Source organism: Bos javanicus, chromosome 17 (assembly GCF_032452875.1).
Source record: "Bos javanicus breed banteng chromosome 17, ARS-OSU_banteng_1.0, whole genome shotgun sequence".
Lineage (NCBI taxonomy): Eukaryota > Metazoa > Chordata > Mammalia > Artiodactyla > Bovidae > Bos > Bos javanicus.
Window position 1 is genome coordinate 71,750,477 of NC_083884.1, and position 121,896 is coordinate 71,872,372.

Genomic DNA, 121,896 nt, shown 5'->3' on the forward strand with positions numbered 1-121,896 from the left:
GAACGCGCAGTGCCAGACGCCTTCCTCCTTTAAGGATTCAACGGAATTACTTGTGGAGCTCCTGATCAAGATTTAAACAGTGTCCCTTATTTCTGAGGCACCGCTATGGAAATTCATAGCACACAACCCAGAGGGGGGTTGGGCTTTGGACCACAGTCCGTGCGGTTGCAGAGTCGGACACAGCTCAGCGACCAATCAGCAAAAGCTCTTTCATCATCTCATCTTTCTGTTGAGCCTCAGAATCTTGGTGCCTTGGCAAGAGAGGACCAGCTTGGTGTCTAAGGCAGACAGAGCTGGTCTCCCTCAGCAGCGCAGGAGCTGGGCCGGACCAGCGCAGCCAGGCTGGGCAGGCTCCTCACTCGGGTGCTGACCGCTTTACCGCGCCGCCTGCTCCCGTGGCCGGCCGGAGCGCCTCTCCGAGCTGCTGTCTTCATTGCCCTTTGGTGTGAAGGGAGGGAGAGCCTATTCTGGGGGAAGGAGTAGAGGAATAAAACTGTCAGGTGGCGGGTGTGTCTGGGGCCGCCCCGGTCTGGGAACTTAACCGGTAGCAACTCCTTTCTGCCAGTTCTGGCGGCTTCAAGTCCAGGGTCGCGTGTCGGCAGGCGGGTCTCTCCTGAGGCCCTCCTCCGTGCCTCATGATGGTGTCCTCCCGTCTGGAGGCCTTTCTTCTCTGCCCACACCCCTGTGTCTTTTCCTCATACAAGGTCACCAGTCCTGCTGGATCAGGGCCCCACATTCATAACCTCCTTTAACCGTAAGAGCCTTGTTAAAGGCTTGTCTCCACACCCAGTCACACTGGGGTTAGGGCTTCCTCATGCGAGGGAGAGGGGCCCAGTTCGTTCCATAACGGGGACCAAAGTTTATTGCACACGTGCCTTAAGTCCTGTCATCTGGGTTCTTCTAAGGGAATGATAACCTCCCGTTGGCAGAGATGGTGATCGACTATCCTTCTTGTTTTCCAAGGCTTTCCTTTTATTTATTTTTAAATGTGTGTCTTTGGCTGTGCTGGGTCTGTGTCGTCGTGCACGGGCTTTCTCTAAGCGTGGTGGGCGAGGGCCACCCCCTGGTTTGTGGCGTGCCGGCTTCTCTCTGTGCTGGCTCCGCTTGCTGCTGAACACAGGCTCTCGGGCGCGGGCCCCGGTGGTGCGCTGAGTGGGCTCAGTATTGCGACTCGCGGGCTCGAGAGTTGTGACCCACGGGCTCAGTTGCTCTGTGGCATCGGGATCTTCCTGGATCAGGAATCGAACCTGGGTCCCCTGCCTTGGCAGGCGGATTCTTATTCACTGTACCATCAGGGAAGTCCTGATCCATGGCTGTTAAAGACGCTTCACAGCCACCATTCCCCATGACGTTACAGGAATCTCCCGGTTAGCAGAGATGATGTTATCTCTCGTCTACAGAAGGGGAAGCCAAACCGGGAGGGTTCCCGGGTTCCCGCCCAGTTACAAAGTGTCTGGACTCTGGTTTCCGGATCCTGGGCCTCTCTCTATCCCCCGCCTTGCTGTAATCTGCCCTTGACCACTCGGGACCAGCCCCTTAGCACCCTGACCTGGATTCTGACTGCCTGCTTCTTCTTCCCGCCCACTCCGTCGGAACATACGCCCCCCTTCAAATCCTTCCATTTGATTATCAAAGAGACAAGTAGCTGGCTGAAGAAAACTGTCATTAATAATCCATGTTGACTCGTTGGTGCAAGATTCTCCAGGGGGGATCCTAGCCACGGGTAACAACCTGCGATACTTTATAGCTTGTGAAACACTTTCTTCATATCCGTGTCTAACTTGCTTTCATGCCCACAAGGGTTCTCTGCAGTGGATGCTACTATTATCCACGCTGCTTAGACTCAGAGATGGGAAGTTAGCCCCGAATCACTCAGGTGAGGTGCAGAGGCTGGCCTTGAACCAAACACTGGTGCTCTCTTTCCTCCGTCCTCCTGCACCTCCGAAGTCCACTAGACAGCTCAGAACAGTGCTCTGGGCACGGATGCTCTCCTCTAAACATCCCAGCCTGTGGCCCGCACGCCTCCCTGTGCATTCCTTCCTGACCGCCCTGTCGAGCTCCCACAGCGCTGGGACTTGAGACTCTGCTCCGGCCCTGCTTAGCTGAGGTGACCGCAAACACGTGTTCCCTCCTCACTAGGCCTTTGTTTCTTCATCTGGGATTAATTTCATCGACGAGGGCCCTTTTCCAGCTTTAAGAGTCTTAACAAACCGATTGTCTCTATCCTCCGTTTTGTCCATCCTGTAAACAGTTATTGAGTATCTGCTATGCGTCAGGCCCTGTGCTATGCACTTTCCCCCCCTTTTCTCATTTCTTTTTAAAGTAAACTTGGACCTTTGACTTTCTTACCAACAGAAAACAATAGCAACAGAAGAGAAAACCCAAGAATGAAAAAGAAGAAAAGCTTCCTCTGCAGGTTCTCGCACTGGCGCCCCACCACGGGAATGCATAGGCCTGGACAGCAGGTCAAGCCCTGCAGGGACCCTGCCCTCTCTTACCTGCCAGGATTGCCCCTGGAAAGCATCTGGTTGGGTGCTTTTAGAGAAAAGCTCAGACATGCAGATGAATGACTGAGGAAGCAAAGAAAGGGCCTGGAGTAAGACGTGGCAAAGAGGGGGCCTGGGAAGCTGGGTCTTTCCGTCCGGAGTTTGGGGTGCTTTTCTCCCTCACTGTGCCTGGCATTGTGAGCTCTCCCTTCTCGCCTGCTGCTGAGCCTGTGGCCTTTCTGCTGGGTGTTCCTGCCGAGATCTGGCCTGTGCTGCTGTGACAGGCCTCATGGGTCACCGTGTCAACATGCAGATGTCCAGTCGCCACTGAAACTTAAGACACAAGAGTGTAAGGAACAAAGCCTGATGCCCGGGGGTGAGCCCGCTCACAAGCAGGGCTTCCTTCTGGCCCTTTCCATGCTGCTGGGGCCAGAGTCAGTTAGCCCTCTCTAGGAAACGGCACGCTTTTCTGTCCCCCTCACTACACTTCTGCCCCCTGCTGCTGCTGCTGCTAAGTCGCTTCAGTCGTGTCTGACTCTGTGCGACCCCATAGACGGCAGCCCACCAGGCCCCACCGTCCCTGGGATTCTCCAGGCAAGAACACTGGAGTGGGTTGCCATTTCCTCTGCTGCCTGCTTTTCTCCAAATTAGGACCGGAGGTAGTGGCCTGTAGATCTAGGCTCTACTCACTCTGCATCCCACAGTCATTTGCTGAAAAAACCCTCCCCACTGCTTGCGTCTGGTCTCTCGAGGAGACATTCCGAGATTTAGGCCACCGAGGAGACAGTCAGCCGCGGCGTGGGATGAGCCCCGTGCTCCTTTCCGTGTGGGAGCACCCTCATCCGTGCGTCTTCATAGAAACAGCAGCCTGGTGCCTACGTGTACACAAACAGCTGTTTGCACTGTCGGCCCTCAATTAGGTGAACGTCACCACGCTCATTTTAAAATTGTATTTGATCAAAAGCAAACCGGCATGTGATTTAAAAAGGCAACTTCTACAGCCCTACAAGGTTTATTAAGACCGAGAGTGCTCCTTGGCCTCCCTGCACGCACCCCATCCCCACTTTGCCTTCCCTAGAGGGACCATTTTCAACTTCTGGCTCGTTCTTTTACTAACACCTGTCTATACGTATTAGCAGCAGGTTTGTACTGCTGCTTCCTGGCTTTTCAGTTCAGGGGTTGTCTGTTGACGCCCCGCCAGGACGTGAGGACTCGGCCCCCTCTTCTCCCCTACGTGCGTGTGCGCTCCCCACGCTCCCTTGTTCCCACCACAGGCGGAGTGTAGTTTCGGGTAGACCCATAGCTGTGCTCTTGTCCTTACGCCAGAGCTAAGCCGTGGGGTCAGCTAGGATGGCTTTTCCTTTCCAGCGTCTCTCTCTGGTTTGATTCTTGTTTTTTTCGTACACTTAGGTTTCTAAGATGTAGCACTAATTACCTCTCAACCCTGCCAGGTGTCCAGATCTCTCAGCGTGCCCTGGGAGGCTTCCTTCCCTCCCGCTCTGGGGGCAGTGGTGTGTGGCTGCCGTCTCAGGAACCCCCACCCCTTACCGTCAGCCCGAAATTCCCTTGCCTCTTTCTTGTCTTGGATCACCTGTTTCTGGATCTCATGTCTTCTCATTTTTTTGCTTCCTTCCCTCTTTTTGATGACTTATATTTTTGGAGACTTCTGAGAGTGCATGAAAGGGAAAATTTTTTGAACCATGCATGTCTGAAACGTCCAACTCCTGCTTGATTAAGTGTGGGATCCTAGATAAGAAGTCATTTTTGCCTCAAAACTTCGACAGCATGGCTCCATTGTCTTCTAGCTTTCAGGGTGGGGTGGAGGCCACGCCTTCTTTGCATGTGACCTGGTAGGAATTCTTTGTCTTCAGCATCAAGAATGTCACCAGGTCACACCTATCGTGTTGGCCACTCGGTGGCCCTTTCAGTGTGAAAGCTCACGTTCTATGATTCTGGAGTATTCTCTTGAGTTATTTTATATCCTTCATTGTCGTTCTAAAACTCCTGTGATTCAGCTGTTGGGATGAATTTCTCATCTGTTCTTCCCTTGTTTCCTTGTCTTTTTTATCCTACTCTCTGGGAAATTTCCTTAATTTATCTTCTAATGCTTCTATTACATTTTTAAATTTCTGATGTCTTTTTTTTTCCTTTCCAAGAGCTTAGAGACTTTTCCCTAAAAAAAAAAACAAAAAACTGTTTTCAGTGGAGTTTTCGATATAGTGAGATTCGATGCATGTGGTTAGCCCTCTATTTTTACCCAGTGTCTCTAAACGCATTGGTTCTCCAACAATTCCTACCTTCTGTTTGTATCAAGTCCATTAGGCATTTACAATGGTGTCCCACTAGTTAATGTATTTGCCCTCACAGCCTGGAATGTGGTGTCTGTACAGAACCTTGGGGTCGTCCGGTTCCTCCCCATCCCTGATAGAGAGAACACCCAGGTCTCCGAGACGGGAAGGGTCCTCTTGGAAAACACTTGTTTCCGCCAGAACTCACCAGGGCGGGTGAGAGGAATGATTTCACTATACTCTGTACCTCGTTTGTTTGGGCTTCCCAGGAGGCTCTAGTGGTAAAGAAGCCACCTACCAATGCAGGGGACACAAGAGATGTGAGTTTGATTCCTGGGTCAGGAAGATCCCCTGGAGGCGGGCATGGCAACCCACTCCAGTACTTTTGCCTGGAGAATCCCATGGACGGAGGAGCCTGGCGGGCTGCAGTCCACGGGGTCGCAAAGAGTCGGACACTAAACGTTTACTCTTTCCCAAAAAGTGTTACTGATTTGTAATTGACATATAATAAATAAACTGCACATATTTAAAGTGTGTGCTTTGATCAATTTGACCCACACACGTATGGCCCACACACATAAATGCGCACATACTTAGGAAACCATCATCACAGTCGAAATACCGATCACCCCCATCCCCGCTGTCACCCCCGCCTCCGCCTCCCGCCGCCTGCCCAGGCAGCCGGGGGCCTGCTTTCTGTCACTGTGGGTTAGTCTGCATTTGCTCGGTATAAATGGAATCACAGAGTGCGGTCTGTCTTTCTGTCCGGCTTTTTCTGCACTGGTTTTGCTGGGTCCTTTGGCGGCCACGCCTGGCTGTCCAGGTGAGACGGCTTCCCCAGCTCCACCCCTTCCACAGCCTTCCTCTTGCGCACGCCCCTCATCTCGCGTCCCACAGGGGCTCCCACTGCAGTGTCCCGGCCTTCCCTTCTGCACTCAAGCCTGTAGGCAGGAAAGGACAGAATTAACACCCGCAGTGAGGTGACTGATACGATTCTATATGTATGATTTGGGTGATTGTACAGAAGACAAAACCTCACGTGTGGCTTGTGCCCAAGCAGTAAAGCTCTACTGATGGACTTCTGAGCATGAGCACGTAAGTTCGGGAGAGATTTTTGGACAAAGGCCTCCCCTGAACCTCTGGACTTGCACCCTGGTAGCAGAATCCCCGCGAATTGAAATCCTTTCTGGTTCCATTCAGAATTTTGGTTTCCTGAAACGTCAGCCATTGAGAAGCTAAAAAAAGGACTAATGTCTTGCTGGCCTTCCTTCCTTTCGGTCTGTTTGGCAGAGAAAGAAACCCTGTGGCGATAAGAGGTCACTCGTGAAGGCAGGTTCCGTGTTTTGTCCCCGTGTCTCTGGTCTGGCCACCGAAAGTGGTCCCGGGCCGCCAGACCAAAGTCTGAAGCCGGCAGACCAGCCTGGCTCTGGAGGTGCCCCGGTTCTGCCCTTCCTTCTTTGCACGTTTAATCTTTAATTCTTCATCAGTTAATTCACATTTCATTCTTGACAGTGCTGTGAAGGAGGAGAATTGGAAATATTTCTACATGTTAAACACGAGAAAAGAGGGGTAGCACAATCTTAACTTCAACGCACTGCTCAGCGGTGGCCCCGTCCGAGGGGAACCCCAGGCCGCTGCCCTCGCCGGGGACACGCTGGTAGGAAATCGTGGGCGGAAGCGGGGGAGCCAGGCTTACTTTGACATGCGGCCTATGCACTTACGGTTTGTAACAATTGCCAACGCAGCGATATTTATCACGTTACATGGTTGTATTTGTTAAGGCGAACTATCTCTGTGTTCTTCAGGCCGTGCGTTAGAACTCCACGACTTATTCACTAAAGACGAGTTTGTCCTCTTCAACACCAGCAGCGTTGCCACAGACACACACCCCCCATCTCCTAGCACCGTCATCTATTCTGCTTTTCGTAGGTTAACTTTTCTAGGTTCCACCTGCGAGGGGTCTGTACTGCTCCTCTTTCTCTGTGTGACCTGCCTCAAGGTCCGCGATGGGGGTCCTTCACTCAAGGCCCCGCGCTCGAGCGGCAGGGTGCCCTCACGTTCCGGGGTTTGTTTGCTGCGTCTTTTGTGCCCATTCACCCATCGATGGGCATTTGAGTTGTTTCCATCTCTTGGCTGTTGTGACTAGCGCTGCGATGAGCGTGGGAGTGCAGATGTCTTGCTGAAATCCTGTTTTCGTTTCCTTTGACTGTGTGCCCAAGAATGGGTTGCTGGGCCACAGGGTGAATCTGTGTTTTTGAGGAGCCTCCATAATGTTTTCCATAGAGGTTGGGCCAGTTTACATTCGGAATCACCGATAATGTACAAAGGGATGGAATGTGTTTTCACATGCTTATCGATCAGCTGGACTTCCTCGTCTAAGCTGTCTGGTTGTAACTCCGCCCACTTAGCTAACAGGTGATTTTCACAGGAGCTGCGTCCTATGGACCCTCAGCCTTTACGGATTGTTGGCTACCTGCACTGTATTACTTTCTCGAAGTCTGTGGCTTTCCTTCGTAGTTTTTGAATGTTTCTTGTGGAAAAAAAAGTTGAAAATTTTAAATAAGTAGATTTCGCAGTATTTTCTCTTACAGCTTTTGTGTTTTAAGAAATCCGTCTTTCCCCAGAGATCATAAAGTTATCTTTGTTTTTTTGTTTGTTTCTTGTTTGTTCAGAGTTAAAGCTTTTTTAGCCACCTTTCTTTGGTTTGCAGTCTTACTTTTCCATTAAGAAGCTCTGTTGTCTCCGAGCCATTGAATGAGCACCTGTCCTCTTTCTGTGATCTGTAATGTCACGGCTGCCCACGCAGGACACCTCTGTCTCCGACCTTCAGATCCCACCCACTTTGTCTGTCTGCCTGTCTGCCTATTGTAATGTCTGCCTTGAGCTTTATACTTTATATATCTGCTAAGGAACATTTTCACCTTCAAAAGGAGGGAAGTTGTGTTGGCTCTTTTTGGTCCTTTTTTTTTTCCTCACATGATTTTTTTTTTTAATCCAGATTGTCAAATTTCATGAAAACCCTCTTGGGCTTTTTTAGAGGTTTGTATTTCATTTCAAATTAATTTGGGAATGATTGCCAGTTTTATAATATCGACTCTTCCCGCTCTCGAGCACGGCACGTCTCTGCCTCGGTTAGAGTCTTCTCTTCCTGTGCATATTTGTTAGATTTATTCTTAGGTACCCTCTAGTTTTTGTTGCTATTGTAAATGATGTATTTGTAAATCGTTTCTTAGAATGGCTTTTAATTTTATCGTTATTTTGAATTTATTTCTTTTATTATCATTTTCGGCTGCACCTCGTCTTCGTTGCTGTGCGAGGGCCTTCTCTGGTTCGGCAAGTGGAAGCTGCTCTCCAGTTGCAGTGCGCGGGCTCCTCGTTGCGCGGCTTCTCTCGAGGCGTGCGGGCTCACGGGCTGTGGTTGCGGTTCGCTGGCTCTGGGGCCCGTGGGTTTCGGTAGCTGCAGCACAGCTGCGCGTTAGCTGTGGCTTGCTGGCTTAGTTGCTCTGTGGCACATGGAATCTTTCTGGGCCAGGGATCGAACCCGTTTCCCTGCATTGGCGGGCAGATTCTTATCCACCGCGCCACCAGGGAAGTCCTTTTATAGTAGTTTTTGATGGTATATAGGAAGGCTGTATTTTTTAAATATTGGCCATCTATCCCGCAGCCTTGATGCACTCTTGTTAGTACAGTCATCTCCAAAGAAACTTTTTGAATTTTTCAATATAGAGAGTTAATGCAACTAGTATCACTTTATTTCCTTTCGCAGTCTTGCATCAGTTTCGTGCTTACTGTGATCTCTCAGACCTTTATTACCATATTGAATAGTCTTTACTAGAAAGAGAAGGCTTCTAATATTTCAGCACTGAATATGATGTTTGCCGTAGGTTTTCAAAAACTACTGTTTATTGGGCTAAGAAATGCTTTTATATTTCTAGTTTACAAAGAGTTTTCACTATGAATAGATGTTGAATTTTTAACATCATAATAATTTGCTGTGTCTATTGAGATATGTCTCTTTAATTTACTAATGTGAATAATATTGATTGATTATCTAATGTTAAGCCAGCCTTGCATTCCTGGGATAAACTCTAATGGGTCATGATTTATTTTTGTACATTGCTAATACTGAATATTTTGTGTCTAAATTTGTGGATAATATTGGTCTCACGTTTTCCTTTTCCATACTTATAGTGTTTAGAAGTGTAAACTATTTTTAAAAGGATTAGAGCCATTAGAATTGGAAGGGAATTTAAAGAGCATCCCATTTGATCATATCACTATAGAAGGAAAAACTGGAACCCAGAGAAAGGAAATGCCTTTCCAAAATTATATAGAGTTACAAACAGAGTTGGGACTAAAGTACTTGGCAGAGCACTTACAAACTTCCAGTTGCTCTCCCATTCATGGTCTCTTTCTGCCTTTACAGCAGCCTCGCAGGAAGAGTGTTGGTTATTGCCCCTCGGTCAGTAAAGTACCCGCCTGCAATGCAGGAGACCTGGGTTCAATCCCTGGGTCAGGAAGATCCCCTGGAGGAGGGCACGGTGACCCACTCCGGTATTCTTGCCTGGGAAATCCCATGGACAGAGGAGCCTGGCGGGCTACAGTCCACGGGGTCACAAGGTCAGACACGACTGAGCGACTGAACCACTGCATTCAAGGTCGGGCTGAGGACCAGGGAAGTCCCATCGTGAACTGTGTAACTGGAAGCCAGGCATCTGACTCCTAGACCTGAGCCCCCTCCAAGTCGCTTTTGTTCTCTGCCCAAGCCCCTGACAGACCCACTGCAATGAGGGGAACCCTGAGACCCACATCCAGGAGGATTGCTGTTTAGGAGTCCCGCAGTGTCTTCACAGGCTCGTCAGACAAGCGGCCCGTCCGCCTGAGCGTCTGTCTGAGCGGCCACTCCAGCGGGCAGGGGTGAGGCCTTCATGGTCCCCAAGGGTTGTCGGGTGAAGGGACACCCTCAAGGCCAGAGTAAGTCCGGGGTCTCAGGCTATCCCTCATGGGGTTTCTGTTACAGAGTCAGCGCACGGGTCCCTGAGGGCCTGTCCTCGCCGGCAGGTTCCCTCCCAGCCCCCCAGCCGTGCCGCCCCTCGCGCCGCCCCTCCCCCGGGACCTCTCCGCACCAGCTTCCTGCAGTGGTGCCTGGTTTCGCTCGTGCTATTTGCGTCTGCTGCTAACAGCTGGCCCAGCCCGGCAGCCCCTTGCTCGGAGGATTATCCAATTATCCCATTAGCCCAGCGTGTCCTTCCTTCCTCCAGAGCCATTAGCTCCCGTCCCTCCCGCTCCCTCGCTCCCTCCGAGGGCCGGTCTGCAGCCTCTGTCGCTCCTTCCCAGCCAGGCTGAGGGCCGGGTCAGCCCCCAGTCACACAGACTCGGGGAGCCCCAGAACTGGAAGGGGCACTCTGCATGGCGGAAGGAAGCTGGCCGCCGAGTTTCAAGTCACATGAACCCACTGGGCCCCACGCAGGCCTCAGGCGCCACGTTCACGGCCGTGCTCGTCCCTACGGCACCCGGGCACCATGCTGTATCAGGCGCTCACCGTGCTCGACCCTGGGCTGGAGGGGAAACTATTCCCACTACATTGTCTGGAAATCTGTGGTTGGGATGAGGAGTTACGGTCTGAGAGAGCACGCGCCGGCGGAAACCAGCACACTTCCCAGGAGCTAAGTCACCTTAGCGGAAGAGATGTCAGCGGGAGTAGATGTCCGGTGCACGCTGGGGAGGGCGAAGAGGCTCCCGGCAGGGGTCAGGAAGGCCTCCTGGAGGAGGTCGTGGTGGAGCATGGGCTGTGTTGAAAGTAGGGGGATTCAGAAGGTCCGCGTTCGTTCCCGGCAGAGGCCTCCCTGAAAGGGAGAGACGGGGAGTGGGTTAGGATGGGGAGAGCGGTTCAGCTGGCTCATTCGGGGCGGCTGGGGGACAAGTATGCCGGCAAAAACAGAGGTCCGTCTGGAGCTCATCTATGTGGGTGAGAGGATGAGGCCTTGCTAACGCCATGACTGTGGGGGGATCCCTGGAGGTAGGATGGATGGAACAGATTCAGAAGACGTCTGGAAAGAGGAATTGGCACGATACCATAGACTGGGTCTGGGAAGACAAGGATCCCAGCAGTGGGAAGAACTGGGCAGAGAGGAGGCGGGGTGGGTGAGGACCCTCCCCTCTGCACCCTCGGGCACACGTTAGGTGGAGTATGTCATAAACTGGCAAAGTCTGCTTAACCTGCGCTGCGTGATGCCTTCCCTACCCCACATCCGAGCTCCTCGGGCTTCTCCAGACGTCCATGTGCTGACCTCAGCAGACGGCAGTGCATTTCAGAGAAGCCTTCACTCCCCCGGCCCGAGCCTTTAACTGTGCGGGACAGGATGGGGCTGGAGACAATAGAGGATCCTTGTCTGTGTCCCTTGCAGGCCAGCAAGGCGGGGGTGTCCTCGAAGTGCCCGCCCACCCCCGAGGTCTTGAGCACCTTCCTGCGGTCACTCGTTGATTGCGCCGGGTGTCGCTGAGACTCCCTTCTCCGGGCGGGCGCGTGCTCACTGGGGACTTGAGTTTGCTGACGGTCGGCTGTGATGTTGAGACTGGACCACCCTCCTGCCTTGAGCTGGGACCCAGACCCCGTGGGGCTCCTCCTCCTCCCTGGGGCTCCCGTCAGCCGAAACGTGAGGCCGCTGGAGGCTGCAGCCGTTTCCTCGTGGGGCACCCTGCACAGAGTTCGCCACTGCTGACCTTAGCGGCGGCGACGTCCATCGTCACGGCGGGCACTGACGCTGCTGGCTGGGCTCCGTCTTCCCACTCGCCCTTGCACGCTTGCCTTTTCGGACTGGCTACAGGACTGTCCTTCGTTTCCACTGATCTTTGCTCAGTTTTCTCTGCCTGGCCCCTGAGGTCGTTTTGAACCCCAATTTGGCAGCCCAGACATGTATAGCATCCCTTCTGTGCTCCCTCTGTGATAAGCTGTGGCTCCCCTGGACTTGAGACGTTTGCTGGATGGGACAGGAGGGGGCCCAGGCCCAGATGACCGCTGTTCGTGCTCCTCGCCGAGGCGGTCAGCCAGTGTCTGCTCCCAGCCCCACAGGAACCAGAGGCTTCTGGGCGCCCAGGTTAAAGCCACGCTTGCCGCCTCCCTGAGTTGTGTTTGCAGCGGGTCTCTGTTCGTGCACACAGGCTTGTGTCTAGTCGTGAGAGCGGGGGCTCTTCCTTACTGCGTGGCACAGGCTTCTCGCTGCAGTGACTTCTCTTGTTTAGAGCACAGGCTCTGGGCGCACGGGCTTCCAGCCGCAGCACGTGGACTCGGTGGTTCTGACTCACGAGCTGGGGGGCACGGGCTTAGCTGCTGTGCGGCACGTGGGATCTTCTGGACCAGGGATCACACCTGTGTCTCCTGCATCGGCGGGCGGATTCCTGCCCACTGCACCACCGGAGAAGTTTGCCACGTTTCTTTATCTCACAGTTGGGCATTTGGAGCATCCCTTCCAAAGCACTTTCACAGCTATTATGTTTTATCTAAACGCAGGCATGGCAGGTCAAAGGGGGACTCGCCCGCAGTCAAAGAAGTCAGCGGCAAGGCTGTTTGAACCTGGTACTGACCCCCACGCAGAGCTGCGTGAGGCAGGGTGGTGGTTCCAGGAGTGAACCGGGGGATTTTTTGGCATCTCTGGATGAGGCAGAAAAGACAGTCAAGCCGAAACCCCAACGGGCAGGCTAGGGATGACCGCAGAAGGCCTGGCCTGGTCTCTCCAGTCCCCTAAAGATTCTGCAGCTGCCAACAGTTGTAACGGGCTCTGGGCATGAGTTTTCCCAAGAGAAAACTACATAATTTTTATAATTTTATAAAACTTTATAATTTTTACCTGATATATCAAAAAAAAAATCTCTGAATCTAAACCAGTTTCTGTCACCCTCATCCTCCCTTCCAACCCAACTAGAGAGCGTGGGTGGATTGAGAAAGAGCAGAAAAGAAAGATCAAAACTGTGACAAGCCTCTGACAACATTTTAACTTGAAAATTGCCTGCAAATGGGAGGCGTAATCCCACGTGGGCAGATGCAAGTCAGGCGTGTGTCTGCTCAGCCTCCTCCGCAGCTCTTGACAAACACCCGGAAGGCACGTCCCTGGACGCGACCAAGGGTCTTGGAAAGATGAACCCACGTCGGCCAGCCTGGTGCCCAGTGTCCCCAGCACACTCCCGGGGCCTGTGTCCTTCTGCTGCCCCGGTTGGCAGCACCTCTGCCCGCCCACCCCCGACTGCCCCTCCCCAGCATCGCCAGCAGGTGCCCAGGAAGTGCTTGAGAGGAAGAGAGTCAGGAGATGGGGCTCCAGGCGAGCCTGCTCCTTCCCACCCCAGCCGGCTCTGCACACTTCCTGGCCATTAGACGCCGGTCCAGATGGCAAGTCTCTGTGTGGCTCTTAACACACACACACACTTCCCTGGGCAAGGCAGAGGCGCATGGATGGTTCTGCATCCAGCCTTTCCTACTGGCGGGGAAAAAAATCCTTCCCCCAGAGGAGATGGATACCTCATACCCGTCACCTGTCCCCCCTGCCCCGGAGCCTCTCTCCAAGCCCGACTCACAGGAGGGCAGAGGCTTGTCGGGGAGCTCTGCCAACTTGCCCTTTCCCCTCTGGCAGAAGACGGGGTGTAGCCAGAGCCCTTCAGAAGGTGCCTGCACACCCAGGCTCCATGCTCTGCGTGTCCAGCCCTCTCCTCAGAGTCTGTAAGTCATCCGACGTTCTCCCGCCCCTCCCAGCCCTGCAGCCCGACGGGGGCTGTCCCAGCCGTGACAGCTGCTGCTCCTGATGAGTTTCGGTGCAGTGAGGGATGCCTTAGGCCGGGGGTGAGGTGGGTGAAGGGAGGAGGGGGCCGTGGTAATCCGACCTCCGGATTACCACGTTTTCCACTTTCCAGAGGACACGGGGCCCTGAGGGGGCGACCTGCCTCACCGCAGATCTCAGGCCTCCCCAAGTTCCTGCTCCCCTAACACAGCCTCCGCCACGGGCACAGGTTGTCCCAGAGCTCAGGCAGCATGTGGGTCCGGCAGGGGGCTTGGGGAAAGCGCTCACCATGGCGACAGCCCACGGGACCAGCCACACTGGGGGCCTGCATGCAAGAAGGGCCAGGAGTCTGTTCTTGGCCCAGAGCGCCTTCCCTTAGGGACCGGCGTTGAGGCAGGCCATGCTGGGCTGCTCCTCCTGCCCAAGCCACTGGCTTCCACGAGCCCCCCGAGTCCCTGTTTCTCCATCACAGTTGAGAAGGCCCGCTTCCAGCTCTGGGGTCCCCCGGCCCAGCCCAGTAGATCGCGGGCTGCACTTCCTCTCACTTCCCAGGCTGCCCTCATCCCTGAGCTGCCAGGGTCTGTCTCTGGAGCTTGCCCCCCGGTGGTATGTGCAGAACTGGGGCTGGCCCACTCGACCCCCCACAGCAGGCTCTGGGGAACCCAGCTGTTTTAGGTAAGAGGAAGGGGCCTTAATAAAACGGGTAGCGTCGCAGAGGTAGGTTTTCAAGGGGAAAGCGGGCCCGCCTCTCTTGGATCAAGTGATGAGCCAGGACCCAGCCTGAGCCGGGCCTCTGCTCACAGGCTTCCCGGGGAACCCTGGTGACACCACAGAGAGGGCTGGTCTCTGATAGAACCCCGTGCCTGGGACAGGCTTGCAGAAGTCTGCTGCCCACCCCCGGGCCCCGGGAAAGGCCACGAGAGGCCAGAGTGGCCCCGGGCCGGAGTCTCAGGGCTTCAAGCAGCCCCAACGTGGCCCCCAGCCGCTCGGCGCAGGGCCGGAACGCCTCTGCAGCCCCAGGGCTGGGCCGGCCTCACATCTCGCTGGGGCTGCTGTTGGGATGACTTTGCCCAGATGTGCGTTTGTGTGCACACACGTGTGTGTGTTCTTGTACGGCCAGGGCATGACACACACATCTGTTTGTGTCTGTGTACACGCACGCACAAGCCTGGCTCCCAGTGGGAGCCTGCACAGGCGCGTCGCGTGTGGTGAAAGGGCACGGGGCCCTCTGGGGGCCCGGGGGAGAGTGGTCCCGTCGCCCCGGGACTGACCCCGCGAAGGCCCGGGGCTCAGTGGTACCTGAAACGTCTCCTGAGGCCCAGCTCTGTTCCTCCCCAGCCCAAACCTCTGTTCCCCCGAGGCCTCAGCAAACGCTGGAGAGACAGGCTTTCTCTTTCTCGGCCTTTGTGGGTCTCTCGGTGGCCTCTCCTCACCAGCTGGCCAGGAGGACTCAGAGCCTCTGCGCTCTTGGCCGCTTCAGGCCCCAAGCTGGCCACCGTTCCGCCCTCTGCCCGCAGCCAGCACATGCCAGGGTGTGCGGGGTGGACGGGCCGGCGTGGGTAGGGTGGGCCGTGCATTGGTCTCTGGGGTTCTGGTCCTAGCTGTCTGTGAGAGTCCCTGGGAACCGCCACTGCCTGCGTCCACCACATCTCTGCGGCAGGGGCTCGGGGGTCGTCCTGCGTCTCCTCTGTGTAGCCAGCCAGGAGGACCTCTGATGGATGGGGCCATGGGGTCCTCACACATACATCTGTTTAGTAGGAGTAGGAAGGTGTGCAGTGCAACGCCGCGAAACCCGGGGAGCAGGGTGAAAACACGAGGAGCAGGCAGCTGTCTCTTGTGTCTTCAGCAGCATGGTGGGAGCACGGCATGATTGCGTAGTTTTCGGTTTGGCTGAGACAGCTCGAGGCCTTGGACTTTCGGTCAGATAAGCCTGGGTTTTAGCTCCCTTCTGCTGTTTGCAAGCTGGGGACGGGGATGGGTGCTGAGCCTCCCTCTGCTGTTCAGCCTCCTGCACAGGGAGCTCTTGGGGCTGCGTGAGCACCACCTGTGGCTTCTCCTGTTCCATCTCTGCCCCGAGTGTGCCTCTGCGACTCGACACCAGGCCTGGCTCTCTCTGGGGCACCCCCCACTTCAGACTTCTCCAGAAGCGGGGCACCTGCTCCTTGGTGGAGGGGGCAGGGCCCAGAGACAGTTGTCGGAGCAGGAAACCCCCCTGGTGGGAGCAGGGGTGGGGAATGACTCCAGGGGAAGGCAGTGTGGCCTCTATCTGCAACCCCCCATCGATTCCAGATTCCTCTGTGGCATCGGGGAGGCGGGAGTCTGCTCCCCATGCTGAGGGGACCCGGGAGGGCGCCTCCTTCCTTTGGGACTGCACATGGACCTGTGGATTTCGCTGCAAGCAGACAGCCCGCTCCGGAGGAAGAGGGGCTCCCCGGAGCCCACCCACCCACCGCGGCCCCAGGCAGGCTGTCTATCCCACACCTGCAACACAGACCCACAGGTGTGTAGTAGGCCGGACTGTGGGCAGGGAAAGGAACTCAGACACCGTTCTCATGGGACGAGCTTGAAACACGACGTGGCTCATTTTTATTTTGTCTCAGAAAAAAACAACAAAATAATATTCCCTTCAGAAGGCAAGGCAGTTAGAGAGGGCCTCTGCCCGGGGAAGCTCTGAGCCACCTAGACTCACCCCTGCTGGCCGGCCCTGGCCCCCTCGGCTCCAACCCCCGTCCTCGAAGGGGACGCGCGGCCGCTCAGGGCAGTGGGGGCGCCTGCGGCCAGGTTAGCAGCAGGACCGAAACGGAGCCAGCAGCCAGGGAGGGAAGGTAAAATAAAAAGGGTCTCCTCAGGCCTTCGTTTTCTACTGGAAAAACAAAACAGTCCAACGCCGCCAGCAAGCACAGCAGCTCTGAACCCTTGGAAAGCCCGAGGAGCGGGTGAGTGTGCAGGGGGCCCTGTGAGGCCATTCCCCAGCCTCGGGCCAGCCAGCCTGCTCTGCAGAGACGCGGCGGCGCTTGGCGGTGCTTCAGCGGCTGGGGACCGGCCCTGGCCTGGTGCAGGGCCGCCTCCGCGGACGCCAGACCCTCCCTGCCGGGCCTCACGCCGCTCCAGCCGGTGGGGGGCGCCCTCCTCGGTCCAAAGTGGGAACCGACCGCGAGAAAGGGGGTCTCCGCACATGCACTCTGCTCCCAGCACGACGGGTCCTCGACGCGGGAGGAGCAAGTCCCTTCCCTTCCGAAGGGGCGCACTCGGCGGGCCCTCAGGACACTCCTGCTCTGCCCCGGGGACCCCCGAGGCCCGGGGACTCTGGGCGCCGGCCCTGGAGCTGCACGTCCCGCTGGGACCCGCGGGCGCCGCCCGCGCTGGGCAGCGCCAGGGCGGGGCCGTCGGGCCGGGGGGCGCCGCCGTTGGCCCAGACGCCCCCGGGCGGGTGGCCGTTGAGGCGGAGGCCCACGCGCTCCGGGTCGTGAGCCGCCAGCGCGCGGGCGCCGGGGTCCCCCGCCTTGAAGGGCTCGCGCCGCCGCCGCCGCCGCAGCACGTGGCTGCGCACGATCCTGCGGAAGGTGTGGCGGAACTCGCGGATGCGGTAGGCGTAGATGAAGGGGTTCACCACCGAGTTGCCGTGCGAGAGGACGATGGTCAGGTACATGAGCCAGGGCGGGGCGTGGCCGCACGAGGGGCAGAAGAAGGTGAAGCAGTTGATGACGTGCAGGGGCAGCCAGCACAGGGCGAACAGCCCCACGATGATGGCCAGCGACTTGGCGGCGTGCACCTCCTTCTGCAGCGTGGACCGCGGGCGCTCCCCCGGGGGCGGCGGCTGGCTCTCCGTCTGCTTCAGCTGCCGCCGCGCCGCCAGGAAGATGCGCAGGTAGACGCCCAGCATGAGCAGCAGCGGCAGCAGCACGCAGGCGAAGAAGTTGTAGTAGACCATGTAGCCCATGGGCACCACGTCCTCGAAGAGACAGGCCACCTGGCCCTCCCCGCAGACCTGGGAGCTGTTCCGGCTCTCCTGCTGACTGCAGTTGTTCCAGCCCAGCATGGGGGTCAGGCCGATGGCGAAGGACAGCACCCAGCAGACGGCGATGATGCCCTTGGCACGCGTGCCCGTCACCAAGCCGTTGTACCTGGGGAGAGGGGACCCGCATCAGAGAGGAGCCTGGGCACCTGCCGCCCGACCCGTCCACTGGCCCCGAGGTCTTGGGCCGGGCGGTTCCTGCCGCCTGGCCTCAGTGTCCTCTGATGGCTGTACTGCTTGACTTGGTTTGGTTTGAAGGGGCTAATGTGACTTGGGAAGGGGGAGGGGAGAAGTTATAACCTCCATGCTGATCTTGGGCGCTGCGAGAATGCATTTCCTTGCAGTGTGGGAATGCCCTGGAGGGTGGTCACTGGCTGGAGACAGCACCAGCCAGATCCAGCCTGTCAGGGGTCACACGTCCTGTGCTCCATGCTGTCCCTTTCCTACTTTACCTGGGGTCCCCAGAAGCCCCCCCAGGGAGAGGCAGCACAGGAGGGGAGGGGAAGGGTGGAGGTCCCAGGCCAGATGAGATGCTCATCTCTCTTCCAAATCTGCCCAGAGCCCTCTGGAGAGGGGTCTGGATGTCTTAACGTTTGCACAGCAGCCTTCACATTCAAGAGGACGCAGTTGCCCAAGATCCTAAGGTCCAGAGAGAAGTAATCTGGCCTGAATGACTCCATACTCTGGAGGGCTCCACACTTGGGGAGAGGCTGGACCCGCCCGCCCAGAAGGTGACACCAATGAAAAGAGATGGCAGGGACTTCCCTAGTGGCCCCATGGGTAAGACACCAAGCTCCCAATGCAGGGGACCTGGGTTCTATCTCCGGTCAGGGAACTAGATCCCACGTGCCACAAGAGACCCGGAGCAGCCAAATAAATCAGTTTGAAAAAAAGACGGCAGAGATTTTAAAGAACAGGCAGAAAAAACTCATCTGCCAGACTGAGGAGGGCGGCCTCAGGGTTCCGAGGGATGAGCTGCATTCCAGGGTTTTGGTTCCCCAACACCTCTACCAGTAAACCCGACCCATCCCTTTAAAGTTCAGGTCAGCTGTCTTCCCAGAGGAGTATCAAGTGCAACGAATCCCACCCAAGCTGGGCTCCCAAGGCTGGGGGCCCCGTGGATCCTGCGTCCATCTCTGCATCACCATCACTGAGAGAGCTGTAACAGGTGTCGAGGGGAAGCTCGCTTCCCTTAATTCCAGGATTGGAAGTATCTGCAGAAACTAGCTCAAGGTGGAGCAGACCCGGGGGCCTGCAGGCCACACGGGCGCGAGGCCGGCGGGCTGCTGTGCGTCACCGAGTGTGCAGGAAGCTCCAGACGCTGCTCCGCCCCCCTGTGCCCTCACCACCACACACGCCTGCCCGGCGCTGCAGGATCTTGGGGGCCAGAGCCCACTGTTCTGGGTAAAATCACTCACGGGTTAAATTTTGTCAGCTGATTCACATTAAGGGAAAAAGAAAAGCTGGTACCTCTGATCTCTCATCGAACCCCTCATTCTCCTCTCCTGAGACCCCAGGAGAGGCATGGCCTTGCCGTGGACACGCCAGGAGCCCGGAGGCTGCTCGGGCCAAGGTGAGTTTGTCAGTTCTGAGCCCACACAGTGCCCGAGCGGGACCCCACTCTCCCGAGCTCTGCGGCCCCAGTCAGCGCGGGCTTGGGTGCCTCTGGCAGGAAGAGGGTCATGGGCTTGCCCAGTTCGCCCACGCCACAGAAAGCCTACACTGCCCGATTTCCGGTTCTGGAGCTTCAAATGTAAGGCCAGAGGTTATTATTTTTTTTCCCCACTTAATTCTTAGGTAGCACTTGCTGTGTGCTAGGCACTGCTTCTAGTACTCCGCAAACAGTGATTTAAATAGTCTCACTGAATAGGAGGCTATTTTAATGTTGACATCTTTCGGAAGCAAAGCATACCCCTCTCTGGGGCCTAGCGCTGGTGCGTTCTTGCTTAGCCATGTTCTGTTACTCTGAGCCCCAGTTTCCTCGTCTTAAAACGGGGCTAAGAACGCGGGGCCTGGAGCACTGTCCCATGAGGGCAGGACAGAGGGTCAGTGGGTGGACACCACAGGCAGGTGGGTTGTGGTTCAGGGTAAGGGAGCTGTTCACAGGAGACATGGGCTGCCTCGGGCAGGGGTGACCCTCCTGCCACTGGAGGCAATCAGCAGAAGTAAACCTCAGCTGCAGTCCCAGAGCGCAGCTGCTGAGGGAGAGGAGGCTGACTGGTATTCCCTGAGTAAATGAACTTGGGGGGTGCCGGGGAAGCCGGGGCTCAGCGTGAAGGCTGCTGGGGACACGGTTTAAAAAGCCCACGCTGTCCAGCTGTCTCCATGCAGACGAGGAGACCCAGGAGAGGAAGTCTGCCGCTGCATCCTGTAAGGGAAGCCCCTCCTGGGGGCAGGAGCAGACGCTGATGGCACCCGTCTGTGGGCAGAGGATGTCTGGAGGAGCCCCGGCCCTGCCTTCCCGGAAGGCGGGGGGGGCGCAGCCCCTCACCGTGCTTGCTGCTCTTCCTTTTGATGTTTTCAATACGTGCAGTTCTTTATTCAAGGAGCGCCCAGACAGATTAATCTTGTTACTCAAAAGAAAGCCTCTTAGGCTCCCAGGGGACCGGGTCAATGTTTGGGCTCAAACGGGGAGCCACGGCCACGCCCCAGCCTGGCCCAGCGGCAGCCCCTGGGCTGTGTCTGTGACTGAGGTGGTCGCGTCCTGCCCCACGGGGCCTCAGACAGCCTGCCTGCCTGCCGGACGGGGGTGTGCCCAGGCCAGCCAGCGCTGCGTGGTCCTGGGGGCCCGGAGGCGTCGCGGGGCGCTGGCACCCCCCCCACTTTGTGTGCTGACCCTGCTGGGGGCCCCCGTCTCTCCCACTGGGGGCTTCCCTCTGATCCAGTCATGCCCCCCAGTTCTCGGTGGGACTCACTGCACACCTGCCCTTTGGCCGGGAGAAAGCAGAGCCTTCCAAGTAGCCCAAAGGCGCCCGCGGCTCACGGCTGGAACCCACCCTCCCTCTCAGGCTCGGGCAGGCCTGAGCCGCCGCACAAGCCCCGTGGGCCCGTGCACCTGTCCCCTCTCCCTGCCCAGGGCCTGCCCGCAGGCTCCTTCCTTCCCCGGGGCGTCCGTCCAGGCGGGCCCCCCGTGACACCTGCCCCCCAGCACCGGTACGCCCCCGCAGGCTTGGTGTCATGCCCTGCAGGGAGTGCCCTCTCCAGCACCCACTCAGAAGCCAGGGTGCTCGGGTCTGACCTCTGGGGCGATCCAGCACCCGGGCCCGGGACTCTGCTGCCCCACGAGGAGGCTGCTCCCCAGGGTCTGTGGGGGTTAACGAGAGAGGAGGGAGGCGGCCCTGGAGTTCCCCTGGGAGTCTGTCCGTGGGGGATATGGAGAGCGCCTGTCCCCACCCCTGGGCAGGCCCTGCACTCAGGAGGCGCATGGAGATCTTTCTGAAGCTGCATTCTTCGTTTTTAAAGAGAAATTAACGGTGAATGGTGCGGGCTTGGGGACGGGCACCTTAGAGCATCGTCAGCGGCTGGACTTCAGAGCAGCCAGTGGGCCTCCTGAGCGGAGCAAGAAATGGCACACGGGCCGGGCTGGCTTCCCACGGGAGCGGGCAGGGACAGGTGTCCCGAGCCGGGCAGCCCCCGAACTGCCCGGAGCTCCGGGCTCCCGCCTGCCTCTGTCTCGTCCCCTCACGCCCGGCCTGTCCTCGGGTGCCCCAGCAGACACCGTTCCACGCCTTGTCCCCCGGCCCTCACATCCCAGGGCCCTTGAGTCCCAGGGTCAGGAGACACTTTTCCTTCGGAGCGGCCGCGGGCATCCTCCTGCGCAACAGGAGGGTCACAGCCACCGCTGGCCGGGATGAGCGGAGACGTGAGCTCACATCCTGGCGGTGCTAGCGCCCGGCCCGGAGGGACGCATATCGCCTCCTCCAGCCTGCGGCCGCCTGACCCGGCAGCCAGGCCAGCCCCTCCAGAGCCCTGCCTCGCGCAGCTCAGACGGCCGGGGTCGGGGTGGGACTAGGCCCCGCTCTTGAAGGGCGTGGGGCTGGGGAGGTGTGGCCAGGCCCATGGCTCTGAGCCTCCGGCAGCTTCAGAAAGGCCTGAATCCCCATCCACCCTCCTGCCATCCTCCCGCAGGGCCCCACCACTCCAGTCCACTCACTGGGCCCTCAAACCCTCGGCCCCTGGGACGGATGGAAAACGGGCCCAGAGAGGGGCAGCGGACCCCCCACTGTCACAGCACGGGCCACCCGCCTGCGCCGGGGAGGAGGCTGGGATTTGTGACTCTCAGAGAACCGACAAGAAGCCACAGGCCTCTCTCGTGATCAGCGGCTAACCCCGATCGCCCCCAGACCTGCCGTCCCTTGCATGCATCAGGCCCACACTGGCCCTGGCCTGGAAAGGGACGTCAGTCAGACCAGCCTCTGTGTCCTGGACCAGCCTGGACTCCAGCCCGCCATTCAGGCTGGTCCTTGGTTAGGGCCGGGGTCGCCTTTCCTTCTGACAAGGGTTCTAGGCTCTCCCGGGACACGGCATCCCTGGATGGCCACGCAGGCCCGGGTCCTCCTTTGTTTGAGCAGCAGGATGTGGGCGTGTGCTGGCCCCCGAGAGCCCGGGGGCAGTGACGGCCACCTGACCTGGGGGCCTGGGGCCGCCCTGTGAGCAATCCCGCAAAGGACCGCAGTCACGGGGCGGCAGGCGCACTCCTTCCCAGACCCAGCCCGGCTGTGCTGCCAGCTTGCTGCGTGGCCCTGGGGGCTGGTGCTTCTCAGTCTTGTTTTCCCACCCAGATGATGGGAAGAAATGACCTCTGAGCGTGCCCTCGGGTTCCACACTCGACATTTCCACTTGCTCATCAAGCCTCTTCCCCGGCCCAGCCAGGCGCCCTCAGCCCAGCGTGGGGCTGCTCCGTAAGCAGGCGCCACCTGCTAGCATTCACCACCTCCCTCGGGCCTGCCACCGTCAAGGTTGTGGGGCTCAGTCCCAGAACGGAGGGGCAGGGAGGCAGGCCCGAAGCCCCCCGACCCCCTCTGGGTCGGTGGTGGTGTAGGTGGAGGCTGCATTTAAGTGAACTCAGCCTCGGGGAGAGTCTTTGTTTCCACAACACTCGCCTGAAGTCATTTCACAAAAGTTTCACCAGGAAAACCCCACCAGCCCCAAGCAGGCCGTGAGGGAGAAGCATGATTTGCATAGAGGTCCAGATGACTCACCCGAGGCATCTGGCCGAGTCACTTCCCCTCAGGGTCATTTTCCTAACCTGCAAAGTGCAGGCTGGCCCGGAGGGGCTGGAAGAAGGCGGCTTCTAGCTGAGGCCCGTGGTTTCCCGTGGGGCCCACCCCACCCCAGCATCACGCTTTGTGACCGGAGGCCCAGACGCAGCCACCCCCAGGCCTGGACACACGGCTCACCAAGAGCTGCAGCACGACAGCCTCTCCCGGGTGCCCTGGGGAGGACCAGCCTGGCCCACACCCGCGGCTATCAGCCAGCATGCCACGACTGCCGGCCGTGCCAGGCCCTGGGCAGCCCCACAGCCCCGGCTGAACACAATGACACCATGCCAAGCCCTGACCCCCAGTTCACCCTGACCCCCGAGTTCACCCTGATCTCTGGTTCACCCTGACCCCCGAGTTCACCCTGACCCCTGAGTTCACCCTGACCCCCGGTTCACCCTGACCCCCGGGTTCACCCTGACCCCTGAGTTCACACTGACCCCCGGGTTCACCCTGACCCCCGGGTTCACCCTGACCTCTGGTTCACCCTGACCCAAGTTCACCCTGACCCGCGTTTACCCTGACACCTGTTCACCCTGACCCCCGGTTCACCCTGACCCCCAAGTTCACCCTGACCCCCGAGTTCACCCTGACCTGAGTTCACCCTGACCCCCGGTTCACCCTGACCCCCAAGTTCACCCTGACCCCCGGGTTCACCCTGATCCGAGTTCACCCTGACCCCCGAGTTCACCCTGACTCCCTGTTCACCGTGACCCCCGAGTTCACCCTGACCCCCAAGTTCACCCTGACCTGAGTTCACCCTGACCCCCAAGTTCACCCTGATCCCTGGTTCACCCTGACCCCCGGCACAGCCCCTCACGGGTGCAGCCCCCGGCACGAGGCACCCCCGGGGAGCAGGACTCACCGGAGCGGGATTCGGATGGCAATGTAGCGGTCAATGGCGATGGCCAGCAGGCTGAAGATGGAGCTCTGCGTGAGCACCAGGACAAAGCAGGCGAAGAAGAGGCAGCTGTGGCAAGCCGCGCAGAAGCCGGTGCTCAGGGTCACGGCGAAGGGGATGGCGAGCACCCCCACGGCGATGTCGGCTGCCGCCAGCGACGCCACGAAGTAGTTGGTGACGTTCTGCAGGTTGCTGTTGATCCACACCGCCCAGCACACCAGCACGTTGCCCAGGATGGCCAGCACGGCGATGGCCAGCTCCACCGCGATGTACACTGAGAAGCCGGACATGGCGCGCGCGGCGGCCGGCGGGCGGGCTCAGCGAGGACGCGGGCCGCGCCAGCGCTCGGTCCATAGCTGCGGCACGGCCGGCCCCCCCAGGCCCCGAGCCCCTTCTTCGCAGGAGCGGGGCGACCCTGCCGTCGGTCGGGGGGCTCCCCCAGCACGCTTCACCGCCCACGGCGCGGCTCCAGAACGCAGACGCCCTGCAGGCGCTCCGGTGGCATCTCAGCTCTGCTTCAGGTCCTGAGACACCTGCCAAGGGAGAAGCCTCGTGAGGAGCTGGACCTCCGGGCACGGCCAGAGATACCCGGCAGCCCCCCACAGGCAGGCACCGGCCGGAGGACGACCCACCCTGCCCGGCCCTCCGGGAAGGCGGGGGTCAGCCCGAGTGCTTTTCTCCCAGAGGAGCAAAACCTCGCAGAGGTGAATCGCTGCTGTCGCCCCCGGGGCTCAGCTCGCTTCCCGAGCCTTCTGTGGCAGCCCCCCCCACCCCCCCTCCTGGAAACCCCTGGGTCTGCCGGGACCACCCTCCTTGCCCAGCGTCCCTGAGCCGGGAGCTGCCCAGAGGCCCCGCGCGCTCGCACCGCGGGGCGCCCCACTGGGAGTGCAGGGGTGCCGGAGCGCTCGGAGGGCGCCCGCCCCTGCAGCCCCCGCCCGCGGAGGCGCGTCTGGGCGGGGCGCTCCTCAGCCCCGCCCGCGGCCTCCTCCCACGCCCGCTGCCAGCCCGCTCCTCCGCCCACCCGCGGGGGTGCTCAGCCAGGACTCGGCGGGCACCGGCCTCGGTTTCCCCACTGACACAGTGGGAAGGCTGGACCCCTGTCGCCTCTGGGGGCCATTTAGGCTCTCACCCGTGATTCTACGAGCAGGAAATGAGCACGCGTGAAACAGCTGCCCCCGTCCCAACCCGGTCAAAATATCCTGGTGTCAAGAATCCGCGACAGCTCTGGAGAAGCAGCCTGCCTCCCAGGGGCCCCTGAGCTCCCCCGACACTCAGAGGCCTCTCCCCACCGCCTTGGCTTCCCTGCCACACTCCATCGTGCTGCCCGGCAGGGTCCCCTGTGCCAAGTCCACCCTCCTCCTGCCCCAAGCTCCCCCTGCCGGGGGCCCAGGTGCACACGGGCAGTGGTGGCCGCCGGCCGCGGGGACAGGTGTCTGCATGAGGGCTGGGGGCTGCCCGGCCCGTCTGTCCTCCAGGATGCGAGGCATCGGCTGGACAGGCCGCCTTGGGAGAAGGCTGCTCGTGGCCCCTAGCTGCATTCAGAGGGCCGGGTCCCCTCACCGGTCCAGGAGGTGCTGTGGTGCTGAGACAGAGGACCCCGCAGCTCCCTTCTGACAGCTCCACCCCTGCCTCCGGCAGCTGCAGCCAGTGGTGGGCACCCCGTGACACAGCAGCAGGGAGCAGGAGAGACGAGGCGGAGCCCCTGACAAACCGAGGGGTCCCTGCAGCCTGTGGGTTCTCCCAGGCCTGCCAGCTGCCACAAACAAGTCCCACCGAGCCCCTGTTGAACACAGGGCATGTGCCAGCCAGCGGCTTACAGAGCTGGCCAGCAGCAAAGGTGGGCGGACCGAGCCTCCCGGTGCCACCTCTGGCCACGTGGTGTCCCTTGGCGCCTCTGGCCGGCAGCCCAAAGCAGCAGTCCCCCGGGGCACCTGACTGCTGAAGCTCCGCAGTCTCACCATCCTCCCACTGGAGCGAAGGGGCAGGCTTCTCTCTGGGGGGCCTCTCGGGTCCAGCGCCAGGTCCCGGGGACCTGTGTCCCCCACCAGTGAGCCGCCGGCCTCCTGCCGACCCCCTGCCATCCTTCTTGCCCTGCCTTGGCCTCTCCCGGGGAAGCTGCGTTGGCGGCGCACGGCCCACGCTGGAAGCCTGACTCGGGCCCAGCCCGTCTCCCAGACCGAGGGCCCCGGGGCCGGCTGACCCAGATTGGTACCGTGTTTCTGGGGAGCTGAAGCTGGACTGTCTGGGCCTCGTTTGGAGCCCCAGTGATGGGGGAATACCGCCAGCTCATGCCCCAGATGTTGGCTGACCCCACAAGAGCCAGGATGCTTGGCACGGAAGGGCCTTGGGGCCCCTAAGCCAAGCCCTCCATGAGTGCCTCCCGGGACCTCTAATCCTCAGGGCGTCCCCATCACCTTCTGCACCCAGGGTGCCCAGGCCTCTAAACTGGAGCCACCCTCCTGCCGTCCACCAGGGGCCGGGGGCGCCCTCCCACCCAGGTCGGCCCTCGAGGAGCCAGCACGCCCCTGCACCCCGTCTGCCTCCCGCAGCTGCAAGCACAGCCCTGGCCACACAGACCACCTGGGTGTCGGCCAGACCCGGCCCTCCAGCGCCGAGCGGAGCGCGTGAGGGGCGCCCGGGGCAGGCAGGCTGGAGGCGGCCAGAGCGTCCCTGCCGTCAGACCCAAGTCAGCCTGGGCCCTTTGCCGGACTTTACTGCTTATCAATGCTCCTGTGACGGCCTGTTTCAAGCCAGTCACACGTCACTGACGGGAACCGGGAATCAACGCGCACAGCTGGGGAGAACCAGGCTTCAGCCCCCCGCTGACCACCCAGACCTGAGCTGTCCCAGGGCTCCCCCTGGACTCCACCTCAGAGCCCAGGCTCGAGCGGCCCGCTGGGGAGCTCAGGAAAGGAGGCTGCAGGGGCCTAAGAGCCCCCATGAACCTTGCTGGGGAAATGCCCATGGAAAACGGCAGCAAGGAGGCTTCCTGGGGCCTCTGGGTGCCTCCCTGCCGCCCCGCCTTCGGAGGCGTCCCAGAGCCACAGGAAGGTCGGAGGCCCAGGGCCCAGGGTTGGGGCTGGGGCTGGGACCGGATCTGGCAATTTCCTATCCCTTTCTGTTGGCCCTTGTTAATCCTTGAGTCATCTGTCGCTAGCCAAGAGGGGCAATTAAGTATTAATGATGCAGTATTTCCTTGTGATTGTCGCCGGCCGGGGACAGGGCAGAGGGCAGAAGCCATCCCATGGCAGGCCAGAGTCACGTGCCAGGGAAGCAGCATGCTAAGCCTGGGGAGTGCAGCCCCACAGGATTCCCCAGCAGACAGGCTCCGTCCCGCCTTTGTCCTCACCCTCACCAGCCTGGCCGCTCTGATTAAAACCTCTGTGTAATCAAAACGCACACGCTTCCTGGCTCCTCGTCCGTCCCACTGGCAAGGCTTTCTGTGCTGCGCGTGGCCAGGTAGCGGGTGGGCCCCCAGGGCCTGCTGGACGGAGGTGCCTGGCAGCTAGCACACAGCTCCCTGCACACCTGCCCCTGAGTATCGCGAAGGGTGGGGTACCGCCTGGGCCTGTCACAGCCACGCTGGGCCTCTTCCTGGGCTCCAGAGCCCCAGCCTGAGACCCCTCCACTAGCTTCTCAGCAAGTGTTTCTGAGAACTTGACCCTGTGCCCAGCAGCACCCTGCCTGCTGGAGCCCAGGGAGCCCGCTGCCAGCCGCTGCCTGGCCCGAGCCCACGGCCGGGGTCTTAAGGCGCTGTCGTCCCGGGAGGCCGACCCGAGAGCTGCCGCCCAGGCTGGTGTGCGGGTCACGCTCCACCTCCAAGACCTCAGCTCCACTCCGAGAGCCTGCGAAGCACAGTTTCAAAGCACAGGAGGAAAACTAAGGGCAAGACAGATAAGCAACCAGTGTCTAAAATACAGAGACTTGTTCCAGAAGAGACGAAGGCAATGCAATAACTGAAAACGACGATCAAAGGTACTTAAGGTCTTCAGAGAGGGAAAGGAAAGGCGTCCGTAAAGAAGAACGAGAATTCCCGGCAGCACCGAAAAGAACAGGCAGACACAACAGAAATGAAAACCCTGGGAGGGAACCACAGAGGGACCGACAGGCACATGGTGCGCTGTGCGACGCGCACACGAGCCGAGAACGTCAGGGCGTGAGGACCGCCGAGGACCGTCACGCAGGCCTCACAGAGCAGGAGGGCGAGAGCCTGAGGTGGCCTGGGCAACGCCGACCTCCGTCTCACGGAGGGGGCTTGGTGGGCAGCTGCACTCCTCTCCAACCGCGGGCCCCTCGCTGGCTGTCGGGGGGCCCCGAGTCTGGGCACGCGCCTCCCCCAAACCCCCAGGGCCTTGGGACCCGCCCGGCCCCCCTCCAAAAGCATCAGTGGGGGCAGAGCAGTGACTCCAGCGCTGCCTGGAGGAGCCAGGGGGCCTCCTCCTTCCGGCCCTGCAGGGCTGCCAGCCCGAGGGACTCAGCAAGGGCAGCCCCCAGGTGGGCACCGGCCGGCGATCCCTCCCCTAGGGCCCCCGGGGTGCAGCTGCTGCTCTCGGAGCCTGAGGGCAGGATGTGGTGAGGGGCAGGGCTGAGGGCAGTCCCTGCACTGGGCCCCACCCCCCGGGGCTTCCGCACAGCAGGCCCTGGGGCCACGCACAGGGCCCCTCTCCATCCCCTCGGGTCCAGGCCTACGCTGGACAGGCTGCAGGCCCGGCCCCTCAGCCTCAGATGGCGCCCCCTGGCTGCCTCCCCAACACCCCCTCCAAGGGGCCACTCCTCACACAAGGCCCTGGGTGCCCGTTCCTCCAGCTCATGCTCCGAGACCCTAAGGGGTGTCCCCCAGGCTCTGCACATCCCTGGGGGGTCTTGGCTCCCAGAGCCCTCCCAGGCGAATCTTCAACTGGCAGGACCGGCTCCTGTGCTTAAAGAGGGCAAGGTGGGGGGTGCTTTCCAAATGGGGACAGACCACAGCGGGCCCGGCTGGGGGCTGGCCTGCTCAAGGGGCGGTGCCCGGGGCTTGCAGAGGTGTCCACATGGGGGGTGGGGGAGGCAGACCCACCTCTGGGCCTGGAGGCGTGGAGACGTGCTGACACAGCTCCGGGGGCGGATGGGGGTGGGTGGGCCAGAGCGGCTGGCTCCCTGACCCCTCAGTGGCCCCGGCCCCGCCTGCAGTTTGCAGAGGCTACTGAGGAGCCAGAGGCGAACCCTCCTGTGAAGATGGGCAGAAACCACCGCCCTGCCAGCAGGGGAGGCACCCAGGTGGCCCCTGCCTGCCTCTGCCTGGCACACCCCAAGGCCCACCCTCTCTTCCAGGGGACAGACGGCTGGACCCACGAGGGCAGCAACCGAGGTCGGAGCCGCAGAAGGACCCTGCCCAGCAACTTCTCACTCAGGCCTGTCCTGCAGGAGCGGGTGCGGGCCAGAACCATCTAGCAGAGCCCTCCGGGGACGTGTGAGGCTCAGAGACGCGTCAGGGAAGGCTTGGGGTGGTGGGGGGCTGGACAGCTGGAGCGCCCTGCCTCCCCGACCCCCACCCTCTCTGCCCCTAGAGCAAGGGCAGCCCCCCTCCACTCAGCCCCTCCCGCCCCTGTCAGGATCCCATGGCTTCCACGCCCGGGGGGTCCTCCCACGACTGTGGGAGGCGATGGGGGGACCCGGCCTCCTCCCAGCCCCGCCTGGGAGGCGACGGGTCTCCCAGCAGGGTGTCTCCCTCCGCATTGCAGCTCCAAGCGCCTGCCGTCCCTCGGCTTCCAGGGCAAACCCTCCTGTGGCCGCCCACACTCCCCAGGCCTGAGGGCTGGAGCTCATCCTTCAGAAGCTCAGCACCTGAGGCCCGCGGTCTCCTCGGGGCCGCCGGACACACACACCGCCCAGAATGTCTTTTCAAGCCAGCCTTCAAGCCCTCGCCTGCCCTCTGGCCCTGCTGCCCTGGACTCTCACGGGTGCACAGATTTCAGCAGACAGGCAGAGCCCACAAGACCAGTCCCAGCTCACAGAGGCAGGGGGCTTGGGAGTCAGGCAGGTTAGGTGGAACGAGAGCTTCTCGCAGCTTTCACATCAGCGCTGCGAGCCCCCAGGGCCACGGCCCTGCATGGTGGACGCCGCCCAAGGCCGCCCCAGGGCCCCGCAGTTTGCAGGGTACGATGCCCGGGAGCCAAGCGCCTGCTCCCCACCCGGCGCTAGTCACTTGGCCCTCTGCTGACAGCGGTCTCTTGTGATGGCCCCCTAGCCCTGCAAGCCTAACAGCTTCTCTCCGGGGTTTCCCAGCTCAAGCACAGGCCCCAGTCTGCCCCCCTGCACCACCCAACATACACAGCCCCGAACATGAACCCAGCACGCACCATCCCACGTTTCACAGGATGAGAAGGCAGGTTGGCCGGGGCAGGAAGCCCAGTGAGGGATCCAGACCAGAATGTCTGGATGTCCGGGCCTCTCAATCCCGGCTGCTCCTGAAGCCGCCCACGGCCCTCTCGAGCTGTGGGCTCCTAGGGAGCAGACTGGGGCGGGGGCTGGCTGGGGGCCTGCATGTCCCAGGACCCGGGAGAAAGGAAATGCGCAAGCCCACACAGACTCACCTGGCCAAAGTCTTGTCTCCCACCGGCCGTGTGTAGGCAGTCCTCCGTTTTCCTGAAGCACTGGAGAGGGAGGCAGGGTCAGCCCAGAACACGGTCTGCTCTAAGGGGACGGGCCAGCGGCCCAAGTGACATCCGGGACCTGGGAGAGCCCGGGGACCTCCAGAAGACGCTGGCGGAGCGAGGAGGAGCGGACACCTCAGGATGGGGCCCGGCCCCAGGGGCAGAGCCTCTCCAGCCCACCCCAGGAGGAGGAGCCCCCGACAGCACCCCACCTGCCCGGCCCGCTGTGCGCCCAAGAACCGTCCATCGCGGGCCCTGGGCCGGACACACGGGGCAGCCCTGCTGGGCTTGGCAGTGACATGGAGGATCTAACAGCGGGTGCAGGGCGGGGAGCAGTCTGGAATCCCCGCAGAAAAGGGGCACAGGTCCCGCGGGTGGAAGCAGGCTCGGGGCCTCCTGAAATGGGGGAAAGGAGCCGTCCCCCGGGGGTCAGCTGCGGTACAGAGAAAAGGGGGTGGGGACACGCCCTCCGCTCCCAGCTTCTCTCCTCTCCCCCGCGGAGCCCTTGGCCCCCGCCTTCCTCCCATTGTACAGTCGGGGAAACTGAAGTCTACATCGCGGTGGCCGCGCCCCAGAGCAGACATCTCCGCTCGCTGGCCCGGGCCCCCCCATCCCCTGGGCACCCGGAGCCAAGCCCCTCGAGGGCCACCACCGTTCCCGCCAGTTCCGCCTTGGCTCAGGGCGGCCCCAGCGGGCCGCCAGGACTGTCCCCACCCCGGCCTCCCCCGGGGCGGGTCCCCGAGGCCGGTTCCCGCCACCAGCGCCCACCGGACGCGCCCGCGCTCGGCCAGCGCTCAGCTCCGTCCCTCGCCGCGCCCCAGGCGCTCGGACGCCGTCCGCTCAGCCTGCCTACCAGGGACGTCGGGACGCTCGCGCGCTCCGCCTGTGGAAGTCCCGGCCCGCGGGGGCCGCCCGCTCCGCTCCGGCCGGCCTCTGCGGCCCCCGCAGGCTCGACGAGGCCCGGGGCCCCGGGCGCACCGGGGCCGCCCCCGCCCCTGCGCCGGGGCCGCGCGCTCTCGCCCCTTCCCCTCGCCGCCTGCCCCGCGCGCCTTCCGGTCGAGTCCGGGGGCGGCCCGGAGGGGTCCGCGCAGCGCCCCCCGACCGGGCTGGGGAGCCGGCGGCGCGCCCGAGCTGCCCCCGCGCCCGCCGCCGGCGGGGCGCGGACCACAGCCCTCGAACCGGCTGTCGGAGCGGCGGGAAGAGACACAGCGGCTGCGCGCCTGAAGGAGGGGGTCCGCGCCGCCCGCGCTCCCGGCCCCACGACCCTGGCCGCCCGCCTGCGACCCCAGACCCGCGGCCCCCACTGACCTGCTGCTCGAGCGCCGGCACCCGCGGTCTCGGCGTCGCTGGGGCTCCGGCTCCGCCCGCGGGCGCCCCCCGCCGGCGGCTTCCAGCCCCGCGCGGCCCGCGCCCCGCCCCGCCGCCCGCCCGCCCCGCCGCCCCGCCGCGCGCGGAGCCGGGGCGCCCCGTGCCGCGGCTCGCGCCCCCCGCGCGCCCTCCACGCTCCCGGCTCCCGCGTCCGCTCAGGCCACCTGCCCCGTCCCCTCCGACGATTCTCTCGTCCCGGGCCGCAGGCCCGCACTCGCTCTCCTCCGCCGCGAAGTCCCAGGCGCGCCAGCCCCGTGTCACCGTGTCGCCAACGGGAAGTGCCCTGTGCCTGGCGCCCCTCGGTCCTTTCCGCGGCGCCCGTTCCGGAAGGAGAAAGCTCAGCCTCAAACCAGGGTCCTGGGGGCTGGTCCCCAGCCTTGCCCGCCCTCCCTGAGTCCCGCCGGCCCCGCGCTGGTCCAAGATGCCACCCTCTGAGCCCTCCCCAGGTCAGGTCCTTCCCCCTCCCCAACTTCTCTGAGCAGAAGGAGGAGGAATCACCTTCGGCCTTCTCGACCCCCTGGAATCCCGCCTCAAGGAGGGTTCTGTCGATTCGGAATGGGAACGCCCCACGTCCATCCGTCTCCAGCTCAGCCACTCAAGGGGAGCCCCCTTCCACCCTGACTCTGGACAGACACAGGGCCACCCCAGTCCTCTGAGGCTAGGGTGTCACTGCCAAGGGTTTGCAGGAACCCCGGGGTGGGGGCGCTGTTTGCTGGCCCCTGGGGTGGAGGCTGGGTTGGGGGCGGGCAGCTGTCTCTGCAGCAAGCCCATGGGCTGGGGGAAGCGCGGGATGAAGCGGGAGCTCCTCCGTCTGGGAGTGCAGCCTCCCCAGTTCGTCCCCCGCCCCATTCAGCCAGAGGGGACCCCTGCTCCCTGTCTCCGCTGATGTCCAGGGGCCCCCTCCCCAGGCACAGGGAGGCAGAGGAGGAGGGCTGGGGGAACCAGGATGGAACCCTGAGGCCTCAGGGGAGAGGCGCGGGAGCATGTCCCCATGACCCCCGGCTCAGCCCCCTTGCCCACCCCCCAGCCCGGGCCCTGGTCCCGCCCAGCTGGCTCTGTCTCCCCCTCCTCGGCACTCACCATGGACCCCGGTGCTGTGGCTTTCCCGCCGGCCCCGGGGGGCCCCTTGCCTCCCCTGTAGAGTACAGCTGTTGTCTTTCTGTCCTGCTGCCCACGGAGCTGTGCCACTCAGACCACAGAGGAGGCGCTCGGCTTCCCTCCCTGCCTTCTAGGCCCTCCGGTGGGACAAACTCCTACAGCGGGACAAAACCCTCCTGGCCACACCCATCGGCCCAAATTCACTCAAGTCCTCACTCAACAGACATCCAGGGAGTTGCCTGCGAGTCACCTGGGGCCCAGACGGGTTGGCGGGGGTTCATAAGGCGGGGACGAACACTCAGCCGACCCCAGGTCACGCTCGCCCCCGAGCCCCCCAGCGTGGGTCCCCAGTTCCCTTCCAGGGCCCAATGGCCTTCCTGCCCAGACCTCCACAGGTGTGGCCTGGCACCAGCCAGCGCCCAGGGGCTGAAGCCGGCGTGGGCCAAAGGACCAAAGCCCTCGGATTTCACCCGCGGGGCCCAGTGGGAAGTCCCTCCTCTGCGTGGGTTCCCCAGGCCTGGGGTAGCTGTGTCCTGAAGACGGGGGTGGTGGGCTGGGCCAGGTGGGACTCCAGCCCTAGAGCCAGCTCCCCAGGCACCGGAACCCACCTGCCCTGCAAACAGCAGGGTCGGCAGCCTTCCGGCAGAGGCGGGGGCGGGGTGGGGGGGTCTGCTCCTGCGGTCCCGTGTTATTTGCCACGAGGCTCTGCCCAGAGTGGACGACAGGAGGCAGGCACAGAGAGGGGCCCTTCAGCAGGTCTTGTGTCCCCGCGGCGATCCTCTGCTGCCCGCCACCTGGAGGCCTTGAGCGCGCTCCTCCAGGGCGGGGCCGGGCCAGGGGAGCCCTGCAAGCCCGTAGCCGCACCAAGGTGATGGGGGCAGGGTGCCCCGCAGGCCCCTCATGGGCCGTGGCGTTCCTGCCCAGCCCCACACCAGCCCGTGTAAGCTGTGGGCACCCACTCTTCCGTCCGGGCCCAGCTGCTCGGGCCAGGCGGGGGGCCAGCTGGGCTGTCCCCCAGCCCACTCCCATGGGCTGTGTGTTTGTCCACGATGCACCTGTGTGGCCTCTGGCCCCGTTGGGCCGGCTCTGGGGCGGCACGGCTGCACCAGGAGCAGAAGGCCAGACGTGGGGTGAAGCACCCCGAGGGTGCTAGGGCCAGGGTCCCTGAGAGCTGCCAGGCCGTCGCGAGTGCCCACCAAACCCTCCTCTGCGAGGGGAGGCTCTGGAACTGTGGAGGCGGGGGCCTCGTGGACCTCCAGCTTGGGCTCCTAGGCCCTGGAGAGCAGACATGGGAGGTGACTTGTAGACCCCAGCTCCGGCCAGGCCCAGGAGGTGAGCGCTCCAGGAACCCCATGCCTCTGATGGATCTGGGCGCGTCCCTGTGGGTGGGGAACCTGAGGCTCAGGTGGAAGCGGGGCCTCGTCCTGAACAACGGCAGCCCCGGCACTGCCCGCAGCAGCAGCCAGGTTATCGAAGCTGCCCTACCCCAGCAGGCAGCTCCCCACTGCGCTTCACGGGGAGCAGGGTGCACGGGGGCCTTTCCTGGGCTTACCCTACTGCAGAGGCGGTCCCTCCCGGGAGATGGAGGCAGACCTGGGGGCGACCGGGCGTCCCTGCGTCCTGCTTGATGGGTGCTGGTGACCTGTGGCTCCAGGCCCCTCCCCGGCCCTCCTGGTCTGCCAGCTGAGGCTCCAGACCTCACGGTGGCTCCCTCCTTGAAACCCTGACCACCCTGGACACACACAGGACGCAGACGCCGCCATCTGGGGGCCCCAGTGCCCTGGGCCTGGCACAGCCTGCAGGCAGAGCCCCCCACACCTCCCCCACAGTCCCCTAGTTCCTGGCCCTTCCTCCAGACGCCAAGGGCTCCCAACCACGGGGCAGGTCTCAGAACCAGGAAGCCTAGAGCTCCGTCCTGACCCTATCGGTGCTTTCCTAGAGACCTGGGCCCCGGTGAGAACCCCGCTCACCCTCCTCGTCCCCGACAGAATCCGGGGCCTGCAGGCTCGGAGCCCACACCGAGGGGCCACCTCGGACAGCCAGGCCTCCCCAAGCCCGGGGCGCCCGCACCCCCCAGCCCCGCGACAGCCAGGCCTCCCTGAGCCCGGGGCGCCCACACCTCCCAGCCCCGTGGAGGAGGCTGGCACAGCAGCAGGAAGGGTGTCTGCCCCACGCCGCCCGGGGCCCAGGGTGGTGCCTCCCCTCCTGCTGCCTCAAGCAGGGCCTGCAGTGCAGTCTCTGGCTGCTGTGGGATGGTCCCCGGCAGGGCAGCAGCAGAGGGGGCTCCGGGCCTCCCCGGATGAGGCTCTGACGTGGGGAAGGGGCTGCGGGCCCGGGAGGGACGCCCACGTTGCCCCACACCAACAGGCGTGGTGTGGCTGTGCCGTGGGCTCAGCTCCTCCACATGAGGAAGGCTGACTGCTTGGGCACTGTGATGGTAGAGCTGGCTTTGTTTCTTTATAATTTTATACATTCTCAAGATATCCCCAAGAAGATACACTTCTGAGAACACCCAGCAAGCCTCAAGGCGCCCTCGCCCAGCGGAGCAGCGCCTGCCCAGGCCGTGCCCCCCGCCACACAGGCAGACGGCCGGGCCCCCCACGGGCCCCGGGACACCTCCTCGCCCATGGGCTCCGGGTCACCTGTCCTCCTGGCACAGCCAGACCCTGGAAGCAGTGAGCGTCCTGTCCTGTTCAAGGAGACCCAGAAAAGCCCAAGCCGATGTGTTACAACACTTTTAATACATTCAAGAGTATTTAATACAACAAAATTTAGGGTATCATCAGTCAGCAGAATCCTGTTGTCAAGAGAAAGCCCACGGGTCCTTTTGCAGGAAGCTTGTGCTTGGTGGGAGGAGGCAGGCGGCCCGTGGCACCCTGGCTGCAGGCAGGCTGGGCCTGGCGGCACATCCGGGACCAGACCATCCAGACCGCCCCTTAGAGCCCGCAGTCCCAACGGGCCTCCTGCAGTCTCCTCATGGGACCCCCATGCGGACCGAGGGCCTGGCTACATGGGCTGTCGTCAGAGGCAGCAGGGCCCCCGGGAGACCCCTTGTAGCCCCACCAGCCCTGGGCCGAAGCCGGGCCCTCCCCTAGGGGACACCGGGGCCCCCACCCCAGGCCCTGCAGCGGGCGCCACCAGGGACAGCAAGCAAGCAGCCTGCAGACCCCGGGAGGTCTCCACTGGACAGGAAAGCGGTCCCCACTTGAGAGGCTCCATCGCAGCCACAGGCCAGGCACGCAGGCCGCCGTGAGCGTGGGAGAGATGAGCCGAGGGGAGAGACGTGCAGGGCGGCCCTTCTCCCCGACGGCCACGGGCGGGCCCAGCGGCGCCCGCAAAGCAGACGCAAGGGCAGGCCTGGCAGGGCGGCCGGCAAGCGTCCTCGGGGGCCCCTGGGCTCTGGCCGGGCGCTGCTCACGACTGACAGTGGCGCTTCACCCAAAGCCTCCCCAGGCGGAGCTGCCGAGCGGGGCCAGCGGCCCATCCCGGCCACATCTGCCTGGCTGGCGGCCCGTCCGCGCCCTGGTCCAGAGCCTCCTGCCTCATGGAGCCGCAGCGTGCGCCACCCGGCTGCTTCCTCACTCTGAGCCCCTGGGATGCGGGCCCGTGTCAGTCTGGGTTCTGGACGTGGGTCACCCCAGCGGCTCCCGGGCCCCAGGACGGGCTGAAGCTGGTCACTGGCCCGGCCCGCAGAGCTAAGGCACTTCCGTCCGCCCACCGGAGGCAGGCCATGTCCGAGCGCCGCAGGGGCTGAAGTCGCAGTGTCTGGGCCTCGGCTCGCTCAGCTTTTCGTCCTGTTTCTCGTGACGCTGGTCCTGGCTTTCACCACCTCACGTCCGGACGCTGTTTCATCGCTATGCTTAGTAAAACGATTTAACTTTGGTACTGAGAGAACAGGTGCTCTTCCCCCCAATATTGCTCATAAGAAAAACACTTTTTAACTCAAGAACTGCTTGTGGAGGACTCCTCTGTCAGGACCCTGAAGCCGGCACCGCGTTTCCAGGCCCCTGGAGCTGGAGGGCAGCCGACATGTCTGCGAGTGGGAGCCTGGGGGCGGGAGGCGGGCGGGTCCTGGCAGGCTCCCGACCCCAGGTCTCAGGTGGGCGGCTGAGATGCTCCCCGGAGCTGCGGGCGCAGGAAGCTGCGTGCCCCGGGCCGAGTCCCCACGGGGCGGGCGGCCGGGTGCAGGAAGCTCGCCGGGCACGGAGCGGCGGGCGCTGGCCCCGGTGATGGGCCGCGGGCGCTCAGGTCTCGAAGTATTTGTAGATGGCGGTCACGTAGAGCATCACGTTCTGCCAGTCGGGCCGCTCGGTCCGCACCATCTCGTTGATGTCCTGACGGGAAGGACACGCTGTTAGAGCCTGGTTGGCCCGCAGGCTCTGGGCCCCACCCCGCCTGTCACACACGCCAGAGGGCAGGATGCGGCTCCATCCCCGCCGGGTGCCCGGGGCCGCCCAGGCCCAATGGGGCTCATCACCACGCATGTGCACCCCACAGCCCCCAGCCGTGGTCCGGAGGCCCCGGGGCCTGCAGGTGAGGGCGATGCTGCCAGGAAGCGGGCGGGGACCTGGGCTGTGAGCTGGCCCCGGGAGGCCCCCACCGGGGAGTGCAGGTCAGCCAGACGGGGAGAAGGAGCACGCGTGAGCTCAGTGGAAGAGCCGCAACGGGAAGCTGTCAGGGTGAGGGACTGTGCGCTTCTTAGACATCAGAACTTTACACGTGGCGTGAACCTTCCAGATAAGGGAACCCCTGCATAACCACAACTCCTGTCTCTACGTTTACAATCGAACAGAAGCCACTCACAGCCACGTGCTTCTGTGAGCTCGCAAGACGTTTAAGGACTCTGCGCAGGCACTCCTGCAGGGTAATCACAAGCGCAAACACTCGCTCAAAGCCACCGGTTGCTACCAGGCAGGTGGCAGGCACCCTCGGACTGGGAGGCAGCCCTGCAGGCTCCTGACCTGGCCCCGGGGGGGGGTCCCTCACTCTGCGGACACGCTAAGCTGTGTGTCTCTGGGTGCGGGGGGGGCGGGCTTTGTACTCGGATGCAGCGTTTTCTCCCTTGAAGTCAGACTTGCCGACGAGGCAGCAGCCCCCACAGGAACAGTCTGCCCTGAGCAGGGCAGCCCCGCCCCACCCTGACCTCGCCCCCGGGCGCTCTGCGCTCTGGGCCTCCGCCCTCCACTGTGGCACAGGCCGGGCTGCTGGGCTGCGCCTCCGATGGTGACCCTGACCACCCAGCTCAGGGCCCGTCCTCGGGTGCTCAGTGTGAGGCAGAGGGTGCACAGCGCAGGGGGCACCCGCACCCTCCGGAGGGAGTCCCCGCAGCTCGCGCAGGGCCCTGCCCGGCAGCCACCCCCTCAGGGTGAGGGCTCACCAGTGTGGACTTGATGCCGACGCTTTCGGCCGCCTGGAAGGCCAGCGTGAAGTTCCTCCGCTGGAAGAGAAGCCATGGGAGGGGTGCGTGAGCAGGCCAGGCAGGGCCACCAGCCCGCCCACACGTGCTGCGCTGACCGCCACCCCGGGCCCTCCCGCCCTTCTCCTGCCCTCATAGCTGTGCAGTGACCCCCAAACAAGGGTCGGCCTGAGCTGCCTGGACACCCCCAAAGCTAGTAAGAAACGCTTATAGTTTTCCCCTTTTGGGGTCTTCAAAGTCATCTGAAGGTCAGGAGGGGCCCTGAGGTGGGGCACTGGGGGCAGCAGCAGGCTTCAGCTGCACTGAGCCCGTTCTTTTCTGGGGGGTGGTCTTGATCCCTGCCTCCTGTACAATGTCATGAACCTCCATCCACAGTTCTTCAGGTGCTCTATCAGATCGAATCCCTTTCCACAGGAGTGGAAAAGGTCAGTTTCCATTCCAATCCCAAAGAAAGGCAATCCCAAATAACCTTCAAACTACCGCACAATTGCACTCATCTCACACGCTAGTAAGGTAATGCTCAAAATTCTCCAAGTCAGGCTTCAGCAGTACATGAAACGTGAACTTCCAGATGTTCAAGCTGGATTTAGAAAAGGCAGAGGAGCCAGAGATCAAATTGCCAACATCTGCTGGATCTTCAAAAAAGCAAGAGAGTTCCAGAAAAACATCTATTTCTGCTTTATTGACTATGCCAAAGCCTTTGACTGTGTGGATCACAATAAACTGTGGAAAATTCTGAAAGAGATGGGAATACCAGACCACCTGACCTACCTCCTGAGAAACCTGTATGCAGGTCAAGAAGAACAGTTAGAACTGGACATGGAACAACAGACTGGTTCCAAATTGGGAAAGAAGTACGTCAAGGTTATATATCGTCACTCTGCTTATTTAACTTATGTGCAGAGTACATCATGAGAAATGCTGGGATGGATGAAACACAAGCTGGAATGAAGATTGCCGAGAGAAACATCAATAACCTCAGATATGCAGATGACACCACCCTTATGGCAGAAAGTGAAGAAGAACTAAAAAACCTCTTGATGAAAGTGAAAAAGGAGAGTGAAAAAGTTGGCTTAAAGCTCAACATTTAGAAAACGAAGATCACGGCATCCAGTCCCATCACTTCATGGCAAATAAATAGGAAACAGTGGAAACAGTGGCTGACTTTATTTTTCTGGGCTCCAAAATCACTGCAGATAGTGACTGCAGCCGTGAAATTAAAAGATGCTTACTTCTTGGAAGGAAAGTTATGACCAACCTAGACAGCATATTAAAAAGCAGAGACATTACTTTGCCAACAAAGGTCCGCTAGTCAAGGCTATGGTTTTTCCAGTGGTCATGTATGGATGTGAGAGTTGGACTGTGAACAAGGCTGAGCGCCGAAGAATTGATGCTTTTGAACTGTGGTGTTGGAGAAGACTCTTGAGAGTCCCTTGGACTGCAAGGAGATCCAACCAGTCCTTCCTAGGGGAAATTAGTCCTGAATATTCACTGGAAGGACTGATGCTGAAGCTGAAACTCCAATACTTTGGCCACCTGATGTGAAGAATTGACTCACTGGAAAAGGCCCTGATGCTGGGAAAGATTGAAGGCGGGAGGAGAAGGGGACGACAGAGCATGAGATGGCTGGATGGCATCACTGACTCGATGGGCATGAGTGTGAGTAAACTCCATGAGTTGGTGATGGACAGGGAGGCCTGGCGTGCTGCAGTCCATGGGGTCATACAGTTGGACATGACTGAGTGAGTGAACTGAACTGCACTGAGCTGGCCCCGGCCGGATGGGGAGGAGCCTGGCCTGGCGTGGGTCGTGCTGCCCAGACCACTCTCCTCGCCAAGCCCTGAGCCTGCGTCGTCAGCCATAGGGTGAGCCGGCAGCCCGCCCCCCGCACCCCCAGAAGCGCTGCCCTGCTCGGCCGCGTGCCGGCACCTTGTCCTGGCTGTTGAGCTCCTGGTAGGGGATGTGTGCGGGGAGGTAGGTGTGCAGGAGGGCGCAGAAGGCCAGCCCATCGTTCCAGCTGCTGCTGAAGTTGGTGATGTCAATGTTCTGCAGGAAAAGAAAGAAAGCACGTAAGTGACACCGCCCCCCCGGGCTCCTCAGGTCATGGTGGAGGGGGTGGAGGCCCTCAAGTCCTGGCAAGCCAAGCCCCTGCTGTGGGCTGGGGGCCTGGGCCCGGGCCAGCTGGTGTCAGGGGCCATGGGAGCAGCAGCTCTGTGTTAGGAAGAGCTGTGTCCAGCTGCCCCTCACCCCACGACTCACAGTATGCCCCACCTCAAAGTGAGGGCGTGGACGCCAGTCTGCAGTGGGGACACCCAGAGCCGACGACACGGGCAGGCCCCCGCAGCGCGTGTCCAAGGGTCAGCTTGGCTCCGACAAGTACCCAACTCCATCTCCAGGTTGCACTGTTTCCAACTACAGACGCAACACGTCCCTCAGAATATCTTATCACATGACAGAGCAGGTCAGCCAGAAAGTAGCCTTTACCCTTATTGGCAAGAATGCTTTTGAAGCAGAAACTCACGATTACGTTTAGAAATTCACACGCTTTATGAGAATGCCATGAACTAAAGAGAGAGTGCCCCCAGCCTGGCATGTCCTGGGTGCTGTCTCAGGGCCGCCCTCCTAGGGGCCGCCTGGGGCACTGCGCCCGTCTCCCAGAGCAGTGGTCACGGAGCTTGTCCTGTGTCTGCAGGGAGCTCCACCAAGGCTGCCCACCAACCCCTGTGCAGACGGTTAGCTCCTGACCCCACACGGGGCCGGGGCCCAGGGCGGGGCTCCTGACAAGCCGCAGGGCGTAGACACCAGCTCTGTTGCCAAAAGGAACGCCTGGGCCCTGACCACAGGCACCGGAAACTGCCCGCTGGAGTGACGAGCCGGAGGTCACTCCCCCAGCGGCTGCCAATCCAGCCTGGAGGCCTTGTTCGAGGCCTAGACTGTGCTGACGGAAGGGACCAGGTCGAGGCGCCACGGGGGCACAGCCCTGCCGAGAGCTCCTGGGCAAGTGCGGTAGCCTGTGGTGGGCCTGCCATGGCCAGCGGAGGGCAGAGCCAGGCCCCACGCTGAGGCCCGGGAGCCCCGTGTCCCTGGTCCCCACCATGACCACGCAACAGTCCTGGCGGGCTGGCCGCCTCACGGCCTCTGCTCTGCAACTCCCGCAGTCACCACCACGGCCAACCTGCCCCTGTGACCTCCCGGGGATCTCAGGACGCAGCCAGTGGGAGAAACCAGGATGGGAAGGAGGCTACCTGTCCACGGCCCCTGGGGGGCAGGGCCCCCCCACAACAGGGTCCCCGCACTCCCACACACCGACGCACGCTCCCCACAGAGGCCCGGGTCACAGGACCCCCACAGGACCCCTCCGCCCAGTCCTGGGGGTGCGGCGCCCCGACCAGGAGCCAGGACACGGGTGGCCTGTGGGCAGCAGAGACGGAGCACCTGACGACGTGTCCAGCTCCGCATGGGTGAGGCCACGCCCCGGCCACTCATGCAGGCCTGGAGGAAGCACGCCCCACTTCCTGCCCAGCGACCGGCCGGCCTAGCAGAGCCGCCTACGTGCCTGGCCTCAGCGGCGCGGCAGACCCCAGCTCCGCAGGAAGTGGCTGGGCCCGCGGTCAGGCAGCACCGGGTATGAGGCCCACCAGAGCCTTCAAAGCCCACGGACACACAGGTCCCAGGGCGCCGACCACCAACTTCCATATCGAAACGACCGAAGCCCAGACCCCCACTGCGGCCCCTACGAGCCGGAGGCCCAACCAGCAACCCTGGGGAGGCAGCCCGGCCCTGAGACGGGGCGGGAGGCCACACCTGTGCTCCGTCTCACAGTCCGCCTCTTCACATTTGGGTGGAAAAGTCACAGTACATGGACTGACAGAGCACGGACAGCAGGGAGATGACACTGTCCCCAAAGCTGAGGAACAGGTGGGGCACGCCGGCCCCTGTCTCCGGGGCTCGGGGCTCCTGGGCGTACGGGCCGCGTGGACCTTCCCTGAGTGGACACGGGGAAGGGTCCATGGGCGGACAAACCAGGAGCCCAAGGGAGAGGGCGTGGGGCAGCAGACAGGGACCCCCGACGCAGCAGGACTGGGGCAGCACCTGCGCGGCCACGCGGCCTGCACCGACGTCCTCAAGCCGTCTGACGGGGACTCGTCGTCTCAGGAAGCGGTTCGTCCAGGGCAGAGGAGGGCCGCCTGCACAGCCCGGTTCCTCCTCCCAGCGGGTCCTGACCCCCCACCGCAGCTGACCCCCCCAGGAACACCGCAGCCCGAAGCCACGCCTTCTGAGGGGAGCCCGCTGCGATGGAGCAGCTCTGCCTGCTCACTAGTCTGCCCTCCGAGAGGGAACAGTTCTCTCCTAAGACAGACTCACACGTAATCACAAGCTGTAACGAACGACTGCAGACCCTGCGGGGCTCTCTTCAGGGCTTTCCCGCCGTGTGAGATGAGTCTAAGTCTGGACAAGCACGAGGGGTCACTGGATGAGCCGGAGGGAAAGCTCACAGAGCCCCGAGAACAGACTCACACAGGGCGCTCTGCCCACCCCGGGAGTGTCGCCGGGCCCCGCGGGCAGCCAGCCTGCCTGTGCCCGGGCCCCCGCTGCCGTCTCAGCTCCCGCAGACTCACCCGTGGTGCCGCCCTGCCCGTGGCCCTCCTGACCTCAGACGCAGCCCGTCCCCCTGCAGCGGGCGGGACCCACCTCCGTGCACTGACGCTGGGTGGGGGGGGTGGGGGGTTCTGAGGGTCAACAAGCTACACCAGCAGTGTGTCAGGAACATCGTAACATGTCGTCACTTGTCTGACTTAATTAAGGGTCACAAAACGCACCCCAGATACCTCGTCGCGGTGGCGCAGACGGTATGCACTCCGCGTGCAGAAGACACGGGCTTGACCGCTGGGTCGGGAAGACCCCCCAGAAAAGGGCATGGCAACCACTCCAGCACCTGGCAGGCTGCATACCGTCCAGGGGGTTGCAGAGAGCTGGACACGCCTTGGCGACACACACTTTCATGTTTAAGGCAGTAGGCAAAGGGCCTGAGCGCGGGGTTGGCCTCTGCAGCACACAGCCTCCTCCATCAGCTCAGCCATCACGGCGGGCTCTCCTGCCAACCACACTGCCTGGTGACAAGAGGCAGGACAGAGCCACAGACAAGCCCCTGCCCAGGGGCCTCCAGGCCTCAGCCCAGGCCAGGGGCAGCGTTTGGGGATGTTAGAGCCTGGGTGCGGACGGGGGGGAGGCAGGGCCCAAAGAGGGAGAGCCGGCAGAAGGCGGTTTCTGTGGCTCCCCAGTGACCCCCAAGTGACGAGTGACCCCTGAGTGATGGTCAGCAGAGGCCCCGCTGGCCCTGGAGGAGCAGCCCGTGGTGCTGCGTGCACGTCTGCCCGGGCCCTTGGCCAGGCTCTGCTCCGGGTCAGGGGAGGGAGGGAGGGAGGGAGGCCTGCTCGTCACGCCGTCCACGTCGGGACTTGTGCATGAAGCGGAGGCGGGAAGGAGACGCGGGAAGGAGACGCGGGGCAGGCGCTGGCCCGAGGATGAACAGCCTCCTGCGCCCTGTGGGGGCAGGGCAGCCAGGCCCCAGGCCCCTCACCGAGCCTCAGCACGGCCGGCCAGGCCCGTCCAGGTGCCCCCAGCCTGCCCTCCCCCAGGGAGCCGGTCGTCAGTCGGGCACAGCTCTCCAAGATCTGGAGGCCCCAGTGTGCGGCCCGGAGGCAGGCCCACTGCCCCGGAGACCAGAGTGGCTGCAGGCACGAGCAGCGGGACGCCACAGCACGAGGGCATCGGCCGCCGGACCCCACCCGGGACGCCGCCCGCCGGGGAGCCAGGCCAGGGTCGAGCGTGGGACAGAAGGCCATCAAGGAGCCCATCTGGGAAGAGGGCTCCCCGGGCCAGGCGGCTGGAGTGGCTCCATCTGGCGACCATGCTCCACGCCGGCCCCACCCCGCCGCCTGGACGGACGGACGGACTCAACCCCACAGCTCAGGGGCTTCTGTCCAACACCTGAGCCAGGGGCAGACCCAGCCAATTCACCCCCGGACAGCGTTGCAGGGCTAGCCTCCCCAAGCCCAAACACAGACGCTCCACCAGACACTCTGTCCAGTTCCTTCCAGACAGACACTGAAAGGAAAAAAGGCGACCTGCGAACCTTGTGTGGATCTTAATTCAAGCAAATCAACCGAAAGGCTGACCGGGATTCAGCTGGGAACTCTGAACTCTGTCCAGACGTGTGAGCGCATGCGTGTGTGTGCGTGCGTTTAGTCGCTCAGTCGTGTCCAGCTCTTGTGGCCCACCAGGCTCCTCTGTGTACGGGATTCTCCAGGCACAAATGCTGGAGTGGGTTGCCGTACCCTTCTCCAGGGGATCTTCCCAACCCAGGGATGGAACCCAGGTCTCCCGCACTGTGGGCGGATTCTTTACACTTGAGCCACCAGGGATGGTGTTCAAATGAGTGGTGACGTTACATGGAATCCCGGGGGTGGGGGAGTAACCAGGACACCTGGGCCTGGGGTGTGTCCCCGAGGGTCATTTTTACTGTTCCCACTGCTTTAGCGCATCATATCTGAAAATTTCCTTGAGAAACAAACCTACAACTCAGCAGCAAACAACCCAATGGTGCAAATACGGAAAGGGGCAGAGGCCCTGAACCGACATGTCTCCAAGGCCGACAGATGACCAGCAGCACAAGAAGCTGGATGCCGCTGGTAACCAGGGAACTGCAGGCCGGAACTGTCCCACACCACCGCCTCCCGGGCTGTGCCTGGCTGCACAGCACCCCGAGAGCTGGAACCCCAGAAGCTGGGGACAGCGAGGAGAAGCCAGAGCCCCGTTCTGGCTGCTGCAGGGCAGGGAGATGACCCCTGGCCACCTACACAGAGCGTCACCACGGGCCCGGGGAAGGCCACCCCCCGACAGCACGGACACGAGTCCCCACGGGAGCGTTCACAGCAGCACAGGAGCCGGAAGCGGAAGCAACACAAACGTCTTCCGAGCGGAACACGGACACGTGACGGGCACGCCCACAGGGTGGGGGAAGGGTACGCACGGCAAGCTGGAGGCGCCTGGAAACGCCATGCCCGACCCCGACCCCGGGCCAGGCTCTGCAGAGGCTGCTCCAGGGCTGGCTTAGGAGCACCCTGAAGGGAAGGAGGGAGAATCCAGGGGAAAAGGCCAGAGGATCCAGAGGCTTCAGCACCGAATGGGCTTTACAACACAAGTTTCAGCTTCTGAACATGAAGGCTGGTGGAAATAAGAGACCACTTTACAAGGACAAGTAGTAGGGAAGTGAAGGAAGTTAAAAAACCTCACTTTCTCGAGGTAGCCATCACTGATACTTTGATGGGTATTTTTACTGAGAAGAAGTTATACTGTTAAGTATCCTTGAATTACTATATTGTAGTTATTTTCATGGTGATACACAGATTAATGTTATATTTCAAATGGCCCTATAAAATATCACTACCCAGATAATTCTTAATTTCTGTAGCCAACAATCTGTTGATGAACTCTTAGGTTAATTTGGAGAAGGCGATGGCACCCACTCCAGTACTCTTGCCTGGAAAATCCCATGGATGGAGGAGCCTGATGGGCTGTAGTCCATGGGGTTGCTAAGAGTCGGACACGAATGAGCGACTTCCCTTTCACTTTCACTTTACAAAGACAGAGAATGGACACCTGGGCTCATTCAAACACCTTACGTCTGAGAAACAGTCCGCGCAAGGTGGTGGCCCAGGGCTCAGCCGCCAGAGAAGAGCAGAGGCTCCGACCACAGCCCTGGGCCCGGCGGGGAGGCCAGCCCGTGCTCAGAACCGTGCAAGGAGGAGGGGGCCTGGAAGCAGCGGGGTCTTCTCTGTCTGACCAGGCCGCCCTCAGGGCCCCAAGGGAAGCGGCGACGCGGGGACACAACCGCTCAGCACACGCACCTGGTCAGGAGCCCACTTCACGGCCTCCAGCAGCAACCGCTGCCCTTTCCCGGCTGTCGGCGGTTTGTTCCACAGGCTCGTTCCACACACCGACCAAGGGCACCCGTCCAGAGGGGCGTGGCTCCCGGGACCCTCGGCGGGACGGGGCGGGGCAGCCTGCCACGCCTGCGCCCTCCCGGGGCTCCGGCCCCCCGCCCCCACCCCGGTTTCAGTTTGCACACAGGTTGGTTTCTGAGGTAACAGGGCTCAGGACGCAGCCAGAGAGGCTGAGGGCCGCGAGGAGGAGGTGGTGTGTGCAGGAGTCTGAACGCCAGGCCCACAAGTCTCAGTCATCCCAAGGGGGCCTACCGCCCAGGCCTACCGCTGTAACAGGCCTGGAAATACTGTTTCAAAACAAATGTTGGAAGTTCCTTGAGGGCAGGGCTCACGCTCCAGACGGCATGACATCTCCCCTGGGGTGAGTGACCTCGCGATGGACACTTCACCGAGAAGGGTCCTGGACGTGTCACGAGGGAGCATGTGCAAAGACACCCAACATCACGGGCTCAGAGGCGCCTGCAGAACTGAAGCCAAACCACACACGCAGGACAGGACTGCGGCTGCCCGTGCCCAGCCCTGGCCAGGGAGGACGGGCCCCGGCCCTCTGACCACCACTTTCGTAGGCCTCCACACACGCCCACACAGACAGTCCAGGGGGCCTCTCCTCACAGCAAGCGACGGCGGGAAACAGCCCATGTCCACCGACAGCCAAATGGGTAACGAATGGGGACACAGCCGTAAACGCCGAGTCTCCGGGAAAGGAGGTGAATTGCTGACACCCAACAACACAAACCCATGCCAAAACAGTCACACCCGATGAGAGAAGCCAGACCCTCCCCAAGCTGCACACGTGGTTCCGTTTGCACAAAACCATGAAGGTGCGAGCCCTGCGGCGAGAGCAGGCCAGGGGCAGACGCTCCTCAGGAGACAGAGCCGTCCGTCCACGTGCAGACAGTTCCCCGGGCGTGTACGCGGACCCAAAGTCAGCAAGCTGTACAACCTACGCCCGGGCAGCAGCGGCGGCCACTACTGCACAGTAACACCGAGCCACTGAGCCACGCCTCTCGCTGTGCTGGGGCTGCTATACGTCAAAAACGAACAAACAGACTTGGAGAAAAAGATCAGATCTGTGGTCACCAGAGGTGGGGTGGGGGAGGGGAACCGGAGGGCAGAGACCTGCGGTTTGGAGATAAACAGGTCCTGGGGATGTAACTGGAGAAGGCGATGGCACCCCGCTCCAGTGCTCTTGCCTGGAGAGTCCCAGGGACGGGGAGCCTGGTGGGCTGCCGTCCCTGGGTGGCACGGAGTCGGGCACGGCTGAGCAGCGGCGGGGACCTAACACCACTGTGTCGCGCGTGAACGTGGAGAGGAGGCCCTCACAGCTCTCATCACGGAACACCTTTCTGCTCCGCACATATGTGAGACGAGGCTCGCTCAGCTTCCTGTGGTCACACTCCGTGTGTGTGTAGTCAGACCATGTTGCCCCACACCTGACGTTTCTCTGTGCCGCGGTCAACCCCACCTCACCACATCTGCTTAAAGGACACGAGGGGAGCCCAGACCACACTCACAGTCAGATCCAGGCTCTACACGAGCTCTTGCAGCTTCCCACCTTTGCAGCTCATCCCCAGTGTCTTGCATTTTGTGACTGAACACAGCACAGTTAAACTACAGCAGAGCCAGCCCCGGCCTGTGGGCTGACAGGGGTGCCGCCTGCTGGCTGCTCGGGGGCGGGGTCCCCAGGGAACCCGCAGGCACCCTGCGTGCGCGGCAAGAGCCCCTCCCCTCTTCCCTGACCCAGGCTCTGCCCAGGCCCCTCTCACCTGGGGTCCGCGTCTCATGAGTAGTGTCTCCATTTCCTTAAGAGACAGCCTGGACTCCTGAGAAGTGGCCTGGTGGTATTTCTGCCCTGAGTCCCCCTCAGAGCCTTGCTGCCCATCAGCGTGGGCTCCATGTCCCTCCCCTGTGCCAGGTCATGAGAAGCAAGGGGCCATTACCCGTCCTCCTCTCAGGATGCCCGCCCTGGGGCCGTGGCCAGCATGCTGTGAGGAAGCCCTGGCCACAGGGAGGTGTCCACTGACAGCCCTGGTCAGGGTCCACCCAGACATGTGTTGGCAGGAGCCTCCGACGGAGTAGAGAACCGTGCCTCCTGCGCGCTACCGACGGGCACGCGTGACCCACGTTAGTGCCGGCGAGCCTGTGTTGCCCCCTCTTGGCTGGGTGGCAGCCAGCCTGCTGTGTCCTGCACTGAAGAGCCCGCTGGCGAGAGACCCAGCTCCCCTCCCAATGGCGCCTGGAGGTCAGCCACCCTTCCCACGGCCGTGAAGCACCTCCACACATAACCAGCTTCCACCAACGGGGCGCTCACCCCAAACTTCCCGACGGACCTCAGGCTAAACTCACGCGTGCGATGAAATTAACCTGTCAGACCTCGACTCCTCTGTGGCCTTCACACAGTTCGGCTGGCCTCCCGTGCAGTCACTGAAGCACAAGAGGATAAAGGCTTCTCACGATGGAAGGAACTGAGGACTGTGCGAGCTGCTGGAGACGATACATAGAGATTATGTGACCCAGACAATTTAATGGTTCTGCTTTTAGCAAAAAAAATTACACAGCTCTTGAAAACATTGCTTATCTGATTTCTCTCTTATTTCTCAGCATTCCTCATAGAATAAAAAGGCCTGCTTACTGGAAACCTCCTGGAGCCCAGGGCACTGTCTGGCAGGAAGAGCCTGGGGCTGGGTGTCGAGAGACCCCAGGGCAAGCGCAGGGGCCGCAAGCACCTCTGGCTGGCGGAGCGGGAGCCCCGCATCACGATTCCCAGGGCCGTCTCAGGGGTGACCTTCGAGGTGCGGCTTCCGATGAACACACGCATTCCTGAGACGTTGAGCTGACCGAGCGCTGGTGGCCAGGCTGTCAGCCACACCCAGCGGCTGCTCTGTTTTTGCAGAGTTCATGGGAAGAGAGGAGGAAGGCCGAGGGGCGGGACCCTGAGTCCTGGAGTTGACGACCCCATGGACCCCTCCTGCCCAAGGAGCCTCAGCAGGCGCGTCTGAGAGGCTCTGCCTGGCCGGGGGCAGCCACCCGTCCTGAGTGCCTTCCCGAGTGCACGGGCCCTGAAGAACATGCCCGGTTAGGAAAGCAGGAACTGGGGCTCAACTGGGGCTGCTGGGGCTCTCCGACCCGCTCAGCGGTGTGGGAAACCCTGAGTGCGTCATGGGAGTCTGGCTGGGCAGTGTCACCTGAAAGGGAAAGCCAAGTCGCTCAGTTGAGTCCGACTCTGCGACCGCACGGACTGTAGCCTACCAGGCGCCTCCGTCCATGGGATTTTCCAGGCAAGAGTGCTGGAGTGGGGTGCCATTGCCTTCTACCTCACACTAAAACGATGATCAAGCTAATTTATCGAAATGCTAACTAAGCAATTAATTTAAAAATTAGAGCCCTGACATTTCTGGAAACGCATGTTAGCAGCTGCTGTCAAAGCATGGTTAAACCACAGAGCACCAGAAGTACATCGTGGTTCAGGGAAAACTTGGTCTCCAGCTGCTGTGCTCGGCATGCAGAGGGCCCCTGAACACAGGAGGCAGCCCACGCACCCACTGTGGCCGCCACGCGGAGCCGAGCCCAGGCCGCAGAGCCCGCTGGCACCCGGCGGACGTGTGAGCCCCAGGCCCAGCCGCCGCTCCGGACGAAGACGGCGTTGTCACCAGGTCAGGACGGTCAGACCAGCAGTTTCCATCGCTTCCCTGGCGGGAACTTGTGAGTGTGTGAGTCCACATAAAGACCGGGTGGGACCACAAATCTGGCCACTCGTTTCCCTTTGTTCAAGTATTTTAAACCCTGGGACACGGTGATATTTACAAACAATGAGAGCTTTCTGTATGGCAATTCAGTTTCCATGCAAACTGACAATGTACAATAAAAAAGTTCAGACTTCCAACCTCGATTTGATTCAGATCAAACCCTTATCTGCTGCCTGCACCTGTTGGATTTTCACCTCTGGGAAGCCATTCCTGTGATATAAGCCTCCAGATATAGCAGAGGAAACTGAAGCAACGCTGAGCCTGGCTCAGGAGCCTCGACTGCAGGAGCCCCAGCCTTCCCAGCCTCCCGCCCTGAGTCACTGAAAATGAGGGTAGGAGGGAGGGGAGAGGATGGCGCAGGGATGCTCGCAGCGCCTCCCAGGGACCCAGGGCCTCCTACGGAAGGAGGACAGGCGTGGGAAGGGGCGCGGCTCTCCCTCCCCGCCCGCCCCCGCCCCTCCCGCATCACACCCCCCGCCCCCCTGCATGGGGTGACCATCAGGCACCACAGGGAACCTGGGCCTCTGGGGCCAGCCTGTCGGGCAGGAAAGCTGTCTTTGCCGCTCCCAGGTGTGGAGCAGGGCCTGGGGGGGTCTCTCTGTGCAGAATCAGGGGGCATGACCAGGGCCGGGGTGGGGGCACCAGCAGTGGCTGGGGGCAGCTCCATGCAGGGCCCCAGGGCCATGTGGGCTGACGCCAGCTCGCTCCGTGAACACACGCAGCTGCGAAGGGAACTTCCTTTTCCTACTTTGCCTACTGACTGTACCCTGCTTCAAAGGAAGCCAGGAAGGCCTGGCTATTTTTATCTGTCCATTCGTTCTCACTCTGCAGACTCTCCTCAATCCACAGGGACATACAATTCTGGGAGAATCTGCTGCTTCTTAGTGAAAAACAGTTGGGAATAAAAGAAGAACCCAGAAGGAAGCACGCTGGGAGACTTTCCCTGTGGTGGGGCAGGGGCCGACAAAGCCTCTCCTAAAAAACATCACGGGACTGGACAAGCTGGTCAAAAACAACCGCTTCAGGGCTCTGGAGAGCTGACTGATCTCCAGGAAATAAATTAAGGCAATTATTCAGGAAAAGGGACTAAAATGTCAGGGAAGAACAGAAAGCAGGCAGCCACCCCGCCGGAAGTCGCACTCATTACTCTCTCCTCTCAGGCTTTTTAAAACAGCACCACTGTATACAGGAGTTAATTGCAACGCCACACGGCTGGGCTGACAACACAAATCCAACACCCAGGACAAAGAGGGGGACAGGGGCCGCACGGCTGGCCTGACAACACAAATCCAACACCCAGGACAAGGGCAGGACAGAGAGGGGGACAGGGGCCGCACGGCTGGGCTGACAACACAAATCCAACACCCAGGACATCGGCAGGACAGAGCGGGGACAGGGGCCGCATGCAGCAAGCCTGCAGAAATTTACCAAGCTGAGTCAGAAAAACCTCAAGGAAACGGTGGCAAGGTGCGTTCTGTAATCTCTAGAGCAACTGTTAGGAAAATGACTTAAAATAGTGATATGGCAATACTGGCTCTACGCTACCCACCCACCAGAAACACTGGAAAGATACACTCCGTGCTGAACGCAATCCACAGAAAGCCGGGGTGGGGTGTCGGCCAGAGGGCACTGCAGAGCAGAGAGAAGTAGCACGGATGAAGGCCATTTCAGGATGGAGGGCAGTTCCTCCATCCTCGACATTTATGTACCAAGTAACAGCTGCAACACACACAAAGCAAACACCCTCAGCCCCGCACGGAGACACGGAGAGCCCGCCCCTCACTCAGCAGCCGACAGAGCCAGAGGATGTGGACGGCAGGCAACCCACGGCTCTGACCGACCTCCCACAGCAGCAGAACAGCCTTTAAAAACTACACACCATGTCCTGGGCCACAGAACGAGTCTCGAAAAATCTGAGAGCGACTCAGGTTACAGAGAGTGCGTTCTCTGACCACAATGCAATTAAGTTAGAAATCGATAACAGAAAGCTCTCTGGAAAATCCTTAAGTGCTTGGAAACGAACTGGCACACATTTGTATTGAATGTATATTTAAATGACACTTGTCTTGTACACAAAATCGAAGTTCTTAGCAGAGTCTGATCTGAGAATCTGTCAGTCACACACAAGTCCACCCAGAACTTTAATTACTGACTTGTAGCTCACGAGCTTCCTGAGATAGGACCGCCTTTCTCTTTCTAGACTCCTGTTTCAACGCCCAGCACACGACTCGGCACAGGGCTTAGTGTGTATGTGATAACCTAATTTTATATTGGGAAATATCGCTAGAAGGCAAGGAGAGCACAGCACACATCCCTGTGAAACCATTTGTGTCCGTTGATTCTGATTCCGCTCACCTCCACTCAGAAACGCAGAGTCTTTCCTTCTTCGGTCCATGCGCTAATGAGCAAATCCTTCAATAAAACTGTATTCTTACTGCTTGAGATTAAGTCACCTCGGGCAGTACTAAAAGCTTCTGCTCATTTATTAAAACCATTCTGTAGTAGATTAAGTGTTTTCATCATCTTTGGATTAACTAATCCATCTCCAGGCCTGGCATTTTATCAGAGAACAATGAGATTTCAAAGGAAAGCTCTTAAATTTACCTTTAGCGGCTCCTTGATTGTATTCAATTAGGTTTTCCAAGAACAAGAAAACAATGGTACAACAGAAGCCGTTAAATATGAAACTTAGAACCGACGGAAAGCACGCTGAGAGGGTGAGCTACCCCGCTGCCCGTCCCTCTGCTGCGGTCAGCTCACACTGCCAGGCCCTGGAGGGGCAGTCAGAGACCTGGGCCCGCCGACTCCAGCGACTCCAGCAGCAGCGTGCACGGGCGACGGCGGAGGGCAGTGGGTCACCACCTCTCTCCGTGAGCTCTAAGGAATTAACCGTGTACTTAAATCAGCTTTAAAACACGACTGTCTACAAGCTGAGGTGCTGATTAGAACAGAAAAAGAAAAGCCTCGATCTGTAAAGCAATGTTCAGAAGCACCACACGGCCTTCAGGGAGTCATCTCTCCCAGTCCCTGGGGGTGGGGGTGGGGGGCTCAGGCCCGCGTCTGCAAGCCTGACAGCAAGCCCCCTCCGATGGGGATATTCCCGTATTTAAAACTTCAGTGAACAGCTGCTGGCGGGGTGCGATTTAAGGGAGGAAAACGTGTTAGATAAAAGGAAGCTCACAAGGCCGTGCAGTGTAATGGACAGTTACTCAGATTACAGCGGCGAGCACGGCCGCGGCAAGGCGCCTCTCAGGAGGCTGAGCGGAAGGCGAGCCAGGTGTCAGCTGGGGAGGCTGCCCCCGCTCACTGGCCGCGCCCACGACGGGCAGCAGGCCCACTCACAGGGTGGTCGGGACCTGAGGGGGCGGCGTGCTGCTGGTCACGTATCAGCCCCGCTCCTGCCGGCTGCGGGACCGCCACTGCAGGGTGGGTCCCACACGGCAGGCTTCAGGGAGGGGACGCTCATCAGTACCTAAGGCCAGATGAGGAAAGGGCTCTGGCACGTCCGACACAGCTCTCGACGAATTAGGAGCTCTATCAGATCCATCTCTCAGCTTAAAAAGATTATGCATATAAAATTATATCCAATTTTAACTCACAGACCTTGAAAATACAACAGCCAGCATCCTACCTGACTTTTAAACAGCAAAACAGATGTTAGTTTCACAGGAAACGAAAGCCAGACAAAGAGAAAAGCCCTCTGTAGACACCACTGCAGAAGTCTGCACAAGGAGCAAGGGGAAGCATGCCTGCAGCAGACTCTCCAGTGTAGAGAAGAGCCTTTCTTTATGTACAGCGGCCCGTTTTTCTGTGCATTGTATTTCCTCTTCATTTTAAGTATGCAGGAAGTGAAAAAAAAATTGAAATTATTAATGGAGGATTTTAAAGAATTGGTTTGTGCTTTTTTTTTAACCTAAGGCAATGTACCTTAAAATCACAGAATCAGAGAATTTAAGTGGGAAGGAAGCAAGAGACATTAGTTAACTCATTGATTTAATGTTTGAATGATCTCAATCAACTTGGTTACTTAAATTTTTAAACAACTTGATATATGGCAAAGTTCCATAATCTAGGGGGAAGTACTTTCTAATTATCTCAAATTAGTCAATTTATGTAATGGCCTAGAAAAATTTAAAGCTCATGTTACAAGATGACAGAAAGTAACAGAAAAATAATAGTTTAAATCTATTAAACATGCAGCAAATGCTAGAATGTGTACGACTTCCTCACTTAAGCCTCCATTTTACAGGAATGGAGTTTAGGAGGCAAAGGGAGGCCCAGAAAGACTAAGTGATTTGCTAAAGGTCGCACAGAAACAGGCAGAGCTAACACGCAGGCCTCATGGACCCTCAAGTCCAAGGTCTTAATCACTGCTCTACGTGCGGCTCTCACAACGTGGTCCATGGATCGAGCACGACGCCTACAGAAACGCAGATTCCAGTCTCACTAAGCGCCTCTCGAGATGTAAATGTTGAGGCTTGGTTCTCAGGCATCTGCGCCTTCCCCACAGTCTTCACAGGGTTGTACAGACAAGCTTGAGAACTGCTGTTCTGAACACGAACCTCCAACGTGTCCCATGATATTTGATATACAAGTTCAGACAGCCACTGAGCTCTGCCGTGTGCAGGGCCTTCTGCGGGGCGCTGGGAGGCACAGATAGGCCCTTCTAAGGCGCTCACAGTCTGGACAAGGAGACACACACGCTGGCACGTCAGTACCCTCAGGATTGGCAGGCAGGGCTCTGTGACATGGGAAAATGAACTGCAGATACAGAGAGCCCCCCACACATGCCCTGAAATGCAGAAAAGCACCCATTCTGGACTGGGGTTCGGGATGAACGAGGCCAGGAAGCATGAGCTCCAAGGGTGCGGGGGGGCCCTGAGGGGTGACCCCTCGTGGGGCGGGGCAGGGCAGAAGCAGGTTGCACAGATGCTGCCCTGGGGGGGCCCTGAGGGGTGACCCCTCGTGGGGCGGGGCGGGGCAGAAGCAGGTTGCACAGATGCTGCCCTGGGGGGGCCCTGAGGGGTGACCCCTCGTGGGGCGGGGCAGGGCAGAAGCAGGTCGCACAGATGCTGCCTTTGAAGCTGCAGGGGCGGATGCTCCCTGGATGGAGGGAGCGCAGTGAGAGGGTGGGGGGTTCAGGGGCCGAGGTGAGGCGGTGGAGGAGCCGACCAGACTACACAGAGGCCAGGTCAACCAGCAGAGGCCTTGCTCTCCACACCAAGGATTTGGGGCTTTAACCAAATGGCAGAGGGGAAGCAGCTGACAGAGAAATAACCAGATGGCAATTTCAAACTATTCCAGCAGCCAAGAAGCTGGACAGGAGGATGAGAAAATGACTTATGTCCACGCAAAGCCTCAGCGTCATATGTAAGGCCCACAACAACCGAACACCGTCAGCAGGAGACGGGACGACCACAGGGGGTCACAGGGCGGAGCTCAGCGCAGCCACGGGAGCGACCCACGGAGGCTCACACACCACAGGCGAGCCAAGCAAGCACGGCCCTGGATGAGAGCAGCAGTCAGAGGCCCACGCGCCGTGACCTGCCCGGAACAGGCTCGCAACAGAGGCAGCAAGCAGACCCACGGGGCCCACGTCAAACAGGGAGCGGCTGCTGGCGGGCTCGAGGCCTCCCTTCAGATTGATGAAAACCCTGTGAGACCGACCGTGGTGAGGGCCGCACACCTCTGGGAACACACCACAAGGTACGCCTGTAAGTGGGTGCTGGGCGCTCATGTGAATACAGCCCAGTAAAAACGACGTAAAGGAAGAACGTAAGAGGCCGGCAGTACGGCTTACGCTCCAGGTCTCGGCGCTGGTGTTCTCGCGGCTCGGCCACTGTCAGGGTGCAGGACTGACATCGCTTTCACTCAGCACGTTTCCAGGATTCATCCCTGTTGTATCGTGGATCGTGCAATCCATCGAAAAAAGGATCTTTCCGTTTACTTAGGTTTCAATTTCCTTCACAATGTTCTGTAGTTTCCAGCAAACAAGCCTTGTGCCCCCTTGGTTAAATTTACTTATAATATTTTACTGTTTTTTAAAACTTTTTACTTCATCCATGTTGTGTTAATTTCAGGTGTACAGCACAGTGATCCAATTACACACGCAGGCGCACGTGTTCTTTTTCAGATTCTCTTCCGTTAGAGCACAGAGTATGGAGCGGAGTCTCTGCTACCTAGGAAGGTCTCCGTTGCTCATCCACCGTGAGCACTGCAGTGGGCACCGTTCCAAACGCCTGACCCCCACCCTCCCCGCCCCCCTGGGGACCATCAGCTCCTTCTCTAAGTCTGTGAGTCCATTTCTGTTTTGTAGTAAGTTCGCTTGTGTTGTTTTTCAGATTCTGCATATAAGCGACACCGTATCTGTCTTTTTCTGACTTGCTAAGTATGATAATCTCCAGGTCCATCCAAGTTGCTGCAAATGGCATTATTTCATTGGTTTTAATGGCTGAGTAACACTCCGTTGTATACACATGCTACATCCTCTTCACCCACTCATCTGTTGATGGACATCTAGGTGGCCTCCGTGTCTCGGCGATTATTCACAGCGTTGCAGTGAACACCGGGGTATGTGTGTCCTGCTGAACCGTGTTTTTCTCCAGAGGCATGTGGGATCTTAGTTCCCTGGACAGTGATCAAACCTGTGTCCCCTGCAGTGGAAGTGCAGAGTCAACCACTGGACCCCTAGGGAAGCCCCCCAGATATATTATGCTCTATGATGCTACTATAAATGGAAATTCTGAAGTTCATTTTCAGTTTTCATTGCTAGTATAGAGAAACGCAGGTAATTTTTATAGGACCACAAGGTTGTCAAACCAGTCATTCCTAAAGGAAATCAGTCTTCAACACTCACTGGAAGGACTGATGCTGAAGCTGAAACTCCAATACTTTGGCCACCTGATGTGAAGAACTGACTCATTTGAAAAGACCCTGACGCTGGGAAAGACTGAAGGCGGGAGGAGAAGGGGACGACAGAGGATGAGATGGCTGGATGGCATCACCGACTCAATGGACATGAGTTTGAGTGAACTCCAGGAGTTGGTGATGGACCGGGAGGCCTGGCATGCTGCAGTCCATGGTGTCACAGAGAGTCGGACACGACTGAGCAACTGCACTGAAGTGTATCCTGTAACTGCGGGATTTGTTCACTAGCTCCACCGGTTTTTCTGTGAATCCTAGCGGTTTGCCAGGTGGCATTCAGGTCCTCGGCACACACACAGTTTTGCCTCTTCCTTTCCAACGCCTTTTTCTCCCTTCCTCACACACCGCCGCCCCAGGGGGAACGTGCAGTAAAGGTCGAGTAGATGGCGACGAGCCGTCCTTCCTGCTCATGCTCACCAGTGAGCGTGACGGCAGCGCTGGGTTTCCAGACACCCGTGGGCAGCTGGTTCGGTGAGCGTTTCATCATGAGTGAGACGGCAGCGCCGGGTTCCCAGCCCGCGGGCAGCTGGTTTGCTGAGCGTTTCCATTGTGAACGGGTTTTCCCTTTTACTCCGTGGCAGGGTGTGTTGCTTTTCCTTTCCGTTCGTTGGACCAGCTTTGCATTCCTGGGACAAGCCAGGCTCGGTCATGGTGCACAAGTCCTGTTATTTGCTGCTGGATTCTGTCAAGTACTTCATTAAGGATTTCTGCATAAGAAATATCGGTCTGTAGTTTTCTCTTCTTGTGATGTCTTTTTCTGGCTTTGTTAATCAGAGTAATACTGGCCTCACAGAATGAACGAGGACATGTTCTCCGTTCTATTTTTGGAAGAGTCTGAGAAAGTCGGCTGTTAATTCTTTGTAAACGTTTGGTAAAATTTACCAGGGAAGCCATCTGGCCCTGGGCTTTTCTTTGTTGAAATTGTTTTGATTACTAATTCTGTTCCTTTAGTTGCAATAGGTCTATTCAGAATTTCTTTCTTCTTGAGTCAGTTTTTTATAGCTTGTATATTGCAAGGAATCAAAATCGTCGAGGTTAAGTAATTCGTTGGTGTACTGTTCACAGTATTCCCTTTAATCCTTTCCGTTTCTATAAGGTCATTTAGTAAAGTCCTTGCTTTTATTCCAGATTCTAGTAATTTCAGCCTCCTCTTTTTCTTTTTTGTCAATCTAGGCAAAGGTCTGTACATGTGCTCATCTTGTCAAAGAACCAACTGCTGGTGTCAGTTATCTCCTCTGCTGATTCTGTATCTGTTATTTCTGGTCTGATCTTTATTATTTCCTTCCTCTGACTGCTCTGGGCTGAGTTTGTTCTTCCTTTTCTACTCTCGTCAGGTAGATGGTTAGGTCACTGATCTGGGATTTTTCTCCTTTCTAAAGGCCGGTGCTCGCAGCTAGCCGTTCCCTGGGAGCTCCTTTCCAGCATCTCCCCAGTCTCCTTATGTCATGCTGTGAGTATTTCTTTCGCTATTACTTTCTAACTTCCTTCCACTGTGATCAGAAAAGATACTTTGTATAGTCTCAACGTTTTACAATTTATCGACATTTGTTCCAGGGGTGCCTGCGAAGAATGTGTATTCTGCTATTGATGGACAGCCTGTGAGAGACGCACAGGTCTGATTAGCAGTTTATGAATACTGTCTACGGTTTGGGTCTTGTGTCCTCGGCTAGGTGTTTCTATTAGGCTGTATCCCAATCATTTACTGCTCTGCTTATTCCGCTGAACGGTTGTTTTATAAGTGGACAGTTCAGTGGCATCAAGTATATTCATTCACACTGTTGCACAACCATCACCAGCATCCATTTCTAGAACTTTCTTCATGCATGACGGCAACTCTACTCTTTACACAATGACTGCCCGTGACACAGGCCCCTGGCAACCGCCATTCTACTCTCAGTCACCATGAATCTATTTCAGGGACTTCATATAAGTGGAATCACCTAAGATTTGTACTTCTGAGTTCAGCATAATGTCTCGGAAGAAACCTCAACGCCCACCGACAGATGCATGGATGAAGACGCAGGGTATAAATACACGACGGAGTACTACTCAGCCACAAAAAGAGTGAAATGATGCTATCTGCAGCAACGGGGACGGACACAGAGATTGTCGTACTAAGTGGAGAAAGCCAGAGAGAGACACACACGTGCCATCACTTACGTGCAATCCACAAAAACGATACGGGGGAACTCACTCACGAGACACAAGCAGACAGAACACACTTGTGGTCAGCAGAGGACAGTGGTGGAGGGGGTAAACCAGGAGCGGGGTTAGCAGGCACGAGCTACTGTACGTAAGCCAGGCGGACAGTAAGGCCTTGCTGCACAGCAAGGGGAGCCACGCGCGGGCCGAGCAGGGGCCTGCGATGGAGAAGGGTCGCACGGATCACTGGATCACTCTGCTGTCCACCCGCAACTAACACATTACAAACCAGTCATACTTCAATTTCTACAGACAGGCTAATAATACCAAAAGAGGGAGAGAGAGGCTGACAGAGGGCCAGGAGCGCAGGCTACAGAAGAGCCTGGCTGACAGGCAACACGGGCACAGCCCGCACAGGGGAAGCGGAAACGCTGAGATAGAACTCAGCGGAACGAAAACTTTAAACATGATAAGTGACATCTTCATTTAAAGAAAGATTTTCGCTCTTAGTCCAGTGAGGCCTCACAGAGCACTCAACCAGGACTTAGACGAGAAATGCTACGGCAGCTCAACAGGAGCAGCGTGGCGGTCCGCTGCTCTGGACGGGAAGGCACTGTTTCTCCCGGGACGCCCCCCACGTCTGGGGCTCGTGCTGCTCAGCGGGCTGCGCCGGCAGGGGCTCCCCTGGACGGCTGCTCTGGACGGGAAGGCAGTTTCTCCCGGGACGCCCCCCACGTCTGGGGCTCGTGCTGCTCAGCGGGCTGCGCCGGCAGCGGCTCCCCTGGACGGAAGGACGCAGTTACCTGGTAGCCCTCGGTTTTCTTCTGACACCACTTCAGCAAGGCGTTCCTCTTAGACCCCCCATATTCTCTCGCCAAGGCCGACAGAGGATCCTTCCTTTCTTCCCTGGGAAGTGGAGAGAAGAAACATTTCAACTCGTGTTCCTTATCAGAGCACCCTTCCAAGCCAGAAATCCAACAGAACACATGCACCCTCGGAGGCAGACAACAGCCAGAGGCATCTGCACGGGTCTGATTCCTGTCAACTTTTATGGGTCCCACAGACCCCCTGCTGTCGGGGGCTCAGCCGCCTGAAGGGAGGCCCTGTCACCACCCACAGGGAAGCCGTGTGCAGGGCCAGCGCAACGCGGCCCGGGACACTCGGGGTGCAGTGGCCGCGCCGGCAGCGTGCGAGAGCCGCCACGGCTCCTTCCCCTTGGGCTTCGGCCTTCCTTGTGGCTACGTTTCATCTCACGCAACGTCTATGTCCTTGGTCACGTCACCTTCTTTTTAAAGCACTGACTATAATCACAAAGGATGGAGCTAACCCAGGTGAAGGATCACTGCTGCCTTCAGAGAGCACACAACTGGGGAGGCAGATACGACAAAAGAGCAGCAAGCAGGACACCACCCGCAGCATGTCTCCAAGTCTTTACTACTAAGCTGCACACTCTTTATTGACTGCAAGTAATTAGCATTTTCCCTTGCATAAAAAATTGAGTTTTCTGTACACTCACTCACTCGGCACCTCCTTGCGAGGCTCGACCGGGTGGCGGCGACACGGGGCCTGCCCTCAGGGAACATCCCCGTGCACACGGGGCGGACAGCTCACTGAAGCTGAGGAGGAGCCAACAGCCACACGGGTCAGCCTCGAAGATTCCACGTGGGCACTTCAGGGCACTGTCCGCTGCGTGGGTGCAGAAGAACATCCTGCCCCAGACCGGACACCGAGTCTAAAGAGACTGTGGCCAGCGTGGCAATGGAGCAAGGCAGACCCGAACCCAACCCCTCCAGCACCAATGTTTCCCTCCAGGGACCACTCCAGGGGCAGGACAGAACACAGGGGCCTGTGGACAGCAAGCTCTGCAGAACAAGCCATCCCTGACCAGCAGAGCCCTCTGCACAGCTGGTTTGATTTCCAGCCATGATTGCAAGTAAAGCAGATTCCAGCCTCACAACGTCCAGCCTGTGTCCTAGACGTCACAGGCGGCACAGTACCCTTCCGTCTGCATTCACCCTACAAAGGATGACAGGACACCAGAGCTCGCGTGAAGAACGAAGCTTTTCCAGTGCAGAGGTGCGTTGAAATAGCACCGATTTTTACTTTAGAACCAAAAGTAAAACACAAAAATATTCCAACCTGCAGTCAGACCCCTGTCTCGAAGAACGACACTGTTATGCGTGTGCTGGCTCACCGTGTTCCTGTTCTAGCTAAAGGGCTCAAAGAGGTTTGTCACAACAGCACCGAACACAGGAAATGAGAATGAAGATAAAGGTGAGAAGTGAACAAAACAAAAGAGCACGCCAAGAGAAAAACAAAAGCAACTGTCACAATCACCGTGAAAGGTTTACTCTACTCACACAGCCATCCTGCCAGAGACAGCCTAGAACAGCACCAAGCCCAGTGCAGCCCACGGGCATGGCGAGAAGCTGCAGGAGGGAGCCTCCGAGGGGGAGGGGTCGTCTCCTGTAACTTTACTGTCAGAAAAGGAAGCCGAGGCCAGGAGCGGTCCTGGGCAGGCGCACGGCTTCTCGCAGAGGGGCCGGGAGAGTGGGCGCCCCCGCCTGGGGCACGAGACACAGCCCACGTGGACAGTGCTCCCCTCACTCGGCCAGAGAGGCGGGTGCCCCTGCTGCTCACTGCGCCCGGGGCCGCTCTTCTAAGAGGTCGGTCGCCGAGAGGCAGGGCGTTAAACCTGAGAGCATAATCTGAGTTTGAGAGCCCAAAGAGTCCACTCTTATTCAGACCTGTAGGTCAACAACCAGGAGGAGTCCGGCCTGCGCGCTCACTGAGGCTCGGGGCCTGCCAGCGCCCGCCCTCCTCCCCACCCTGCGCTCCACACACAGCTGGAGTTCCAGTGTCACCAAAGTCACTTTTGTACTCAGCTGTTCACTACTTTAAAAAAGCAAAACTGGGAAAAAAAGAGAAAAACCCACAAAAACAAGAATAAAAACACCCGCTGCTTGGGGGAAATAATTATCTCTGTAACTTTGTTTTATTTTTGTACTTTTTATCATCTTTCTCCACTCTGGGCATCGCAGAGTGGATCAGAAAACACTTAACCCACAAAGAGAGAACACACACCAGGGCTCGAAACTTTCACAACCCGATCATTCACTCTCAAAAGGCCCGGGATGGCCCGAGGGCAGTGCCCCCGCAGGAAGCACCCTCTACCTGATGCGGCTCCGGGCGGTGGGGGTCACGGAGGCCGTGGGCGAGGAGGAGAGCGACAGCTGCGGCGAGGTGGCCCCCATGGCCATGAGCGCGGCGGGCGACGTGCCCTCGGGAGCCGACACGTCGCGCTTCATCTCCTCGCTGCTTCGTCTGGACACTACAGGTTAGAGCAGAAGCAGTTTAAACTGAGCTCTTGAGACATCTCGTTCAGCAGGTCCTCCACAGAGCAGAGACCACCCTGTGTGTGTTCCTCGCTCAGTCGTGTCCTGCTGTGACCCCAGGGACTGCAGCCCGCCAGGCTCCTCTGTCCATGGCATTCTCCAGGCAAGAATACTGGAGCAGGCTGCCATTCCCTTCTCCAGGGGATGTTCCTGATGCAGGACCAGATCGGGTCTCACCCACATCGCAGGCTGAGTCTTTACCTTCTGAGCCACAAAGGGAGGCCAGACACTCCCACACAGGAGAAGAACCGATGTTGTCTCTATCTGACTGATAACGGGAAAGGGTCTTTATCTGACTGATAACGTGAATGGATCTTATTTTTTCACTTGAAAAACACTGTAAAAAAGGTACAGCTGTTGAAGTGTGCACAGAAGCCCAGCCCACACTCTAGCACACACCTGGCCCAGAGTGAGTCCCACCAAACCTGGTTCAATCACAAACACGACCAAGACCAAAGCAACACTTGCTCTCAACTGCAATCTACAAAACCCTCCTGAACTGGGCCAAAAGCTGAGGAGACAGAAAGGAAAGACAGGGCCACGCGTGATTTGCGGTCAAGCCAAATTTTACAAAAACAGGAATCAATGAGACTGAAAAGCAAAAGATGTCAACTACTGAGAAGTGTCAGGAAAGTCCTACTTGAAGAGTCCGACAGAGCCAGGCGCGCGCCGGGTTGGACTCACAAAGCCCTGAGAACCGGAGGTGGAGCAGCCAGACAGTGGGGCCACAGGGGAGGCAGCTTTCTGTCCACGAGGCGCAGGGGACCAGCGGGTGCTCACAGCGCTAGGCTGAGCACGAGAGCCGCGAGGCACGAGGCCAGACCCTGATCCCAGACGGGCCTCCTCAGAGGTGCTGGAGTGGGAGCGCGGCGGTGCCAGCCCTGCGGGCACCAGTCACCTCCCCAGCCGGCCACCTGGCACCTCCTGGCGGTGGAGGGCCTGCAGCTCTGCATCCGCACAGTCACGTGCTCCAAGGCCTGAGGAGACGCGCTTTCTCTGATGACAAGGTCTTAGGAGAAGGAAGCGCTTGTGCGTCCAACACAGTTTTATAATCATTCTGCCTTTTTCTTCCACTGTCAAATCTCTGTATAAACCTGCAGTTTCTTTCAAGCGCTGTGCTAGGACTAGACGAGAAGCCTTCGTAATTTTATATAAAGCACAAGATGTAGACTAAGGAAGAATGGGAAGAATCTGTTACAGGAAAACGCTCTGGACCCTGGCTTTGCAGGAGAGGTTTTGCTTGCACTTTCCACTCAGCTAAGGTGTCCAAAAACTGTACCAACTGAAACTCACATCCAAGTGGGACGGTGCCCCCAGGAGGCAGGTTAAAAAGCCTTTCCTTTGCTGGTCCAACTTCTCATTGAGATACTGAGGATTAAAAAAGCCACAAAGGGAAATTAACAAGGATGCTCACAAACTGGAATGTCAGCTCAAGGAAACCAGCGTGTGCCCACCAGACACACCACTGAAACCCGGCCCGCCACACTGCAGGCTCCGGCTGCAGGGCATTTCTGCTGTGCTCGGAAACAACCTCCAGAACACTCACAACACATCCTGCGGTAAATATCCCGACTGTCCGTGACTACAGGCTTCTCTGACAGCTCAGCTGGTGAAGAATCTGCCTGCAATGCAGGAGACCCTGGTTCATTTCCTGGGGGGGGAAGATCCTCCGGAGTAGGGACAGGCTCCCCATGCCAGTATTCTTGGGCTTCCCTGGTGGCTCAGCTGGTAAAGAATCCGCCTGCAATGCAGGAGACCTGGGTTTGATCACTGGCTTGGGAAGATCCCACATTTGTTATGTGAGTGGAACTATCTAGCTCTTTTTATTTTTGAAATCAGGGCCATGAAATATGATTTCTATGAAATCTGTAAGATACAATGGGGAAATTCAGAGTGAAAAATGATCAATTAAAGAGGCAGAGAGGCAGGTAAGGTTAAAGGAGCCTAAAGAGAAGGAACTCAGCTCCATCAGCGGACCTTCCAGACGCACCTCTAAAGGCCGGCTCAGATGAAGGGCAGTACCTGAGAGGGTCTTTGCGCTCTCCATGGCAGGCACTCTCGGCAGAGAAGCAGGTCGGCTGGTCGAAGACGTTCTCAGCAGATGCTCTGCACAGGGTGGGAAGTGCCACAGTGAGGAGACCTGACCCCGGACTTCAGGGGCACAGGGAGCAGGACGCTTTCCTCTCGCCCCGAGGCTAGTCCCTCCTCCCGGCCCAGGCCCCTCGACGGCTCCCAAACAAACTGCCCGATACAAACATCTCCAGCCGACAAGGGCCACTTCATTCACTTGTATTTCCAGGGATGAGACATCAGTGCGAACGCTTCCAAACCACCGGGAGCTACTTCCGTCTGGTGCAATTCATCCAGGAGTCAGGACGCTCTGCCGCACCAGGGCCTGGAGGCGCTAAGCCCACACCTTCTGGGAGCCCACAGTGCGTGTCTGCGTGTCGGGGGCACACAGCCCGCAGCCAGAGGCGGGTCAGGACAGACACGGGAGTACAGGACGATTCAGGGTCATCAGCCAGAGGGAGAGCCCACCCACCACGACGTGGGGCGACCGGAAGCCTTCAGCAGCGTCCTGACGAGACCCTGTCTGGCCGGTTGTGCTGCTGGAGAACAGGCTGGGGAGCAGCACTCAGCCCAGGACACACCGCAAAGGTCGGGGCCACAGTCCCAGCCGCCGAACCTCAGGGCTGGTGGAGAGCAGAGACGGCCGCGGGGGACGGACGACAGCCTCCCTGGCCACTGTGTGAACTTCAGTCTGGGGGCAGCAAGGACCCCCAGGGAGGACAGAAACAGTCCCCCCACCGCCGCCTGTCCCCCGCTCTGCCACACCAGGCCGGGTTGGGGGACTCTGGAGTCCCCAGCCCTGGGGCAGCAGCTCCCCTGCCCCCTGGCCCAGCCATCTCACCACCCTGGGGCCTAGCTCCAACACCCCCTCCCTGGCACCTGCTTCCCACAGTGGGCGCCCCAGACCCAGGCCAGCTCGCCTCTGTGCCCGGCGCCACTGCAGTCAGGCCGGGAGGACTGGCACAGGACGGCCGGACGTGCTACATGTGCCCAGGACACGTGTCGGGTGGGGCCAGCGAAGACTGCTCACCTCTTCTGAGAGCAACACCCTCGGATGGGAAAGGAGAGAGCGACCGACACAGACAGCCCCGTGCGCACTGCCCGCTTAAAACACACTCGCTCTCAGCCATCAGGATGTCAGCTGTCTCTCCAGGACAGCGCGTCTCTCACTCTGACACGTACTTCCCGAGTGTGTAAGGCACGTACGTGAGGCCATGCCCACACAGCGCCCTGGAGGGGAGGCAGGGCAGCTGGACTCACGCCCCGTGAAGACAGGTCCACCCAGCCCAGAGCCACCACCCCTTCCTCGTCCTGAACCGACGCACCCTGAGCCCCGAGCGGCTGCGCGTGCCCTCACAGAAGCACCCATCGTGCACACAGACGGACTCAGCAGAGCTGGGAGAACGCGGAAGCCGCAGGAGACAGGAGTCGACATTTTAGACGGAGCCCAAGTGCCCACTTCACAGACACAAGACGGGTCCTGTCCCAGAGGCTTCATCGCCCGGGAGACGACAGTGAGACCAGGTGACAGAAACACACGGGTGCAGGGCGAGGGCCACCGGGCACGCGACGGCACAGCACACTGAAGCCCACCCGCCCGCCGCAGCCGGCTCACGCACGTCCAAGGACCCACGGCGTCTCAGCTCAGCGCAGGCTGACACCTCCCTTCTGAGGAGGCACCTTCCCGAGGGCCAGGGGGGCGGCTGCACCCCCCACACGCACACACCCTCCGCTCTGCCGTGTGGGTCAGAGCCACACGTGAACTGCCAGCGCGCCCCTTTGAAAGGCAAGCCAGCGCGTCACGGCAGAGGCGGCAGGCAGGAGACAGCAGACGCTGCGGTGACCGGGTCTGTTCTCAGAAACCCTCTCGTCTTTAACCCACATGAGGGACACAGGGAAGCAGCAGCCCCGGGCCGAGAGCTGCCCGAAGGGTCTGGAGAGGCCTCCCCGGGGAGAGACGCTGCAGCAAGCACGAGAGTGACTGACAGCCTTTACGCAGGCAAAGGAGAGGGGCTTCCTCAGTGCTCAGCAGACGCCAGGAAATGCCCAGGAAACGCCAGGACCGGCAGTGCTGGGAGGGCAGGGCTGAGGAGCGCAGCCCCACCCCTGGGGCAGGGCACCGGGGACTGTCCCAGGCGGACACCCTTCCGTCCAGGGGGGTGGGGTGTGGGGGGCGGGTGTGAGCGGACTGCAGGGCAGACAGCAGGCTGCCTGGACACGGGCCGTGTCAGGGGAGACATAAACGGGCTCAAGGCTCCTCAGGAGCAGACTCGCACACTGCTGACCACGTGGACAAGCAGGTGAGAGAAAGGAGGGTCCCCGTGCGCAGATGCGCGAGGAAGAGGGCTGTGGGAGGGAAGCGAGGGGCACACGCCGCACTGAAAGCCGGGGAGATGCCCAAGGCCGCCGGAGCCGGCAGTCAGCGCGTTCTGGGAACAGCGGTGAACACACCCAGCTCTGTCAGCACCCAGCGGACGAGAGGGGGACGACCTGGTGGCAGGAGGCCACGGTGGCCGGGGTCGGAGCCACTGCAGACGTTGGGGACAGGGAGAGGTGCAAGCGTGCTGAGGAGGGTGGAGCCGGGAAGCGGTGGGTGTGCGAGGTGAAGAGGCGGCAGGAACCGTGGGGCCGGCCTCGCAGCAGCCGCAGGAGCGCTCTAGTGATGCCTGAGGGGTGAGCTGGGGCCCAGGCGGAGGGAGAAAGCCGCACAGAGACCCCCGCCCACCCTCGACGCACAGGCACACGGGCCCCCTCCTCAGTCCTCCCGCCTGAGACTGGCAGCTGTCCCTGCTTCCCTCATCAAACTTACAGGCAGCAGGGAGCCGAGGGCTTCCCTGGAGGTCCAAGGGCAGGACTCTGCTTCCCCCAAGAACACCCATTAGATTCCTGACCCAGGAACTAAGATCCTGCATGCCGCAGAGCAGGGCCGAAAGAAAAGAAACACCCGTGACAAAACAGAAATATGTGACTTCTTTCCACTTTTCTGACGATATGCTGGAGAAAACATGAGCACCTGGACAGTCTGGTTTATCAAGACGGACAGCAAGAAGCACCTTCAGAAGTGAACGGACGCACGCTAGGCTGCAAACACAGCAGGGCACGGTTTCTCTCTCAGCCTCTCCTGGGAAGCTCCCCGCTCGCCCCAGAATCGGGCTTGGGTCCACCCTCTGAAGAAGGCAAACTGCTGGGAAACTTTTCAATAAAAGGTTCTCTTCCTTCTGACTTAAGAGACTTGGCTTTCTTTCTAGAGAAACATCTGAACTTCATATGACACTTGTCACACGTACCCTTTATCATAAATCAGTTTTTCCAAAATACTGAATTTTTTAAAAGGTTTACATCTCTGTCTGCAAATAACACAACTCAGTGGGACGATCACAGCACGTCTCCTTGCAGAAGGTGACTATCTGTGGACCGGTCCGCTTTCTTGGATGTCTGATCTGATGACACCAACACGACCCTCAGGCCACGCTGACCCTGGGCAACCCCAGCTCCCCAACCATCTGCAGGACCAACCAAGGTCTCCGCCTGACCATGGGCCTTAAAGATCGCTGTGCGAGGGGGCAGTAAAGACCCTCCCAATTACCTGGACCCACGTGCCTGCTCAGGCTACAAACACGAGCTCACACGCGGTCTACAAAGGCCCAGCTGTTACGACCCAGACCACCGAATTCAACTGCCAACCGTACCAACAGAAGTCCACTTACACCAAGGTCTCTGGTCTGAAACACCTTCCTGTGTCTGACGTACAAGCATGACGAAGAAAAGACCAAAAAAGCTGCATCTTTTATAACACACTCACTGGAGAAACCAGCAAATTACCCACTATCGCGCAGGAGACGGAGGCAGCGCCTCCGAGTTTCTGGGCTCTTCACCCTGTAAGTGCAGACTGTGCCGCCTGGGCCACGCCGGGACAGGGGACGCGGCGCAGCGGCGCTCGGGCCTCCCGCTCAGGCGGCCTGGAGGGCCACGATGGCTTCTGAGGACCGAGACTCAGCTGCTGGCTCTTGGTTTTGTAAGTGGTTGCTTTCCCTACCGAGTGTTTAAGATAAAAGGCTACACTATCAACAAATTCTCCGGTAAGAAGTCACCCAGAGGCGTTTCCTGCTCTCTGTATTTGCAGTTTCAAGCAAGCCCAGTAAAGGCGTCAGAGCAGGCAGACGTGGAGGGTGAGGCGGCTCTCGCAGCGGGACCGCAGACCCCCGTGTGCGGTGGCATCATCACCCGACCGTTACCAGGAGACAAACAGAGGCGGCCAGAAAAAGCCCCGAGACACTCACCACACTAGTCTGTGTCTCAATAGCCCACAGACCTGATACTCCCATTTTCCACCAACAGAACCAGGGTCACAGGGACACTCAACGGCAATCTCTGCCCAGTTCCCCGAGCTGGTCCGTTCCTAAGAGCCACTGGCGGTGCTCGTGAAAAGAGTGTCCATGCCCCTTCCCTTTCCACGCCACACACCTGACGTGAGGCCCAGGGGTCCACATTCTATCGAGGGATTCGGGTAAAGTGCATCAACAGGTAGGTTTGATAAACACTGCTGGTGCCAGCACGGCTTCCCCAGAAACCTCGTGCTGCTGTGAGCCGATCAAGGTGAGTCGGTATGGCAGCCTTGAAGGGGACAGGCCCCTCGGACGCACTTACAGAATGACCACACACAGGAGCGGGGCCCTAAGCACCCCTCACAGGCCCTGGAGAAGGCCCCTCGGACGCAGTTACAGGGTGACCACACACAGGAGAGGGGCCCTAAGCACCCCTCACAGGCCCTGGAGAAGGCCCCTCGGACACAGTTACAGAGTGACCACACACAGGAGAGGGGCCCTAAGCACCCCACACGGGCCCCGGAGAAGGGCCCTCGGAAGCAGTTACAGAGTGACCACACACAGGAGAGGGGCCCTAAGCACCCTGCACGGGCCCCGGAGAAGGCCCCTCGGACGCAGTTACACAGTGACCACACACAGGAGAGGGGCCCTAAGCACCCCACACGGGCCCCGGAGAAGGGCCCTCGGACGCAGTTACAGAGTGACCACACACAGGAGAGGGGCCCTAAGCACCCCGCACGGGCCCCGGAGAAGGGCCGAGTGGGGAGCCGGGCACACGCGGAATCAGCGTGAAGGAACCAGGCAGTGTCCGGGGCGGCGCTCAGCAAGACCGGGTGCGCCCGCAGCCACCGCCACGTGGAGCACGGCTGCTCAGGGACGGGGAGGGGCGAGGCTGACCGCAGGTCCGTGAGCCTGGGGGAAGAGGAGGCCCTGAGTGAGGTGTGCCCATGACCCCGACTCTCACCAGGAAGCAGCATCAAGAGTCAGCCCGGGACCTGTGAGCACACGCACGATCCCGGACCCCCCCGAGGGGCCAGGAGGGGGCCCTTTAAACCGCCACGTGCCTTCCCTGGGCGGGAGGCCCTTCCGGGCGGAGGGGAGACCCCAGGTCCCCCCGGCGGGTGAAGTGGAGGCGGCAGCAGCCTGCCCTGGGCCCCACTGCCCCCGCCCCACAGCTGTGCGGGCCCAGGAGGTCGGGGGCCGGCGGGGCCTGCCAAGTGTCTCCACGGCCGCCCCGCCCCGTACGCCCCCACAGCACTTCAGCCCACCCGACGGAGGCAGTGGGGAGGAGAGGGACCCGACCCCCGACGCGGGCGCCACGAAGAGCCCGTGCTGACGGCACTGCCCGGGGCCCGGCTCTCAATCCCCTCTCTCACAAGTGCCCTGGAGCACAGGGGCCAGGGGAGCGGGCTCTGGAGCCAGGCTGCCCGGCTCCACCGCTCAGTGGCTACGTGAACCTGTGTTCCTGAGACATTCAGCTGCTTGAAGCCTCATTGTCCATACTTATAGAGTGGGGCTAACGGCACACGCCCCACGGAGCGCTGAGAACAGGGCCTGGCAGTGAGCGGACTGCTGCTGCCCACGGTGACACCAGGAGCGTTGCATTCCAACGTCTGCTAGTAACTACTCCCCGGTCTGTAACCAGGGCACGTTCTTAGTAAACCCGTGACACAGACGTATAACAGGGTGGCATAAACAGCGCCAAGAGCAAATGAAGAGAGTCAGATGAAAGTCAACAACAGAAGTGAAGCGCAGTGCGCGAGCCGTACCTTGCACAGGGATCTCCCCGTAGTTTGGTCTCTTATCCGAGAGGGCTGTCAGGGGTTTGGACGTGGAGATGGGTCCGCTGATGGAATGTCTCTGCAACCACAGGACAAGGGTGTCAGACGGCCCTGTCGTGGTCACTCAAGTGCTGGCAGCACGGAGGGGACGCCCCCCAAACTTGCTTCCTCCCCCACCAGCCCCCTCCCAGAGGCCTGGGATATTCAAAGTCTTTCAAGTTTCCACACAAACCACATGAAACCATCCATTTCCACAGGACCACGGAGGAGACAGAGAGAGGAGTCCCCCAGACAGGACCGGGTCCTCTCCCTGCTTATCACCCTGCCTCACTCTGCTCATCAGAAGCGAGTCACTGAGCCCAGCCCCCCCGGGAGGGGCAGACGACATGCGAGCGGGGCAGAGGCGGCCAGGATTGCGGGGCAGCTCAGAGCCCGCTGCCCCGTGACTGAGGGATCTCCTTGGCCCTTTGCTTCTAAGGTTGTTTAGGGCAGGGCTGTTTAGCTCCACTTCATGGTGCGGCCCTTGAGGGCCCTAATGAACACTCCAAGGATTCAGAGAGGACTTCCCACAGTGGGCAGAGGACCAGAGGCAGACAAACCCTGCCCCGCGCAAACCCTGAGGAGCCCCGGGAGCCGCTCTTCCCTGCAGAGCGGCCCCCGCCCGGCCGGCTGGGCCCACCCTGTGCCGCGCGTGTGGACGCCCTCGGCTGGGGCCTGGGGGAGCCCTGCGGGCTGCGGCCTGTCCACGCGGCTCTCGGCCCTGGGCGACCCCACCCCAGCCCTCATGCTCCCTCCTGGCCTCCCCAGAGGCAGCCTCCCTGCTCCGTGTGGGTGCCTCCTCCCTGGTAGCCACGGAGAGCAGCCTGGCCCGCAGCAGGGCTCAGCCCGTGTCCCAACCACAGATCTCAGCCCCACGCCACCTGTCCAACGACGTCTGAACAGAACGGCCTCCAACCCCTGGTCCGGCCTCCCAGCTGCCTGTGGCGCAGGGCCACCAAGCCCGGACCCCTCACGGCCTTAGCGAGGCCTGAAGAACCACCACTGCTCATCTCGGGCCCCGTTCCCGGACACCCGTTCAGTGGGAGGAGGCCTGGGGTCTACGTGTGTAAAACTCCACACGACCTTCGTGCACAATCAGGCTTGAGGAGCGTGTGCTGGGATATTATACAAGCGCTGAAATGCTACTGACTGGGGCTTCTATTAATAATTACTGGTTTGTTTTCCAAGGTGGAGAGATGAGATTTTTTAACTTATCTTCACAGAAGTTTACAAGCTGACATGGTGAGCGTTAGGCCTCAGCCGACAGCCACTTAGAGCACGTCCACCGGATTTGACGCCTGTCACGTCTCAGTGCCTTTACCTGCTTTCGTTTATACCTTCACGCCTTTAAAAAACCTGATGAATAGAGGGCAAGAAAGAGCTCCCTACAGATAGAACACGGCGCTTCTGCTGCCCTCCTTCCAAACGGAGAGCGTGGCGCTTCCTACGCAGGCGCAAACGCAAAGCCACAGGCACGCACCTGCATGGGGGAGACGGCGGCCGCAGGGGGCGTCTTCATAGGGCTTGGGCTCAGAGGCGTCCGGGGCATCGCTGCCGCGGCAGGGCTGGGCACTGGAAGACAGCAAACGCACGGTGAGCGAGGCCATGACGGGGCGGAAGCTTCAAACACCCCCCAGGAGCGCCGCCCAGCCAGCACGAGGGCTCCCCGGGAACAGCTGCCGCCCCACCGCCTCAGCCCCAGCAGCCCTGCCGCCAGGGGGACAGTCTGCTCCCTAGACAAGCGGTGCTGACTTCCAGGCCCGGCTGTGCCGGTCACATCACTCTTGCTGTTTAATTACATGGTTAAGTACTCCACAAACCGAGGACTCCACATGAAAAACCTCAGCAGAGCCTCTGTGGCTGCATCAGGTGAGAGGCTGGGCATGTGGTGGACGTTCCGGGCATGTTACGTGAAGGGGAGCTGGGCTCAAAGCAGCTTTCCTCCCCGCCCCTGTGGGGCTCAGCACGTCCCCTCACGTGGATTTCCACAGGCGGTGCATTTGACGCACAGTGTATAATAGCCGCTCGCATGTCAACCTCCCTCTCTGGAATGAACTGCTCAGAAGGAGGCTTCCGGAAGCCCCTGGGGCCGGCGGCTAGGGCTCTGTGCTTCCACTGCCGGGACCCAGGTTCAGTGTCTAGTTGGGAAACTAAGATCCTGTGTGCCGTGTGGCCAAAAACAGGAAAAAATCTGTATTACAAAAAAAAAGGGGCCACCGAACGGCAGTGGATGGTGGCCTGAGCTAGCCGCCAACTGCGTTCCCAGAGACGAGAGGGCAGAGCAGGTGTGTGCGAGGGGCTGGGTAAGAGGGCTTGATGATGGACTGACGCCGGGTGAGCAGGGGGGAGGCTCCGAAACTCCTGGCCTGGTAACTGGGCGGCATGGCGCTGCCTTCACAGGGAGAGACGGCAGCTGAGGGGCCAGGTCTGCCTCTGGATGAGAGACGACATCTGGAGATGCCGAGTGTCGGGGTCAGGCAGCACCTGAGCACACGCACCAGAGGGGCTCGGAGGACGAGCGGGCCCCAAGTCCACACCTGGAGGCTGCCCGGCTCAGAGGAGACAGCTGACCCCCACGTGGGGTCAGCCCAAGCCTAACTCTGAGATCTCTGTGGCCGAACAGACCCCAAACCTCCTGTTAAAACTCTCCTTGCAGGAAGACTGACACCCTAACATTGCCTGGAGTGCGATGAGACTCAGAGCAGGACGGTGCGGCACGCCAGCCAGCCCAGAGAGCACGTGTGCGTGAGTGCGCCATCGCCGGCACGGCACGTGAGCTACCTTGAGATGCGCTGTCGAAGGACTTGATGAGGGTCTTCACGGTGGGCGTCGGCTCCGAGGACGTGGAGGACCTTCTGCTCAGCCCCATGCCCTGCCTCAGGGCCGCCAGGTCTCTCTCCACAGCATTCATGTAATTATACACCCGGCCACGCTCCTCCTCCTGCCTGAAAACAACATCCGAGTCAGGGCATTTCTGAACATGCTCTAGAAAACACACATTTCCCTTTCCCACTGAGAAGCATTAGAAAGTATAAGCTAAAAAACAATCGTATCACTTGAGCTGAGTAAATCACCTGGTCTGATGATCTTATTAGATTTGATATTAAAATTTTTACATCAGCTTATTCTAACTAGATTAAGTAACCATCGGTTTCCATTTCCATCTGTGTTAAGTGTAGGTGAGGACACTGGTAATCAATCAGCGGTGAGAGGGGAGGTGGCCTGGCTGAAGACCCTGCCTCAGAACAGGGGGGCCGGCGTCTGGGCTGCTGGGAAGGCCTGTCCTGCCCCAGGAGGGCAAGTCTGGCTCTATCCAATGTGCCGTTCAGGCTTCCCCGGTGGCTCAGGAGTAAGAATCTACATGCAATGCAGGAGATGCAAGAGACCCCGGGTCCGAAAGATCCTTTGGAGGAGGAAACAGCAACCATTCCAGTACTTGAGGAGCCTGGGGGCTACAGTCCACGGGTCACAAAGACCGACACAGCTTATCACTTATCACACACTTATCACAAACAGAAGAAGAGCAGGGTCCCCACACTCCTGCACCTCCTCAAGGCCTCGGCTGAGACGACGGCCGGACTCTCATTCTTCCTGTATTCAGTCTACTGCGATATGAGAAAAAAAAAGCAGCCTCGTGGGTACGTAGTTGGAAAAGGGAAAAGTATTTTAGTGATACTGCACTGGTCATACAGAAATAACAGCTCACAGAGTTACACGTATTCCCCAAACGCTGATGCCTGTCACTAAACGATTTATCTTTAAAGTCTCTTGTTAGTATCACTAGTGATCTCATTGGGAAACCCGTTATGGGGAGCTGCTGAGCTTGCAGTGGCAGATACGAGTTTCCCAAAATCCTCACATTTACTTAGAAGCCCACGTCTCATCACTGGTGCCACACACTGTCAGCTGTTTCCTTGAAGTGACCGGCTCCCTTAATCATTTTCAAGAAATACCCACCAAGCACCAGAGTCTGAATACCAACCGCTCGAGTCAGTCATTCTCAAGTAAGCATTTTCCCGCCATGAAGACACGCGGGGCTCTCCGCCAGCTCCCCCACACCGGTGCGTGGCAACACGGCTCGCACCTGGACCTCAAGGACGGAGACGCGCGATGGGGTAACTCGCTGTCGCACCAAGGACTGGAAGGGAAACCGCACTGTGCAGACGCGAGTGGCTGGGACGCAGCACAGCCGGGAGCCACGGCCTGGGTCCCGCAGCGCTTACGCCCGTCTCCTCCTCGACGGCAAGAGGCAGCACAGTGCGGGGGGCACGCCGCACGTCCGCGCTCCTATACAAAGCCCAAGCCTCGAGGAGGAAGGGTGTGTATGAGTGAAGCAGCAGGGACCGCCCCACTCACTGCATGTTCTGCTTAGCAAAGACGCCAAAGAAAGACAGTTCACCGTGACTTTCCACCAGGCCATCCGCTGGACCTGGGCTACGATAAAAATCCACAGCTTTTTCAAGTTGGCCTGTTAAATATCTTTCTAAATTTTTTCCCTACGGCTATTTAAGAATTGTTCAACGTAATGAACAATCACATTATTAACAATAACCTCCAACTCTGATACTTAGAGAGAGATACTTGGGGATTCCCTGGTGAATCAGCTGGTAAAGAATCCTCCTGCAATGCAGGAGACCTCAGTTGGATTCCTGGGTTGGGAAGATCCCCTGGAAAAGGGAAAGGTTACCCACTCCAATATTCTGGCTTGGGGAATTCCAAGGACTGTATAGTTCATGGGGTCGCAAAGAGTCGGAAATGACTCAGCAACTTTCACTTCACTTCACTTATACTTAATTAAAAAAAAAAAACCCTCAAAAACCAGTCTCTCCCCTCACAGACAGTCTCCCTAGGAACTTGGGGTGCATCATCTAAGACTTTTCACAGGATTCCCAAGATGTCTATGTTAAATGGGAGAAACTCCAGGGTTATGAGCACAAGACACTCTTCAAGTGAGCAGCAGAGAGAAATCGGCCTGTGTTCTTCACTCGAGTCTCTGAGACACCCGCTGACGGACACCGGCCATGGCCGTGAGCGGCATCCGGGCATCTCATTTCAGCCCCACGACTCTGTGACGGAAGCAGCACTGTGTCCACTGCAGAGACGGGCAAACTGAGGTCTGACCGAGACCCCCAAGACCAGCAGCAGCAGAGCTGCACGGGGCCGAGCCTGTCTGTCTCCAGGGTCTGCGCCCTCCGTGACGACGACAGCCCAGGGAAGAGCGAGGGGCTGGGACGGGGGCAGAGGACAGGCGGGAACCGCAATGGACCAGGCGCGGTGGCCACTCCAGCCCCTCCAGAGTCGGGGACCGTGGACGCTGACGACAGCTCGGGAAGGCCACGGAGCCCGTGCTACCTCACAGGGATACTCAAAGACTGATGGGCTCCTGGGAGCCCGGGAACAAGCCCGGACTTGGGTCACGTCCACTGGAGCCACACTCAGTCACAGCAGCGTCAGGACACAGTCTCCCCGAAAAGCCGCATCACAGAACCAGGACTCATGAGCTCCCTGTGGAAACTGAGGGGCACAGCTGGCTTCCCGACTCTTACTTGCGTGACTTTATTTCCTCCAATTCTTTCGTGAGCTTCTCGTTTTTCTCTTGAGCTTCATGTAAGCGGCGCTTCAGGTCACCAATCTCCTCTTGGGCTTCAGACTTGATGTCATTAGCGATGACCACCGCGGTCTGCAGATCAGCCTGGAACTGCCGCCATTCTGCTGATTCCTCCTGCGTTAAAAAACTACGTTTTTATTTCCAAAAGAGAGCAATGAAGACGTACTTTAAAACAATAAAATGTGCTTATGATTAGACTGCTGTAATGCACCGTCTCAAGTGATGACTGATTTCCTTTAAATCCCAGAGAACTGCTGTTACCTATTTCTAACAGGTTTTAAATCCCAGAGAACTGCTGTTACCTATTTCTAACAGGTTACATAACTACTTTTAGTGAGCGGTGTTCCTGGTGAGTAAAAGCGGCCAGCTGACCTGCTTCCTGAGGGAGCAAGCACGTGGACTGCTCAGTAAGCATGATCAGGTCAGGCCGCCCTTCCCTGTGGCAAGCTTCAAAGTTAGTCTTGTGAAAATAAACATATCATCCAAAATATGCCTGTGAAGAGCTCAAGCAGGTAGATACATGGTCTGTAAACTACACTGGAAGATCTTACAGTGAAAATCTATATACATCCTGATATCAAAAACCAACAGGAAAAAAAAATCAGAAGGAAGAGGAAGCAGAAGGAAAACACTAAATTTAATCTCAGCAGACAAAACACACAGGAGGAGGAGCTCAGGACTGTCCGCTGGGTGGCCTCCCACGGCGGGGAGGACGCAGGTGCCCCCGGAGCCACAGCCGCCAACCCCAGGGGCAGCGCCCAGCACCCCTCACAGCCCGAGCAACGGAGAGAAAGAAAGAAAGAAGGCACCAAGTCACGTCGGACTCGTGTGGCCCGCCAGGCTCCTCTGTCCGTGGGCTTCTCCAGGCAAGAGCACTGGAGTGGGTTGCCATTCCCTTCTCCAGGGGAACTTCCCGACCCAGGAATTGAACCCAGGTCTTCTGCACCGCAGGGTCAACCCAAACCTCGAGACCAGCTTCCCCCGCCCTCTGCGTCAGAGCGTCACTGCCGCCGCAGACAGATCACATCCACAGAAGACAGAAAGCCCACAGAAGGCAGCTTAGCTTGGGACCCTTCCTCATCAAGGGCTCATGACGTTTCTTCCCGGGATATAACCCCTGCTCCCCAAGTGCCGCTCGTCAAACCCGGCGCCAGCCCCTCTCTGAGGGGCGCCCCGCCCCGCCCGCAGCCCGGCGGCTCTGGGTCACGGCCCCTCTGTGGCTGCGCGCAGGCGGCGGGCGCAGCTTTCGGGGCGCCGCGCTTCCCGACGGGACGGCGTGCGCGCGTTCCTACCCGCAGTCGCCTGTGCAGGGTCTTGATTTCTCTTTCCATGTCATGTTTTTGGTCCTGGAGTTTTTTAACCGTATCTGAAAAGACCACAAAAGTTTAACTATTTATTCTTAAACCACGTTTAAAAGGAAAAATAGAAAGGGAGGGGGTACTTAAATATGCTATTCAAAAAGTCATCCTACCCAAAGACATTCTATTTTTAATACAAAACTTGAAAAGGAATTCCAATCCAAGTATAAACCAGCATGACTCTGTAAGGAAAAAATCAAATTTAAACTGCGACTTCTGGATGACTTCCTTCCGCAGCGTCTTAATTCTGAAACAAAAAGCTAAGTTAAATCAATTGTTGGAAACGCACACGCTGTTGGCTCAGAACCAATCAAAACAACGCTGACTGCAATTAAAACGGGGGCTGTAATCAAAAGGGTTATTAACCCGTTTTCACAACTGTAACCTAACTCTGCACACTGGAACAAATTCCAGAAAAGTCATGACTTTACTAAAGTTTTTACAAACCTAATTATTTAATAACTTGGGGACCTGCTATTTAATTGTATAGAAAAGTCTTTTCACAAAGGATTAAGTAAACCAATACTCCTCAAATTATTTCCTGCATAACGTGAATTTCCCTCAAACAGCGTCCTGCACCGTGAGCACCTGACGAGCGCCGCGAACGTGCAAAGGCCGCTCTGGACAGAGCAGAAGAGCGCGCAGGCGCACCACGGCCCAGGGCCAGGCGGGACAGAGCAGGGCCGCAGAGGACCACGCAGGGACGCCATGGCCCAGGCAGGACAGAGTAGGGCCGCAGAGGAGCACACAGGCACGCCACGGCCCAGGGCCACGCGGGACAGAGCAGGGCCGCAGAGGAGCGCGCAGGCACGCCACGGCCCAGGGCCACGCGGGACAGAGCAGGGCTACAGAGGAGCACGCAGGCACGCCTCGGCCCAGGGCCACGCGGGACAGAGCAGGGCCGCAGAGGAGCACGCAGGCACGCCACGGCCCAGAGAGGACAGAGCAGGGCTGCAGAGGAGCACGCAGGCACGCCAAGGCCCAGGGCCAGGCAGGCACAGGGACATCATTGTCTACTATTCCAAAAAGTCAGCTTTTTATAAAATAAAAAGTTAATTACTTTCACTCAGTAATTCAAGAAACTGCCCATAAGTACCTGCTTTTGTGTTAAATTTTTGCACAAGGTGCCTGAGATATAAGGAAAGGAAAAATGGGCGCAGTTCCTACCCTTTCAGAGACAGAAAAGAGGGTGTTTTCATTGCAAAGGATTAAATTTTAACAGTCTGGCTCTACACAGCTGCTTCAGACCTCACTTCACCTGGAACTTAGGGGCCACACGGGCCATCCCGTTTGGTCAGGGCAAAGGGGAACACAGGCGAGCGGGCAAGTCCAGCACCACAGGCGAGGATGAGTCTGGAACCAGAGGGAACTGGGCTCTGTCTGACCTACGTGTGGATGAAATCGGGGTCTTGGTGGTTATCAGCAGACACGGGCAAAGAACAAGGACAGACGCCGTAACATGTCTAGCGTGGAAAACACTAGAGGTCACACACCTATCCTTTACACTACACTTATGCGCAAAAGATGTTTTACAGTTAAAACAAGCAAAACAAAAGTGTGTATCTCTCCTCTGCTGAAAACTGCTTTCCCTCCCTGCTGGCGGCAGGCGGCCTGTCGTGTAAGGGGACACACACGAGGCGCGCGACTGCCGGTCTTACTGCCCTGACCCTCAGGCGACACGTAAGCCGCGTGGCCATCTCAGGCTCACCGTAAGACCCCAGGCGCCCTTCTTCTGCTCTCACCCTCTCCTCTAGCAGCCTTGACGTTCACGGCCACAGGACTCACGGGACCGTGGCTCTCAGAGGACACCCCTTACCCTCAGCACTGCGAGCCCACTGCGGTCGCGTCCCCCCGTAAACAGAAGGGCGCTGACGGCCAGTGGACATATTCAGGCGGAATAAAGGACTTCAGGAGTCTCCAGGGAACTCTATTATTTACGCTTCACAGAAGCAGGAAAAGTGACAACCGGCTTTCCTCCCTGGAAACACGGGCGCCGGCGGCCCAGCCCGCGCGGTGAGGAGGCTGGGCAGCGGCCTGTCACACGGGGCAGCGTGGGCCTCGGTCACCCGGGCCTTGACACAGCTCCCGCCTCGCAGCCTGAGTGGGAGAGACGCTGCCATCTAGTGCCTCATCTCGCACGCAGCACCACCGTCTCTCAAAGAGCAGAAGCGCCGCCCTCCCTCTCCAAGGCTTCCGCTCTGGGAATCGGCGCGTCCCTCTTCTGTCGCTGCCACTGGCCCACCTTGCTCTGAGCAATCCCGGGCACCAGCCTGCCCATCTAACAGTGGGCTTCACAACCTTCCCACCACCGACGACAAGCCAGAACCATCAGCTGGGCCTCTGCGCCACTTCCGGCCACGGGCCCGTCCCACTGCGGGCGCTGTGGTCAGCAGCCTCGCTATGGGACCCCCCACGACCCCTGTGGTGTGAAGGGAGCAAAGTCCCCGCAAGCTCCCCTGCCCTCCGATGCCAGAAGATGCCCAGTGCTCAGCCGGCCCTGTACCTGGCTGGTGTTGCCAACGGCCGTCAGGCGCCATTTTCAGAGGCAGGAAGGACCCGGGAACCTGTCAGCTAAAGCTGCACCCCTCAGGGTGGGCGGGGCGGCGGGCAGCCAGCCACCAGGCCACAGCTGTACCCCCAAAACAGAGCCCCGATGCAGGAGGAGGATACGCGTGAGTTTAGAATAAACCATTCACTACTTTTGTCTTCGTTTTCTATGTGTGGCCACGCCTCACAGCATGCAGGATTCTAACCCCCCACCCAGGGGCTGAACCCGCGTCCCCTGCCTTGAAGCGTGCAGGTTTAATCCAGCGGGCTGCCAGGGAAGTCCCTACTGCTTTTTATTTTACTCGTTTTTATCCCTCCCCCCAAAATGTGGCTATAACTTTTACCCCTTGATTCTAAAAGTAATACATGTTTACAAGAAAAAAAAATTATACTATTTCTACTGCTTTATAAGCTCTCCCACTAGTCAGTAGATACTGGACACCTTTACCAATAAATATGGACCCGCAGCAGCGTTCTGATGGCCAGAATCATACTCCATCAACTGGAAATATCGTGATTCGCCTCAGCAACCTCCCATTAACAAAGAGTCAGCACGGCTCCAGCATGTCTCATAAGCACCACGAGCGCCTCCGGGTCTCAGGCGTTACCTGAGGACTCATCCCCAGAGAGAGGACAGGCACTGAAGGGTCACCTGAAACTCAGCAGGGACAGGCCGACCACTCGCTCTAGAGTACAGAATTCTTTCTGAGAAGTCACCAAGTTACAGACTCCACGGGATGGGATACACGGAGTTCGGTGTTTCTTCAGGAACGCCACTACGGCTGGCTACAGTCCGAGTGTGACGCTGTAGTGAAACTGCCGTGGTCTTCATCGCAGGTAACACCCCCGGCTCATCCTCTGGCGCGTGCTTTCTTTCACGCACACGCTTCTCTGGCCTGCGCACGCCGACCGGGCGTGCCCACCCCGGCTGGTGAAAGAGCAGCGAGGCAGGGACGCACCGAGCCCACGGGCTTCTAACTGGACCTCGACTGTTGAAAATATAGGTCGTTTCCTGGTCTCTGGTGACCTGCAACTCGGGAGCATCCACATCTGTGCGTACAGCTGCAAGCCTTAAGGGTTCTCTGAAGAGCAGGTTTCTGCAAGCAGGTTGCTGTGGCACTGTTATCCTCGTAAGGATTCTGATCAGTGCTCCAGAAGGGACCCTTTGCTCCTCCCTTACATGTTAGCTCTTAAATTCCTCAAACCCCCATCTTGTCTTGTTTCACTGCCTTTTTCAGAAGTCAAGCACCTTCCTGTATCTTTTTCGGACTTACTTATTCACACGCATCATTTAGCTAACGGGTTAGTCTAGTCTTACTGAACCTCTCTACATATTTGATATATGTTACAAATACTTCTCCCAATGCCGTTTATTAATAATTCTGATACTTCACTGAAAGTTTTAATCATACACAGTCAACATGAGTCTTCTCCACGAAGGCCCCCAGCACCGTGCCTTCCAGGTCGTCTCATCACAGCAGGACACAGCTTTCCTCCTCTTGCTCCTGCCCGTTCTCTCGTCTCGAGCCGCCCATGGTCACCACGGTCATCAACTTCCATGTATCAGGATGCCAGGCCCTAGCTGGCCTGAACCTCAGGAACTGCAGAGGGCAGAACGCAGCTGCAAGGGTGCAGGGCTCAGGGCTACGCAGACAGCGAGTGGGAGGTGAGGTCGCGGCCAAGCTGGACCTGAGGTCTGGCTGGCACCACTGTTCTTGATACCAGTCAGCTGTGTTTCGCTCGGCACGTTAGCAGCTTTATTTTGGAGGCTCTGTTGAGCTGTTTCTTTCTGCTATTCTCCTCTAAGCTCTTCTAAGATGTTAAAAGGTGCTTTCCTGGTGGCTCAGCGGTAAAGAATCTGCCTGTCAATGCAGGAAACAGAGGTTCGATCCCTGGATCGGGAAGATCCCCTGGAGAAGCAAATGGCAACCTGCTCGAGCACTCTTGCTGGGAAATCCCGTGGATGGAGGAGCCTGGCGGGCTACAGTCTATGGGGTCGCAGAGAGTCGGACTTGACAAAGCAACAAGAAGGTATTAAAACGTCTAGTAAGTCCTGGCTGGTCTCTCTTACTTACAAAGAATGATTCGCATCAGAGACTCCTGCACGCTTCTGGACGGACCACTGGCTAAAGAAGGCTCTGCTGACGACAGGAGCCTCTGCTGGGGGTGGGGGGACACACTCTGGATGAACAGGAGGGAAAAGGCGGTTTCTGCGGAGGCGACAGGCGCGCGCCCATTTCACTGCGGGGCCGAGCTGCCCTGCCCTCTGTGTGGTCTCCTTTTCAAGACAACACAGCAGCCGGCAGTTATCCTGGCACAGTACGGAGGGTGTGGTGCTGGGGGCCCCCGGGCCCAGAGTCCCACCTTGCTTAGACAGAGACGAGCCCAGGGGCAGTGTGGGGCCAGCAGCAGAGCCGGTGCCCAGCAGAGGAGGGCGTGTAAGGACCCCCAGCGCCTGATCCCTCGGCCTCAGACCCCACAGGGAGGATGGTGCCCTCAGCCCCAGGGCACGGTGGGGACATCACTACTGAGAGGTGCAAAGCTCTCTAGGCCGCAGACCTCTCTATTCCCGCTGATACCCACGGCCAACTCCATCGGCTTTATGGATACATGAAGTCTTCCAGAGACTGCTTAGAACTCTTGGCCTACGGACAGGACCCTTCCCATTTTCTCTTTGCTCTACTTTTCAGAGTATTTTTATAATGTCTCTCCCGCCGTGTCCCTAGGACTGTGGGAGGGAAAAGAGGTGCCATCGTCCTGAGCTGGAAGTCTTAAAGAGTATTTACTGGGAGAGCTGCTACTCAGACCTTCCCGGCTCAGATGTGACGTCCCGGTGCGGCCAGGACACCGCAGGCAGGCCAGGCTGGCACGCACTCCAGGTCTACACGGCGCCAGCGCCAAGCTCTCCGGGGGGCCATGCAGACCCTGGATAATGTCTACAGATTGACGTTCAAGGTCAGTGGCTCTTCCACATCTCTGTTTTGCAGTTTAAATGACTCAGTAACTTTCTGTATTTGCTGTCTTAATGTTTCAGTTCCAGAATACCTACTAGGTTCCTTTTTTTTTTTTTTTTTTTTTACTAGGTTCCTTTTTAACAGTTTTTACCTCTGGGGATTTACTATTTGTTCATCATGACGAGTACGCTTTCCTCCATGTCCTGAGTACATTCACAAAAGCTGTTTTGAAATCTTGTCTATTAATACCAAAGTCAGAACCACGCTGGGATGAATGATCAGCGACTCCTAATGGGTGCAGGATTTCTTTGGAGGGGGGTGATTAAACAGGCTCTAACACTGACCATGGGGATGCTTTCATTCCACAGGAAAAACCCCTCATCTCCCAGTTAGCAGCATTCCCTTTCCTGGACGCCCCTAAATCAAGTGCTGACTTAGCATGCATCCCAAAGGCTAGAATTCTTGAGGAAAAAACTAACTCCTATCAGATTATGTAGCTATAACAGAAATTACATGAAATGTGTCTGGATCCTGGATCCTATCAAACAATTATAAAGGAATTCTAGGGTCAGCTAGGAAAATCTGCACGTGGGGTGTTCGACGATGCTAAGAGCTCACGCCTAGCTTTGCTAACTGTGACCCTGCACTGTGGTTACAGGAGATGTGCTGACACATTCCGGAGGTCAGTGTCCACAGCTCACTGCCAACCGGTCCAGCTACACACACACTCAGAAGGCAAACGCTGCGAAATGCCACTGACCGCCACACCCAGGCAGGAGCTGCTAACTGCCACCCAGCTCTCCAGGTACGGCTGCCTATTTCAACTTTTATTTCAAAAAACTGGACATGTACACACTGCTGTACTTAAAACGGATAACCAACAAGGACCTCCTGTGCGGTGCAGGGAGCTCTGCTCACGTAGCGTGGCAGTCTGCGTGGCCAGGAAGAAACACATGCATGCGTGTGGCCGAGTCCCCTGCTGTCCGCCTGGGACCCTCAGAATGTTGTTGATCAGCCGTTGTCTCTGTGCTCGCACTCAGTCGTGTCCACCTCCCTGAGACACCGTGGACTGCAGCCCACCAGGCTCTTCCGCCCGTGGGATTTCCCAGGCGAGAATACTGAAGCAGGTTGCCATTCCCTATTCCACTGGATCTTCCTGTCCCAGGGATTGAACCTGTGTCTCCTGCATTGAAGGCGGATTCTTTACCCGCTGAGCCATCAGGGAAGCCCATTAATCAGCTATCAGTTCACTTCAGTTGCTTAGTCATGCCCCACTCTTTGCGACCCCATGGACTGCAGCACACCAGGCTTCCTGTCCATCACCAACTCCCGGAGCTTGCTCGAACTCATGCCCATCGAGTCAGTGATGCCATCCAACCGTCTCATCCTCTGTCGTCCCCTTCTCCTCCTGCCTTCAATCTTTCTCAGCATCAGGGTCTTTTCCAATGAGTCAGTTCTTCGAATCAGGTGGCCAAAGTACTGGAGCTTTAGTTTCAGCATCAGTCCTTCCAGTGACTATTCAGGGTTGATTTCCTTTAGGATTCACTGGTTGGATCTCCTTGCAGTCCAAGGGATTCTCAAGAGTCTTCTCCAACACCACAGTTCAAAAGCATCAATTCTTCAGCACTCAGCTTTCTTTATCCAACTCTCACATCCATAAATGACCACTGGAAAAAATCACAGCCTTGACTAGATGGACCTCTGTCAGCAAAGTAATGTCTCTGCTTTTTAATATGCTGTCCAGGTTGGTCATACCTTTCCTCCCAAGAAGCAAGGGTCTTTTAATTTCATGGCTGCAGTCACCATCTGCAGTGATTTTGGAGCCCAAGAAAATAAAGCCTGTTACTGTTTCCATAATTGGCAATACCCAAATACAAAATAAAAAATTATTTTAAAATTGGGGAGAGAAACTACATGGCCAAAAAGATTTTATTAAGGATTTTCAGCCATTTTATACTTAAAATCCATACCCTGTTTATGTAATGTTTATTTTGGCATTGATATGGAAAATTTGGTCCCTGGAAACCTCTAACATTTTTCTAGCTATCACCCCAATTACCACAAGGTGTCACTCTTTCCACATTCAAAGCAAAAGGTTTGCAAGGCAAAAGGCTATTATCTGTACTAAAAGAAGACACTGAACTCCCAAGTTAATCTGAAACTTTAGAACCATCTGTATTTAGGAAGTAAATGCAGTTAACTCTCTCAGTTCAGACAATGAAATACAAACTGGACATAAATGTTAAACTAAAAGTTTTCTAAAACTTTAGATGAAAAAGTGCATCACCACGTCCCTCAGGAATGCAGTCCCACAAGCCACTCCAGTACCCTCACACTCTGGAATAGTCTGAATAGCCCTGAGGTCATCCTACAAATGCCAGGTCAACCAGCCAGAGCTCAGAATCGCCACCAGACACCTTGAGGGCTGATGCAAACAACCCCCCCTCTCCTGGGAGTAGATCAACCCCCTCCAACCCCCGCACCCGCGGGCACAGGTGCTCCAGCCCCACGTTGCGTCTGCCTGTCGGTCCGCAAAGAAGCATGACCCGACATTTCGACAGCTCTAGCCAAGGCTGGAAAAGGTCCATTTTCATTCCAATCCCAAAGAAAGGCCAAAGAATGTTCAAACTGCCACACAGTTGAGCTCATTTCACATGCTAGCAAGGTAATGCTCAAAATCCTTCGAGCTAGTCTTCATTAGTACTTGAACCGAGAACTTTCAGATGTACAAGCTGGATTTACAAGATGTACAGACATACGAGAGGAACCAGAGATCAAACTGCTAACATCCGTTGGATCACAGATAAACATCTACTTCTGCTTCCTTGACTACACTAAAGCTTTTGACTGTGGATCACAACACACTGTGGAAAATTCTTAAAGAGATGGGAATTCCAGACCACCTTACCTGCCTCCTGAGAAACCTGTATGCAGGTCAAGAAGCAACAGTTAGAACCGGACATGGAACAACAGACTGGTTCAAAATTGGGAAAGGAGTATGTCGTGAAGACTGTGTATCGTCACCCTGCTTATTTAAGTTCTACGCAGAATACACCATGTGAAATGCCAGGTTGGATGAATCACAAGCTGGAATCAAGATTGCTGGGAGAAATTCCAATAAATTCAGACATGCAGATGACACCACCCTTATGGCAGAAAGTGAAGAAGGACTAAAGAGGCTTTTAATGAAGGTGAAAGAGGAGAACGAAAAAGCTGACTTAGAACTCAACATCCAAAAAAACTAAGATCATGGCATCTGGTCCCATCACTTCATGGTAAATAGATGGAGAAAAAAATGAAACCATGACAGACTTATGACACTTTATTTTCTTGGGCTCCAAAACTACTGTGGGCGGTGACTGCAGCCATGAATTAAAAGATGCTTGCTCCTCGGATGAAAAGCCAGACAGAGCATTAAAACCAGAGACGGCGCTTTGCCCACGAATGCCCATCCAGTCACAGCTGTGGCTTTTCCAGTAGTCGTCTATGCATGTGAGAGTCGGACCACGAGGAACGCTGAACGCGAAAGAATTAAGGCTTTGAACTGTGGTGCTGGAGAAGACTCTTGAGAGTTGCTTGGACAGCGAGGCGATCACAGCAGTGAATTCTAAAGGAAATCAACCCTGGATAGTCACTGGCAGGACTGAAGCTGAAGCGCCAATATTTTGGCCACCTGATGTGAAGAGCCAACTTACTGGAAAAGACCCTGATGCTGGGAAAGTTTGAGGGCAGGAGGAGAAGGGGGAGAAGGGGGCGACAGAGGATGAGACGGTTGGATGGCATCACGGACTCAATGGACATGAGTTTTGGCAAACTCTGGGAGATGGTGAAGGACAAGGAAGCCTGGCATGCTGCAGTCCATGGGGTCACAAAGAGTCAGACACGAATGGGCGACTGAAAAACCACCAAGGCATCCAGAAAGGTTACCTCCATCCTCCCCATCCCCACCAGGCCATCCTTAGCAGCCATTACTACTTAAAATTTGCTGATATTCAAGGAATCCAGGTAAAGAGTACAGAAGAACTTTTAAAACCTATCATTTGGAAATAGCTTGAAAGTTACAAAAGACACAGGATGTGACACAAGGACCAGGACCTGGCTCCCACGCGCCCCTTCCTCAGCCCTGCCCACCTAACAGAGCACCGTGTTCCGGCTTCCGCTGCCCCCGCTCCCTGCCCGCCCGCCTGCACCCCCGCTCCCTGCCCGCCCGCCTGCACCCCCGCTCCCTGCCCGCCCGCCTGCACTCATCCTTAGGGACACGAGCCACGCCCCTCACCCCGGCACGATTCGGTGTGTGGTCCCTACAAGCACTCAGACCCGGGGCTGTCCACCTCACGCGTTTGTGCCGACGCCCGTCCCCACAGCCTGAGGGCAGCCCGGGGCCGGCAGGCAAGGGGGCAGGGGCTGGCCCTCCCCACTGCTGCAGCCTGGGACTCCCGCTCGGCCTCGGCGCTTCACGACAGCGGCGTCTTCGGGGAAACACCACTCAGTCCTGCCAGCACGACGTTCCTCACCTTTTGCCTACACGTGTCTCTGTGACTAGATGAGTCGCAGCTCAGCCAGAACGCGGCCCAGGCACAGCCGCGTGCCTGTCACAGTGCTGCCCAACTGCTCCACCGTGTATCTTTTTCCTCGCTTCCAACATAGCACACAGTCTGTGAGAGGATCATGCGAACTTCCATTCTTCATCAAATTTTCACACAGAAATGCTTGTACTATTTTTGCAACTTTTTTTATAAGTCTGAAATAACTACAAAATAGTTTTAAAAAATCTTTTAAAAAAGCAAACAGAGCAACTCAAAATCCGAATTCCAAATCTACCTGACCGTAAAATCTTCATGGAAAGGAGGAAAATTAAACAGATAAACAAAAACCTGTGCTGTAGGCCTAAAGATCAGTAGCTTTGGTCTCCCTACACTTGCAACCACTAGATGCTGGTGATAAACGGCTTTTCCTGAGATCTAGAAAGGTAACAGCCCCACTAACGTCTCACTGAAATGACTTTTCAGTTACGCAGTTTTAAAGAGATGCTTCTGTGTAACAGTCCTTCAGGAGCAAAACAGCGGCCGGGAGACGGGCGGTGCCATGAGGCCCCAGCCCACACGTGCCTGCCCGGCCACAGCGCGGCTGCCCCAGCACCCTGCCCAGGCAGAGCCACCCGCCCTGTCTGTCCCGAGCGTGCACGGTCCCACGGGTCGGGGGCGTCACTTACTCTCCAAGTCCGAGATGATGAGGTTGTCGTGCAGCTTCACTGCCCGGTGCTGCTCCACTTCATCCTCAAGCTCAAAGATCGTTTCCTTCATGTCACTCCTCTCTGTGTCTCTTTCTTCCAGCTCTGAGCGTAGCTTCTCTACGGCCACGTTCAGGTCCTCTATCTGCTTCTTAGCTTCCCCTTGGAAGGCTCGGTACTCATCTTCCACCTGCGTGAAACCGATGGTGCAGGTCAGGAAGGGAGCGCCGTTCTGAGCTAAGTCCCAGGACGGACGCACAGGCCGCCCGGGCTGGGCGCGAAGTGGGCACTGCTCTGCGAGAGTGAGGAGGGCCATGTGACCACTGTGGGAGTCCAGCGCCTCGGACATCACACAACACGCCTCAGCACGGCGCGCTGCCACACCACTGACCTCGCGCTGACATCACAGCACGAGTGCTGAATCTCGCTACAGTACTTACGAAGAGGTTTTGGAAGTCTCCCCTTCTCCAGAGATTGGACTGAAGGCATGCATCTCATCAACAAGTAACATGCTTTCCCACAAAAATGATGTCTGCTTTCTGACGGTTTCAGTATCAAATTAAAAACAGAAACCAAAAATCCTCAAACACTGTCAAACTATTAGTTCACGGGGGCCCCCAACATGTACGCACCAACAAATATATCTCCTAAACTGTATCTCTGAAAGTCATCCCTTAAAAAATTAAGATTTACATATTAAGAACAGACTCTCATACAAACTACACAGCAGCTTAACCAAACTCCTAGAACCCTACTTGAAAAACCGCACCACAGAAGAGGAGGCAGACGCTGCTGGCCCCACAGACCGCAATTCTGGCTCTCCATTTTCCTTGTGTCAATACAGCCGCGAGGGTGCTGTGACACTGCGTGACACGCTCCCCCGGGCACCCCCAGAACTGGGGACAACTTCCGTCAGGCGTGACCCCAGCTTTAGCCTTTCACAGGCAGGACCACGGTGGAGAAGTGAGAGTGGAAGTGACGTCATTACAAGAACACTTTTCACTCCCGCCCAAGACAAGCAGCTCAGAAAAAGATCCCCTTAGGAGGAGCTAGTGGCACGCCACCCGGCTGCCGGCTCTCGGGAAGCGTGCCGTGTGCCACAGCCACTCCACGCGGCTCCAGAGCCCTCTATCTACTGAAACGGTACCTTTGCGATGGCGTCCTGCAGCCGGTTGGCATCATTCCGGGTGTGGGCCAGGTCTTCCTGCAGGCTACTGGCCAGAGTCTCTGCTTTCTCCTTGTCCAGCCTGACGCTCTCCAGGAGGTCCTGAATGTCAGACTTGTCTCCAGAGTTATGGATAGAGTACAGCTCCGCCACTTTCTGCTTCTCGTTCTCCAGCTGGGCCTTCAGGCGATTCATCTCGATCTGGTCACTGGCCAGGGTGGCTCTGAGCTCCTCCAGGGTGGCGGCCAAGGCCGCCTTGCCCTTCTGCTCGGACTCAACGGCCCGCTCCATGTGGTGGCTGCGCTCCTTGAGCGCCCCGATCAGCTCCTGGGCCTCCTTGTTGTCCTGCTCGGCCATCTTCAGGGTGTTGCTTAGGTGCTGCTGGACGCCAAGGAGCTGCTCCCGTTCAAAGCGGCTGTTCTCAGCGAGGTCCATGTAGCGCTGCTCCAGCTCCATGTAGCGCCCGCTTTTCACGTCTTCGTCGATGACATAGGAAATGTGATGCTCGTCCAGGAGGGAGCGGAAATACTCGATCTGCCGGCTGAAGTGCTCCAGCTTGTCGCTCTGCTGACACAGGGACTCCATGAGAATCACCTTCTCCTCGCCGAGCCGCTCGTTCTCGCTGTTCAGCTCCTGGGTGATCTGCTGCAGGTCAGCCAGCTCCTGCAGAGTGGCCTGCAGCTCCTCGCTCGTGCTGTGCTGGTTCTCCTCCATCTGGTGTATCCGCTCCGTCAGGCACGCGACAGACACTTCGCTGGCATTCCCGCTGCTGCCCTTGCGAGAGCGCTCTACGCTCGGAAGGCCTTCTGACTCCGAGGACGAGGGCGCGTCCAGGGCGTCGTCGCTGGACGTGAGGGGCTGGTACACCTCACTGCACTCACTGTCCAGGTTGTCCAGGGAGTTGCTGTGCTGATGGTCCATGAGCGTGTTTTCATCCTGGCTCAGCAGATCCTCCACTGAGCCAGGGGCCGAGCCCTCCACCGAGGAGGTCAGCGTCCCGCCCCCGTCGCTCTGGTTACCAGGGGTGATCTCTGGGCTCAGGGACTGATAGCCAAACAGCTTTTCGGAATGGTCCAGCCTCTGCTCCAGGGAGAAGCCCAGCGCGTTCAGCCGGTCCTTCAGCATCCGGTTCTCGTTCTTCAGCTGGTTGAGCTCTTCGCGGATGGCGGCGTTCTGCTCCTGCAGCTGCAGCAAGGTGGACTCCACGTCGGTTGGCTGGTGCACGGTGCTGGCTTCCTTCTCCTCGGACGTCTCGGCGCCCTCGGTGAGGGGGTCCTCGCTGATACCCAGCTGAGCACGCATGTCCCGGAGCTCGCTCCGCAGATGTAAAATCTCCACGTCCTTGGTTTTGGCCAAGGTGAGAAGATCCTTCACTCTGGCCTCCAGAGCAGCTTTGTCACTGATCTGATTGTCCGACTTGGACTTGCTCATGCGGACGTCGCATTCCGCAGCCGTGCGACTGCGGGAGCGTTTGGCCGACGCCACGTCATTAGCCCCCTGACCTGCAGAAGGTAGTTTTTTGCTCTGGTTTAGTCGGGTACGTTCACGTAATCTTTCTCTAGTAGAACTGGACTCTTTATTACCTGTGGAAGTGCTCCGCTTGGTTGAAGAACTCGTGCCTACATGATTAAGACAGAGAGTTTAAGGCAGAACATTAGCAAGAGACAGGCACAGAGCTATGCCCCAAGGGAACGAGGAATGATCTAAGGATTTGCACAGGGACTGTCACGCTGGCCCTGCCTGAGAGTCTGGTTACTGTCAAGTTCAGCTCCCTCCAAACAGGAAGATCAATCACCCTTTATTTATCAATGAAAAAAGACGTTTCACACCGGGCTTCATGCTGTGAAGGGACAGTTTTAAGGGCTGTGAGTCGCATCTCAGTACACGTGGACTTGAATCCCAAGCCGTGGGTTTCCACAGGCGGCCGGAGCCCAGCGTCCGGGGAGGCTGCAGGAAGGTGCTCTGAGGGACAGCCAGCCACACAGCACACCACCTGCAGAAGCAGGAAGGGAGGAAGACCACGGGCAACCAGAGGGAGGGGCAGCCTCTGGACAAACAAAACCCTAAGCTGCCCGCAACAAACACAAGAGCTGTGATCACAGAAAGCACAGACACGCTCACGTCACGGAGCGTCACGTGCGCGTGCCGTCGCTCGGTCACGGCCGGCCCCGGTGACCCTACGGGTGGCAGGCCAGCCGGCTCCACTGCCCGCGGAACTGTCCAGGCAGGCACACTGGAGGGGCCGCCACTTCCCCTTCTTCGGGGGGTCTTCCCGACCCAGGGCTGGAAGCTGCGTTTCTGGCAGACAGCTTCCTTGCCGCTGCACCACTTGGAAGTGTCGCGCAAACAGCACCGGTAACAGGAATTATTCAAACAGGCAGCGTGCACGTATCCTCACTACACACACGCATTAGCAGCTCACACACGGTAATTTACACCCGCTTCATTACCGTCATCCTGTTCTACAGATGAAGAAACCCAAGAAGAGATGATACGCCACCTGCCAGTGTCCCACAGGTAATACATGGATGAGCCAAGATTCAAACGCAGGCAGGCCGTGCGGCAGAACCTGCAACTTACCAGGACCCGCTCGGCCTTTATCGGTGTTAGAGAACGACGCAGCATCGCCGCTAAGGCCTGGCGACACTTTCATGCAACAAGCCAGTGTCACCAACTGCTAAAGGCAAACCTGTGCGAACAACTGACATGACGTGTGTTTAATTAACGTAAGAAGACCGTGCTCATCCACAAACACTTAAAGAAATCATCAGACTCGTTTTTACTTTGAAAAATAAGTTCTAGACCTGATCAATAACTATTCTTAACGAGCCAACTGGTTCTTCACGTGTCAGCACCAGGCTAACCAGGGGGCGGAGGGCGAAAGCTCTGCCTGATGGGGGACGCTGTGGGAAGCCCCTGCTTCTGCCGCGGCTCGGGGAGCGCAGGCAGGGGGTGCTGGAGGCCTCGGCAGACAGGGACGAGGTGCTAGACGTGGCGTCACACGCAGGAAGGAAAAGGAAGGCCACGTGGCAGATGGGGCAGGAGAAGAAGGCTTCCACAGGCCCTGAGCGCCAGCAAATCCAGGGAGTCACAGAGGCAACGTTCAGTGAATCTTCCCGAGCAGGAAAGAAACCCAGGGGAGCACTGTGGCAGACAGTAAGCCAGAGGGCGCCTCGTGAAGCAGGAGGAGGACGAAGAGCAGCAGGAAGAGCGTGGGCAGACAGAGCAGTGAAGCGGAGGGAGGCTACACTCTCGGAGAAGAGCCCGCTCTCCGCAAGAACAGAGACGGGATTACGAATCTGCACTAGATTTCAAAGGCAGAGGAGTGACTGCAAACGGAGGCTGGGAAGGGGAAAGACAGGGCAAAGGGCCTGGGGAGGTGACCACTGAAGGCAGCCCGCGAGGGCGGGAGGCAGGCCAGCAGGGAAGCGGGCGTATGCACACAGGGAAACCCTGAGGGAGGGAGGGGTATGAGGGCTCAGAGTACTGGACCTCCTACAAGCCAGAGAGTTAGATGTGGTGACGACCCGGGCTCCAGGACAGAGACCTACAGTCCAGGGTGCTCCATCACCAGCTCTGAGGCCTGGCACAGAACGGGCGCCCAGGAAGCATTCGCTGAGCAAATGGGTGCACGGCCTGGGCGGGGCACTGCAGCTTCTGCGTGGGGCTCTCACAACGCTGAGCTGAGAGCCTCTAAATGACACCTCTGAGGGTGGCCTTGACCTCCAGGGCTGCGGTGAGGAGAAGACGGAGTGACACCTGTCACTGAGCCAAGGACGTCCACGCTCCCTCCTGCTGACCGCGGCGCTGCAGTCGGCGTGGGCCGGGGTCTGGGCGGAAGGAAGAGGCCACACGGGGTCAAGGCGGGGGCACAGCTGGCACGCCAGCCGATGAGGAAGTCCAGTACACAAAGAGGGGACAAGAACCTGAACGACGAGAGCAAGGGAGGGCCTGCTCTAGTTTCTGCCGATCTTCTTTCACACACTTACTACAAGCACAGTATCTTAAGACTACTGGAAGTTTCCAAGTTTTTTTCTTTCGGTGTAAGAAGCCACATATGAAAGCGTTACTCTCTGGATTACAGAACGAGACCTTAAAAAAAAAACAACTGCTGCTAATGAAGGAAGAAAGAAAGGCAGGACTGGAATGAATGGATCTAGGCACTGACTATCAGAGGCTGCTGACGTCAGGCAGCGGGAGACAGCCAGACACCATGGGCAGATGGACAGATGGCAGTCCTGCATGAAGGAGCGGGCGAGAGGAGGGGAGGACCCTAAATCTGCCCCATCGAGGCTCTAAATCCAGGGGCACTGACAGTGAGCAGAGAGAACGCAGGAACACGGCCACGGGCATCACAGGAGCGCGATACCAAAATCCAGCTCGCTAGAGGGAGCTCGCTGGAGGCCCCGTGGTCAGGACTCCGTGCCTTCACGCTGGGGCCTGGATGCAATCCCTGGTAAGCGAACTAGGATCTTGCAAGCCGCATGACATGGCCAAAAAGGAGGAAATAAAATCCAGAAACTCTACAGGTCAAACAACCAGTTTCTACAAAAGCTAAATTGCGAGGGAAAAAAGGGGCGGGGTGAACTCACAGGTTTAAAAATGAAGACTTAAGAGACACCAGCAATTACTATATGTGGACCTTAAGTGAATCCTGGTAAATCCTAAGCCAGACAAATAAGTAAGTGTATGTATGTAACACTTATAAGACAGCTGGAAATTTAAATATTTACTGAATAATGATACGAGAAGTGATTATTTTAAGGCCTGGTAATGGCATTGTGAATATATTTTTAAACACGCAGCTATCCTTCAGAGATGATCAGGTGTGTGTGGGTGACGCCTGGAGCTGAGGGTGGGCATCAGGGCGCCAAGAGCGGCCCTCAAGTGACAGGGTGATGAGCATGTGGAGATGAAGTACCAGACCGCCGTGCCCAGGCCAGACACTCCCAGGACCGAGCGGCACCCCGGCACCCCGCCGCCCCGCCCGCGGGCCCGCCGCGCGCACACCTGTGCCGGTCCTGGGCCTGTTCTCCGCGGCGCTCACGGCAGGCGCGGGCGCGGCCGGCGCGGCCGAGGAGCAGGCGTTCTTCTTGCCTTTGACACCGTTGGTCACGGTCACCCCTCCAGCCATCCCAGCTAAAAGGTCATCACTGCTCTTGGTCTAGAAGCAACAAAAGATTAAAAACAAGCTGGTTAGACAAAGCGAGACTAAATAACATTCTGACCCTAACCAGAGTCCTTGACTTTCAGGCTGAGTCCAGGGCCTCTGCAAAGACCTCCCGGCAGCTACCAGGCAGCACACGCCTTGGTGCTGCAGAAACGGAACCTCCTCGCTGGCTCACAGACGGCTGCAACTTCTAAAAATATGAAGATCACAATGGACTCAAAGATGTCATGGGAGCCCACCGTATGCCCCCACGTGCCAGATTCAGTGAGGGGTGAGGAGAAGTGAGGACACCCTACTTGCTACCCCTCATCTCGGCTGTGACTCACCAAGCAGGAGCAGCGGAGCCAGCACGCGCGCCAGCTGGCAGCTTCTCGAGAAGCAGCATTAAGAGTGAGGAAGAACCCCCACTGCTCTGAAGTGATCCAGTGATGGAGCCAACATCTAATAGAAGTTTCTCTGAAGTTTATTTTTTTAACGTCTATCTACTTTTTTTTTTTGGTAGCCTAAGCCAAAATTGAAAGAAGGGGATTTTTTAAAAAGTCCACATAACATACAAATAAAAAACTAGAGACTTTATGGTTACACTGAGGGTTAAATGATCATTCTACTTGAGAAAGACCATTTGATTTACTTATGCTTTATGAAGATGACTGAAATGTGAGCTTTTTAAAAAGGAAACAAGTACTCTAGATAACTGGGTTGGGCATAAAATTATTACTTAAGAAAAAAAAGTGAAGAAATCTGATTTTACTTCTAGAAATGAGAGAGAACACAGAGGAGTTAAAGATCTATGGGAGGAAAAAACACAAAAACGTGCTTTTAAATCAAAGGACCAGGGCTTCCCCGGTGGCTCAGTGGTAAAGAATCCACCTGCCAACGTAGGAAATGGGGCTTTGATCCCTGATCTGGGAAGATCTCACATGGCTTGGAGTAACTAAGTCTGTGCTCTGGAGCCCGGGACCCACTGCTGAGCCCACGTGCCACAGCTACTGAAGCCCGGTGCCTGGAGCCCACGCTCTGCAACAAGAGGAGCCACCACAGCAGGAGGCTCACGCACCGCAACCAGAGAGCCCAAACCGTATGGAAGATCCACCATAGCCAAAAATAACTGAAATCATTTTTTGAATAAATAAAGATCCAAAAGTTTTGCCCACTAAGGTGAAGTGGCCCTCCCCCGCATCTTACTAGGCCTAGCCACAAACAACAACTGAAATAAGAAGCAGAGATGCGTACACTCAGGGGCTTCCTGGCGGCCCAGTGGTTAGGAACCGACACTTCCCATGCTGGAGCTGCGTTCAATCCTTGTTTGCAGCCAAAAAACAAAAGGAAGAAACGGGACTTCCCTGGTACTGCAGTGGACGAGGGTCTGCCTGCCAACGCGGGGGCACGGGCTCCATCTCTGGTCTGGGAAGAGCCCCGGCCACGAAGGAGCTGGAGCCCTCGTGTCGCAACTTCTGCAGGCCGTGCCCTTGGGAGCCTGCAGCCCGAGCCTGCGGAAGCCGCGCTGCGGCCACTGGAGCCTGGGGGCCCAGAGCCCACACTCCCAGAGAGAAGCCTGCGCACCGCAACTCGAGAGGGCGCCCACCGCTGCAGCTAGTGCAAGCCTGGACACAGCAGTGAAGGCCCAGGGCGGAAAAACGTAAGACGTTATTTCTTAAGGAAGAAAAAGGCACATCTCCACAGCCCACGACTGCAGGAACAGTGGCACGTGGGCCACGAGTGCTGGGCAGCGACACATCCCGTGGGTGTCCATGGGAGCGGGTGTGTGCACACAGCACCTAAGTGATTACAAGTTGAACACCCATTCTTGGGGTTAATCATCTAAGCTCGTCAGTGACAGGAATGAATCCGGGTCGTGGGAAGTGGGCACCTACTGAAGCAGCACAGGGACACGTGGAGGAAAGACAAAGAAACGCTTAGGGCTGTGGGCTCTCCAAGCCCTTCTGCTTTTTCCAATTTTTCCATTTTCACTACTTTCTTCTTTCCTTCTTACCTTTTCACTCCAACTTCTATTCAACAACCCTTTTTTCTTCTTAAGTGAAAGCACTTGCTGCAGTAAAGGGAACGCGTACCCAAACAGCATCGCCTCTTGCATGCCCCTCCCCAGGGCGCACACACACAAAGCCACTCAGAAGTCAGCCAGCTGAGCGGAGCCCAGGCCACAGACACAGGCACACAGCGAGAACACGGCTCTCTCCGCCTGACGGTGGAGAAGGACTCACTGCTCAAGACCAGGCGCTATCCACGGGGCCCATGCCTCTCGAGACCTGACACGCTCAGGGCGCACTCCAGAATGAACCGCACAGACGCTGCCTGCCAGCAAGGAAGAGGCAACCCAGCTGGCCGTGTGCACGTCCCAAGCCAAAGCTTCAACCTGCTCCTCCAGCCCCGGCTACACAGGCGCTCCGCTGAAAAGACAGCCCAGCAACCGAGCGGCCGGCAGAAAACCCCGGTTCTCCTATAGGAGAGGCAGCTCTGTCGCAGAGGAAATGGCTCAGTGTGCTGATTCAGACTGAGGAAGCAGGGCAGAGGTCAACTCCGGGTATCACCCCAGGGTCACAGGGTGACACCCAGCCACTCAGCAGGGCCCCAGCGAGGAGAAACCCGGGGGCATCTCCCAGCCCCTGGAATGAGTCTGTCTTCAGGTTCGACAACCTTGGGGTAGGAAAAACTAGATCTAGATCCTGCTAGATCTTTCCACGCATATGAGGAAGTCCCTCATCAGCTGTTCCCGTGAGGTGCCCTGCGAGGCGCCCTTCGAGGCACTCCTTAAAATAGTTAGGTCACAGTCCGTGAAGCCCTGAGTGGACAGAGGCTTCTGGACAGCCTGTGTTTCAGGCACTGCTTGGCTTCTCCCCATCAGACAAGCAGCAACGCGCTCCAAGTTCTCCGCAGAGGCAAAGTCTCCACCCCAAAACAAGCAAGCAGAGAACAGGCAGGATGAATTCTGGCCTGAGAAAGTCTGGAGGAAGACCGTGGGGCCCTCTGCCCACCGAACCAAACACCGGACCAGCAGAAAAAGGCCCGGAGCAGCCTCCCACAGACACCGAGAGCACCTCGGGGAGGCCGGCACTGTCAGGGATGAACCGCGGGCCGAGGACGCTTCCCGGGCTGAGCCGTAGAAGCCCTGCTGCCATCGCTCACAAAGGCCCGGCCCTGCGCGCCGCTGCAATCTGACTGCAGCCCGAGGGCACACACAGCCAGCCTGGCAGGCCTGTCCCCAAAGCCGGGGCTCGAACACCTCACTTCCTGTGACCGACAAGGAGCAAACCAGCCTCCAAACAAAGGGGTGTAAAGAGAACACGAGTCACGCTCTAACTACACCAATACCACCCAGTTCTACGAGGGATTAATACTAATCAGCACAGTCTTCGGGGCAGTGTAATAAAGGGTGGGGTGGGAAGAAGAACCCTTGCGGAGGTTTGGGAACGTCGCACTGGCCGTCCGGCCAGACCTTGCACGCGTGCACGCCCCATCAGCCTCCTCAGGCAGCAGCAGCGTCTCCCTGCTGGAAAGAGCGCAGTCCACGCTCCTGCTCTCCCAGACAGCCGACTGTTTCTCGGTACTTGAGCTCTTCCTGCAAATGACTCGCCTCCACGCCACGCTCCAGGGGCTCCCAGAAGGGGCCCTGCCCCGGAGGCACAGCACTCTGCTCACAATTGAGCTGCCACCCCGCATCGCTGGTAACGACGGGCCCAACACAGGGAGACACGCTCCTCCTACACCCGCCGTGCGCACAAACACGTCACACGAATACCTTCGACAACGCTGCTGCGGCCCCAGGCTTCACGGGCCTGCTGCCCGCAGAGGCTGAGGAGCTGCTCTCGGGCCTGGCTTTGTCCGCTGCCTGCACTCTGCTTGTCCCCGACACCTTAGGCGCTGAGCCGACACTCCTGCTTGCTTTCTTCATTCTGGGCTGCCTCTTCGCGATGCATTTACAGGCAAATCTGTGGAGAGAAACGGCATTATCCCGAGAACAAAACTGCAAGAAAGCGCTTTAGAAATTTGTTTTCGAAGGATCTTACCATGAAATAAAAATGTCTGAAAGCTAGATGTCGTTACAGAAAATGAGGAAAAATTCGTAGACTAGTTAATCAGAATGCACTTCCTTCTTGAACACTACTGATTGGAAGTTACTCTTTGCATTCCGGTTCTCTCAGTACAAAGAAGACCCCAGACCTCTAACGGAAGCGGCCAGCACAACGCACGCGCAGAGAAGCAGTAACCGTCCTGGCAGTGAGCACGAGCCACTTTACAGGTCTCCACGGGGATCACGCTTTCCAAATTATCCAGCACAGTCCTGGGTTCAAATACGTGTCATGACATTGCACAGAGACCAGCAGAACAGCCCAGAAACTCCAGCGCCAGGATCTAAGTGTTTCCCAGCATCAGCCCAGAAACTGCAGCGCCAGGACCTAAATGTTTCCCAGCATCAGCCCAGAAACTCCAGCATCAGGACCTAAGTGTTTCCCAGCATCTCTCTTTTATCAAGAGGAAGCTCCAAAATGCCCCATCAGAACGTAAGACTTGACGTTCAGAAAGTAAGGCATTCTGTACACCTGTGAGAACCGTGACAGGAAACCTCCCACCTGATTGGAACAGACTGGGTTTCACAGCTCAGAGGACCTGGAGGAACAGAGAGCAGCAGAGCCGTGGCCAGACAGCCGCCCAGCACACCTCTATCAGCAGAGCTGGAACGCAGTGTCTGTAGCAAGATCGTGTCTGGGGAGACACGCTGGCCGGGCCTGGGAAAAGAGTCACACAAGTAACAGAAGTGCAAGTCTGCTGTGAACAGAAGGGCCTCTACACTCGGTGCCGCTGAGCACAAAAAAGAGGCTGGTCTGTTTCAGGAAGGTTTCTACACACTTAGAAATAAAGGAAAGTTACAGAATGACCTTTTGGAAGAGAAAAGCTCCCTTCCAACAGCCTCAACGACCACTTCCCCCAGACTATGCTCAAATGCTCCAGAGTCATCTTGCCCGACCTGACACAAACTGTACCAACTGGTCTGGTGGCAGGAACAGTGAGGCAGAAGAGGGGCTCCGCTCCACCTCTCCGCGGTAAGGCCTCAGAGCAAAGAGAACGCTGTGACCGCCACCACACCCCACAAGGGAAGCACAGCGAGACCTCAGGCTCCTCTCTGGCCTCCCCCCGACTTCTCAGTTATTCCTTCCAGAAAACGCCGTATTCGGTGATCAGATCACCGTCTGCCTGCTCCCAAGCTTGAGGCCTTCTTCTTCCGCACCCCATGAGCACTCGGCCCAAGGCCGACGCTCCCTAGACTTCAGACCCAGCAGCTGCTCGCTCCAGGCTCCCTCCAGGCCCCCGGAGGACACTGAAAGTAACCCAGACGCCTCCCAGGACACAGACGCCTCCCAGGACACACACAACACGGCTATGCTGACCCTGCCGACCAGCGACTCCTACCTGTACCAGCAGAGAGCTGGGTTGGACCTGTCACTAAGTCGATTGTGTATAAAAATCAAGATCCTAAGAACCTTTCCTTCAGCCTCTCACCTTCCTTTTGTATCCCCTTCTCTTTTCTAAGTCTCTTGTCTTGTCAATGGTTCCCCGGAGTGTCTCTGCTCCAAATTCCAGGGCAGCCCTCCTTCCCACACCACTCAGCCCCACTCCCAGTCCCTAAACTTTTCCTTGGTCTGCACAACCCAAGGGAACTTACTGCAACAATGAAGCTGCCCTGTGCCCACCTGTGCTGCCCACGGGTGGCTCCTGGGCACCTGAAATCCGCCTAGTGCGACTGTCACTGCCTCTGCCCAGAGGTACAGCCAAGTGAGCAGCCGCTCCCCACTCCGAGGGTGGCTACGAGCGAGCAGACAGCCGCTGACAAACGCTGGCGAGGCCGTGGCGTGACCGGAGCCCTCACAGGCTGCTGGCAGAGACGCACTGCCTGGCAGTTCCTCAAGTGGTAAACACGGGCCCAGCAATTCTACTGCTGGGTCTCCACGGGGATCACGCTTTCCAAATTATCCAGCACAGTCCTGGGTTCAAATACGTATACATACCCAAGAGAAATGAAAACATTTGTCCACACAAAAACTTATGTACAAATGTCCATGGGAATAGTATGCATGATGGTCAAAAAAAAAAAAGGTTTTTAAAACCCTCAAAAATGACCAATTAAACCACGACAGAATTCTTTGCTAGCATTTAAATATAAAGTTTCTACTTATTAGCATGTATTTGTTACTTACAGAATATACATTATCATATAGTTCTGTGTTTACATGCTTTCTACATACGAAATAACTTTTTGTTTCAATTTGAAATGTCCATTAATTGGGCAGTGGCACCCCACTCCAGTACTGTTGCCTGGAAACCCCATGGACGGAGGAGCCTGGTGGGCTCCAGTCCACGGGGTCACTAAGAGTCGGACACCACTGAGCGACTTCACTTTCACACATTAGAGAAGGCAATGGCAACCCACTCCAGTATTCTTGTCTGCAGAATCCCGGGGACAGGGGAGCCTGGTGAGCTGCTGTCTATGGGGTTGCACAGAGTCGGACACGACTGAAGCGACTTAGCAGCAGCAGCAACAGAATGTAAGGGCTTCCCAGGCGGCTCAGTGGTAAAGAATCCACCTGGAGAGGTGGGTTTGATCCCTGGGTCAGGAAGATCCCCTGGAGTAGGAAACAGCAACCCACTCTAGTACTCCTGCCTGAGGAATGCCATGGACAGAGGAGCCAGGTGGGCCTCAGCCCACGGGGCCGCAGAGTCACATGCGACTGAGTGCGCGAGCACACGCACACACACACACACACTCTCTCTCTCTCTCTCATAACTGGCACAACACGATGAGCCTTGAACACTGTACCCGATAAAAGACCAGATCCAAATGAACATGTGCTCTGTGACCCCCACTTACACAAATTTTCCAGAAAAATCCAACCCAGAGGCAGAAAGCTGCACAGAGGCTGCCTAGGGGAAGGAGACAGAGCACTAACCGCTCACGGGTTATAGGTTTCTCTTCGGGATGAAACATTCTAAACTCGCCTTGTGACGGTGGTAACCCTGTGAATATACTAAAAACCACTGAATTTACATCTTGTTTTTGGCCGCACTGTGAGGCTTCCGGGATCTCAGTTCCCCAGCTCAGGGTTTGACCTCGGCCTCGGCAGTGAAAGCATGCAGCTCTAAACGCTGAATCGCCAGATAATTCCCACATCTTACATTTTAGTGGGTGAGCTGTGTGGCACGTGAATCGCTTCTGAATAGTGCTACTCTTCAGGGAAACCGACGGCTGCAAACCAGAACCTCTGGAAGGCAGGCCCCAGTGCTGTGCAGAGCCCGGCAAGGTAAAGCGGGGACTGCGGTGCGCAGGCGCCTGAGAGGAGATGAGCACGGCAGCGGCCCTCGGGGCCGAGGCGCAGACAGACCGCCCCGGGCGCGGGCAACGTGGGGTCCGGGCACGCTCTCGGGCCAGCGGCGGTCACCGCCGGACCCGGGTCCCCTCTCCAACAGATACGTAAGCACACCGTTACTGCTGAGACGAAGTCCAGAGACAGCCTATTCATCACACACGTTCTTCCTAAAAACGTCCACACGACGCGCCGACAACGTGAGGATGATTCACAGTAACGCGCACGTGAGTCTCGCCACGTGCGAGACACCCACGGCTCTGAGCGGAACCCCACGCAGGCGCCGAGGCCCCGCCTCGCGCCCGGGGTCCCGCGGCTCGCGCGCACGCTGGCCCCGCGCATGCGCTCGAGTGTCAGCTCCCAGAGGGGAAGCCACACTCCTGGGATTGGGCTCATCTGTCCACCTAGGCCGCGGGGCACCCAGACATTCTGTCGAGCAGTATTCTGCGTGTAAGGGCATTTCTGAGTGAGATCAATAATTGAATTCACTGGGTGGGTGAAGCTTGCTGTTCTCCTTAGTGTCGGTGGGCCTGACCCAACTAAGTGAAGACGTGCATAGAAAAAGGCTGGAGTCTGATGGAACTCTTCCTCGCTGGCTTGAGGTGGGACGTTGGTGTTTTCTGCTACCAACTCTCTGGGCAGGGGGGCCCGGCCTGCCAACTGCAGGCCTCGGGACGACTCAGCCCCATCGCTGCGGAAGCCAAGCCCTTTTACCAAGCCTGCTTCTGCCCCACCGGCTCTCTCTCCGGTGGTGGTGGTGCTTTAGTCGCCAAGTTGTGTCCAACTCTTGCGACCGCATGGACAGAGGAGCCTGACAGGCTACAGTCCATGGGATTCTCCAAGCAAAAATGTTGGAGTGGGTTGCCATTTCCTTCTCCACCTCTCTCTCCGGAGAACCCTAACATACTTCAAAAAGCTGAGAACAGAACAATTTCCCCTCAGTGTCTACAGTAATTGCAATCTTGGAAAATTCCACGTATATCAAAAAAATATACTTTAAAAAAGCTTTCTTGGTACAATAAGATTCTAGACTCAGTCATAAGTTTGTTTCTATCCACATAAATAATTTAGCAAGATATTCCCGAGTTTCTCAGGTTTCAGTAGGACTTTTTATACCCGGAACTGTCACCTCATTGCATCTAGAATTCCAGGGCCCCCACCCGTAAAATGTCAACAGTGTCCACCAACTGCTGAGACAGGTCAGTAAAAAAAAAAAAAAAAACGGCTACAATTTTCTAAAATGACCCCTATTAAGGGCAAGGATCCCCTGGTGGCTCAGATGGTTAAGCGTCTGCCTACAGTGGTTGGCAGTCGATCCTTGGGTTGAGAAGATCCCCTGGAGAAGGAAATGGCACCCCACTCCAGTACTCTTGCCTGGAAAATCCTATGGACGGAGGAGCCTGGTGGGCTACAGTCCACGGGGTCCCAGAGAGTCAGACACGACTGAGCGACCACTTCAACAACCTGAAACTACATCCTCAGTCTCCCCTTCTAGACTTATCTACTTGTCCCAGGGGTCAGTACTGGTACTCTTGACCCATCTTTTTCATTTTGAAGGTGTGATTAATTACTACGTTATTTAATATAAAAGCTACCTTTCGGAGAGATCGTAGAAAACTTAGCACCAGGTCCAAATCAGTATGTGTTATGTTACAGCTGTGAACGTGAACACCTGTGCCACGATCCTGCTCGTCTGCAGAGGCCTGCGACTGTTTCATTTAAAAGAACTCTTTGCTAGGCCAAGGGCAGAGATACAACTGCTCCCATTTATAGGAGCGCCCGCGCTCAGCCTGGGTGGCCAGACCTCTCACCAGGATGTCCCCAGACAGGACTGACCACTCCAGGAGCCCGGCCTAAAGCTAATTACACATCCCCAGACACACAGGAAGTGGGCGTGCCCTCTTCAGGTACCAGGAATCCCCGAAGGAAAACAAAGGGCCACCCCACCTCCCACAAGCGGCAGACCAAACACTGCTTACAAGTCAAACCACGGCTCTTAAAAATGCAGAGTATCCTGGAGGCCACTTACAGGAAACCCACAAGCAGCGTGTCCCCCCCCCCACCTCCCCCCCCCCGCCGCCCCCGCCGCCAGGAAGCGGAGGGTGCTGACCACTAAGTCAGGAGGCAAGGCACTGCTTCCTCAACAGGCACTGAACATGTATTTTGTTCCAAGACGAGCCAAACACCAGTTCTCTGCTAAGTGTCGTGGTCCAGGTGCAGTTTGGAAAAGAATTTCCAGATATGAGACACAATGAGAGGGAATAAAATTTATTAGAGAGGGAGATGCTGTTAAAACAGCGGGCCAGCTCAAGGGAGAACCGACTGAACAGGGGTCCTTAGTCGACTTTTACACCCAGGGCACAGGGAGTGGGACAGGGGTCTTGCGGTCATTTGATGACTGGACGAGCAGGGCAGACGCCGTCTCCCTGGGGGGCAGGAGGGGAGACAGGTGATGCTGTTCCGTCACCAGTCACACCATGGGGGAGGGGAGGACAGTCAGAGTCTGGGCTTCCGCTCCTCGTTCCCAGGCCCTCCTGGACTCATCTGCTGTCGCCTTGGGTCACCAGAGGAAGCAAGTGCAGCAAGGCACAAATAAATGCATGGACGCCCTAAGCCGATTACGACACAAATACCTACTTTTCCCTGGTGGCTCGGGCAGTAAAGCGTCTGTCTACAATGTGGGAGACCCGGGTTCAATCCCTGGGTCAGGAAGATCTCCTGGAGAAAGAAATGGCAACTCACTCCAGTATTCTGGCCTGGGAAATCCCACGGACGGAGGAGCCTGGCGGGCTACAGCCCATGAGGTCGCAAAGAGGCGGACACGACTTCACTTGCACCTAATTTTCAGGGGCTCACAGTCCGGCGGAAGAATGAGGTGCCTAAGTGAACAGGTGCCACCCTTTACAAATCCCACTGAAACCCGAGGTCTGTACATGTGCAGGCTGAGGCGGGAGCAGGGACGGAGGCGCAGGGCAGAGGCGGCGCCCGCACAGGCCCCCGCAGACCTGCGTCTGCTCCGAACAGAGAAGGGGGCTGAAGGCGGCACCGCCCTGACTGGGGTCCTTCCCACAGAGAAACCTGGGGCCGCGCAGGGCAGGCCGAAGGCCGCACCGAGGCGCTCGGGGAGAGGGGCTGGAAGGGCCTCGCTGCCCCCGGAGCGAGATCCACGCTCAGAAGCGCCCTAGGCCCAGGCTCACCCGGACCTGAGGGCCGCAACCCCGCCTCCCAGACGCTGGAGGACCCAGTCTGCAAGCAGAGCCCGCCTGCTTCCACCTCCCCTTTCCAGACGCGGGGCCTCGCCCTCACCAACACTACAAGGTCCTCTCACACACAGTCCTGCTGAGTTGCTTTCCTTTCTCCCCAATGATAACACTTTAGTATGAATCTCTCCAAACACACAGACACGCTGAAGAAACCGGACAGCAAACACTCCACCACTCTCCTTCCACCGCTGCGCCATTCACATTCTGAGAAAGCCCTACACTTGTATCTGTCAAAACTATCATTTGGTCAAATTCAGCTGCAGGTCCAGCCTTTGGGACGTTCTGAAATCCTGACTTTGACTTGAAACCCACTAGCTCTCCCTGTAAAAAGTGCTGTTTTCAATCTAAGTAATTTGTCCAATCAGGATCCTCACCTAAAATAAAAGGAGGCTGAATTTTAAGGAATCTCGACGGTTACCTCCTGACTCCAAAATCCTTCTAATTTAATGCAATTCTCGCACCTGATGACAATGTCACAGGTAGAGAACAAAACAGTGATGAGGGCTCGGGCTGAATCGCAGACCTTACACCCCCACCTCTGGCCTCAGGACAGCAGACAGCGCTGGCGGGGCTCCCACTGGGGCTGCTTCCTTTCCCAGAAAGGAGAGTTGATAAAACCCAATTTACAGAGTTACTATACAAAACAACATGTGCAGACCAAGGAAGAGAACAAAAATCCCACCATCCTTGTTCAGGAAGTTATTCACCAGGGCTCAAAGGTCAGAAAAGTGTAGCAAGAACCCAGGATTGGGGACGGCAATTTTTCTCAGTGATTCAGAAACTCCACCCTCCCCAACCATCCACCCATAGAAAACACACTAACCATGTTTCAGAAATAATGCCGAAAGGACCGGAAGATTCACCTTAGCCGTCGTTTCCCTGCACCAGGAAGGCTCCTCCCTGAGAGGACTGTCCTGGGAACCACGAGGGAGCTCTGAGGCCATCCCTGGCGAGAAGCTCCGCCAGGCCCGGCACGGCGCCCACGGAGCCCGCGTGGTGACCACAGGGCCAGCCGGCCTCCCGCGGGGAGCCGCACCAGGATCCCGACCCCTCACCACTTCTTCCTTTGAAGGCCTCTGTGCTCCGCCTAGGCCCCTCCGAATAGAACCACTCTCCCGTTACACTCAGGGCACTGGTATTTACAACTATTTAAATGGACCCGTGGGGCCCTCCCTGTGGTCCAGTGGTTAAGACCCTGTACTTTCACTGCAGGGGGCCTGGCTGGTCCTTGGTTGGGCGAACTAAGATCTCACATGCCGCACGGCTCAGTAAAGAAAAATGGATTTGTTACTTAATTGATAGTTTCTATTGATTTATTTATTTAGGACACACTTCGAGGCTCGCAGCTTCCTAGTTCCCTGACCAGGGATAGAACCCACGCTCCCAGCAGCAGGAGCATGGAGTCCTGACCACTGAACCACCAGGGAGTCCCTAAAAAAGATCATTAATTAAATCCACTGTGTTATTAAAAAAAAACAGTATTGGGAGATTTTCCTAATGGTGCAGTTGGTAAAGAATCTGCCTGCAATACAGGACACAGGAGATGTGGGTTCGATCCCTGGGTCGGGAAGACCCCTTGGAGAAGGAAATGGCAACCCACTCCAGTATTCCTGCCTGGAGGGCTACAGTCCATGGGCTCGCAAGAGTCGGACATGCCTTAGTGACCAAGCCACCACCACTGGGAGACTGCCCCACCTGCGGTGTCTGATCAAATCTGTATCCTGAAGCAGGTAAGTCAGGCTCTCTGAAATCTGTTTCCTCATCTATAAAATGGGATGGTAATAATACTACCCACCTGATAAGGATTTGGGGAGGATTAAATGAAATAATGAAGCCCCGGTGCTCAGCAGGGTGGCCCACAGCAAGGATGGCACAAGTGTGAGCTGGCATGATTTATAACAACACACTGCATGCCCCAAGTATGACTAATGCCTTGTTAAAACAAAAGCAGCAACTCAAAGGACTCTCTGTCAGAGAAACCCTTCATCAGGAATGACTAACGAGTATTTTTACTCACTACTGCATTAAATTATACACTGTGGCACGGAGATGTCAACACACAGCACTTGCCTCCGGTTCCTTCCCACTGAAAACCACACACCAGAGGCACTGCCGGTGCGTGGTGGGGGCTCCCTGGAAGGGTGAGCAGGAGACGCACTGGGGCCCCAGGCCCGCCCGCACAGCCCTCAGAAGTCACGCTGACTCTGCTGGCCTTGTTGGGAAGGCCAGGAGGACGGATTAGGAGCAAAGAAATTCAAACATTCTATCTCATAATTCATACCCTCAGAACCAGGATCAGAACCATTAAAAAAAAAAAAGGAAACTGCTTTGGTGTTTAAATTATGGTGTTTGGTATTAGCTATGGTGTTTTTATGTTATATATTGATAACACTCCACTAAAATTCAAAAAAAGGTTTCAATCCAAGCAATCTAAATCTCTCTCTCTCTCTTCACAAACTCCACATTCAAAATTTAAGAATATTAAAATTTTAAATTAAAGAAAAGAGACTTAAAACACTAAGAAGGAATCACTGTCAAGGGAAAATGGAAATTTAGCAAACTAAATTGAAGCCTGTGAGCAAATGTTGCTAAATATATCAAAACAAATAACCAATTGATAAAATCATGAGTACTACAAAATCAAACAATGTTGAAAAGAACTTCAATTAGAAATGTTTTGATTAAGTAAATCATAATGCAACAGACTTTCTATTCTGAATTCCTCAACATACACATTTTTTAAATCTTTCTGTGAATTCTAACACACAACCAGAAAGTACATTTAAAGACGTACATTAAAAAAAAAACAGACAGACTCGGAAGGCCTTCCCTGGTAGGCAGTGGGTGCGACTGCAAGGCTTCGGGAGTCAGAGTCACAGGCTCCGCAGTGCTGCAGCTCAGGCTTTAAAGGGCAGGCATGTCGTACAGGCTTAGCTGTCCCACGGCACGTGGCATCTCCTCAGACCAGGGATCAGACCCATGTGCCCTGCCCTGGTGGGTGTGTTTTGATCCACTGAGCCACCAGGGAAGTTCCTTCAAGTCCATTTCTAACAGGAGCAAAAGCCGCCACTTACTGTTACATAAGCGTGGCTTCCCAGTTGGCGCCGGTCGTAAAGCACCCGCCTGCCAACGCAGGAGACCTAAGAGAGGTGGGTTTGATCCCTGGGTCAGGAAGATCCTCTGGAGAAGGAAATGGCAACCCACTCCAGTATTCTTGCCTGGAGAATCCCATGGACAGAGGAGCCTGGCAGGCTACAGTCCATGGGGTCACAAAGAGTGGGACACGACTGAAGCGATTTAGCTCGAACATTACACAAACCACAGATGTCTAGTATCACGATCCACAATTTTTAAAGGTTATATTGCTGCCGCTCAGTCGCTTCAGTCGTGTCGGACTCTTTGCAACCCCATGTTATAATAAAAATAAACATTTAAAAGACTCACAGAGAACAAACCATGAGTGGCAGTGGGCAGAGGGAAGGGGAAGCGTAGAGAAAATGAAATTTTCTCATGTTAACACAGATGTTACTGCCTGCCTAAAATTAGGGTGTGGCCCATCGACTAATGCGCACATTTAGGAGGCGTTCTCCCTGCTTCCAGAAACCAGTGACGCAGACTCCGGCCCCGCGGAAAGGCGGCCTTCCAGCGGGCCTCTCCTCCACCTCCACCACTAACCCCAAGTGTGCGCCCCCCTCCAAACGCTCTCCTGGCCACAGAGGAAGGGAAAGGAAAAAGCAGCCCCTCTCCCGCTTCCAGCCCCTCAGAGCCACCTCCTCTCTGCCTGGCCACGCTGGCGGCAAGGGGTCTGGGGGGCAAATCCACAGGACCACGTGCCCGAGTGGACGCTGAAGTCGACCAGAAGGGGGCAGTGGCAAGCAGGGCCAACAGCGCTCCGCGGGGACGGCTGGAGAGAAGTCAGATGTCACTGGGATGGAATAAAAAGTTGGGTAGGAGACAAGGATGAAGAACATTTCAAAAATGCAGCTTTGTGAAGGGCAGAGAGGCAGACAGTAATGAGGCGGCTGAGACACTCTGCTGGTGTTGCTGTTTAAGCCCAGAGCAGGCTGCCGGGGGAGGGCTGTGCTGCCCAGACCAGCACAGTTGATTAGAAGCCACCCTACGTGCCTGGAGAAGAGGAGACTGAGGCCGGAGTGGCACGTAAGCAGCCTGCCCTGAGTCTGAGCTCGCCACTAAACTCCAACTACTGACCAGACACTAGGAGAAAGGCACCGACCACCAGCAACAAAAACCGCAACAAGCGCGAGTCCGCCTCTCTCTGCTCTGGTCACAGAAAAAGCCACTCACACGCACTCAGCGCTTCTATTGTTCTGCAGGGCTTAACACAAGGGAACACGTGGAAACAACTAGAAGCTCCCTGCATCTTTTCAAACGGAGAACTGTAAGTCTTCTTACTGCTTTGCAAAGAACAACAAAATCAACAAACAAACAAACCCTAATCTTACACGAAGCCCGCTTCAGATCCATCCTGGAGGCCTTCTTTTTAATATAAGCTGCTAAAAGACCGCTTAACTACTGCCAATGCTTACCATTCCAGATGAGTGACAAGGCTGGAAAAAAACAGCCCAGAAGAGTTTCTGGCTGCGGTGCACAAATGACTTCTCCAGACTCAGTCCAGAACAGATCGGTTCCCAAAGTTCAAACTCCCAGAATGCAAGAGAACTTGAGCCTCCTTTCCCTGCTCAGCCAAGGTTTTTGAATATTTACAAAAAGAAAATGTTTATTCATGATCCTTTCAAACCATGGCTTTATGCTCAGATTTTTGGCAGGCAGTTACAAAACTACACAATACTGTATTCACAAAATTAACTGTCGGCCATACTTTTAATTAAAAATACCAATTTGATATATTTGAACATTTTTAACTCTGAAATACAGAAAGAAACATTTTTTGTAATTCGCTAATTATTCAAATGTAACAATAGTACTCTTGCCTGGAAAATCCCATGGATGGAGGACCTGATGGGCTGCAGTTCATGGGGTCGCAAAGAGTCGGACACGACTGAGCAACTTCACTTTCACTTTTCACTTTCATGTATTGGAGAAGGAAATGGCAGCCCACTCCGTGTTCTTGCCTGGGGAATCCCAGGGATGGGGGAGCCTGGTGGGCTGCCATCTACCAGGTCGCACAGAGTTGGACACAACTGAAGTGACTTAGCAGCAGGGGCAGCAACAATATAATAAATCCCTTAAAAAAATAAAAGCTAAAAATTTCAGATTTGAGAAATGTTTTACCAATAGCACAAAGAAAGTCTTTCCAAATTAAAATAGATTAGAACTTGAGTTCAGTTTAATAAAAATGAAATCTTTTTTCAGTAGTGTTTTGCTGATTAGATAAAATGAAAACTCATGAAAAACCGAAAGGATCACTTTTTCCTCTGTCCATGGAGGATCAGGCAGTGGTCACCACGTGGGCGGTTCCGGCCTCCAGGGGACACTCGGCACCGTCAGGAGACATTGTTGGTGTCACAGCTGGGGTGCTGCTGAACATCCTACAATTCAAGGACACTCCTCACTCCAAAAATCAACAGCGTCAAGGCTGACTTTGGCACGAAAAGCCTGGTTTAAACCCAGGAGGGAAGGAAGATGCTCGTCTCTGTGCAGCAGACCATAGATAGGGCCTCGTCTGCACAGACATCCTGTTGAGCTGAGAAAGCCAACCCAACAGAACTGGCTGGAAGAACAGGGAACAGTTATGACACGGGCCAGTTACACCCCTGATTTCCAACCACGTTTTCTGGGAAAGGACAAAGGCTTGGAGGCGGCTCGGAGCTGCAGGGGCTCACAGGGGCTCGCGCTGACCTGTGCCTCCTGCGGTCTCCTCGCTGGCTGCCGGGCAGACCCACGGCCCCAGACGGACGGTGAAAAGCCACTACGGTCCGGTGCCCCGACAGCACACCGGTGAGAAGGAAGGCGGGGGACTAAACCCTGAGGGTCCACTGCCTGCGGGGCGCTTTGCCCAGGATTCCACGCGCAGCAGGTCACCTCCTTACTCTCATCGGAGGCGAGCAGACCTGAGCCTCCCGTGGATGGCCGCCGAGGGCAGGGCATGAGCAGTGTCGACCAGGCTCCCCACGACGGGCCGCCCTCCTCAGTCTCAAGCGCGGCCGTGGTGAGACGCTGAACCCCAGTGGAGACGAGTACCAGCCCCCAAGGCAGGCGGTAGCCAACACAACCCTTGTCTCCGTGCCCACCCCTTCTGCAGCCCTCTTCCAGCGTCTACACCAGGAGGGCAGCACACCCTGGAGCCCCTGTCTCCGCCCCAGCACTCCACACCACCCGCCTCTCAGGCGGGACAGCCCCTCAGGGCATGCCCACTCCCCTGCACACCTCAGGCCGGAGCCCGCCTCGGCCACGCTGCGCCCCTGCCCAGCCCCGTCCCCCGGCACTGGGACCACAGCAGGCCTCACTGTACGCTGCCCCGCAACCTTTGCAACGCACCTGGACCTGAAAGTATTCGCTCTTCACCCGCAACGTAAGTGCAGCTGGCGTCCAGGAGCTCACCTGGCAACCGGAGCTGGGCACAGGCTCGGCAGCAGGGAGGCAGGCGCGGTCAGCCAGTCCGCCACAGAGCTCCGGACCCAGAGTCCGAGGCCGTGCGCCGGGGCCCCTCCAAGCCTCGAAAGCTGGCCCAGCGCTGCGCCCGGCGCCCGCTTCACACAGCGCTCCCCGCTGGCCCATCATTCCCAAGTCCAGGGTCCGCCGGGTGAGAGCCCCCCACCTTGGAAGCAGTCTCAGGACAGGCGTGGCTCAGAGGCCCCGGACGGCAGGAAGGCACGCCTTCCCGCACGGTGAACACAAGGGCGGCACGGGCAGGCCTCTCCCGGCCCCACACCCGAGGCGAGGCAGGGCCAGTGCCATGCGCATCTTCTAAGGACCACACAGAGAGGGGGAGCCGAATATCCGAGAGGCGGAATCGAAGTCAGGACCGGAGGGGCCCAATCCGCCGCTGGAGGGACCTGCGTGTCAGGGGAAATCCTGGAAGCGCTCTCCAGACCCCTGTGACACAGGGCACGGCCCCTCACCACGTCCTGCAACCGAGTAAAGGACTCTGCTGGGCGCTTATCAGCGGCAGGATGAGGATGCAGGAGGGACAGAGGAAGGCCGAGGCAAGCACTTCCTTCTGAGATCCAAATGTCACGGCGCATGCTTCCGTGTGAGACGCTGAGCCGCACCGTGTACCCAAGCACACCGGCCGCTGCTGCCAACTGAGGGTCACACCATTTGTCTTTACTGCGTGAGTAACAATCTCACACCCGAACTCCAAACTCAATCACGCATCAGAAATTCAGTACGACACAACCAATTGTGTGTCAAGAAAACAGAACACGTGAGATCAATCTTTCTTCCTAGTACTTCATTCTAATTCTTAACAAGTAAAACTTGAAAACAACATTACCTGACTTAGCAGACTCTGGGCTACTAGTAACAGATATCAGGGACAAGAGACATCCCTACAAAGGGCACAGCAGCTCACCCCAAACTCAAGTTGGTGGGAGGGTCTTTGGATTCTATCCCTCCAAAACTATTTCTTAAATTCAAAACATTTCCCCCAAGGACCAAATCCTATCTCTGAGAACCTTGCCTATCTAACCTGATTTACTGTAAATGAGTAATTTAACTATTTCAGCTTTAAAAAACAATCATCCCTCCTAAGGACTCCAAAACACAAGGGAGACCGTGCACTAGAGGAGAGGACGTGGGTCATTCAGGCGGAACCTGGGTCCAAGTGCCAGCTCCACCACACAGTAGCCGCACGACTCTGGACACGCTACTCACGTCCAGGAGTCAGTTCTCACACCTCTGGGTGGAGGCCCGGAGTCCCACCACAGGGTGAGCTGCACACACTTCCTCCCTGCCCCACAGAGGCGAATTCCCTCATCCTGACTTCTTACTTCCTCTTTCCAAACAGCCGTTTTCAAACTTCACAAGGTCCAGGAAAGCAGGAAGAGCAGTAGTGAGTGAAAGTTACCCAGCAACAGATTCCGAGGCAGCTAACAATCAGCGAGGCCCCTACGCCAACCGCACGGCCGGGCCCTCCACTCAGCAAAGGCTCCCACTCACGCGGGGCCGGGCCGGGAGGTCAGCAGCAGACACCAGGTGAACGGGGGCTTCCCGCACTAGGCTGGGTCGGCAAGACCCTCGGACAGGCACCGAGATGCAGCTCTCGGGGCCCCAGGAACAGTGGGGGAACGTCACCGGCTTTCACGAGCATCGCAGGGAACTTTTCGCAGGGGAGTCTGCCGGCCTCACTTTCCCACTGGCCTGTTTCCTGAGGGAATCTCCTTTTCAGGGCAGTTGCCCGTCACCCCTTCCAGCCCCAGTCACCTGGAACGCCCCGGTTCCCTCCTGAGACGCAGCAGGGCTAACACGTCTAAGCTCCAGGCTCCCGACAGCACGGCAGACGAAACAGTAACTGCTGTGCACAAAGCAACCAGCGGCTAGAGGGGGGCAGGCCTCTCCCTGACCTCACCACACTCTGAAGCTTCACCTGCAAGGCAGTTCAGGGACAGGGAGCCCTTCTCTGAAGCCACTCTGTGGCCTCGATGCAGACGCGGCCGCGGCTGAGCACCCTCTCCACACCTGCGGGACGCCTTGGCCAGACAGACAGAGCGCCCACGCAATGGGCAGCCACGTGCGGCGAGGACTGGGACAGCACAGCGGCCTTGAGGGGTTAGCTCTGAGGATACTAAACCCTGGGGGAGAAAGGAAACCCTTTGTTAGCCGTTCAGCAGAGACTCTCATGCAATAAATCCCCCGCCTTCAATTTTTATTTCCAGCTTAAAAAAAAAAATCCCTACAGAAACAGCATTGGAGAAAAAAATGACAAATTCCAAATTAATACCTGTCACTGTATTTAAAACACGGAAGGAGTGAAGACGGACTGCATACGTGAGAAAAATGAACCAAAGTCACCAGTAACTGTCAGACGACAGTCCCGTACGCAGAGCTTGGCTCTGAGGGGCTGCAGGGAGGAGAGGCGAGACTCGGGAGAGGAGGGGAAGCAGGGTGGGCCTGCGAGGCCGGGGGCACCGCGGCCAGCCCCGCCCGCCAGCCTTCGTCACCAGGGGCCCCTTCAGTTCTCGGGCAGGTTCTCACATGTGGAGCCGAACGTCAGTGCGACGGTGACTGCCATTTACTAGGGGACCTGCCAAAGCAGCACAAAATCAATCCAGTGCTCTTTCCACGTGAAGGCTCTTCAAACAGTTCAACCTCAAGAGGAACAATGCCCAGCCCCACCTTCTGTGCTCCAGGCGGGAGGGCACTGCGGCTCCTTCAACCGCAGGGCAGAGCATTCCAGCTGAAAAGCAGATCACAGTGGAAAGAACACGGGAAACCTGGGCTCAAAGCCGAGCGTGGCCCCTGGTGAACTCTGCATTCTTAACCTCGTCTCCTCATTTATAAAATAAGGAAAATAACAGTCGTGCTAACTACTTTACAATGTGTTGTGAGAGGACCCTATAACGAACGGTACAGGTGGGATGTGTGGTTTTCAATCACGCTGCCATGGAGGCTCACTAGATTCCACCTACTAATAACCTAAACCTCATAAATCTTATGAATTAAACTAGTTTTGTAAATAAAGTGCTAGAACCCAACCCCAGTAAGCACATGTGGTGCTGGGGGTGGGAAGGAGGGCCAGAAGCAGAACCAGGGGAGGAGGAGAGGGAGACCCTGTGCAGTGAGGCAGCACCAGGCTGGCATTTATATATAGTACATTATATGACATTACACCAGACCTTCGGGAACATTACTGCAACACAAGCCTGCAGGCGTGTTTTGTTTTGTTGCTTTTTCAAAATACGAGGCTCATTAGTAACCGAACTGCCCCCCAAAACTTCTGCAGGATAATATTTTACTCATTAGAGTGACATTCTGATTATTCATGATGACCAGCATCCCCTGATGATGGAGCTGGCCTGTCACCTGGATGGGTAACAAGAAGGTGTGCATTTCTAACTTCATTTCAAAGTCAAATAAAAAACCAAAATCAGAACCAAACATTTATTTTACCTGCGTGACCCCCAGGGCCAACACAGAAAGATCAGCGTAGGCCCAGCTAGGCTGCATATCAATACAAAGCTGCCCTCGCTGGAGGGAATGCCCTCCAGACCTAACCATTTCAGAAGATCCAAACTGTTTTCCCTAGGCTTCACCACGAGTAATTTAGGCTTTACTGGAGGGATAACCTCAATAATTCAAAGGGCCACATAGTAAGTACAGAAAGTTCAGGAAGAAAACAAGACTGGGGTGCGAAATTCTGCCACGTCCCCCAAAGTCCTCTCAGCGGCGCCCTTCAGAAAGCACCCCCACGCCCTTCACCTGGCCCCTGCGGAGGGGCGTCTATTACTCGGCACCAGGGTAAGAGGCTCAGTCCAGTCACTCAGTCGTGTCCGACTCTTTGCGACCCCATGGACTGCAGCCCGCCAGGCCTCCCTGTCCATCACCAACTCCCGGAGTTCACTCAGACTCACGTCCATCGAGTCAGTGATGCCATCCAGCCATCTCATCCTCTGTCGTCCCCTTCTCCTGCCTTCAATCTTTCCCGCATCAGGGTCTTTTCCAGTGAGTCAGCTCTTCACATCAGGCGGCCAAAGCACTGGAGTACGAGGACTTGGATGCAATTCATAAACGTGCTAACTTGCTCACCAAGGACTCCTGCCCTGACCACCCGACCACAGATCAGTGGATCGCCCAGAACTCTTCAGCCACATTAAGCAGTTAGATCTTTTATTTATTTTCTCCTATTTTTTATTTTACTAAAATGTTTCTACCTTCTCCTTAAAGTAACCTGCAACAACATTTAGGGCCGTTTAGCCTTGGTAGCTCATAGGTGCTCCTCAGAAAGCTGCCACAGACTCAGACTGCCCTGGTGAAACCCTAGGCTATGCTACCTGTTTATTTCTTGAGGTCTCACCCCCACGCCTACTAGAAAGTAAACTCTAAGAGCACAGAGCATCATGTTTCATCGCCTCCGAGTCTAAATCGGTGCCTGATACATAGCAGCCTCTTACTATCTGCTGAACTGAATGAATACACAGTATATTTACACTATGGAATATTATCAAGACTATGAAGCTATTCATCATAGTGAGTCAGACTGGTACGAGCTAATTTAATAGAATTTCCAGAAGTATCAAGTGAGTGAGAAAAACAAAAAGCAGAAGGACCAAAAATGTCCCATGTTTTTAAAAGTACCCCCTGAATACCCATACACTGATCAGGAAGTGGAGAACTCAGAACGTGACATGGCCTGGAGGGGCTGTAAAATGGAGCAGCTGTGGAGAACAGTTGGTGATGACGCTAAAGGCTTAACGTTGCTGCGATGTGACCCAGCGATCCCACTCCTAGGCACACATCTGAGACAAGAGAACACATCTGTCCACACAGAACCCTGTACATGGAGGTTCACAGCAGCATCCGTAACAGCCAAAAGCCGAATAAACCAGGCACTGCCCTGGCGGTCCAGCGGTTATGACTCTGAGCTTCCAATCCAGGGGGTGCAGGTTCCACCCTCGGCTGGGGACCTAAGCCTGCAAACCTCGCAGCGCGGCCAAAAAAAACAATATAAATGAAGGAACCAGGCTTGAAAAACCCAGCAGATAATGTGTAACAGGAGAGGTGAAGCACAGCTGAGCAAGTGCAATGGCGTGATGGGGTCTGCAGAAAACGCCGACCCCAGGAAGAGAGAACTAGAAGCCGGGACGGAAGATTGAAGACTGACCTGAACCACGGGACTGCCCAGCGTCCAGTGGCTGGGGCTTGGTGCTTTTACTGCTGGGGGCCCAGGTTTAATCTGTGGTTGGGGAACTAAGATCTGGCGAGCTGTGAGGCCAGGGAAAGACTGAGACAAACCCATCAAGGTTTTGTTTTCCGTTTTCCAAAAAAGTATGCAAGGAGAAAACTCTGTATTCTCCTGCTCAAGAACTCTTGGGCCTGGTGAGCACAACAGCTGTGACCGGGAGACGCTTCCAGGGAAAGAAAGGAGTGGGACTCGGGACACTGGTGTCTCCTACGTGGGAGGAAAAGGGTCCCTCATGGGAGAAAGGAGTCCAGTTGTGACTGCTGTGGAAAAAGCAGCTTTAACAAACTGCCTCAAGACTTCCTGGGGGACAAGGTGTCCCGGGAAAATGGCTGAGTTGGGACTTTCTCCAAGAACATGAGAAGGGAGAGAGGAAGAAAGGGACAACTTTCATTTTTAACAAGTATTTCTTGACAAATTTTAACCCTGTTGCCAGTTTCTTTGCCTGTTTTCTAAACTTAATCAGGATCTCTCTCTCTTTTTTCTTTGGTATAAACTCAGTTCTTTTGAAAAGTAGTGCAATATGGGTTTTGGTTTTTTTTTTTTTTTAAGAGACAAAGTACTTTTTCCCCTTTAACATTCCTGTTTTCCCTGGGCTATATGCACAAAAGACAAACTTGAAATTTGACATCTTCATTTCTTAAAATTTTACCATTCAGTAACATCAGATTTTTAAAAATCACAAGGCAGAAGGTTCGCAAGGAGGGGAAAAGAGACAATATGCAACAAGTAAAGATGATGCCCGCCTCATTTTTATTGATAAAACAGACATTACCGAGTCTCCTCTACCAAGAAGCCAGATTTGAAGGAGACGCTAAGACACAATTAAATGGACTCCGCAAGTTGGCGTGCGTGGCTGGGAGGTGTCGCAGGGCTGGCATGGCCAGTGGACCTCTGGAGGGGCCGGGCCCGAGGGTCTCTGCACCCTGCTCTGCGTCAGGCACCAGGGGCCAAACCCTACGGCGAGGGGGCTGAACGGGCCTGCGGGAGACAGGGAGGCCCTGCAGGCAGGGACTCTGAGCCGAGTCTGCAGGACGAGGTGAAAGAAGAGCGTTCCAGCAGGAGATGTGTGAGTACCGGCGGGGCGGGCGGCATTGAAGGGTTTTAAATTGTGCCGGGGCGGGGCAGTAACTCAGCAGATTAACATTTTAGAAAGACAGGCAGAGCAAACCTCAGGATTTAACCAAAAAAATAAAGCCAGGACAATGAGGACGTGAGGAAAGGTCAGGAAAAACACATCTGCCCTCTTTTCTGTGGACAAATGTCTGTTACAGAGTTACCGCGTTCTCCTCCGAAACTGGAGCACTCAGAGGTGAGTGAGAGCAGTCCGTCCTCCAAGGAGAAAATGAGTATTTCAGGAATTAGAGATTATAATATTTTGAGACACCTTAAAAATGCATGTCTGATACGCATTATACATTGCGGTTTTATATGTACAAAAAAAATTTACGATAACTCTAAATCTGTTAAGAGTTTTAAATCTTTAAAAATGCTTAAGATTTCTTGGACACAAAGGCCATCGGTTACACACGCACTCTAAAACGGATGACGCCGGCCATGTCTCCCAGCAGCACAGCCTGCCTTCTTGATGGTCACGGTGCTTCACAGCCAAAGACTGGGGCCACCGTACTGAAAGATTTCCCAGCTGACTGCGAATCCCCACAGGGGTTCTTTACCTCAGCAGCCAGTCTACTCAATAGAACAATTCCAACCACCGGGAGGAATTCCCCTGCCTGGGCTCACACACACACACACACCCACGAATATCCTGACATTTTATATCTGGTAGAAAGGGTGATCAGAATAGAAGTATCGTTAATACGTAACAGAGCCTTCTTACCTGCCTGTGGATTGTGACAAACCACAAAGTAAACTCACATTTACTCTTCAAAAGTAATCTTCTTAGCAGCAAAAGCCCCAGGAACTTTTTCCTAAACTCCCTTACTGCAATAGCAAAACAATAGATTCTAGGTTCTCTTTTTTTCTAAAAAAATCTTATTGTGATAAGGAAACGAACCTGGTAGTTGCCATTTACAATCCCATATACCACCGTTTACTATCCCCATCATGCCATAAAAGATGCTTTAACACCCAGAAAATGACATTTTTAGAAAGAACAGCCTTTTAACTGAATAAATTTAGTTTTACAAAGAACTCTCTATACTGTCCTTGTTCTTTAACACACTGAAGCCCACTCAACACTTCGTTTCATGGCCTGACCACGGTCTGTTCACCGCAGCTTTCCAACCCCACCTCTCCAATCTTTAAGGACCACAGTGTCATGGAACTGGTGAGAAGGCCCAGTTCTACCTCTGGCTGGAGAGGACTAAGTAGCCAAGGAGCCACTGAACATTAAAGCCGACACCTCAAGCAGAGCCCTTCCATCTCCACTTCCAAATGCCACCTTTACACGTGGGGAAATGGCGCCCAGAAAGGAAAGCTGACTTGCCCGAAGCCACAAAGAGCATTTACTCGCCTAACGCCTTGTCGCCTTTCCTCTACTGCGTAATAACCACGCGTAAGTGAGCCACGTGATTTGAATGTGTATGGCTATACACCAAGTCTGAATGCATTACGAAACCCAACCCTGATAATTACTTTGAACCAAAGCAGTATTACCACCTGAGTCATCTGAAATACGGGCTTCCCAGGTGGCGCTCGTGGTCAAGAATCCTCTTGCCTATGTAGGCGACAGGGGTTCTATCCCTGGGTCGGGAAGATCCCCTGGAGTAGGAAATGGCAACCCGTGCCAGTATTCTTGCCCGGAAAATTCCACGGACAGAGGAGCCTGGCGGGCTACAGTCCACTGGGTCGTGAAGAGTCAGACGTGACTGAGCGCGCACACGTGATCTGAAATACAAGATGCGCTGGGTCGAGTCAGCTATAGAGAGCCTGTGCCTCACAGAAACCCCGTCTCAAGACGACGCAAGGCAGATACGCACCCCCAGAAGCTGTTTAAAACAGAAATTCTGATACAGGCCTCACCTCAGCCACAACCACTGTAATCACCTTCCACTCACTACGATGCTGAACTGGACACTCAGGTATCTGGACTGCTGCCTAGGTGCGCAGCGTAAGGCTTTACCACGGCACAATGTTCACTGTCTTACTAAAAATGAACGTCAAGAAAATCCCTACATACCAAGAATGCGCACAGGCAATTGAGCAAAGAGCATCCTCCAGCTGTCTCAAGTTGAGTCTTTAAAGACTGCTTGGAGTGCCATCAAAGGAGAAAAGGAGAGGAAAAAAAATTAGCGGACCAGCTATCTCTTTATAGGAAAAAAAATCTTACCCAGGCCAATACCCCACTTCTCTTCACAGCCTACACCCTTCATCGATGTCTTTATTTGATAAGCTATCCATAGGTACTGATGTCTGCTGTATCTACCAAGCCCCCAGGCTCTGATTTCATCTCAAGATGCAGCTCCCGGGGTGATAGCAAAACATTATCTGTAGTTTCTTGCATCTCTTGCAAATTTACGAAACATTGTCAATGTCTGGAGATGCCTTAAAAAAAAAAAAAAAAAGACATTTCCCTCATAATCGATACAGGAGAACGAATTTATGGTCATTTCCCTCGGGTCCTCGCGTGCTTGCCGGAGAATTACCAAGGGCATCAGCAAACCCAGATTCTCTTGCGTTTGACTGATCACAGGGATTCTTCCTCGGTTTTGTTAAGCAGGCCGAAACTATGTGGTCACTGATTTCTTTTTCCCAAGTCATCTATCTCCAGGGGAGCTGCCCGGAGACCAACTCCGATGCCTTAAGCGTTAACCACTGAAGCCATACAATGACCGGATTGCGGGAAATGCAAAGATGTCCTCGGCAACAAGAGTATTCACGTTCAACCGGAGGCAATGAACCGGGTTTGGAGAATTAAGGACCCTCCGCCCGCCCGGCTGACCCTGCCAGCACAGAGCGGGGCGCAGGTGGGGAGGCGCGCGGCCGACGGAAACGGAGCCCGCAAGAGGCCCGGGCCAGGGAGCCAGCCGGGGGCTGGGGGGCCAGAGCACTGCTGGCCGCGGGCTGTGGAGCGGTGGCCCCGGCCGCTCCTGGGGCGCGAGGGCAGGGCGGCGGCGGGCGCGCGCGCGGAGCCGGCCTGGCCCCGGGCGGCCGGGGTGGGGGGCGAGGCTGCCGGCCGCGGCGGCCTCGCGGGCGGCTCGGGGGCCGGGGAGCGGCCGGCGCAGGCGCGCGCCGGGCCGGGGGGCCCGGGAGGGGACGGCGCAGGCGCGGGCCGCCGGGGTCCGCGGGGCCGCCGGGGCCGGGCCGCGCGGGCGGCGCGGAGAAGAGGCGCGCTGGCCGTCGCTCGCGCTGAGGGGGCCCGGAGCAGGCTCTTACCGCGCGCCGCCGCCGCCTCGCTCGCTCGCTGGCTCCGCGGGCTGGGGCCGGGCGGCGAGCTCGCCCGGTGGCGCGGCCCGAATCCGTTGAGTCCGGCCTCAGGGCGGCAGCCAACCCCGCGGCGCCGTCCGCCCGGCCCGGCCCAGCCTCCCTCACGGCGCCCCCGCCCCCGGGCCCGCCTCTTGTCCGTCCCCCCACGGCCGCCGAGGACTGCGCAGGCGCAGCGCAAGTCCCGCCCATAAGCACCGCTGCGCAGGCGCCGGCCGCTCGGCCCCGTTCGCGTCCCCCCTCCCCCCGGCCCGGAATTGCGCAGGCGCCGTACCGTCCGACTGGCCTCGGGCAGCAGTGCGCATGCGTAAGGCTTCTCGCGGGCGCTCCGGGTGACGGACGCGCTCGGCGCTGGAT

The 121,896-nt window shown here is 57.3% G+C and overlaps 2 protein-coding genes across 11 annotated transcripts; both read right to left on the reverse strand.

Moving 5' to 3' along the window:
• Positions 1-16,105: 16,105 nt before the first annotated feature.
• Positions 16,106-31,731, reverse strand: ADORA2A (adenosine A2a receptor). 4 transcript variants are annotated; one of them, XM_061385549.1, is made up of 5 exons: positions 31,120-31,201; positions 30,564-30,747; positions 30,292-30,460; positions 23,684-24,252; positions 16,106-17,666 (listed from the first exon to the last, which is right to left on the reverse strand). In XM_061385549.1, exons 4-5 carry the CDS (start codon positions 24,007-24,009, stop codon positions 16,802-16,804), a joined length of 1,191 nt encoding a protein of 396 aa, XP_061241533.1. In that variant the 5' UTR covers positions 24,010-24,252; positions 30,292-30,460; positions 30,564-30,747; positions 31,120-31,201; the 3' UTR covers positions 16,106-16,801. The 4 variants fall into 4 exon arrangements, with proteins under 4 accessions (XP_061241533.1, XP_061241534.1, XP_061241535.1 ...); XM_061385550.1 differs by lacking the exons at positions 30,564-30,747; positions 31,120-31,201 and adding an exon at positions 31,660-31,731; XM_061385551.1 differs by lacking the exons at positions 30,564-30,747; positions 31,120-31,201 and adding an exon at positions 31,660-31,678 and having other exon boundaries at positions 30,292-30,351.
• Positions 31,732-35,539: 3,808 nt separating this feature from the next.
• SPECC1L (sperm antigen with calponin homology and coiled-coil domains 1 like) lies at positions 35,540-121,660 on the reverse strand. Of its 7 annotated transcripts, XM_061385557.1 has the most exons (17): positions 121,492-121,655; positions 98,451-98,640; positions 94,534-94,687; positions 91,107-91,142; positions 89,506-91,025; positions 88,341-88,548; positions 77,562-77,635; positions 76,208-76,383; positions 73,443-73,606; positions 72,142-72,233; positions 70,611-70,701; positions 64,469-64,552; positions 62,226-62,382; positions 59,855-59,957; positions 40,163-40,279; positions 38,195-38,254; positions 35,540-37,151 (listed from the first exon to the last, which is right to left on the reverse strand). In XM_061385557.1, exons 2-17 carry the CDS (start codon positions 98,601-98,603, stop codon positions 37,062-37,064), a joined length of 3,279 nt encoding a protein of 1,092 aa, XP_061241541.1. In that variant the 5' UTR covers positions 98,604-98,640; positions 121,492-121,655; the 3' UTR covers positions 35,540-37,061. The 7 variants fall into 7 exon arrangements, with proteins under 7 accessions (XP_061241541.1, XP_061241538.1, XP_061241539.1 ...); XM_061385554.1 differs by having other exon boundaries at positions 89,506-91,142; XM_061385555.1 differs by lacking the exon at positions 121,492-121,655 and adding an exon at positions 120,446-121,120 and having other exon boundaries at positions 89,506-91,142.
• Positions 121,661-121,896: the final 236 nt, after the last annotated feature.

Bases quoted from the DNA above. Each gene is read 5' to 3' on its own strand.
- ADORA2A (XM_061385550.1), bottom strand. From the start codon at position 24,009: ATGTCCGGCTTCTCAGTGTACATCGCGGTGGAGCTGGCCATCGCCGTG. The intron at 17,667-23,683 runs GTGAGTCCTGCT...CCCTCTCCCCAG, and splicing joins GCCATCCGAATCCCGCTCCG to GTACAACGGCTTGGTGACGG.
- SPECC1L (XM_061385554.1), bottom strand. From the start codon at position 98,603: ATGAAGAAAGCAAGCAGGAGTGTCGGCTCAGCGCCTAAGGTGTCGGGG. The intron at 76,384-77,561 runs GTAGGAACGCGC...TTTTTAACGCAG, and splicing joins CCCTGCACAGGCGACTGCGG to GAGGAATCAGCAGAATGGCG. The intron at 40,280-59,854 runs GTAACTGCGTCC...CTTTTCCTGCAG, and splicing joins AGAAAACCGAGGGCTACCAG to AACATTGACATCACCAACTT.